Source organism: Pantherophis guttatus, chromosome 13, assembly GCF_059756535.1.
Source record: "Pantherophis guttatus breed Tessera chromosome 13, ASM5975653v1, whole genome shotgun sequence".
NCBI classification, from domain to species: domain Eukaryota; kingdom Metazoa; phylum Chordata; class Lepidosauria; order Squamata; family Colubridae; genus Pantherophis; species Pantherophis guttatus.
In genome coordinates this window covers 5,794,085-5,924,507 of record NC_142075.1, presented here as the reverse complement: position 1 = coordinate 5,924,507, position 130,423 = coordinate 5,794,085, and the positions used below count along the sequence as shown (strand labels likewise).

The window sequence follows — 130,423 nt, the reverse complement described above, 5'->3', positions numbered from 1 at the left end:
CCCCCCTCCGTGCATGTGTGCATGACCCCCCTGTGCTTTCCCCACTTTTGGCACGTGATGACACGGTGGGCCAGGTAGGCCCGTTTTTTGCCCTCCCCAGGCTCCAGAGGCTTTCTTGGAGCCTGGGGAGGGCAAAAACAGCCTTCCCCACCCACCCGGAGACTGGAAACGGCCCATTTCCCAACTTCCGGTGGGACCGGAAGGCCTGGAAATCAGCTGGCCGGCGCACGCATGCACGCTGGAACTGAGTTAGGGCAACACTCACGTGCCCACAGATATTGCTCCGTGTGCCACCTGTGGCATGCGTGCCATAGGTTCGCCATCACGGATATAGGATCTCCTGCTTGAGCAGGGGGCCGGACTAGAAGACCTCCAAGGTCCCTCCCAGCTCTATTCCTATTCCTGTTCTATTTCTATTTCTATTCTATTTCTATTCTTATTGCCCAAGGTCTGCTGTGGAACAAGAAAACATCCCAGAAATATTTTTCAAATCTTGCTTTCTTCTTAGCTTGGATCCACGGGAAGCAATTGAGTGGGTTTCCTCTGCAGTGATTGGATTCAGCTGCAAAACTCTACACAGGTAGTTCTCAACTTATAACCACAGTTGGTTCTGGAATTCCATTTTAGGTCATGGCAGCTGTAAGTTGAGTTGGACCTGATTTAACTACAATTTTTACAGCAGTTGTTAAGCAAATCACCCCTGTTAAAGGAATCCAATTTCCCCATGATGTTTTTTTTTTTGCTGGAAATTGCCCTTCCCCCACACACAAAAGGTACACCAATTAGAATGAATGAGCTGGAAGGGACCTTGGAGGTCTTCTAGTCCAGCCCCCTGCTCAAGCAGAAGAATTGATGCTATTTCAGAAATTTTTTGACTGTGAGGAAAAACTAATGGGACAGTTTGCCTCCCAGAGTTGTGGGTGCTCCGTTGCTGGAGATTTTCAGACTGGACAGCCATTTGATCGGGGTACCATAAGATCTTCTGCCTTGAGCAGGGGTTTGGCTAGAAGACCTCTAAGGTCCCTTCAAATCCCATGATTCTATGTTCTACGAAGTGCCAGCAGCTGCCTCCCGAAATATGGTTTCGCTTAAAATCTTGTCCAAGTTCTCTCAAGTTAGCTGTGGTTGCATGAATGCAGGAAAAGGTACTTTTGCAATCGGCAGACAAAATTTCAACTGAAAGCTGAAAGCCCCTGCGGAGAAAATGAGAAGGACGATGATGTATGTCCTACTATTGGCCAACGGATCTCAATGGAAGGAAATTGAACGGCGTGTTAAATGTGGTTGGCAGGCCTTTGGCAAGCTAAGCGTAATTTTCAAGAACAATCTCCCCCAATGCTTGAAAAGTTTTGTGTGCTACCTGCTCTAATATATGCTGGCAAAACACGGACACTAACCGCACAATTGATACAAGAGCTAGGAGTGGCACAAATAGCAATCACGTACAGCAGAATCTAGTTGTCATGTGCCCACATTGCGGCCACATGACCATGAGGTTGATGTGACAGTCTTTAAGTGTGAGTACAGGGCACAAGTCAAATTTTTCTGAGGCCACTGTAACTTTAAACTGCTGTTAAATGGACGGTTGTAATTCGAGGACTACCTAAAATCCAAACTGTTGAATTTTGCCCCATTTTGCAACTTTCCTTCCCACTTTTGTTAAGTGAATCACTGCCGTTGGTAAGTTAGTAACATGCTGTTAAGTGAATTGGGCTTCCTCATTGACTTCACTTGTCTGAAGGTCGCAAAAGGGGATCACATGACCCGGGACACGGCCACTGTCATAAATTTGAGTCAGTTGCCAAGTGTGTGAATTTTTATCACGTGACCACGAAGATGCAACACTATGAAAATTGGTTATATGTCACCTTTTTCAATGCCGTTGTAACTTCAAACGGCCTATCTGTATAATTCTGAATATTCTGATGTGTTTTTAGCAAATTGGACAGTTGGCTCATTTTGCCTATTATTATTTACATCTCAACTTTTGGTAAGAGTGATAACACTATCAAGTGTAAAGCTGCACAGGGACTCTTCAAATGTCACCAGGCCAGAATTAGAGGACCGGGGCCATGGTTAGAGAAAGGCAAAATTCAAAACTATCTATGACTGTACGAGCTGGTAATCTTGGACTGATTTCAGGATCATGACTCGTGTATTTCATACAGTGGTTTTGTGACATAAGTCGCCTGTCACTCTTGTTTGGGAACATGCATCTTAAATTGACAAGGACAACTGTAGAGATAGTTACGAGATCGCCTTCTGCCACCGATAGCCTCCCACCGGCCAACACGCTCCCACAGAGAGGGACTCCTCAGGGTGCCGTCGGTCAAACAATGTCGACTGGCGACCCCCAGGGGGAGAGCTTTCTCTGGGGGGGCACCCGCCCTCTGGAATGAACTGCCCCTGGAGATACGTATGATCCCTGGCCTACGCACCTTTAGCCGTGCCCTCAAGACATGATGGTTTCAACAAGCTGGGCTGGCTTACACATGAATTTTAATGGTTTGTTTTAGTTTTTAATAATATTGGGGCCAAATTATTTAATATGTTTTTAAATTATTTTTTTTTAATTTTATGGATATATGTGTTTTATTGTTGGCACCGCCCTGAGTCCCTCGGGAGAAGGGCGGTATAAAAATTTAATTAATTAATTAATTAAATAGTTGTCAAAAAACCTTCTTGGTCTGCGCTGCATTTATGCTTCCACAAACCACAAAATTAACATTAACAGAGTTGGAAGGGACCTTACAGGTCATCTCGTCCAGCGGTCACCAACTGGTGGTCCATGGATCATTGATGGTCTGCAGAAAAATTATTTGCATTTTTTATATTGCACTAAATCGGGGGTCCTCAAACTACGGCCCCTGGGATGGATACGTGCAATGAACGTTTGTGTTGCTGCAGAGAGTCTCCCCCTTTAGGGTCTTTTTGTGTGGGTCGGAGGGGGGCAGAAATTCTGACTTGGGGGTCTGCTTCAGCCTCCTGGTGCAGGGCTTTGGGCGAAGGCTGGAAGGAAGTGCCACTGGTGGCAAAGAGCCGGAGGACTTTGTTCCAGTGGGACTGCATCATAGCCTGGAACTGGCTGACCATCTCAGCCTGCTAAGACTCCAGGCGCCAGTACCTGGTCTTGCACTCCCACAGGTCTTCCCTCTGCTTGGAAAGCCTATGATCATAGTCCTCAGTGAGGTGTTTTTACTGAGCCTCCTTCTTGGTCAGATCCAATTTGAACTGAGCTGTTTTGCCAACTCTTTCTCCTGGTGGCTGCTTAGCTCCAGAAACTGCTTCCTGTTGGAGCCCTAAGGAGCCCGGGCGGGGAGGCGAGGAGTGGCACCATTTCTGACAGATGGCAGTCCAGTCTCTTCTTGAAAGTCTCCAGTGGTGAAGCTCCCACAACTTCCGAAGGCAACTTCTGTTCCACTGGTTGATGGTTCTCACTGTCAGAAAATTTCTCCTTATTTCTAGGTTGAATCTCTCCTTGTTCAGTTTCCATCCATTGTTCCTTGTCTGGCCTACAGGTGCCTTGAAAAACAGGTTGACCCCCTTCCTCTCAGTGGCAGCCCCTCAAACATTGGAAGACTGCTATCCTGTCTCCCCTGGTCCTTCTCTTCACTAGACTAGCCATGCCCAACTTCTGCAACCGTTCTTCCAATTATGACCTACACATTGCAATGTTAAAATAAGTTTCTTTTGTGGATTTGATCAATTATCTATGAGCAATATGATCCATACAGGCAGTCCTTGACTTACAACCATTTGTTTCATGACTGTTTGAAGTTACGACAGCAATGACTTATGACCGGTGTTCACATTTATGACCCTTGCAGCATCTCCCGTGGTCATGTGATCAAAATTTGAATGCTTGGCAACTGGCATGTACTTATGACGGTTGCACTGTCCCAAGATCACCCTTTGTAACCTTCCCAGCCGGCTTCCGACAAGCAAAGTCAATGGGGGAAGCCAGATTCGCTTAAGGACCAAATGACTCACTTAACGACTGCAGTGATTCATTAACCAGTGTGGCAAGACAGGTTGTACAATGAGGTAAAACTCACTGAACGAGCATCTTGCTTAGCAACAAATTTGGAGTTCAGTTGTGGTCATAAGTTGAGGACTATATGTATGTTGAGAAGGGATCTAATGTCCAAAGCAAATTCTATCAGAAAAGATTTATTTTCTTGACACTAAAGCCAGTTTCACAGCAATGAGGCTTACTAGAGCAGACCAGTTTTGGGTATGAATTGAGACCTTGAGTGATTAAAATTAGAACTAGGTGCTTCATTGTCATTGTACGTGTATACGCAGTATACCCATACAACGAAATTCACTTAACACTCAAAGACCAGATCCAACACACATAACAATCCCCAAACATACTCCTACCCACCACAATTCCTCACCCCTAAACCACCCAAACATCCACACAACAGACCAAGTAATGCTGTCCAACAGCTCCCTGATGGTGGCCCTTTAGTTCATGGTTGAGTGCCATTATAGCTCTGGGATAAAAACTATTCACAAGACGTGTGGTCCGAGTTTTCATTGTTCTGTATCTTCTGCCAGAAGGCCACAGTCCAAAAAGATGGTAAGCAGGATGGGAAGAGTCTCTGAGAATGTTATTCCCATTGAGAGCAATTTGGTATTATCGCATTTGGAAAAATTGCAGGGTGCAGTGATTAATCCTATCAAAACCTTTATTACACTGATGAACCAGTTTAAGGGGAATGGGATACAAAAATCAGTTTTAAAAAAGCTAAAAGGCATAAAAACGAAAGTCACACAAAATTGAAAAGCATAAAATGCATTATAAAAAGTTAAACACATACATATAAAGCAGAAGTCTTTAAAAAACCCCAATCTTTTCAAAAATTATTGTTTGTATCCCATTCCCCTTCAGCTGGTTTGGGATCATCATAAAATATTTTTTTTGATTGGAGTGTAACGGATGAGCCACATAATGAGATAAATCTCTTTGTGAGCACCGTGTTTCACCTGCAAGATGAGGGTAAATAAATAATGTTTTTTAAAAAGCTATTATCTCTATTGTTTTATTTTTAAAAAGCAGTGCCTGCAATAATGCAAAGGGCAGTGTGACACATGGTGCATCAGTGGGCCCTCGACCATTTTGGCACCAGAGATCAGTTTCGTGGAAGACAATTTTCCCATGGGTGGGTTGTGGGAGAGAAGATATGCACAACCTTGATCTCTCGCATGTGCGGTTTACGGATAGTCCTCAACTTAAAACGGTTCATTTAGTGTCCGTTCAAAGTTACACCACCACTGAAGAAGTGACATGACCTTTTTTCACACCATTTGTATGAAACCATGACCGTTGCAGCACCTCCGTGCTCAGTCACACGATCAAAATTCAGACGCTTGGCAACTGGTTCATACTTACGACCGTTGCAATGTCCCGGGGTCATGTGATCCCATTTTGCGACCTTCCGACAAGCAAAGTCAACGGGGAACCCAGGTTCACTTAACAACCGTGTTAACTAACTTAGAAAAACACAATGGTTCACTTAACAAATGTGGCAGGGAAAAGGCGTAAAATGGGGCAAACTCACTTCACAAATGTTTCACTTAGCAACATAGACTTTGGGCTCAATTGTGGCTGTAACTCGAGGACTTCCTGTACAGTACGGTTCACGCTCCTATATGAATCTAATGCCTGATGATCTGAGGTGGAGCTGAGGCGGTAATTTTAGTGCTGGGGAGCAGCTGCAAATGGAGATGACCCACCCACCGCTTGCCTCCAGCTGTGCGGCCCAGTTCCTAATAGGTCATGGACCAGTACTGGTCCATGTCCTGGGGGCCGGGGAGTGGGACCCCTGCTGTAAATGATTTTTTTAAAAGCCTGCCTTCAAAGCAGGGTGAAATGCTCCTGGTTCGGACTGGATCGCCCGATCCGGTAGCGATGGAGGCGGGTGGTTCGGAGAACTGGTAGCAAAAATCCCTGCCCCCCCCCGCATGCCCAGCTGAGCCGCGCGATCATCAGAGGCTTTTTCTTTTTTACTTTTAAAAGCATTTTTTCTACAGCCTCTTCAGCCGAAAAAATGCTTTTAAAAGTTTTTTTTAAAAAAGCCTCTGATGATCGCGCGGCTCAGCTGGGATCGTCAGAGGCTTCTAAAAGCATTTTTATCTGCAACCTCTTAAGATTGTAGAAAAAATGCTTTTAAAAGTAAAAAAAGAAAGTTGGCCACGCCCACCCAGTCACATTACCCCCCCCCAAGCCACACCCACAGAACCGGTAGTAACAAATTTTAGATTTCAAAGTACAGCTTACTTTGAATCATAGGGCTGGAAGGGATCTTGGAGGTCTTCTAGTCCAACCCCCAGCCAAGACAGGAGACTAAAATACCTTATACCACCAGACTCCAAATTTTGGGCTTAGACAACCTAGAACTACGCCGACTTTGGCCTGACCTAAGCATAGTACATAAAATTATCTGCCACAATGTCCTTCCTGTCAACGACTACTTCAGCTTCAACCACAACAATACACGAGCAAATAATAGATACAAACTCAAGATAAACCGATCCAAACTCGATTGCAGAAAATATGACTTCAGTAACAGAGTGATCAATGCCTGGAATGCACTACCTGTTCTGCCCCAGCTTCGGATTCCCAAGGATTGTGACACACACCAACGGTCCTTATCAAAGTTATAACGTACCAAAAATAAATAAAGTCCGGCAAAGGTTGGCAACCAGCCCAGAAGACAACATACGATAAGACACTCACTCTTCAAAAATGCTCTTTAATAATTACACGTTGTTTCCAGCAAGAAATTACTAACTGCGTGCGATTTAAATAGGCTAAGGGAGTGGCCAATTATCCTCAAACCTTACTCTCGAGGAGACTTCCTCCTCCTGAGTAGCCACTCCTGCCTTTTGGCAGCCCTGTGTGCTCGAGCATTGAGGAGATGCTCCTCCACTTCACTCTCTCCACTTGAAGGAGCCTCTGGAGGTTCTGAAGGCCCTGGCTGAATCTCTGCCTCGGCACCACATCCTCTTCAACCTCCTCACTGTCGGACGCGAGCCCTGGCTGCGCAGGCTACTGACGCGATCCCACACCAGCCTCCTCGTCGGGATCAGCCACGATCCATGCAGGCTGCTGGCAGGCGACAACACTACCTGACTCTGTAGTTTCTTCCCCAAACCCCCAAAACTTTAACCTTAGACTGTCTACTGTTGACCTCACCCCGTTCCTAAGAGGCCTGTAAGGGGCGTGCATAAGAGCACCAGTATGCCTACCGTCCCTGTCCTAATATTCCTTTTTACTTACTCTTTTCATGTATTCAAATTATGTTTATACTTTTTACCTGTAATCTTATATATGCTTGACAAATAAATAAACTTAAACTTAAACTTAAAGAATGGTTGCTGGAATTGAGTATGTCTAGTTTGATGAAAAGAAGGACTAGGGTAGACATGATGGCAGAGTTCCAATATCTCAGGGGCTGCCACAAAGAAGAGGGAGTCAAGCTATTCTCCAAAGCACCTGAAGGCAGGACAAGAAGCAACGGGTGGAAACTAACCAAGGAGAGAAGCAACCTAGAACTAAGGAGAAACTTCCTGACAGAACAATTAAGCAGTGGAACATTTTGCCTCCAGAAGTTGTGGGGACTCGATCACTGGAAGTTTTTAAGAAGAGATTGGGCAGCCATTTGTCTGAAATGATATAGGGTTTCCTGCCTAAGCAGGGGGTTGGACTAGAAGACCTCCAAAGTCCCTTCCAACTCTGTTATTCTATTCTATGTGTGGACTATTTAATTTTTTGCTGTCAACAATCACAAATTCTAACATCAACTTTGCAACCACAAGAGCTATCCTATGTGAAGCCACTCAGGGATGCTTTAACCAATCAATTATGGTAAAAAACCATGGTATAACTCTGTGATGGTGAACCTATGGCACGTATGCCACAGGTGGCAGGCAGCGCCCTCTCTGTGATTACACGAGCCATCGGCCCAGTTCAGCTCCGCCGCGCATGCGTACATACCTCCCGCCAGCCAGCTGGTCGTCAGGTCTCTGCCGTGTATGGGGGGGTCGTGGGCATGCACGCATTCGCAGGCATGTGGGGGTTGCTCACGCATGCATGGGGGCGTGGGGGGGCATGTGCATTTGCAGGGGCGCATGCACGGGAGCCTCGCACACATTGCATTTTGTTGCAGTTCGGGCACAGTTTGGACACTTGGTCCAGAAAAGGTTAGCCATCACTGGCATAACTGATATAAAGGAGGAACTAATGAGGTTCTTGTATAACCTGCTAGTCAAAAGTTTGCTTAGTCATAGTTTATTCAATTCGATTAAGTAAGTTTCCAAGACTCACCGCTAAGCTTTTAGATAAAATTACATTGGCTAATCTGTAAGTCTCTGGGTTGTATAAGCCTAGCCAGCAAAGTCAAAATGAAGATAAAGCTGTTCACTTCCTTTCAACTTCTATCTGCTTTTTAAAAAAACAACACAGCACATTATTATTAAAAAAAAGGACAACTTTAATATGCAATGCACTTTTAAAAAGCTTTTTAAAAAAAATCAATGCTTTTTTAAAAAAAACAAGTATATTATTATTATTATTATTATTATTATTATTATTATTATTATTATTTAATCTTTAGTGAGATTCACAGCGTTTGAGGCTGGTTAATAGCTCAGCAGCTTGAGTCCTAACCAAGGACCTGGGAACTGTTAAGATATCGTCGGAGGATGTAAACTGTTCCGAGTAAGGTTGTTGTTGTTGTTGTTGTTATTATTATTATTATTATTATTATTATTATTATTATTATTATTATTATTATTTTAAAAAAGGACAGTTCTAACATGCAATGCACTAAAGGAATTATGTCCCTTTTCCTATTGTGCCACCCAAAATTCTTACCCTTAAAAAGCAGAAATAGGCTTAACTTGTTTTGCAAAGTCTTTAGGATGGGAACCGAGGAGAAAAATATAAAAATAGGCACGCGGTTCCAGAAGAGTAAACTCTGACAAGGGAGCTTCACAGACAGCTTAATACTTTAAAAGGGCTTCCCAAGCAACCGAGTTTACTCTGCTTTAGGCAAACTGCCCTGCGAATTCCGCCCTCCGTTTTCTTATGAGAAGCAATGCGAGGCAGCATTTTTGAACTACTGGATAAGGGCAGGCTTCAAAAATACCACTGGAATGGTAGCTGTCTTGCACAAATTTAGCTTTGCAGCTGACTCCCAAGTACAAGGAGCTCTTGACTTAAGACTACAATTGAGCCCAAAATTTCTGTTCCTAAGCGAAATAATAGCCAAGTCAGCTTTGCCCCGTTTTATGACCTTTCTTGCCACAGTTGCTAAGTGAATCACTGCAGTTGTTAAGATCGTAACACGATTGTTAAGTGAATCTGGTTTCCCCATTGATTTTTGCTTGTCAGAAAGTTGCAAAAAGTGATCATGTGACCCTGGGACACAGCAAACGTCATAAATGTGAATCGGTTGCCAAGCATCTGAATCAGAGGTGGGTTTCAGCAGGTTCTGGAGAAGCGGTAGCAGACATTTTGAGTAGTTCGGAGAACTGGTAGTAAAAATTCTGACTGGCCCTAGCCCCATCTATTCTCTGCCTCCCAAGACCCAGCTGATCGGGAGGAAATGGGGATTTTGCAGTAATCTTCCCCTGGAGCAGGGTGGGAATGGAGACTTTACAGTATTCTTCCCCTGGAGTGGGGTGGGAATGGAGATTTTACAGTATCCTTCCCCTGCCATGCCCACCAAACCACGCCCACCAAGCCATGCCAAGCTTCACCCATAGAAGCGGTAGTAAAAAACTTTGAAACCCACCACTGATCTGAATATTGATCTCATGACCCCGAGGATGCTGCAATAAGTGTCATAAGTGTGAAAAATGGTCGTAAGTCACTTGTTTCAGTGCTGTTGTACAGTCACTAAATGAACTGTTGTACATCAAGGACTACCTGTATTGAATTTTCCTGGATCTTCTGGTTTTTTTAAAGCAGCCATACATATAATTGCTTTAAAAAAAAAGAATCTAACTTTCTCATGGGACTCGATGGATAATGAGAGATTTAACTGGTTTTTGGATGTGTTTTAAGAACAGCTGAAGCACTAAATGCTAAACACTTTTCTAACATTGGGAAGAGGTATTTTGAAGCGACGCAATTAAATGTTTCCAACCACATAACTTCTGGGAATTTGGGGTATTCCCTCACTTGCCTCAGTTTATAGAAGTGTTTTGCTCACTAAGCAACTCTCCCTGAAGGTAATTTATCTCCATAATGATGTTTTTCCCTCAGTTCAGCCAGGCATAGGTGGGAGGTTTAAGTACTTAAATATCTTGCATGCCAATATTTGCATCTCTAACAGCAATCTCTACTCTTCCCTTTTCTGCAGCCAATAAGTCTCTATACCAGGGGTGTCAAACTTGATTTCATTGAGGGCAGCATCAGTGGTGGGTTTCAAAATTTTTTACTACCGGTTCTGTGGGTGTGGCTTGGTGGGCGTGGCTTGGTGGGTGTGACAGGGGAAGGATACTGCAAAATCCCCATTCCCTCCCCACTCCTGGGGAAGGATATTGCAAAATCTCCATTCCCACCCTACTCTGGGGCCAGCCAGAGGTGGTATTTGCCGGTTCTCTGAACTACTCAAAATTTCCGCTACCGGTTCTCCAGAACTGGTCAGAACCTGCTGAAACCCACCACTGGGTCGCATCAGGGTTGTGTTTGACCTGCGGGGCGGCTGGGGGGGTCAGGGGAGGCGTAACCAGGGATGGGCATGGCCAGTTCGATGTCACTCATTGAGGCTCAGTTTTCGGACACGATGGCCTCCTGCAGCCCTCTGCCAGCAAAAATGGAGCTCGGGGAGGCCACGTGCAGCCCACCTGGGCTCAGTTTTTGGCTGCAACAGCCTCCTGCAGCCCTCTGCCAGTGAAAAAGGAGCGGCCCTCCCGAGCTCCATTTTTGCTGGCAGAGGCACCGCAGAGGCGGTTCTTGGTTGTTTCCCCGCGGGCTAGATCTAAGCATCCCCGTGTGCCTGATCCGGCCCGCGGGCCTTGAGCTCTATACTCTAAGATGGAAATCCTTAAACCCCAAAGCTTTTGTAGCCCATGACATTTTAGTTAGACCACCCCTAGAATATTGCATTCCATTTTGGTCACTGCAATATAAAAACGATGTTGAGACTCTAGAATTTAATTTTAATTTAATTTAATTAATTCAATTTATATGCCGCCCCTCTCCGAAGACTCAGGGCAGCTAGAAAGAGTGCAAAGAAGAGTAAGAAAGATGATTAGTGGGCTGGAGGCTAAAACATAAGAAAGGTAAGATTGCAGGAATTAGGCACGTCTAGTTCAATAAAAAGAAGGACTAGGGATGACATGATAGCAGACTTCCAGTATTTGAGGGACTGTCACAAAGCAGAGGGGGTCAACCTCTTCTCCAAAGCTCTGGAGAACAGGAGAAGAAGAAACGGATGGAAACTATTCAAAGAGGGATCCTTAGAACTAAGGAGAAATTTCTTGACAATGAGAACAATCAGTGGAATGACTTGCTTCTGGAAGTTGTGGTGCTGCATCACTGGGGATTTTTAAGAAGAGACTGAATAGCCGTTTGATGAAATTAGATACTGTAGATAGATGATAGATAGATAGATAGATACATACATACATACATACATACATAGATGATAGCTAGATGATAGCTAGATGATAGCTAGATGATAGATAGATATGTAGATGATAGCTAGATGATAGATAGATAGATGATAGATAGATATGTAGATGATAGCTAGATGATAGATAGATAGTTGATAGATAGATAGAGATGATATATAGATAGATATACATAGGTACATAGATGATAGATATAGATAGATATATAGATGATTAGATAGATAGATAGATAGATAGATAGATAGATAGATAGATAGATAGATACATACATACATACATACATACATAGATGATAGCTAGATGATAGCTAGATGATAGATAGATAGTTGATAGATAGATAGAGATGATATATAGATAGATATACATAGGTACATAGATGATAGATATAGATAGATATATAGATGATTAGATAGATAGATAGATAGATAGATAGATAGATAGATAGATAGATAGATAGATAGATAGATACATACATACATACATACATACATACATAGATGATAGCTAGATGATAGCTAGATGATAGCTAGATGATAGATAGATATGTAGATGATAGCTAGATGATAGATAGATAGATGATAGATAGATATGTAGATGATAGCTAGATGATAGATAGATAGTTGATAGATAGATAGAGATGATATATAGATAGATATACATAGGTACATAGATGATAGATATAGATAGATATATAGATGATTAGATAGATAGATAGATAGATAGATAGATAGATAGATAGATAGATACATACATACATACATACATACATACATAGATGATAGCTAGATGATAGCTAGATGATAGCTAGATGATAGATAGATATGTAGATGATAGCTAGATATGTAGATGATAGCTAGATGATAGATAGATAGATGATAGATAGATATGTAGATGATAGCTAGATGATAGATAGATAGTTGATAGATAGATAGAGATGATATATAGATAGATATACATAGGTACATAGATGATAGATATAGATAGATATATAGATGATTAGATAGATAGATAGATAGATAGATAGATAGATAGATAGATACATACATACATACATACATACATACATACATAGATAGATGATAGCTAGATGATAGATAGATGATAGATAGATATGTAGATGATAGCTAGATGATAGATAGATAGATGATAGATAGATATGTAGATGATAGCTAGATGATAGATAGATAGTTGATAGATAGATAGAGATGATATATAGATAGATATACATAGGTACATAGATGATAGATATAGATAGATATATAGATGATTAGATAGATAGATAGATAGATAGATAGATAGATAGATAGATAGATAGATACATACATACATACATACATACATACATAGATGATAGCTAGATGATAGCTAGATGATAGCTAGATGATAGATAGATATGTAGATGATAGCTAGATGATAGATAGCTAGATGATAGATAGATATGTAGATGATAGCTAGATGATAGCTAGATAGTTGATAGATAGATAGAGATGATATATAGATAGATATACATAGGTACATAGATGATAGATATAGATAGATATATAGATGATTAGATAGATAGATAGATAGATAGATAGATAGATAGATAGATACATACATACATACATACATACATACATACATACATACATACATAGATAGATGATAGCTAGATGATAGCTAGATGATAGATAGATGATAGATAGATATGTAGATGATAGCTAGATGATAGATAGATAGATGATAGATAGATATGTAGATGATAGCTAGATGATAGATAGATAGTTGATAGATAGATAGAGATGATATATAGATAGATATACATAGGTACATAGATGATAGATATAGATAGATATATAGATGATTAGATAGATAGATAGATAGATAGATAGATAGATAGATAGATACATACATACATACATACATACATACATAGATGATAGCTAGATGATAGCTAGATGATAGCTAGATGATAGATAGATATGTAGATGATAGCTAGATGATAGATAGCTAGATGATAGATAGATATGTAGATGATAGCTAGATGATAGCTAGATAGTTGATAGATAGATAGAGATGATATATAGATAGATATACATAGGTACATAGATGATAGATATAGATAGATATATAGATGATTAGATAGATAGATAGATAGATAGATAGATAGATAGATAGATAGATAGATAGATACATACATACATACATACATACATACATACATACATACATACATAGATGATAGCTAGATGATAGATAGATGATAGATAGATGATAGATAGATATGTAGATGATAGCTAGATGATAGATAGATAAATGATAGATAGATATGTAGATGATAGCTAGATGATAGCTAGATAGTTGATAGATAGATAGAGATGATATATAGATAGATATACATAGGTACATAGATGATAGATATAGATAGATATATAGATGATTAGATAGATAGATAGATAGATAGATAGATAGATAGATAGATAGATAGATAGATTGATAGATTGATTGATAGATGATAGATGATAGATAGAGATAGATAGATAGAGATGGATGATAGAGATAGATAGATAGATGATAGATAGATGATAGATGATAGACAGATAGATGATAGACAGATGGATGATAGATAGAGATAGATAGATAGATAGATAGATAGATGATAGATGATAGATGATAGATAGATGATAGACAGATAGATAATAGATAGAGATGATAGATAGAGATAGATAGAGATGGATGATAGATAGAGATAGATAAATAGATGATAGATAGATGATAGATAGAGATGATAGATAGATATAGATAGAGATGGATGATAGATATAGATAGATAGATAGATAGATAGATAGATAGATAGATAGATAGATAGATAGATAGATGAGAGATGGAGAGAAACAGAGACACAGACAGAGAGACAGACAGAGGTAGATGATAGTTTAGATAGATAACATTGTCTTCATCTAAGATAGATGATAAATTATTGATAGATGACAGATAAGTGATAAATAAATATTGTTATGATTGTTCACACAGTCAGCCAGATGTTTATATTGGATCTGTCGTTTTTATCCACTTATCGAGTCTTTCCCAAGGATTTGGGATAGGCAGATGTGGATGTTTGATTTGCCTGGAATAGTATAGGATCTCCTGCTTGAGCAAGGGGTTGGACTAGAAGGCCTCCAAGGTCCCTTCCAACTCTGTTATTATGTTATTTAATTTTATTTTATTCTCTTTGTGCAAAGCATAACTTGGTTGTCATCTTTAGCTTGTAAATCAGCACGAAATGAACATTTGTGTTGGACCCTGGTCTTTAGGACTGTTTCATTTAAGAGCTTCCATCTGTTGCTCCATATTTTCACTAAAAGGTCATGGGTTAATTTAGTAACTGAAAGATCCAAGCAAGGACAATTAGCACATTTCATTTAATACATCCAGAGTATCCCATTTAATAAGAAATTTCTAACGCTGCCCTCAAAATAGGACTGTAATGAAGCTGATACAGCAGCCTCATGTTTTACTGTTGGGGTCTCTGTACATCAAAGAGCCCACCTGCCATCTCAGCTAATATTACATTTCGTGCAAGTATAAACTTTTCGGTTGCAGAGTTTATGCTGTATCACAAGCTGACCTAACACAACTGTAGTGTTTGTCTCACTGTGCTATTTCCTTTGCAAGGACTTGGGGAAAATGTACATCACCTGTCTTGCAGAACAAAATTAATTGCTCATTATAAAATATTCTTTATGTGTTCTATGAGAGATAACATTCTTGGAACTTATTACCAGAAATGGAGGGTGGTTTGCAGGCATTTCTCGGATGAAATGTGTTGACCCTTGGGCCTGCAAATATGATCTCAACTAAGCTTAAATTTGTGCTTATTTTATTTGTGTACAAATAGAATTTCCATCTAATACACACCACTTAATAGTTAGGAATTCTGGGGTCCTCTTTTGCATCTGAATGTTGAGAGGAAAGAGTCAAAGTGAGCAGACAATCCTTTAGTGTGGATTTCATAGTTTTGGTTCAGTAGTTACAGTAAAGACCAGACTAGAAAACAAGAGACCATGAGTTCAAGTCCTGCCTTAACCATGAAAACCAGTTGGGTGACTTTGAGCCAATCAGCCGGAGTCGGTGAGTTCTAGTCCCGCCTTAGGCAGGGAAGTCAGCTGGGTGACTTTGGACCAGTCACATTGTCTCAGCCCAACCCACCTCACAGGGTTGTTGTTGTTGTGGGGAAAAGAGGAGGAAGTTGTGTTGAATATATTTGTTGCCTTGAGTTATTTATAAAAATAATAAAGGCAAGGAATAGATAAATAGATAGATAGATAGATAGATAGATAGATAGATAGATAGATAGATAGATAGATAGATAGATAGATAGACAGACAGACAGACAGACAGACAGACAGACAGATGAAGGAAAGAAGAAAGGAAGGAACGAACGAACGAAGGAAGAAAGAAAGAAAAAGAAAGAAAGAGAAAGAAAAAAAGAGAAAGAAAGAAAGAGAAAGGAAGGAAGGACAGAGAGAGAAAGAAAGGAAAGAAAGAAAGAAAGAGAAAGAAAGAAGGAAGGAAGAAGAGAGAGAGAAAGGAAAGAAAGAAAGAAAAAGAAAGAAAGAAGGAAGGAAGGAAGGGAAGAAGGAAGGAAGGAAGGAAATTGGTCTTACATCTGAACCAATCAAGAACTACTCTTTGGCAGTAGCAAAATGAGTCCTAGAAAATAAATATAAAGTATTTAGAAGAATAGTTTTATTGTCAGCTCCATTATTACTGCTGCAAAGGGTGATAAGAACACGTTGCTAGATAAAGATCCTTCCAGTTTTTACTGTGGAGTTCACAGGCAGATATTTTTTAATAGCATTCAGCTATGAAAAGACGTAGCCGTGGACTGCAGAGAGCAAAACAATTCCTAACAAGGCTGCCAATTTCCATTCCATTTTACATGCTGCCCTTTAAAGGTTTATACTGCTGCCGTTCAGAGAGATTCGGTCTGAATATAATTTATGCACCATCTGTAAACAAAACTGAAATGTCTGGCATGCTTCTTCTGTGCTGGGGTGAAATGTTAGCATAGAACTGAAAGTAACTGTTTTTGCAAGTTCACAGAGATTGAAAATTATTTTCATTTTGCAACCAGCAAGTTAACTGGGGGTTACTGGAGGGCCTCTGGAATGCATTCTTAATGCAAATATTTTTAGCAAATATATCCCACTGATAAGATTCATATATGTCGTTAAAACAAAATGTTGCTCATTGGCTCTCAATGTGATCTCTGAATCTAGCCAGCGCAGTTTGCAAATAACAGTTTGCGTTCCTTAGTGGAAATCAAATAAATTGTGGTTTATTATAACAAGAGGCAATAATAGATTGTGCAAAGTCGACCTTTTGTATCGTTTCACAGGCTGAAAGTAGGAAACAATCAATAAAAGAATGACTAAATCATATGGATAAGTTTTTAAAATTTAGAACATGAGAACCATTTCCTTTTAAAGACTCCATAATCCTCTGTGAGGTGGTGTCTGTGCAACTGAATGGAGCTAGCAGAGTGTTTTAATGGCCGGGTGCCCTTCCTGTCGCCAATGCGGAGTTTTGTTCAGCAGATACACTGTATATTCTCAGTGTGCCCAGAGAGAGAAATACCTGCCTCTACCTAGAATCAAACTCACAGCCTCCTGATTCTGAGGCGAGAGCTTCACCTCTAGGCCACACCACACCACTCCATTTAGAACATGAGAATGGTGCGAACAAAATATTTTTAGGAAGTTCGAATACGCAACCTGAGAAAAATGTCAACTGTGTCACATGGTAAACTACAGAAACATTAAGCATTTTTTCTTTAGAAAAAATTTCAGATTCACATTTGCAATGTGTGTTAATCCAGGAGCCTTCAAACGTGACAACTTTAAGATTTGTGGACTTCAACTCCCAGAATTCCCCAGCCAGCATCTTTTAATGTAATGTAAAGCATATAAAATGGAATGGAAATTGGCAGCCTTGCTAGGAATTGTTTTGCTCTCTGTGGTCCACGGCTACGTCTTTTCATAGCTGAATGCTATTAAAAAGAACTACCTATGAACTCCAGAGTAAAAACTGGAAGGATCTTTATCTAACAACACGTTCCTACCACCAGTAATAATGGAGCTGACAATAAACTATTCATCTAAATACTTTATATTTATTTTCTAGGATTCATTTTTTGCCACTGCCAAAGAGTAGTTCTTGATTGGTTCAGATGTAAGACCAACTTTAAGACTTGTTGAATCCACAAGTCTTAAAGTTACTCCATTTGGAGATTCCTGGGTTGATCCAAGAAGAAAGACAGGAAGAATATTAGAACAGAACAGAATAACAGAGTTGGAAGGGACCTGGGAGGTCTTCTAGTCCAACCCCCTGGTTAGGCAGGAAACCCTACACCACTTCAGAAAAATGGTTATCCAATCTTTTCTTAAAAACGTCCAGTGTTGGAGCATTCACAACTTCTGGAGGCAAGTTGTTCCACTGATTAATTATTCGAAGTGTCAGGAAATTTCTCCTTAGTTCTAGGTTGCTTCTCTCTTTGATTGGTTTCCATTCGTTGCTTCTTCCCTGCCTTCTGGTGCTTTGGAGAATAGGTGGACCTTCTCTTCTTTGTGGCAGCCCTTGAGATATTGGAAGACTGCTATCATGTCTCCCCTGGTCCTTCTTCTTCACTAGACTAGCCATACCCAGTTCCTGCAACCGTTCATCATATGTTTTAGCCTCCAGTCTCCTAATCATCTTGGTTGCTCTTCTCTGCACTCTTTCTAGAGTCTCAACATCTTTTTTACATCGTGGCAACCAAAACTGGATGCAGGATTCCAAGTGTGGCCATACCAAGGCATTATAAAGTGGTATTAACACTTCACGGGATATTGATGTCTTTGAATTTTTATATTGGGGAAGACTCCTGAGAAGGCTGGGGAAAGCCAAGAAAACAAACTAATGGATTATCAAACAATTCAGCTTACTCACTGGAACACAAATGATCTAACTCAAATTATCTAACTTTGGACATACTTTGCGAAGACCCAGAACTCTGGAAGAGGCTCTAAAGATGGGAAAGGTGGAAGGAAGAAGGAGAGAAGAGGATGACCGGGTGGGAGGACTCAATTGTAGTGGCTCCTGGCTCCCAGAATGCTGGCTAGGGAATTCTGGGACTGGAAGTCCACACATCTCCAAATTGATTGAGAAACAGTGATCTAGATTGTGAATCTTTAAGAAAGTGGCTATAAGGTGTTTTTGTTTTTTTTCCCTTCCATTCAATCGTGTCTGATTCTCAGAGACTGCCTGGACAAATCCTTACAGTTTACTAAGAACTATATAAGACCTTCCAATACTATTACTACAATAACTAGGACGATCATATTATAAAATAAGAGTTGGAAGGGACCTTGGAGGTCTTCTAGTTTAACCCCCTGGTCAAGCAGGAGATCCTATACCATTTCAGACAAGTGGCTGTCCAGTCTCTTCTTGAAAGCCTCCAGTGATGGAGCACCCACAACTTCTGGTGGCAAGCAGTTCCACTGGCTGATTGTTCTCACTGTTAGGAAGTTTCTCCTTAATTCCAGGTTGCTTCTCTCCTTGATTAGTTTCCATCCGTTGTTTCTTTTCTTGCCTTCTGGTGCTTTGAAAAATAGGTTGACCCTCTCATCTTTGTGATAACCCCTCAAATATTGGAGCGCTGCTATCATGTCTCCCATAACTCTTATATAGAATCCCTATCATTATATCTAATGGTTCTTCAAGGTTTCTTCTGGCTGTCAACCCTACAGTTCAAACCTGTGTTTCTCAATCTTGGCAGCTTTAAAGTTATTTGGACTTCAACTCCCAGGATTCCCCAGAGAGCACGCTATGGAATTCTGGGAGTTGAAGTCCACTCAGCTTAAAGTTGTGGAGACCAACAGCACTGCCAGTGAGCTCCAAATGCTGAATGCTGGCCATTAGATATACAAGGGCGCCCCCTGCTGGACAGTGTCAAGTATTTTTTGAAGAAAGACATGCAAGAATCAGTGAGAACTTCAGCCTTGATATTTTTGTGTGCATTTCAACCATCTTGTATTGGTTAACAAAATAATCTAGATGTGGCAAACATGTATGACGCTAGCAAGAGAAGAGAATCAGGAGTAATAGAAGCAGAAGCCCATCGAAATGGGCAGCAACAGATTGACCAACCCGTGTGATGAAATTCCCTTTTCAGCAATTTTAAATCTTTCCCTTCATTACCCACTATCCTGTCAGAGCTGAAGAAGCTTCTTGGATGAGAAGTGAAACATCTTCAAAGAAAAAGCAAGAAAGTCCAGTTGCCTCCTGAAAAAGTATCTTTGGGACAACCAGGACCTGGATGACTGAGAATCTCTACAAACTTCCCTCCTACAGTGTCTCTCCAACAAGAGCCAAAACATGCATTCTTATTCCAATGCTGTCTTCATCTTTCCTCTTCTGGGGAATCATATGGAATCCTTTTCCAATCTAGCTATAGCAGGGATCTGTAACCTTAAACACTCAAAGAGCCATTTGGACCCGTTTCCCACAGAAAAGAAAACACCGGGAGCCACAAAACCCTTCCCGTGCCTGACTATTTCTTGAGCAGCCACAAAACTAGCCTATGTAGTTGAATTAAACGTTCTGTTTTCTTCTGAAACTTTTCTTTTCTTGGATTTATCCATGGTTGGCCTACCAGGGGTTGAAAAGCTCAATAAATCGTGTGCTATCGCATGTCACACATTGGCGGTTGTGGCACATATTTTGAGTGACAGGGAGCCACAGCAGAGGGGTGAAAGAGCCACATGTGGCTCCAGAGCCACAGGTTGCTGACCCCTGAGCTATAGCTTCTAGATGACCGTACAGAGGTGGACTGCTACCGGTTTGCACTGGTTCTCCCGAATTGGATGTTAATTTTCTGAGCAGTTCAAAGAACCGGTTGTTGGAAGAAATCTTTTCCCACTTTACAGGGCTAATCCTGCAAGGGAGGCAGGAAGGAATCATTCTGGTATGCCTGTATTTAATTGCCCTGTTGCTTTAAGTGTTTTCAGAAATTGCCTCTGGGTTAAGCTTGTTACATTGTAAACCTTATGCCCAGACTTTCTGTCTGTAGACACTTCTTTATCTTTATCTTTATCTTTATCTTTATCTTTATCTTTATCTATTTTTATACCAACCTTCTCCCGAAGGACTCAGGGCGGTGTACAGACTGAGCTTCTCCAGAGTTCCATCTCCATCCCCCCACCCCGTTTTTTGTGATATTTTTATTCCTGGGGCTCGACTTTCTTAAAGATTATTAAAGGGCTGTTTTAAGCTTCCTGGAGTATACTTCCAACACGCCTGGAACAGCTATTTAAAGAAGGGTTGGCATAGCCATAGAACCACACCACTTACAACATAGGTTCCCGTTCCAATTATGGTCATATGTCAAGGACTGCCTTACATGTTAAGATCCAGAGCACCTCGTAAATCGTTCCAGACACTGAAGAGAAGTTGTGCCCAAAGCTATTTTGGAAGTAATTAGCCTTTTAAAACCAGATTCTACAACGGAATGGAACATTCCCGGAGCCTTTTAGTTACACTTCGTCTTAATGTGCTCGGTTAGGAAATACAATTAGGACTCTTCATAAAGTAACACCAGTTTCTTCTTTCATTTAAACTTCGGTTTAAATGAAATGTCCCCTTGCATTTTGTTAAGGTTGACGTATAATGTCTGAAAAGTAAAGAAAGCGTGGCAAATTTTTACTAATCAGAAGCATTAGAAAAGATGTTTCTGATTTCCTGGTTGGCTGTAGAGCATCTTTAAGAGTGTCATAATACAGATAGTCCTTATAACAGCTCATTTAGTGACCGTTCAGAGTTATAACGGCACTGAAAAATGTGACAATTTTTCACACTTCCGACCAATGGTGGGTTTCAAAATTTCTTACTACCGGTTCTGTGGGCGTGACTTGGTGGGCGTGGCAGAGGAAGGATACTGTAAACTCTCCACTTCTTCCCCACTCCAGGGGGAAGGATACTGCAAAATCTCCATTCCCACCCCACTCCAGAGGAAGGATACTGTAAAATCTCCATTTCCACCCCACTCCGGGGGAAGGATACTGTAAAATCTCCATTCCCACCCCACTCCGGGGGAAGGATACTGTAAAATCTCCATTTCCTCCCCACTCCGAGGGAAGGATACTGTAAAATCCCCATTCCCTCCCAGTCAGCTGGGACTTAGAAGGCAGAGAATAGATGGGGGCGGGTCAGAATTTTTACTAACGGTTCTCTGAACTACTCAAAATTTCTGCTACCGGTTCTCCAAAACTGGTCAGAACCTGCTGAAACCCACCTCTGCTTCTGACCGTTGCCACATCCCCCTGATCGTGTGATCAAAATTCGGATGCTTGGCAACTGATTCATATTTATGACGTTCGCAGTGTCCCGGGGTCACGCGATTCCCTTTTGCGACCTTCTGACACGCAAAGTCAATGGGGAAGCCAGATTCACTTAACAACCTGGTTACTGACTTAACAACTGCAGTGATTCACTTAACAACTATGGCAAGAAAGGCTGTAAAATGGAGCAAAATGTCGCCCTTTAGCAACATAAATTTTGGGTTCAGTTGTGGTCGTTAAGTCGAGGATTACCTGTACTTTTTCCATAATTTTTTGGAAAACTCCAGGATGTTGCTCTTTGCTGTAAATCAATGGCTCCATCACAATTTCAGCCAATCTGCTTCTGAATTACTGCGAGAAGTGACTTAACTGATACGAGAACTCCGATCGGATGTCTATGTTGACCTTGGCTTGATTTCAGTCACAGAGTAAGCATCAGTGTGTGTACTTAAGATTATCTCATTTTCGCTGTGTGTAAAAGCTCTTTGATAGGACTAATTGTAATACTAGCTGTACTGACGACGAGACAATAAAAGGAACAAGTACTGGGCATGTTTCTGTTGTTGTACAATCTCATTTGAAAGTGGCTTTAACAGATTTAACAGAGTTGGAAGGGACCTTGTAGGTCATCTAGTCCAACCCCCTTTCAATTAGGTTTCATGGAGCTTCATCACTGGAGGCTTTCAAGAAGAGACTGGACTGCCATTTGTCAGAAATGGTGTAGGGCAGTGATGGCTAATCTTTTTGCCATGGCGTGCCAAAAGTGGGGGGAGCCCGGGGGGGATCTTGCATGCGCGTGCCCATACCCATAATTCTATGCGCCCTGCCCCCGTGCATGCGCACACGACCCCTCCCACGCTTGCCCTGCTTTTGGCACGCGATGGCACAGGGGGGCGATAGGCCTGTTTTTTGCTAGAGAGGCTCTGGAGCCTGGGGAGGGCGAAAACAGCCTTCCCCACCTCCTCGGAGGCCCTCCAGGGGTCAGAAACAGCCCGTTTGCCAAGTTCCGGTGGGCCCAGAAAGCTCGAAAACCAGCTGGCTGGCGTGCATATGTGCGCTGGAGCTGAGCTCACATGCCCACCGATATGGCTCCGCGTGCCACCTGTGGCATGCGTGCCATAGGTTCGCCATCACGGGTGTAGGGTCTCCTGCTTGGGCAGGGGGTTGGACTAGATGACCTCCAAGGTCCCTTCCAACTCTGTTAATCTGATGCATCCAAAACTAATAATCAAAATGAAGTGAAGCAATCTAGCTGACATTTATTGATATAGTTTCACATCTACCACTTTCTTTTTCTTTTCTGTTTGTGTGCTTGTCCCTGAAAGTTGTAGGAAGATATAGAGCATCTGGCTAATTGTTGTTTATTGAATAAAAATTGGGAAAATTGAAGCTGGGTTTTTCCTTAGAAGAGGGCTAACAACAGAGAAAATACTTCCCCGCCCTATTAACCAATGTTTCTTTTGGTTTGCACCAATGTGTGTAGTTAATGGCAGTGACTCCAGTTGTGTCCGTGTATTTCAGGCAGGAATGAGCCAGTGGTGAAATTACATTTTTTTTACTACTGGTTCTGTGGGTGTGGCTTGGTGGGCATGGAGTGGTTTGGTGGACGTGGCTTAGTGGGCATTGCAGGGGAAGGATACTGCAAAATCCCCATTCCCACCCCATTCCAGGGGAAGGAGACTGCAAAATCCCCATTCCCTCCTCTCTTAGGGGAAGGATATTGCAAAATCTCCATTCTCACCCCACTCTGGGGCCAGCCAGAGGTGGTATTTGCCGGTTCTCCAAACTGCTCAAAATTTCCACTACCGGTTCTCCAGAACCAGTCAGAACCTGCTGGATTTCACCCCTGGTGTTTCTCCATCTAAGCAACTTTAAGGTGTGTGGGTTTCAAATTTTTTTACTACCGGTTGTGTGGGCGTGGCTTGGTGGGCATGGAGTAGTTTGGTGGGTGTGGCTTAGTGGGCATGGCAGGGGAAGGATACTGCAAAGTCCCCATTCCCACCCGACTCTGGGGCCAGCCAGAGGTGGTATTTGCCAGTTCTCTGAACTTCTCAAAATTTCCCCTACCGGTTCTGGAGAACCTGTCAGAACCTGCTGGATTTCACCCCTAGAATGAGCCCATTACGAGTCAATCAAACAGGATCTTCAGAATTGTGTTTCAGAAAACCAAAAATGCTAAGTGTGTTAAAAACCTTCCTCTTGCTAGATATACACCCACACTTTGGGAATGACATTCTGTGCTACTAGGCCCCAAGACAACGTGAAGAATGCAGAACATAGAATAACAGGGTTGGAAGAGACCAAATCTAGAAAACCCCAAGGTCCAAATCATTCTGAATAATTCGGAGAGCTTGCTTTTAACAGAGATATAGGAGCTGCTCCATTACAGGTTTTCTCGGGAGAACAGTGAAGAAAAATAAAACATTCCCAAGCAAACTGTTTTGACCTGATTGAGAGATAGAAAAATAGAATCATAGGGCTGGAAGGGATCTTGGAGGTCTTCTAGTCCATCCCTGCCCAATGTATACCATCCTGGGCAAATGGTTGCCCAATCTATTCTTGAAAACCGCCAGTGGTGGAGCACCCAAAGCTCTGAGAATTGAGCTATTCCATTGATGAAATTGGTTAAATGGGGACCCAGATTGTCGATGGCAAGAGGCTGACTCTGTAAACCACTTAGAGAGCTGTAAAAGCACTGTAAAGAGGTAAATAAGTCTAAGTGCTAGTGCTCTCTATGTCTATCTGTCTGTCTGTCTGTCTGTCTGTCTGTCTATCTATCTATCTATCTATCTATCTATCTATCTATCTATCTATCTATCTATCTATCTATCTATCTATCTATCTATCTATCAGAATGTAGTACTGAAGGCTGACTCTGCCCACTGCCAAGAGTCCAATCCTGACTGGGTCAAGGTTGACTCAACCTTCAATCATTCTGAAATCAGTTAAATGAAGACCCGGATTGTTGGGGGCCATAGGCTGAGTCTGTAAACAGCTTAGAGGGCTGTAAAAGTGGTATATAAGTCTAAGTGCTAGTGCTCTCTATGTCTTATCTGTCTCTCACTGTCTGTCTGTCTGTCTATCATCTATCTATCAATCATCTATCTATCTATCATCTATCTATCTATCAATCATCTATCTATCTATCTATCTATCTATCTATCTATCTATCTATCTATCTATCTATTATCTATCTATCCATCTATCATCTATCAATCATCTATCTATCTATCTATCTATCTATCTATCTATCTATCTATCTATCTATCTATCCATCTACCTATCATCTATCTATCTATCTATCTATCTATCTATCTATCTATCTATCATCTATCTATCCATCTATCATCTATCTATCTATCTATCTATCTATCTATCTATCTATCTATCTACCTATCTATCTATCATCTATCAGAATGTAGTACTGCAGGCTGACTCTGCCCACTGCCAGGAGTTCGATCCTGACTGGGTCCAAGGTTGACTCAACCTTCAATCATTCTGAAATCAGATAAACGAGGACCCAGATTGTTGGGGGCCATAAGCTGAGTCTGTAAACCGCTTAGAGAGGGCTGCAAAGCACTGTGAAGTGGTATATAAGTCTAAGAGCTATTGCTATTGTTCTGTAACCAACGTTACACTGGTTAGGGAAGAAGCCCAGAATCCAAGAGACTGTACAGCCATCCGTTTTATTATTTACATTTAAAATTACTCTTTTGCTGTACAATCATCTCCTGTATGGCACCGGGGGCGGAGGGGGGGAGGGGGAGGTGTTCCTGAAAAAGGAGGAGGATCATTCAATCAAGCCGGGTAGCGGGTAGATTTCTCTCTCGGTTAGAAGCAGGCACCAGAAAGGAAGGCACCATTCAAGCACTCATGTTTGGTTAAACAGCTGTGGACGCGTCATGCCGAGAAGTCCTGGGGTTCAGGGGTTCAGGGCATTGCCTTCAGCGCGGCCATGTGCGATCCCAGATTCTCCTGGAGGTAGTACAAGAGGTGAAGTTCATAGTGTTCTCCAGATTCGGGGACCCGGATACTGTGCCGCTCCTGTGGATAAATCTGGGGGAGGAAGAAAGCGAAAGAAATCCAGCTGTGACTGGGATGCAGAAGGCTGGGATCCAATCCTCAGGATTTCTGGGGAAGAGGGCGCCAGGTGTTCACCCACGTCCTAGCACCTCAAGAAAATTTAGACTGTTTCTTTCCGCCTAGACCTACGGAAAACTGAGCTGTTTGATGCCAACCTTTGAGAAGGGGGGAAACGATGTCTGCTTTCCCGCAAAACTGTCGTAAAATCTGGTCACGTGACCGAGGGACTCTGCAAATGGCAGTAAACATGGGTTGCCTAGCACCTGAAGTGTGGTCACATGACCCCCTGAGGGACATCAGAAGAGTGGTCACGTGACTCTGAGAAAGTAACCATCAGGGCTGGGTTGTAACTCCCTTGTACCAGGTACATCACAACGTCAAATGGTTACTAAGAAACAGTGGTAAGTCAAGGACCACCTGTACACCACCTTTATTCATCCTAAATTCCTTTTGTAATTTCCCAGTTCTACAAGATTCCGAGGGTCTGAAAGAGCTGCAGGCTATCGAAGCCAGGAGGAAAAGGGTTGACCTGGATTCATTTCATTGGAATAAAAGAACAACATCTCCCTTGAGAGTTAGCCAGGAGCTCTCCGTGGTCCTGATCCTGCCTCAGCCTTGCCCCCTCTGTGACATCCAGCCCAAACCAGACCCATTTTAACCTTTGCATTTTCGAGCTGCACAAGTTTCTCTGTTACCTGGAGGTCGTAGGGTTTCCCAGCCCTGACCAGGAAGCTCAGCAAAATACTAGTATGTGCAAAATGAACATTTTCATCCAGGAATCCATGCAGTAGCAATAATCGGTTGGGTCTGAAGAAAGCGACAAAAAAAAAAAAAACAGGAAAAATGTAATTAGAAGTACAATCCAGTGGCTTCACAGAAATTAACTATTATATTTCCTGCAGATTTTTTTCCCCCCACATGTGGGAATGTAGTATTTTATAAAATCACCTAATGACCAAAAAGAACAAATAAAAATCAGTCAAAGAGAGCAACTGGGATGAAAAGCAAAAAAGCTAAATCCAGCAACAATACTAGAACTGGTTTTCTTCCCAATAATTTTATTGCTCAGAGCACATATATTTGTGCCTCAGCTTCCAAGGCAGTGTTTCTTAACCTTGGTAGCTTGAAGATGGATGGACTTCAACTCCCAGAATCCCCCAGCCAGCACCGCTGGCTGGGGGATTCTGGGAGTTGAAGTCCACCCATCTTCAAGCTTCCAAGGTTGAGAAACACTGTTCTAAGGCATACTCAGTTTAAACATTTGTCAAAGCCATCACTGAAAAAAAAATCTTATTATAGGTAGTCCTCAATTTATGACCACAATTGTACCCAGAATTTATGTTGTTAAGTGAGAAATTTGTTAAGTGACTTTTGCCCAATTTTACGACTTTTCTTGCCACGTTTGTTCAGTGAATCACTGCAGTTGTTAAATTAGCAACACAGTTGTTAAGCGAATCCGGCTTCCCCATTGACTTTGCTTGTCAGACGGTCGCAAAAGGGGATCACAGGACCTCGGGACATCGCAACCGTCATAAATATGAGTCAGTTGCCAAGGGCCTGAATTTGGATCACGTGACCACAGGAATGTTGCAACGGTCGTCAGGGTTAAAAATGATCCTAAGTCATTTTTTTTTCAGTGCTGTTGTAACTTGGAACGGTCACTAACTGGATTGCTGTAAATTGAGGACTACCTGTATTAGAGAGATGCATGTTTTCTTTTTTCCTTTTTATAAAAAAAACATTTTTTATATTCTTTATTTAAGTATATAAGTATTTAAGAGCCTTGACAGTACAGTGGTTTAGTGCATCCTGTTATTAACACAGCTGCCTGCAATTTCTGCTGGTTCGAATCTCTCCAAGGCTCAAGGTTGACTCAGCCTTCCATCCTTTCTAAGGTAGGTGAAATGAGGACCCAGTTTGTGGGGGCAATAAGCTGACTTTGTATAAAATATACAAAAGTATGAAGGCTATTGCTTAACGCATTGTAAGCCACCCTGAGTCTCCGGAGAAGGGCGGCATATAAATCAAATTAAAAAAAAAAAAAAAAAGTATCACGTATACTTACTGTGAAGGGAATTTCTCTGCCTGCATAGCTACGGAGCCCAAACAATAACCCTGTTCGTTATTGTCCGGGTGTCCCATGTAACGCTCCGTGTAACCCGTGTCGTAGAAAAGCCACAACGTGACCGGAGCACCCGCAACTGCAACCTGCAACAAAGAAAAGTCAAGTTGGCTGTAAACATTTGGAAGAGCTGTCTCGAATAGATCCCAGCCTATCCATTCCTTCTTGTCTTGCCAGGGGTAAAATGCACTTACCTTCACTACCGGATCGGAATTGTGAGCGTGCGCCTCTTCTGTGCATGGGCAGAGGGTCAAAAACGGGACGTGATGACCAGTGGTGGGTTGCTACCGGTTCGTCCCAGTACGGATGACTCGGTAGCGGAGGCGGTGAGAGGCTCCGCCCACCCACCCAGACGTCATCAAAAACGCACCAGATAAGACAATGGATAGAGGAGATAACCGTGGTGAAATCTAAAATTTGTTACTAACGGTTCTGTGGGCGTGGCTTGGTGGTGGGGGTAATGTGACTGGGTGGGCGTGGCCTTTTTTTTTTTTTTTTTACTTTTAAAACCATTTTTTCTACAACCTCTTCAGGGAAGAGGTTGTAAAAAAATGCTTTCAAAAGGCTCTGACGATCCCAGCTAAATTGCCTGATCAGCAGAGGCTTTTTTTCTTTTAAATGCCTCTGACGATCCCAGCTAAGTTGCCTGATCAGCAGAGGCTTTTTTTTCTTTTAAATGCCTCTGATGATCCCAGCTGAGTTGCCTGATCAGCAGAGGCTTTTTTTCTTTTAAATGCCTCTGACGATCCCAGCTAAGTTGCCTGATCAGCAGAGGCTTTTTTTTCTTTTAAATGCCTCTGACGATCCCAGCTAAGTTGCCTGATCAGCAGAGGCTTTTTTTTCTTTTAAATGCCTCTGATGATCCCAGCTGAGTTGCCTGATCAGCAGAGGCTTTTTTTCTTTTAAATGCCTCTGACGATCCCAGCTAAGTTGCCTGATCAGCAGAGGCTTTTTTTTCTTTTAAATGCCTCTGACGATCCCAGCTGAGTTGCCTGATCAGCAGAGGCTTTTTTTCTTTTAAATGCCTCTGATGATCCAAGCTGAGTTGCCTGATCAGCAGAGGTTTTTTTTCTTTTAAATGCTTCTGCCGATCCAAGCTGAGTTGCCTGATCGTCAGAGGCATTTAAAAGAAGAGGTTGTAGAAAAAATGCTTTTAAAAGCCTTTGAGGATCCCAGCTGAGCCGCGCGATCATCAGAGGCTTTTTTTTTTAACCTTTAAAAGCAATTTTTTGGCCAAAGAATTGTAGAAAAAATGCTTTTAAAAGTTAAAAAAAGCCTCTGATGATTGTGCCATGGCTCAGCTGGGTATGGAGGGGGGGCAGGGATTTTTGCTACGGGTTCTCCGAACCACCCACCTCCATCGCTACCGGATCGGGCGATCCGGTCCGAACCGGGAGCATTTCACTCCTGGGAAATACTAATGCAAAATATAGAAGCAAAACCAGAATGCTTTTTGCTAATGTGAGGGTAAATACAACAAGAGCACAATTTACCTAACGTTACACATTCTAACAGCAGCAAGATTGGCTTTTGCACAAAAATGGAAAAAACAAAGAGACCCCCACAGAAGAAGAAGTGTTAGCTAAAATATTAATTTGCGTGGAAATGGACAGACTGACCTTGGAACTTAAAGATAAGAATGAATCAGAGTATTATGAAATCTGGAACAAATTTTATTATTGGTTGGAAAGGAGGAGAAATGGTGGGATATAGGACCACTGACGAGTAAAATGTTTGGAAGTTTTTATGCTAATTTGTTATGATAGATACGACTGAATTAGATATCGAAATAATTTATATGGATGAAGGAATATGCGTATTTGAAATGTGATCATTAGTGTAAATAAGTGTATTATTTATGTGACGAAATTTGATAAAAATGTTTCAACTGGAGATGTCACACTATGTCCATTGTTTTTAATTTGTATTATAAATAAAAAACTTTAAAAAACCAACAACGCTCTGCGCATGGACAGAACCTTCTGCGCATGTGCAGAAGCACTGTGCACCGCACGCACTCTCCCGGTAGCGCCGGGAATTGAAACCCACTACTGATGATGATGTCCTGGCAGATGGGCGGAGCCTCCCGTCACCGGCCCTACCGGCTTGTGCAAGCCGGATAGATCCGGCCGGATTTCACTGCTGTGTCTTGCTTTCTGGTGCTTTGGATAATAATTTGACCCCTTCTTCTTTGTGGCAGCCCCTCAAGTACTGGAATACCGCTATCATGTCACCCCTGGACCTTCTACACATCCACATCACACGTGCCCAGAGGAAGGAAATGGGCCGTGGCAGGGGAACCAACCTTGAAGATCTCTGGCCTCTGCAGCAAGGCCACCAGGGAAAGAAATCCACCGTACGACCAGCCATGAATGCCAACCCGGTCTAAATCGATGAACTCGTATCGGGAAGCCAAATACTGTAAGCCCTCCACTTGGTCAACGATTTCAATTTGTCCCTGTTGGAAGAGAAAAAAAAACAGGCATGGGGGAAAAATATCACCAAGTGTATAAATTAGAGAATAACAGAATTAGAAGGGACCTTGGAGCAGGGGTGAAATGCTCCCAGTTCAGACCGGATTGCCCGATCCGTTAGCGATGGAGGCGGGTGGTTTGGAGAACCGGTAGCAAAAATCCCTGCCCCCCCCATTGCCCAGCTGAGCCGCGCAATCATCAGAGGCTTTTTTTTTCTACAACCTCTTTGGCCGAAAATTGCTTTTAAAAGTAAAAAAAAAAAGCCTCTGATGATCATGCGGCTCAGCTGGGATCGTCAGAGACTTTTCAAAGCATTTTTTTCTGCAACCTCTTCAGTCAAAGAGGTTATAGAAAAAAATGTTTTTAAAAGGGAAAAAAGCCTCTGCCGATCAGGCAAGTCAGCTGGGATCATCAGAAGCTTTAAAAGCATTTTTTTACAAATTGTAGAAAAAATGGTTTTAAAAGTAAAAAAAAAAAAGTTGGTCACGCCCACTCAATCATATTAACCCCCCCCCCTCAAGCCATGCCCACAGAACCGATAGTAACAAATTTTACATTTCACCACTGCCTTGGAGGTTTTCTAGTCCAACCCCCTGCTCAAACAGGAGACTTTATACAATTCTGGACAAATAGCTGTCCTGTCTCTTCTTAAAAGCCTCCAGTGATGGAGCATCCACAACATTTAAATATAGAATAGATTAATAGAGTTGAAAGGAACCTTGTTAGGTCATCTAGTCCAACCCCCGGCCCAAGCAGGAGACCCTGCGTACACCATTTCTGACAGATGGCAGTCCAGTCTCTTCTTGAAAGCTTCCAGTGATGAAGCTCCCACAACATCCGAAGGCAACTTCTGTTCCACTAGTTGATTGTTCTCACTGTCAGAAAAATCTATCCTTGATCAGTTTCCATCCATTGTTTCTTGCCCAGTCTTGAGCTGCTTTGGAAAATAGGTTGACCCCTTTCTCTCTGGGACAGCCCCTCAAATATTGGAAGACTGCTACTTCTGAAGGCAAGCTGTTCCACTGTTTAATTGTTCCCACTGATAGGATATTTCTCCTTAGTTCTAGGTTGGATCTCTCCTTGATCAATTTCCATCCGTTGCTTCTTGTCCTGCTTTCAGGATGAGGTTGGTATTCTTACTCATGTATGGAAAGGATACTGAACTCAAGCTTCTCTCTTCACATTCCCAGCTAAAAAGAACTTCGCTCTGGCTTGTATGTTTATTCACTGTTAATGTTTACCGTCACTTTTGAGGGCTCTGCTCTTCCCCCAACTGAGAATGAGAACAGAGAAACAGAGAACAGGTAGGACTTCAACTCCCAGAATTCCTTAGTCAGCAGTCTGACTAAGTTTGGTTGTCAAAGTTCCAAGTAACACTGCCAACGAAAGAAAATTCCAAGGCTTGAAGTTCCTCAAAGTTCCATTTTATTAGAGATGTCATATTGGCACATCTGGGAAAACTCAAATCTGAAAGTTTCCAGGTTTTCCCCACCCAAAGAAAAGTTCAAGTCCCTGTCCCAGCACCAACATGCCCATCACATGGTCCAATCAAACATCGTCCCAACTGGAGATGTCTCCCAGTCACAGCCCTCCAGGTGCAGGGCAAGTTGTCCTTGACTCTCTGAGAAAGGAATGTTATTATGACTATATATACAATCCCCCTTCCCAGTTCCCCACAGTAGTAAACGTGGCAGGTCTGAAGCAGAGGTGGGTTTCAGCAGGTTCTGACCAGTTCTGCAGAACCGGTAGCGGAAATTTTGAGTAGTTCGGAAAACCGGTAGTAAAAATTCTGACTGGCCCTGCCCCCATCTATTCTCTGCCTTCCGAGTCCCAGCTGATTGGGGTGGGAATGGAGATTTTATAGTATCCTTCCCCTGCCACGCCCACCAAGCCACGGCCACCAAGCCATGCCACACCCACCAAGCCACACCCACAGAACCGGTAGTAAAAAATTTTGAAACCCATCACTGGTCTGAAGGCCTAACACCAAAGATGGCTTCCAGGCCTGACACTGGTCCAGAGGACACCCAAAATTACAAAATAATAATAATAAATAAATAAATAAATAAATAAATAACTTTATTGTCATTGTAGGTGTATACACAGTATACCCATACAATGAGATTCACTTAACACCCAAAGACCAGGTCCAACACACATAACAATCCCTAAACACACCCCCACCCACCACAATTCCCCACTCCTAAACCACCAAAACATCTACACAAAGAGACCAAATAATGCTGTCCAACAGCTCACTGATGGTGGCCCTTTAGTTCATGATTGAGTGCCATTATTTATTTATTTTATCAAATTTATATGCCGCCCTTCTCCCGTAGGACTCAGGGCGGCTCACAGAATAGAAACAACATAACAATAAAATAGTGCTAAAACAAGCCAATTTAAAATCCCCAGACAATTAAAACCTCGCGGCAGATCAGGGAATTTGCTGAAAAAGCCATGTCTTCAGGTCAGCGCGGAAAGTGCGGAGGTCGGGGGCCGTCCGGAGCCCGGTGGGTAACCCATTCCAGAGGGTCGGTGCGACCACAGAGAACGCCCTCATCCTGGGGGCCGCCAGCCGACATTGTCTGGCCGATGACACCCGGAGGAGGGCAGTCCTATGTGAGCACACTGGGCAGTGGGAGGCTGGTAGGAGGTGGTTTCAAGTACCTCGGCCCATGCCATGAAGGGCTTTATAGGTAAGTACCAGCACCTTGAAGCTGGTACTTCAAGGTGCTGGTAGCTCTGGGATAAAAACTATTCAGAGGACATGTGGTCCGAGTTTTCATTGCCCTGTATCTTCTGACAGAAGGCAACAGTCCAAAAAGATTGTAAGCAGGATGGGAAGAGTCTCTGAGAATGTTATGCTCAAAAACCCTATGAAAGGACCATTGGTCCCTTTCAACATTTGCTACCTCCATTCATGAGACAATTTACCATCTTATATTTGAAGGTGCCTTCAAAGGCCAGGCCCCGGTGGCAGGAACCTCGGTTGTCCAGCACCACGACCACGTACCCCAGGGAAGCCAGCGTGTTCAGTCGGAAATATTTGACCCCTTTAAAGGCGTTGTTTACAAGCTGCACCTGTAAGAAGGCATCGAAGCGTCATCATCCTTGTTAGTGATGTTGGTTTTTATTCATCAACGAACAATAAAAGACACAAATAATCACATCTTGGACTGGTGTATTTTGGAAATTCAGATTCCAGCCAAGAACCTAGGAAATATTCAAATATTCACGTAAATTATGACATGCTCAGTAAATCCACAGTTAATATCCAATCAGAATGTTTTTTTCTTCCTGAAATCAGTGAAGGGTTGCCCCCAGTTCGCACCGGTTCTATAGAACCGGTAGTAAAACCAGCAGGAGGTCCCGCCCACCGACCCTGATGTTACCAAAACGCTTCTGCGCATGCGCAGAAGAGTGTGCGTGCAGCCCCACTGCGAACCGGTAGTAAAGGTAAGTAGAACCCACCCCTGCCTGAAATGGATAGTATGCATTCATGGTGGTGAAAAATAAACCAAACACAGTTTCCCCCATCTCTATGTGCTCGACTTGACGTCAAGAATAGATTTTGTTCACCACATGTGGTGGACATGTCCCAAAGCCAGGGATTATTGGACAAAAATTAAAAAATGGTTGGAGGAAATTGTTTTAACAAAAAATTGATATGAAGCCAGAGTTATTCCTTTTGGGTATAATAAAAGGTAATATAAGCAAAGAAATTCAATATATCATGCTCCATATAATTACCACAGCCAGAATCACATTCGCCCAAAATTGGGAACAAGAAAACACTCCATCAAACACAATGAATATAAAAAAAGGTGCTAGAATACACAGAAATGGACACATTAACGATGGAATTAAGGGACAGAGAAAAAACGGTGTATTATGAGGTGCAGAGGTGGGTTTCAGCAGGTTCTGACCAGTTCTGGAGAACTGGTAGTGGAAATTTTGAGTAGTTCTGAGAACGGGTAGTAAAAATTCTGACCGGCCCCGCCCCCATCTATACTCTGCCTCCCAAGTCCCAGCTGATCGGGAGGGAATGGAGATTTTACAGTATCCTTCCCCTGCCACGCCCACCAAGCCACGCCCACCAAGCCATGTCACGCCCACCAAGCCACACCCATAAAACCGGTAGTAAAAATTTTTGAACCCTACCACTGAACAAGTGGTATAACTGGCTTGAAAAGAAGTCTAAAATTAATGTATAGTGAATGTACAGAAATAGATAATAAACGGATAAAACATATATTTTAGAGTGCAGCAGACATGTAAATATTGCATATAGTATAAAGATAAGTAACTATGAAATAAGAATGTACATGTATAAAACAATAGGCCTGTAGATCAGTTGAAATTAAAAAAAAATTTCAATAACGGAAAGCTGTAATAGTGTAATTGTGATTTTAAAAGTTAAAAATGTTGAATAAAAACTATTTTAAAAAAAAGGAATAGATTTTGTTATCTTTCATCTGGGTCCAAAGTGGCATCTGTAAATTCAGTTCCGGAGAACTTAAGTAAATGAGATGATGACCTCCATCATCTTATCATGATTATGATTTCTGTCACAGGTAGTCCTGTCAGAGGTACAACCTTTTGTTTTCAACTTACAGTGGCATTCAAAAATATGACCATTTTTCACACTTAACAACCGTTGCAGCATCTCCATAGTCACAGGATCAAAATTTGGAGGCTTGGCAACTGGCATGTACTTAAGACAGTTTCAGGGTCACGTGATCCACTTTTGGGGACCTTCTGACAACCAAAGTCAATAGGACAGCCAGGTTCACTTAGTAAGTGTTAAAAGAGCCGAGGTGGCGCAGTGGTTAGAGTGCAGTACTGCAGCTACTTCAGCTGACTGCTAGTTCAGCAGATCAGCGGATCAAATCTCACCGGCTCAAGGTTGACTCAGCCTTCCATCCTTCCGAGGTGGATAAAATGAGGACCCAGATTGTTGGGGGCAATATGCTATTTGGTATACTGTCTTTGGTGTAAGCCGCCCAGAGTCCTCGGAGAGTGGGCGGCATAGAAATATGAATAATAAAAATAAATAAAATAAAATAAACAACTGCAGCGGCTCACTTAACAACGGTGGCAAGGAAGGTCATAAAATGGAGCAAAACTCTGTGAACAACTGTCCTGCTTTGCAACGAAAATTTTGGGCTCAACTATGGTCGTAAATCAAGGACTGCCTGTGCTCTAGTGGTTTCCATTTGGCCTTTCAAGTACAGTTCTCAATTCTAAAATACCAAATCATTTATGGGAGAGAAACACTTCCTGTAAATACAGATTATTCCTGCAAGTCCCAAACTGAGCTCCTTCTGGGCACCAGCAATCAGATCTACTCAATACAGACTGATGTTTTTCCCCCCCCAAAAATGTGGCTGAAATACAAAAATGAAAGCTCACCTGTGGGCCCCCATAGATGAAAAGCACCGTGGGGTATTTCTTCCCAGGTTGTAAATCATGGGGCTTGTACATCATCCCATAAAGCACAAACCCCGAGGAGCTCTCAAAAGAGAAGATCTCCGGTGGGACGTAATCTGGGAGAGATCCTGGAGCAAGCAGAGAAAGGCATGGTCAAGGAGGGAAACAGGAGAGAGAGAGAGGGAGGGAGGGAGGGGAGGGCTGATGTTGGATTTTGAGTAGCTTTCTTGTTGGTGTAATATCCCAAACCTATCTGCAAGAAGTCAGATTTAAATTGGGAACAAACTGGCTTCAAAAGGCTGAAATATGTCGCATGGGACAAATGAGGCACCTGAATTAGGTCTCAATGCCCATTTCTGCAGTTTCAGGAGATCCGGAAATGTTTTCCACTAAAAAATAAATTCCTTCTTTCCTTTTCTTCCTTCCTTCCTTCTTTGCTTCCTCCCTTTCCTTCCCATGCTCCCTTCTTTCCTTTCCTTTCCTTTCCTTTCCTTTCCTTCCCTTCCCTTCCCTTCCCTTCCATTCCATTCCCGTTCCATTCCCTTTTTTTCAAGTGCCCAATTTCCTACAATAGAAGCCAGAAGTTTATGTCTTTGGCAGAAAATAATTTTCCTTCCTTCCTTCCTTCCTTCCTTCCTTCCTTCCTTCCTTCCTTCCTTCCTTCCTTCCTTCCTTCCTTCCTTTCTCCCTCCCTCCCTCCCTCCCTCCCTCCCTCATAAAACCAGATTGCCCCTGAACATTGCAAGCTCCACAGCACCTTGAGCATTCCTCCTAGTTCAGAAACATGCCTGGCCTCCAAGAGAAAGTCGCCTACCTGAAGAATGCAAAATGGTAGCCCAGAATTCCTTGCCCCTTTGAGCAATCCCCTCTTCCAGTCCAGTCAGCTTGTAGAGGGAGACTTGGTGGGGGCATTTCTGGTTACTGAATTTACATATAATCATGTCGCAGTCCTGCAAAAAGAAAGAGAAATCATACCAGACCCCTAAACCAATGTTGGCTTGCATTCCAGTTCCTTCTTCGCTTTTCCTCAAGGACAAGGTCAACTCTACTATACAGCTGGACCTCCGTTTCTTCACAATAGAGCAATTCTCCAACCAAGTGTTGGAGATTTGTTCTATCATGAAGGACAGTGTTTCTCAACCATGGCAACTTGAAGATGTGTTGACTTCAGCTCCCAGAATTCCCCAGCCAGCATGGACATGTGTGAAGACCCAGCTCTCTGGAAAAGGCTCTAAAAAGCTGGGAAAGATGGAAGGGAAGAGAAGAAGAGAATGTCCAACAGCAAGGTGGAGGGTCTCAGATGTAGTGGTTTCTGACTCCCAGAAAGCTGGCTAGAGAATTCTGGAAGTTGAAGTCCACACATTTTCAAGTTGCCAAGACTAAGAAACACGGACTTAGAAATCCCGCCACCGGCTTCAAATGAAGGGAATTCCAGTCCCCAACGCAAATGGAGATGCTGGCAAATTGAAGAAGGTTGTTAAAGGTCAAATCTAACTTCCTGCAAAGCTATCGTGCAAACCAGCGTCTGCATTTCCTGCGTTGGATGTAGAGAGCACATCTTTCTCCTTCTGGCCTGGCCACTTTTTACAGAGGCACGATTGAGAGCGTTTTAACAAACTGCATCACTGTTTGGTTTGGTGGCAGCAGAACTTGAGATAGAAAGTCCATACAGAGAGTGGTGAGGACAGCAGAGAAGATTATAGGAAGCTCGCTTCCTTTTATTCAGGATGCTGCTTATAAGCGCTATGTGCTTAGAGCTCAAAGCATTGTTAGGGACCCCACATATTCACAGTCTTTTCTATTGCTCCCCTCTGGGAGAAGGTTTTGAAATATTTCTACCAGGATTACCTGATTCTGTAACCGCTTTGTTCCCTGTGCCATCCGTCTGGTAAACTCGCAAGATTTGTTTTTCTCACCATGTTACATGTATACATCCAAAATAGACTGTGTTGTTTCTCTGTGTCGTATAATATATGTGGGTATATGCATAATTTTGTATTCATTCATTTATTTAGTCATGTTTGAGCCAAAAAATTGAGGCCTTTGAACTCTGGTGCTGGAGAAGACTCCTGCGAGTCCCTTGGACTGCAAGGCGATCCAACCGGTCAGTCCTAGAGGAGATCAACCCTGACTGCTCTTCAGAAGGCCAGATCCTGAAGATGAAACTCAAATGCTTTGGCCACCTAATGAGAAAGGAGGACTCCCTGGAGAAGAGCCGAATGCTGGGAACGATGGAGGGCAAAAGAAGAAGGGGACGGCAGAGAACGAGGTGGCTGGATGGAGTCACTGAAGCAGTCGGCGTGAGCTTAAATGGACTCCAGAGGATGGTAGAGGACAGGAAGACTTGGAGGAATGTTGTTCAGGGGGTCGCGATGGGTTGGACACGACTTCGCAACTAACAACAACAAATGTACTATATATTGGAGGTGGTGACCCTTTGACAGTTGCATGCAATGAAGTTTCATTTTAATGTATGTCATTAGTCTACATTCAAAGTGACAATAAAGTCGACATTAAGCTCTATCAATTTTCTTACTTTTGACTTTGTGGGTTGTAGACCCTAGCTACTATGGTGTATAAACAATGCATTATAACTGGGATCTCCACATGGATGTTGATCTTGCTTACTTCCACAAATATCAACCCAACTCCAGACTGAATCTGAACATCATGCTCCGATAACTGACTTGGTACACACCAAACACCGTAGAACTTGGGGGACAAACTCACAACAGCTAAGTTCACACATCTGGCTAAACTAAAAGAATATTGCTGCTTGGTGCAATGTTTCTTCTATGGGTAGTCCTTGACTTATGGCCACAACTGAGTCCAACTTTTGTGTTGCTAAGCAAGACTGTTGTTAAGTGAATTTTGACCCATTTTATGACCCTTATTGCCACCGTTGTTCAACGAATCACTGCCGTTGTTAAGTTAGTAACATGGTTGTTAAGTGAACTTGGCTTCCCCACTGACTTTGGTCATTAGAAGGTCACAAAAGGGGATCACAGATGCCAAGCATCTGAATTTTGATCATAGGTCGTAAGGTCATAGGTCATAAGGTCATAGGTCATAAGGTCATAGGTGCTACAATGGTCGTAAGTGTGAAAGATGGCCATAAATTACTTTTTTCAATGCTGTTGTAACTTCAAATAGTCACTAAACGAGTCAAGAACTACCTGTACCAAATTTATGGTCAGGACAGGACCTTCTCAAGAAGATAACTGGCTTCCCTTGTAGACCGGCCCTTTTCATGATGGTTAGATGGTAGGTTAGATTAGTGTACCTGACTAACATAGCAGGCATGTGAGAAACCGTTTTCGGTCAGCCGCTGAATTTCTCCGGGGTTCTCGTAGCTAACGACGTATAAGTGGTGTTCCAAGGGAGAATCTCTTGTACCTTCAAAATATACCAGTTGGTTAACTTCATCTACCCGGATCTGATTCAAAAACAGAAGCAAAAAACAGAATTGACTCACATTTCTACCCAAGCAGCCATGCCAGTTTTAGCTTTACTGTCTGACAAGGAAGTTAATGCAGAATTACCTATTGCAGGGGGGTCTCCAACCCTCACAACTTTAAGCCTGGCAGATTTCAACTCTGGGAGTTGAAGTCCTCCAGGCTTAAAGTTGCCAAGTAGATAAAGTATTTAAAAGTCATATACTTAGAGACTCTTTGATGAGAGTTTGGAAGAAGCACCGACTCAAATGGGATTATAAAATACCGCTATGGCTGGATCTTGGTCATACTTTGTGGAATACAAATATAATGTCACTCGGGGGGTTTTTATATAAAGAGGTTCTTTTCACAGATGCGGGCAGATGGCAGCTGAAGACATTACAGACACTGTTGGATGAAGGGTTTAATTTAACTTGATTACAATATAATCAATTACAACTGAGATGGAAAGAGGACCAAAAAACTGGTATTATGTTGCATGAGGAAGAATTGGTTAGACATATAAGAGAGAAAGGTCCAATGCATATTAAAAGGCTTTATAATGTTTTGTTAGAAAGAGATTCAGAAACGGAATTAGTTAAAGATTGTATGATTAAGTGGGCACAGAATTTTGAAGAACCAGTGATGCTGGAAACTTGGGAAAAAATTTGGGTTCAGAATGTTAAATTTACACAGTCGCAAAACCTGAGAGAAAATTTTTATAAAATGTTTTATAGATGGCATTTAGATCCTAAAAAGTTGTCATGTATGTACCCTAATGTTCAGCCAAAATGTTGGAGATGTGAATGTTTAGATGCTACGTATTATCATGTTTGGTGGACCTGCAGGAAAGTTAAGGCTTTTTGGATAAAAATTTGGTGGGTCATGCAGAATGTTTTGAGGGAAAAAAATTCAATTTTCTCCACAGTTGTTTTTATTGGGTATAGTTAAGGGTTTTACATGGGGTGAAATAAAACTGATATTGTATATGATAACAGCAGCAAGATTGTTGATAGGTAAATATTGGAAGAATGAAGCTTTGCCCACTATCGAGGAATGGACTTTGAAGATGGCTAGTTTTGCAGAGATGGCGAAGATTTCAGCATATTTAAAAGACTGTTCACAAGAGACTTATGAATGGGAATGGAAAAGGTGGATAGAATATGTTCAGAACAAATACCAAACTAGAAAGTATCAAATAGCTTTTATTTGAAAATAATGTATTAGAAATATTTTAATGTAAAGAGACAAAGAGGAAAAATTATACAGGGGGAGGGATGGGTTCAAGCTTATATATCAGTGTCATTAGTTATGAGTACATAATAGGGAAGTCTGGGGGGGGGAGGGTTAGGGAGGGTTAGGGAGGATGGGAAGTTTGGGGAGGGGGGGGTGAAAAAAGGGGTGAAAATGTAATTGTAAAACTTTTGCAATTAAAAAAAAAAAAAAAAGTTGCCAAGATTGGAAACCCCTGACCTAGTGCTACAAAATCCTCCATGTGACTCTCCGAAGCCATTTTTGTCTGAAATGGTATAGGGCAGGGGGTGGGTTCTACTTATCTTTGCTACCAGTTTGCAATGGGACCGCGCGCATGCGCAGAAGCTTCCTGATGACATCTGGGTTGGTGGGCGGAGCCTCCTGCCGGTTTTACTACCGGTTCGTGTGAACCGGTCTAAACCGGGGGCAACCCATCACTGGAATAGGGTCTCCTGCTTGAGCAGGGGGTTGGACTGGATGACCTATTAAAATGTTGTTTGGAAATGAGCATCCTAGAGTTCAGCTGTAGGGTGATAGGAAGGGAGGGAGGGAGGGAGGGAGGGAGGGAAGGAAGGAAGGAAGGAAGGAAGGAAGGAAGGAAGGAAGGAAGGAAGGAAGGAAGGAAGGAAGGAAGGAAGGAAGGAAGGAAGGTGTTGTGGCTCCGTTGCCTGAGCCTGGGCTATCGACAGATGCAGGCTCTGAGAGTGAGGGAGAGGAGTTGGCAAGGCCTCCCTCTCCAGGACCCTCTTCTCTGGCAATGCCTCCGGAGGACACCGAAGGCCAAAAGATAGGCTCAGAGCCAAGCACATCCCTGCATCCACATGTGGACAGCGATGAAGAAGATAAGTGCTGGCTGGACCCTCGGCAGAGGCGCAGGGAGAAGCGTGCACAGCAGAAGGGAAGGTGTGCCAGAGATTAGCTGAGTCACTGGACCACACCCCACAGGGTATAAATGTGGGTGTGGTGGCTGGTTCAGTTTGTGACGAGCAAAAACTAGAAATAATCCATGATCTCTGCGTTACTGGACTTCTGCCTGCCTTGTCGGACTGCATTTGGACTAATCCTTGTATTGTTGAAACTCTGCCTAATCTTTGTTTTGTGTGAGTAAAGTCTGAATTGGCAGCTAGCCACTGGGTTGCTGCCAGCTTTATCTTCAAAGAGTTTTGTCGTGTGGCTTATTAACTCCGGGCCGTCTGTGGGGGTGCGTGTGTGGGACGGGGACAGAACAGAAGGAAGGAAGGAAGGAAGGAAGGAAGGAAGGAAGGAAGGAAGGAAGGAAGGAAGGAAGGAAGGAAGGAAGGAAGGAAGGAAGGAAGGAAGGAAGGAATAATGAGTCGGAAGGGATCTTGAAGGTCTTCTAGTCTAACCCCCTGCTCAAACAGGAGATCCTATACCACTCCAGACAAGTGATTGTCCAGTCTCTTCTTAAAAGCCCCCAGTGATGGAGCACCCACAAATTTCTGAAGGCAAGCGGTTCTACTGGTTAATTGTTCTGTCAGGAAATAAATTTCTCCTTAGTTGCTTCCCTCCTTGATTAGTTTCTATCCATCGCTTCTTGTCTTGCCTTCTGGTGCTTTGGGGGGAAAAAAAAGACCTCCAGGGAGATTAGGTGGCTCAGTGGCTAAGACACTGAGCTTGTCGATCAGAAAGGTCGGCAGTTCGGTGGTTCAAATCCCTAGTACAGGTCTCCTGCGTGAATAGGGGGTTGGATTAGATGACCTCCAAAGTCCCTTCCAACTCTGTTACTGCTACTGTCTCTTCCAACTCTGTTATTCTGTTAAGACGGAGCCACTACAACATATTTAACAAACGAAATTGAAAACCAAAACCCAGCATTGAAACTGAGTTTAGCTCCTTGTACAAAGGAGGCTACTATGAGGTTTGTGAGTGAGCTGGTGGGGCACATGGGTGAACACAGCTAGGGTGAGAGAATGGACTGGACTGTCTAAATTCATGAGGGCTGGTTGGTGATCCATATGGTCCCATCTTTATTTCAAAAAACCTGTAGAAGGACTGACAGAGCCAGGGAGAGAGGTAAAAAGAGGGATCAGCCTAGAATCATTAAAAAGGTAAAGGTTCCCCTCGCACAAATGTGCTAGTCATTCCTGACTCTAGGGGGCGGTGCTCATCTCCGTTTCAAAGCCGAAGAGCCAGCGCTGTCCGAAGACGTCTCCGTGGTCATGTGGCTGGCATGACTCAACGCCAGAGGCGCACGGAATGCTGTTCCCTTCCCACCAAAGGTGGTCCCTATTTTTCTACTTGCATTTTTTACGTGCTTTCGAACTGCTAGGTTGGCAGAAGCTGGGACAAGTCACGGGAGCTGCTCACCCCATTACACGGCACTAGGGATTCGAACTGCTGAACTGACGACCTTTTGATCGACAAACTCAGCGTCTTAGCCACTGAGCCACCACATCCCTATCTAGAATCATTACGTATCCATAAACAAATTAAGTCCAGCCCTCCCGGGATCACCACTGAACCTTACCTAGCTCTAACCGAATGCTGCCTGTTCCTTTGCAAAAAGTTTAGCAATAAATCAGTTAAATTGCTCCAAAAGAGACAGGCCTTCACACAGGAAACCAAGAAGGGTATAGCTGCTATTCAGGAAGTCCTCACTAAATGACCACTATTGAGCCTGGAATTTGGGTTTTGCGCCTGGCAAAAAACCAGATATATCTAACAGCCATTTGGCTATGGGACACGTAAGATACCACAATAATCTCATGCAAACGATGAATGGTTTAAAAGTCCAGTTGAACGTTATGAATTGAAGAAAAGGGAGACCAAACAGCTTACGTTTGAGCTGTGTCGGCCAAGCACTTCCCATTCTCCACTTTGTAAAATACTATTGATTAAATTTGAAAACAAGAGAAGGAAAAGATCTATTCCATGAGGATTAACTCAAGGGAGAGATTTGCATTTTCTCCCTTTAGGCATTTTTTTTAAAAAAATGAAATAATATAGAGGTTTCTCTTAATATGAATTACAATAAAAATTAATGAGTTAACAGAAGCATATATTATTCCCCACAACAAAAAGAAGCAGAGATGATTAAATTGATTCTTTTATTCAAAGAAGAGAAGAGATCTAACCTTATTTCTATTTTGAAATGGCTTCCGGATTTTTTTTTATTATTATTTGATTTATATGCCGCCCTTCTCCGGAGACTCAGGGCGGCTTACAGTGCGTTAAGCAATAGCCTTCATACTTTCGTATATTTATACAAAGTCAGCTTATTGCCCCCACAAATTGGGTCCTCATTTTACCTACCTTAGAAAGGATGGAAGGCTGAGTCAACCTTGAGCCTGGTGAGATTTGAACTTGCAGTAATTGCAGGCAGCTGATGTTAATAACAGTGCTTTAGTCTGCTGCACCACCAGGCTCTTGCAATGAAAAATAAATGAAACTTTGATTTTGTTTTTGCCAATGAGACAGATTTGTTGTTAAAGAAATGGCTTGTACATACTGTTGTGTAAAAGTAAAAAGTTGCGGTTGTAATGTTATCTTCTACTATGCTAAAGAGAGTCGGAAGTTAGTGCCTTTCTCTTTACACCATTTCTTTTTCTCTACCTCCCCTCCCTAGTTTTCCTTTACTTTTTTGAATTTCTCTTTGTATTTTATATTTTGATAAACCACTAAAAAGTTTCAAAAATTCATCAACTGAAGAAAAGGGAGATCAAGCAGCTTACGTTTGAGCCGTGCCGGCCAAGCACTTCCCATTCTCCACTGGTGAGGGGCAGCTCTTCTTTGACAAGACATAAGAAGTCACCTACAAGGAGATCAAAGTTACGGGAGTCCATCGGTGCTCTTCCCCAGCTCAACTAAGCAACATCATTTCTGAATGTAGAAGAAATTGGAAGACCATGCAAACGTCTATGGAGATTCTCAGTCATCCAAGGTCCTGGTTGTGCCAAAGGTGCTTTTTCAAGAGGCACCTGGACTTCCTGGTTTTTCTTTGAAGACGATTCACTTCTCATCCAAGAAGCTTCTTCAGTCTGACTTGGATGGTGGGGAATGGAAGGATTTATGCTCCTTGCGTTCATCTGGTTGTTAGCACTCTTTCAAAAGTTTGAAAGAAGAGTCAAGGAGGCCATCTATGTTAAGACTGAACAGCCCTCTCTCAACAGAGGGATACGACATCATCTATCTCCAATCTACAACACAGTCCTTTTAATAGTTCCAAGAAGTCTCCACACCAGGGGTGGGTTCTAAATTTTTTTACTACCGGTTCTGTGGGTGTGGCTTATTTTGTGGGCATGGCTTGTTGGTCATGTGACAATTCTTTAGGATTTAGCAGAGGTACTGCTCTACCAGGCTTTTAACTGCTTGCAGAGCTGTACCAGTCTACCCATTTCTTTTTTGCAGGCACTGATCGACTCATGTATTTTTGCAGGCACTGGTCTACTCATTTGTTTTCTTTTAACACTGATCAGCTGTAGGGCGGCCCTTTGAAGCCCCGCGGCAAGAGTTTAAACAGTTTTTTTTCCCTCTAGCCATCAGCTGGGATTCAGAAGGCAGCAATAGATTGGGGGTGGGGCCAAATAAAAGGTAAGAATAACGTGGGGGGGCGCGGGGGGTAGGGGGGCACGGGAGGGCGGGGGGCAAAACCAGTTCGGTGACATCATATCGTCACCGCTACCAGCTCGAGAGAACCGGGCCGAACCGGGAGGAACCCACCACTGCTCCACACCCATTTGCACCACTCAGGTGACCCTGAGGACACAGATAAACCTCCAAGTGCTTCAACGACCCTCTGAAACAGAGGCCCTCAATCTTGGCAGCTTTAAGACTTGTGGACTTCAACTCCCAGAATTCTCCAGCCAGCTATGCTGGCTGGAGAATTCTGGGAGTTGAAGTCCACAAGTCTTAAAGCTGCCAAGTTTGAGGACCTCTGCTCTAAAAGGATGCAAATGACCAGCAGTCTGCAAGGAGGGTCAATCCTTCCATTCCCCACCATCCAAACAGAGCTGAAGAAGCTTCTTGGATGAGAAGCGAAACATCTTCCAAGAAAAACCAGAAAGTCCAGTTGTTTCTTGAAAACAAGCATCTTTAGAAACACCATGCAAGTTACTTCTTATGCCGATAAAACATTTGGCAGTTAGCCAGACAGGGCATCGAAGGAAATTGCTCTATCTTCAGAAAAGAGACAGGCCTCCACTTCACACCTATATAGTCTTGCTGCCTTACAGGTAGTCCTCCATTAACAACCACTATCGAGCCCAGAATTTTGGGTGTAAGTTATTGCAGCCATTAAGCGGGTCACCATGTGACATGACTCACTTTTTTCAGTGCCACTGTAACTTCGAACGGTCAGTAAACAAAGGGGTTGTAAGTTGAGGACTACCTGTACTGAATTTGAGACCTTCTGCAGGCACACCTAACTTCTTCCATTTATTAAGACACAGAAGCAAAACGGGTTACTTGGAGATGGAAGTCCCCCTGAAGATCGTCTGTATTCGCTCTCTTTCAAAATGGTGGAGATTTTGTACAGATGTCGGAACCCCGTTTTGCACTCGGAGGCGAAGATAAATTCTATCACATCCTCGTGAGTTTGGGGGAAAACATGGAAGATATCATGGATCTGCGGAAATAAGGAAGAGCTGCAAGTCAAAATAAAGACTAGGAAAATTAGGACGATTAGTTCAAACTGGTAAAGAAAATCTCCTTTATAGAATAGAATAGACTTCTTTATTGGCCAGGTGTGATTGGACACACAAGGAATTTGTCTTTGGTGCATAAGCTCTCAGTGTACATAAAAAAGAAATACATTCATCAAGAATCATAAGATACAACACTTGATAGTCATAGGATACTAAATAAGCAATCAAATCATACTAGGAAACGAAATAAAACAATATAAATTGTAAAGATACAAGCAACAATACCCTGTTGCTTGTATCTTTACGATTTATATTGTTTTATTTCGTTTCCTGGTATGATTTGATTGGTCAACTGGTAAAGGAAATCTCATTTACTTATAACTGTCTACTTAATGATTATTCAAACTTATGACAGACCTCCCCAAGGCCATTTATGACCTGAGTTTGAAGTTCTGATGACCTGTAGCCGCCAAATGTTTTCAAGGGATCCCATTTTAGGTGCTAGGCAATCCGCCTACATTTGCGACCATTTCCAAAGTGATATGACCACAATTTATTATGCTTCTTGAAGGAAAGCAGTTTTTACTTCCAGTTTCTGGCAAAAAACACTCAGGGTGGACAATGTATTCACTTAATGACTTTGACATTGACTTTATGACACCCCCTCCTGCAAAAAGTTATACAGTTGAGTCTTATCATGTGTGGACCTGCTTAATAATTAGCAGAATTTGCAACCATAATTCCAGGGTGGTAAATCGAGGATTATCTATATTTGTTCAACAGCTAACTACATATAAAACAAAGTGTATATCCAAACAACATTCGACCCAATTGGCTTTCATGCCCAAGGCAGTACTAGAATTCACAGTCTCCTGATGATTGGCCCAAAGTCACCCAGCTGGCTTTCATCCTTAAAGTGGGACTAGAACTCACAATCTCCCAGTTTTTAGCCAGGTGTTTTCACCACTAAACCAAAGTAGCTCTCTCTACTTGACTAACAATGTAGACTTTACAAAGTCCTGTTCTGACCCAGCTCACCAAACACAACAAACCCTCTGTAATTGATCAATGATTCCTTTATAAGGAGCGCCAGCAGCCCTGGCAAAAAGTCTCTCTCTCACAGCTGGCTAACAAGTCTGTCCGGCAGGGAGATGAATAGTTGTCTACCACACCTATTCATCTCCACCCTGCTGCCTTTTATCCCCAGAGCTAGGGTGGGATTTTGCTAGCAGCAATGGCTCTTCTGTCCCAAGGACAGGCCCATAGATTTCCACTGCTCTCCTCTCCTCTGCCTTCTGCATATCAGGCACAGGATCCAGCTGTTCCTCCTTTTCCTCATCAGCCACCTCCAGACCTGGGGGCTGTTGACTCTCCATCTGAGGGCTGATGGACAGCCCAGGCTCTGCCCCTGTCTCTCTCTCTGACAGCAGTCAAAGTAACAAGCAAGGAAAAAGCCATAAATCAATCATCGTCCTGCTACCAGGTGTCAGGGTGCTAATTAATCCCATTCTGTTTTTGGGTAATCGCACCTTGATTTAGAGACGTGGATCGAGACTTTTCCCTTGAAGCATACTTTTGCAAGAAAATAAACCCCGAAGATATATTTTTCTAAGAAAAAACTCATTTATTAGTTATAAAGAAAATAAAACATCTCACTATCTAAATAATTACATTTTGGCAACGTTCCTGCCGGCCACCTCTCTGCAGCCGGACCTCTTGGCAGGAGAACAAAGAAAAGTAGAAAGGAAGACGTGAAGGAATACGGACATGTGTAGTTAGCTTACTGATAAGAAACTTGGCAAGCTACGGAAAATCTGAATGTCCAAAAATATGAGCTCATCTGGTAAATACAAAAACGCAGTGACACATTTCCTCTTCCCCCACGGAGCTCTCAGATTGCCTTGATGCTGATCCTGACTCTCATGCCTCCTCATCTGATTCAGCTGTTGGAGAGGCCAGCGGCCAACAGGCCACAAGAAGTCCCTTCTATTTCTGTCAATTCAGCTCCTGGGCTCTGCCTAATCTAACCAATTCTGCCTGTTTATTGAAAACGTTTTCTTGTCAAACTTCATTAGCTGATTGTTTTTCCCCTCTATCTCTCTGGACCCGTGACATCCCAACAATTCCATCCAAAGCTAGAAAACTTCAGCAGGCCTACCCTGAAGGAATACATCCTTACGTTTATCCAGATGTCTGTTGTTTCTTCGTAAACAATCAAGGGGGTAACAGACTCAGGCACGACATCGATTAATTTCTGTCTCTCCATGGCATCGTCTTCCACAGGGATAAATAAGGCCGAGGGAAGCAAAGCAATCTGCAGCCGGGTTTGAGAACGATCAAGCAGGATGGCCCAAGCACTAAGCAGAAAGGAGGGCAAATCAGAAAATGGTGCTTAGATGGTGCTACCACCATTACAATATTATTGATTGATTGATTGATTGATAGATTGGATTTATATGCCGCCCTTCTCCCGAAGGACTCAGGGCGGCTCACAACAATAAAAAACAGAGAATACAAAAGTTAAAAGATACTTGACGTATTACTTGACGTTTTATCTCCTGGAGCTGAACTGATGGATAAGGAAAATCCTGAAGTAGGAATTAGAATAGAATAGAATAACAGAGTTGGAAGGGACCTTGGAGGTCTTCTAGTCCAACCCCCTGCCCAGGCAGGAAACCCTACACTACTTCAGACAAATGGTTATCCAACATCTTCTTAAAAATTTCCAGTGTTGGTGTATTCACAACTTCTGCAGGCAAGTTGTTCTACTTATTAATTGTTCTAACTGTCAGGAAATTTCTCCTTAGTTCTAAGTTGCTTCTCTCCTTGATTAGTTTCTACCCATTGCTTCTTGTCCTGCCCTCAGGTGCTTTAGAGAATAGTTTGACTCCTTCTTCTTTGTGGCAACCCCTGAGATATTGGAAGACTGCTATCATGCCTCCCCTAGTCCTTCTTTTCATCAAACTAGACATACCCAGTTCCCGCAATCGTTCTTTATATGTTTCAGCCTCCAGTCCCCTCATCATCTTGGTTGCTCTTCTCTGCACTCTTTCTAGAGTCTAAGTTAAGAGGCTTCAATAACTGGAGGTATTCAAGAAAAGACTGGACAGCCAGGGCTGGGCTGAGGATTCTCGCACTGGGTTTAAGGGTGGACTAGAAGTTCTCTAGGCTCTTTTACAACCCGAGGTTGCTATGAACCACCAGGGCTCAGAACAGCCCAGTCCAAAGCTGAGCAAATATAAGGAAATATAAAATACGTACTATTTTCCCTCTCGTGTCCATCCTGCTCTGGCGATATATTCTACTCCATCGAATAAGATTTCAAAGGGTTGGACCAGTTCTTTGTCAACAGCACCCACAATCTTCAGGGAAGATGGGAAAAACACCAGTTAGAAAAACTACTAATACCTTTCTCCAAAATATATTAAGAGGCATGGATGAAAAACGAATGAAAAATAAATTCTGGATAAATAATAGAACTTGGTCATAATCTCTTTCCAGGAACCTTCACAGGTTTCCTAGTTTGTAAACTCTTAACTTTCTCCCTTTATGTTATTTTGAATCTTTTGGGCAGGAATGGTCTATAACAAAGCCCATAATCTTTTCTTTTTTTTTTTGAATATACTTTATTGATTTTAATTTTTTTTAAAAAAACATCAGATCTTTGTTGACATCTGAGGTGTCGTGTAATTACATATTTACACTATATACATTATATACATATCAAATACATTCGAATCTACCATTACTGAAAATAGACGTAACCTTACAATCTCATTCTATTATTCCACCATTTGTACCACCTTTCCCATACTGCATTGAATTTTGAGTTCACATCATTATTAAGATCACTTGTTAATTTTGCCATTTCTACACATTCTAAAATTTTGTTTATTATTGTTACCTCTGGAGGGGTTAGTTTGTCCTTCCAGTATTTTGCAAAAATTAGCCTGGCCGCTGTTATAACATGTATTATAAGATGTATCTTATCTTTAGAAAATCCATCTCCAATCATTCCTAATAAAAAGATTTCAGGGGATAATTCTAGCGACACAATCTGCTATTTTCAAACAGGAAACATAGAAAACCTTGAGTGTTTTAACCCTAAATTTGGTATAATGTTAAGAACCACTTAGAAGGGAGGAAGAAAGAGAAGAAGAGAAGAAAGGAGAAAGAAGGGAAGGGAAGGAGAAAGAAGGGAAGGAAAAAGGAAGGAAGGAAGGGAAGGAAAAAGAAGGGAAGGAAAAAGGAAGGAAAAAGAAAGGAAGGAAGGAAGGGAAGCAGAAAGAAGGCAAGGAAAAAGGGAAGAGAAGGAAAAAGAAGGGAAGGAAAAAAAAAGGGAAGGAAGGAAAAAGAAGGGAAGGAAAAAGAAAGAAGGGAAGGGAAGGGAAAAGAAAGGAGGGAAGGGAAGGGAAGTTCTTGTCTTATCTGCAGATGCAATGACCTTCTATAACACACATGTTTCAAATTTGGCAACTTGAGGATCTTTGGACTTCAACTCCCAGAATTCCCCAGCCAGCATATATGGAATGGCTAGGGAATTCTGGGAGCTGAAGTCCACATATCTTCAAATTGCCAAGTTTGAAAAACACTTTTATAACAGTTCGACACGAGTGCCTCACCCACTCTAACCAATTTTTAATCTCCAAACGGTTCCTGATCTTGTCTTGTAACAAACCTCTTCCTTCTCATCCATTACCCGACCAAGTGGCTGGGCATGTTTTTCAAAGTGACCCATAACTCGGCTTGTCCCATAACATCACCACAAACTACCCCATAAACCAGAGTGGCTTGTTCATGTTAAGTCATCAGCCCCAACTCTTTGGACTTGTGTGATGTGCGGAGGCCAAATCAACCACGTTGTGGCTTTGTGCAATGTGGAACCAAACTATGGTTTACAGCGAGGTGCTTTGTGGCTCAGGACACTACAGTTGATTCAATGCACCACAATTCAAACAATACAAACCATCATATTTTAGACATTTATTTGAGACATTAAAAAAACGGAGCAGGCTTACTGTGCCATCAGATGCAATGGTTATTTCAGATAACTTGAAAGTGACTTTGGGATTTGCAGTGCCTAGAAGAGAAAAATAAAATAAAATTAAGAGTTACAGAGGAATTAAAGGCTCCTGATTGTTCTCCAAGGTCAGTTGGTATCCAGATCCTGATGCTTAGGGTTGTGTTTCTCTACCTCAAGCCACTTCAAGATGTGTGGACTTCAACTCCCAGAATTCTCCAGGCAGCTATGCTGGCATAGAATTCTGGGAGTTGAAGCCACATATCTTGAAGTGGCTGAGAAACACTGTTTTATGGCATCACTGGGCCCTTTCTGGAATATCCCACCAGGTTCTCTCACCTGTCTTGGGATACCGAAAAGAATCCGTCCTCCGGGTTTCCAACATGGGGGATGTGACATGAATAACTTCCACCTCCGACTCGTCGTTTTCTTCATACAGAATTCTAAGGATTTTTCCTCCGCCAAGAGCTACCAAGACAGAAACCAGAGAAAGGCCAATGTAATAATGTAATAATAATAATAATAACAGTAACAGAGTTGGAAGGGACCTTGGAGATTATCTAGTCCAACCCCTTGCTCACGCAGGAAACCTATACTAGGGATTTGAACCGCCGAACTTTCTGATCGACAAGTTCAGACTCTTAGCCACTGAGCCACCGAGCCACTGTATAGACTTCTCCCCAACAGCTGCCTGACCTCAGATTCAACTTAGCTTTAGTAAAATGTAGTTTTGCTAATTATGAGTTCGAGAGCCTTTCTCTTCTAATAGGCCAACGTGACACCAGGGAAGTTAAGTAAACTTCTCGAGCTGCCCACCGTGATTACTTACTTGGCTCAGCTAGCGGGCACCACCAATAGCCCGTGTATCTGTCAAACTCCTCCTGTAGCACAAAGGTAGCGACACCAGCTGACTTGGGATCCTCTTCAACGTTGGCAAGTTCTGTGCAGGCAACATACGAGACAAAAGGAAGAAGATAAACAACGGTTGCAATCTGCAAAATGTCCATTATGAGTCGTGGTGGCGCAGTGGTTAGAGTGCAGTACTGCAGGCTACTTCTGCTGACCGCCAGCTGACTGCAATTTGGCAGTTCAAATTTCACCAGGCTCAAGGTTGATTCAGCCTTCCCTCCTTCCGAGGTGGGTAAAAGGAGGACCCAGATTGTTGATGGCAAGAGGCTGACTATGTAAACCACTTAGAGAGAGCTGTAAAGCACTGTAAAGCAGTATATACCGTGTTTCCCCGAAAATAAGACCCTGTCTTATATTTTTTGAACCCTGAAATAAGCGCTTGGCCTTATTGCCATGCGCTCAAAAGCCCGATTGGGCTTATTATCAGTGGAGGTCTTATTTTGGGGGAAACAGGGTAGATGATAGATAGATGGATGGATGGATGGATGGATAGATAGATAGATAGATAGATAGATAGATAGATAGATAGATAGATAGATAGATAGATACCATGTTACCCTGAAAATAAGACTCTGTCTTATATTTTTTTTGAATCCTGAAATAAGTGCTTGGCCTTATTGCCATGCACTCAAAAGCCCAATTGGGCTTATTATCAGGGGATGTCTTATTTTGGGGAAAACAGGGTAGATGATAGATAGATAGATGATAGATAGATAGATAGATAGATAGATAGATAGATAGATAGATAATAGATAGATAGACGGATGGATAGATAGATAGATAGATAGATAGACAGATAGATGATAGGTAGGTAGGTAGGTAGGTAGGTAGGTAGGTAGGTAGGTAGGTAGATAGATAGATAGATAGATAGATAGATAGATAGATAGATAGATAGATAGATAGATAGATATGGATGGATGGATAGATATAGTGGATAGATACTGTAGATAGATAGATGAGAGAGAGAGAGAGATGAACAGATGGATAGATAGATAGATGATAGATGGATGGATGGATGGATGGATGGATGGATAGATAGATAGATAGATAGATAGATAGATAGATAGATAGATAGATAGATACCGTGTTTCCCTGAAAATAAGACCCTGTCTTATATTTTTCTGAACCCTAAAATAAGCGCTTGGCCTTATTGCCATGTGCTCAAAAGCCCGATTGGGTTTATTATCAGGGGATGTCTTATTTTGGGGAAAACAGGGTAAGTCTAAGCGCTATTGCTCTCTATGTCTTATCTTTCTGTCTCTCACTGTGTCTGTCTGTCTGTCTGTCTGTCTGTCTGTCTGTCTGTCTGTCTACCTATCATCTATCTATCCTTCACTTCGAAAGGTGAGACATGCCCAATTCTCTCAATCGTTCATCTTTCGGTTTAGCCTCCAGTTAATCTTTGTTGCTGTGGTGGTGCAGTGGTGAGAATGCAGTATTGTAGGTTAATTCTGCTGACTGCCTGTCGCCAGCAGTTCGGCAGTTCGATCCTGACTGGCTGAAGGTTGACTCAGCCTTCCATCCTTCCGAGGTCGGTAAAATGAGGATCCAGATTGTTGGGGGCAAATATGCTGACTCTGTAAATCGCTTAGAGAGGGCTGTAAAAGCACTGTGAAGCAGTATATAAGTCTAAGTGCTCTTGAGAAAGGAGGGAGGGAGGGAGGGAGGGAGGGAGGGAGGGAGGGAGGGAGGGAGGAAGGAAGGAAGGAAGGAAGGGGCTGTGATGGCTCAGTGGTTAGAATGCAGTATTGCAGGCTAATTCTGCTAACTGCGAGGAGTTTGACCCTGACTAGCTCAAGGTTGACTCAGCTTTCCCTCTTTCCGAGTTTGTAAAATGAAGACCCAGGTTGTTGGGGGCAAGAAGTGTGACTCTGTAAACCGCTTAGAGAGGGCTGTAAAGCAGTGTGGAGTGGTATATAAGTCTAAATGCTACTGCTATTATGCTGCCCAGAATTGCTAAGACTCCCTAGGAAAGGAATGCATTTATTCTCTGCATCCTGAAGTTTTGTAACATGGAACTAGGAGGCTCAAGCATTTCCTTTTTTTATGGACCCAACGTCAAGTAGTCCTCGAATTACGACTAAAATTGGGACCACTGCTTTTCCACTGCTAAGCAAGGTGACTGTTAAGTGACGGATCGGGCGATCCGATAGCGATTGTGGCAGGTGGTTCGGAGAACTGGTAACGATGGCGGCACGAGGCTCCGCCCACCAAGGTTGCTTCCTGCTTTTAAAAGGTAAAAAAAAAAAGGCTGACGATCGCGCGCCACAGCTGTGATTGTCAGAGCCTTTTTTTTACCTTTTAAAAGCATTTTTTTACAACCTATTTGCCCGAATAGGTTGTAAAAAAATGCTTTAAAAAAGTAAAAGTAAAAAGTAAAAAAGTAAAAAAAAAAAGTTGGCCACGCCCACCCAGTCACATTACCCCACATTACACCAAACCACGTTACAAATTTGTAGTAACAAATTTTACATTTCACCACTGCTCTACACACACTCACATACACGATCACGCAATCACATATTAGCAACTGGATGGTATTTACGATTGTGGACATGCAACTGTGTTTTACAAGCATTTTGCTGAAAACCAGCATTTACGACCGCTGGAAAAAAAAAGGCCGTAAAATCAGATCGGTCATCTGGGTGACCAATTTATGACTACCATGACTTAAGACGATGATTTGCAGGCTCTATTACGGTTGTAAGCCAAGGACAACCTGTAACTGAGTTTAAATTTTAATTAATATACAACACACTGGTAGTTCAAAGGTACCACATTGAAGAGCTCAGGCTGGGAACTCCCAAAAACACATTTCAGAGAAGGAAAGCCCAATCCTGATTCAAAATCAGAATGAAACTAATCAGGGACAAGAAAATAAATCATGGTTTGGTCTAATCGGTTCCCGTTAATAATTCTGCAGATATCTGGCTTTTTGGGGGGGAAGAGTTTGGTTCAGCGGTGAAATCCGGCTGGATTTATCCAGCTCGCGCAAACCGGTAGCACCGACGGTGGGAGGCTCCGCCCACCTGCCGGAACATCATTACGTTCCGTTTTTGATCCTCTGAGCATGCGCAGAAGAGACGTGCGTCCTCACACTCCCGAACCGGTAGCAAAGGTAAGTGCATTTCACCACTGGTTTGGTTTATCCACTATGCTAATCCAAAATATCATTCATTTCTGCACATCCAGTCAACTCTACTTTATTCAATAAACTATCATTCAACAAACCATGGGTCAGCCAGCATCACCTTTATGTACAAAGGTTAACCTCTGCTCTTCTTTGGTTGCCAGATTGGAGATCCAGATGTCGTTGCTGTGAATAAAGGCAATCCAGTTGGGGTCTGCGGGGCAGATCTTCGGATCCATCCGAATATTTGGGCAAGTGGTCTCAACCAGATTGGGCTGCAAAGGTTGTTGCTGTAATGGTAAAAGAATATGGAAAGGACTCTTTTGAAGCACGTACTTGCCTCCCCAGGACTACTGAGTGAAATTGTTGTGGAAATAGGGAATTAAAGAAACATCCCTTTTAGGGCAGACAGAGTCAGTTTACTTATTTATTGCAATAAAGGATCAAACCTTGATATCGCTACCGAAGAGGAGGTTTGACCGAAGTATGATTTTCAGCTCAGAGCATTTATACAGTTTCAAACAAAGGATTCTGTGAAGTCAGCAATTCATATGGTCATATACATTTGTCATTTTTAATTGACATTTCCTAATTACTGAGTTTGCAAAACAGTTATAATAATTCTTCTAAAAAGTTACTGAAGCATAATTTCAAATTATCTCTTGTTGAAACAACAATATGGACATCTCTGTTACTCTGACCTTCAAAGTGTAAATCACCTAGACTGTCCTTATCTGTGACAACTGAGAGGCCTTGAAGTAGAAGTCCTACTTGAAAGGAATGTGCCTGCCTACATGCTGGATATAATTGCAAGCATTTTCTCTTTTACAATATTAAGAACAAAGAGGGCCCTTCAGTGATCATCTAGTTGGACCCGCTTTTACTTTATTTATTACTTTATTTGTTACATTCCCACCTTACTCCCACATTAAAATAAGAGCAGCCCAGAATGGACGTTGAACAGGATGGGCCAACATCTTGACACCTTTAGAAGACTGGAGAACATAAACCTATCTGTCAACACAAAGCCCCTTCATGTAGACTTCAAGACAACTTGTGAAAACGTTTGGTTAAAACAGATAGAAACAAGAACAAAATAAAAACATTTCATTGTTGTCAGAGTTTGCAACAGCAATCAAATCCAGAAAGCACATCACAGGTAACTGATTCAGCAGGATTCAGTAACTTCTCTTTATATCCGTAATAACCCATGAAATAAATATACAATACCAAAAGCAGATTTTTTCAACGGGGTAGTAGTTACAGGCAAAACACAGGCAGAAGAGAGAACAGTTTCAGTTTCGATTCAGCAGACTAGTTTCAGCTTTGTTCCTTTTGCACAGACTCAGAGTTACAGAGCTAAACCACGCCCAGGCTCCAAACTGTTTCAGTTTCCAAACAGCCCTCATTGGCTGACTTAGTTGCTATGCCTATTCATTGGCTGATCTTCTTACCATGTCTTCCCAGTCATGAACTCTCATACACACTGACAATTGTCCATTTTGATCTACCCAGAATCGTTTTTGAAAAGGCATATATCAATGCTCACAACAACTAAAGACTTGGGTCCTCTGATAACAACAGGTCTGGAGTAGGTTCAACCAACAACTGGAGGGAAGGAATTCAGATATTCTAGCCAGTTGGGTCTAATGGTGAAGGCACCAGGTTAGAAACTGGGAGACCCTGAGTTCTAATTTTGCCTGGGCATAAAAGCTCGGTAGGTGACTATGGTCCAATCACTAGGAGACAGTGAATTCTAGTTCCACCTTAGGCATGAAAGCTGGCTGGGTGACTTTGGGCCAGTCACTCATTTTCAGTCCAACCCACTTCACAAGGGGGAGGGGGGTTTGTTGTGGGAAAACAGGAGGAGGAAGTAGTATTAACTATGTCCGCTGCCTTGAGTTATTTATGAAAAATAGTAAAGGTGTATACAGTAAATAAATAACAGGTCCTTGAGAAGGACTTGATAGATGGATAAAAATGCAAAATCCACTGTAATCATTTGGCTGGCTGTGTGAATAATGAAGATGATGAGGAGAATGATGATGAGGAGGAGGAGGAGGAGAAGGAGAAGGAGAAGGAGAAGGAGAAGAAGTAGTAGTAGTAGTAGTGGTGGTGGTGGTGGTGGTGCCTGGAGACAGCAGAGTAGAAGAGAAAGAACTGGAGAAAATAACAAAATACAAAGACCTACAAATATAAATAGAACGACTATGGCAAAGGCGAGCAAGGGTAGTATCAATAGTAATTGGTGCCTTGGGTGCAGTCCCAAAACAACTGGAGCACCACTTGAGTGCCATCATTGACATTGACAAATTTGCCATCAATCAATTGCAGAAGGCAGCTTTACTTGGAACTGCTTCCATCCTGCGATGATATCTGTAACACCATCAAACATCCAGATTTGCCTCTCCCAGGTCCTTGGTAAGGACTCGATAGGTAGACAAAAATGCCAAACCCAGTCTGAACATCTGGCTGACTGTGCGATTAATAATAATAACAACAATGATGATGATTATAATGGGGTTCAGCAACCAACAAGATTGCTCCAAAGCTCCAGCAGGGTGTTCTGTCCCCGTACCACGCACACACCCAACCAGCCAGCCGAGGGTTAAATAAACTCTTCAAACACTCAACATCAGTGATAAGGAACTTGGCAGCAACTCCATGGCTGCCTGCCAAAAACTTTTACTCCGATAACACAGACAAAAATACACACAGTTTGAATAGTCCAGTTTGTAATTAAATCCACAGCAAATAGGTGTTGTGTCCGAAGGTGCAAAGTGCCTCGCCAGAGATTAGCTTTGTCCATCACAGAGTCCGAATAGCCACCACACTCCCTTTTATACTGTGGGGTGTGGTCCAGTGACTCAGCTAATCTCTGGCACGCCTTCCCCTCTGCTGCGCACGCTTCTCCCTGCGCCTCTGGCGAGGGTCCAGCCAGCACTTATTTTCCTCGTCGCTGTCCACCTGTGGCTGTGGGGATGTGCTTGGCTCTGAGCCTATCGTTTGGCCTTTGGTGTCCTCCGGAGGCATTGCCAGAGAGGAGGGTCCTGGAGAGGGAGGCCTTGCCAACTCCTCCCCCTCACTCTCAGAGTCTGCATCTGTCGATAGCCCAGGCTCAGGCAACGGAGCCACAACACTGGGAATGATGGTTGGAAGCTAGGAGAAGGAGAACCACCTAGGCCTCCTCCAACATTTATGGTAGACTTCCATCCAGAAGCAAAACCTCTCATCCTCTTCCCCATCCATCCAGCAGGACCAATTTTCTCCTTCCTGCCTCTCCAGAAAGTAAATTATATTGTTCAGTGCTAACTGGTACACAACAACAAACCGCCACAACCTCTCACCGTAAACCCATTTGGGCCGCCATCTTTGACATGGTAGATCCCGCTGCCGGCTTGGAATAAAAAGGTGCCACTTTCCTGGTGATAATCGTAGGAGGAGATTCCAATGGTGCCAATACGTTTCCTTTCCCGCAGCAGCTCCTCCTCTCGTGAGTACATCCCATAATCCAGGCTGGCCTGATGAGAGAGGAGAGGGACAGAAGGAACATGCGGGAAAACTAAAATTGTTTACTACAGATAGTCCTTGACTTATAATCATCCGTTTAGTGACCTTTTGAAATTACAACGGCACTGAAAAAAATGACTTATGACCGTTTTTCACACATATGACCGTTTCAGTATCCCTGTGGTCACATGATCAAAATTCAGACGCTTGGCGACTGACTCGTATTTGTGACGGTTGCGGTGTCCTGGGGTCACGTGATCCTCTTTTACGGCCTTCTGACAAGCCAAGTCAACGGAGAAGCCAGATTCACTTAAGAACCGTGTTTCTAACTTAACAACTGCAGTCATTCGCTTAACAGCCGTGGCAAAAAAGGTAGCAAAAAGTGGCAAAACTCACTTAACGAATGTCTCACTTAACAAGATAAATTTTGGGCTCAATTGTGATCATAGGTCAAGGACTACCTGTACTTAACTTCATTTGAATTACTTCAAAACAACAACAACACTGCTCTTATTTAAGCAATTAAAAATTAAGGGGTTGGACTAGAAGACCTCCAAGGTCCCTTCCAATTCGGTTATTCTTTTAAGCTTCTCCCTGATATCAAAGCTGGTGATCCAAAGCAAACCCTTCAAACAACTCAGACAAAAGGCTATTGATTAAAATTAAACACAGCCAATGAGAAAGTGCTTTGCATGTTTAATAAGTGAAGAAAGTAGCCGGCAAGAACAACTGTTAGCACTATCAAGATATGGGTCTATGACAAATCACCATGCCCAACTCACCATGACTAAGTCGCCACAGCCAAGTTGCTGCAGAACAACTCACCACAGCTATTTCGGTGCAGGACAACTCGCCGCAGGACAAGAGTTACACTAATATCAAAGAATTGGTGAAATAGAATCATTAAAGGAAGGATGCAAAAGGAGGAACAGAATAAAATGTGAATGGCAAAAATTAAAATATTTTTTATTTATTTTAAATAATTAAATAGAATTGCTATATTGTCCCAAGGCGAGTTGGCCATGAGTTGTCTGCGATGAGTTGGCCATGGCAAGTTGGCCATGATCAGCTGGCTGCAATGAATTGGCCATGGTGAGTTAGCCATGGTGAGTTGGCCATGATGAGTTGGCCATGATGAGTTGGCCATGGTGAGTTGGCCATGGTGAGTTGGCCATGATGAGTTGGCCATGGTGAGTTGGCTATGGTGAGTTGGCCATGATGAGTTGGCCATGGTGAGTTGGCCATGATGAGTTGGCCATGGTGAGTTGGCTATGGTGAGTTGGCCATGATGAGTTGGCCATGGTGAGTTGGCCATGATGAGTTGGCCATGGTGAGTTGGCTATCGTGAGTTGGCCATGATGAGTTGGCCATGATGAGTTGGCCATGGTGAGTTGGCTATGGTGAGTTGGCCATGATGAGTTGGCCATGGTGAGTTGGCCATGATGAGTTGGCCATGGTGAGTTGGCCATGGTGAGTTGGCCATGGTGAGTTGGCTGCAGCAAGTTGGCTGTGGCAAGTTGTCCCATTCCCCAAGATATCTAGCAAAAGTTTTAGACAATGCTTTCAACTGATTGGTGCAGCTTCAGAGGAGAGGTCGAAAAAATCAAGACTTTGGCTGAAGCCCTGTGACTGAAGCCCTGGGATCCATCTTGACTTTTGTGACCCCTCACCTCTGTACCAGGGATTCAGATAGGAATTGTAGCACACCTTTAGGATGGGGGGAAAAATGAGGGATGAAAGAGGGAAGAAATAACCAAACGACATACCTGAAAGAGGTCTATAAGAGGCTTCCAAGACAGCATAAGAATGGCAGCTTTGTTTACCGTTTTGGGGATTTCGGAATAAAAAAGAGTGTTTTCCCTGTTTTCACCCGACATGGCTAATTAATAAAAAGAAAGAAAGAAAGAAAGAAAGAAAGAAAGAAAGAAAGAAAGAAAGAAAGAAAGAAAGAAAGAAAGAAAAAACTACTGAATTTTTCTTCTTACTACCAGAGTCCCAAGCCGAAATTGTCATATGGACTTAAAAACCAGCAAATGCCTTAACCAGTTGATTTATAAATGCATTTATTTGCTAGCGGTTACATCCCATGCAGACCCAGGGACCTATCCAGAACAGCCAAATAAGAATTCCTCATATCACAAGAGCCATCATAAGAAAAACAAGAACAACTCTTTAAGATAAAAAAAGAGGAACCGAATCAGATGGCCCTCAGCATGGTGGATCTACATTTCCAAGCATCTTTGGAAAGACCCAGCAAAAGGTGGATATGAGGAGCGTAGAGTTGCCTTTGCAACTGCCTAAAGATGCCTTTGGAGAACTGGACAGCATACAAGTTTGGTAACTAACTATCGGTAAATACATTTGTGGGGGAACACCCAATGGTTATCTACAGGACCACCTGCTACCACCAATAGCCTCTCACCAGCCAGTACGCTCCCATAGAGAGGGACTCCTCCGGGTGCCATCGGCCAAACAATGTCGACTGGCGGCCCCTAGGGGGAGAGCCTTCTCTGTGGGGGCACCTACGATCTGGAATGAGCTCCCCCCGGAGATACGGAGGATCCCGGATCTGCGCACCTTCCGTCGCGCGCTTAAGACTTTCCTATTCCATCAAGGTGGCCTGGCCTAAATCTTCTCCCCTTTTTAAATGTAAATTTTTTAAATGTAAATTTTAATTTGTTTTAAATTATGGGGTATTTTAAATTCAGCCAAATTATTTAATTCGTTTTTAATTCATTTTAAATTTTTTGTATTTATGTGTTTTATCTCGTGGCTGTTCACCACCCTGAGTCCTTCTGGAGAAGGGTGGTATAGAAATTTAATAAAATAAAATAAAAATAAATAAAATAAAATTCCACAAAATGGGCAGGGACTGAAAAGACCCCTTTTTGCAGCCTTCATACATGAAACCTCTCTTTAGTCTAGATTCTGTTCTGACTTTCTTTTCAATTATTATTTAAATGTATTATCTTTAAAAAGAAAACAATTGTGGGTGATACAAAGCAACAAAATAATGATTAAAATCATAAGGATGAGATTATCTAGGAACCTGCTCCACCCACCTGCTCCAGTTCACTTTAATTAAACCATGTTTCCTGGTGGAATCCAGGATCTTCTTTCTCATATCACCAGCCCACTGGGAGACTCAACCCATACAAGATTTAGGTGGCTCTCTTAAACCAAACCTTTAACATCTGGCTCATCCCCCCCCAAGCCAGAATGGTGACTATTTCAAAAGAATGGTACCTGGACAGACATTTGTCCAGAATGATATAGGGTTTCCTGCTTGAGCAGGGGTTGGACTAGAAGACCTCTAAGGTCCCTTCCAAACCAATTATTATTCTATGTTCTGTGGTTGAGCAACAATCACTTTTTTCAAATGGATGTTACTGTCTTTCTTTCCAGATGTTCTGGTCGACCATGTCATTTTTTTTTTTGTTTTCAATGTCAGCATTCTGATGCTGCCATAAAAAGGAGGAGACGAGGCTTGACTTTTCACCTACTTATTTTCTCTGTAGATAATATCCCCTAGGAGATGGGATGGGAGGGGAAACATTCCTGTGGGGTGAAGTCAGAAGCTGACTTGGAAGATGGCCAATGAAAAGATGAGAATTGGGGAACGGAAAGGGAAGGGTTTGGGGGTCAGAGGGTTAGTATCGGCTATGACGAAGTCGGGGCCAGATCTGTCGTACTCAATAAATGGAATATTTTAGCAAAGATTAATTGTTTGGGAGTGCAATTTATTTGAGATGACATCGAAACCTGACATTCAACTTGTTTACTGTTGTCTTCTGTAGGCCTTGTTTATTGTGCTACAGCAGACTGGGCTGGCTTATCCATGGCAAATGAGTGCATAAATAAATAATAGGAGGCAATCATTCGGCTTTTACTGCACGTAAATAGCGTTTTAACGAATGTTATTTCCTACTTTCAGGTTCTCTTTATCACCGTTCGGTTTGCGGCTCATACAGTAGAACATAGGGTTGGAAGCAGGGGTGAAATGCTCCCGGTTCAGACCGGATCACCCGATCCGGTAGCGATGGAGGTGGGTGGTTCGGAGAACTGGTAGCAAAAATCCCTGCCCCTCCCCAATGCCCAGCTGAGCCATACAATCATCAGAGGCTTTTTTTTTTTTACTTTTAAAAGCATTTTTTCTACAATTTGTTCGGCCAAAAAATGCTTTTAAAAGTAAAAAAAAAAAGCCTCTGATGATCGCGCGGCTCAACTGGGATCGTCAAAAGCTTTTAAAAGAACCCCCCCCTTTTTTTTAAATGCCTCTGACGATCCCAGCTGAGTTGCCTGATCGGCAGAGGCTTTTTTAAAAAGCCTCTGCCGATCAGGCAACTCAGCTGGGATCATCAGAGGCTTTTGAAAGCATTTTTTAACAACCTCTTCGCCGAAGAGGTTGTAGAAAAAATGGTTTTAAAAGTAAAAAAAAAAAATTGGCCACGCCCACCCAGTCACATTACCCCCACCACCATCAAGCCACGTCCACAGAACCGGTAGTAACAAATTTTAGATTTCACCACTGGTTGGAAGGGACTCTGGAGGTCTTCTAGTCCAACCACTTGTCGCGGCAGGAGACCTTATACCCGTGATGGCGAACCTATGGCACGCATGCCACAGGTGGCACGCGGAGCCATATTAGTGGGCACGCCAGCTCAGCTCTGGGGCGCATGCACGCGCTGGCCAGCTGATTTTCGGGCCTTCTGGGCCCACCAGAAGTAGGGAAACAGGCTGTTTCCTGCCTCTGGAGAGCCGGGGGGACTCCTAGAGAGGCTCCTAGAGAGGCTCCTAGAGAGTCCTGGAGAGGCTCCTAGAGAGTCCTGGAGAGGCTCCTAGAGACTCCTAGAGAGGTTCTGGAGGCTGGGGACAGCAAAAAATGTCACTTCCTGTCCCACCGAGAGTTGGGAAATGGGCCCTTTCAGCCTCCGTAGGGCCTCCAAAGGAGTGGGAAAGGCTGTTTTCGCCTTTCCCAGATGCATAGAGAGGATCTGGAACCAGGTAAGAAAGAAAAACAGGCCTACCAGGCCATCATGCGCCAGGAGCGGGGGTGGGTGGGGTTGCGTGCGCATGCGCGTGGGCACGTGCGCGCGCAACCCTCCCCCACCCCCCCTCTCCTGGCATGCGATGGCAAAAAGGTTAGCCATCACCATTCCAGACAAATGGTTATCCAATCTTTTCTTGAAAATCTCCAGTGATGGAGCATCCACGACTTCTGGAAGCTTAATTGTCAGGAAATTTCTCCTTATTTCTAAGTTGGAGCTCTCTTTGGTGAGTTTCCATTTGTTATTTCTTATCCTGCCCTCAGATGCTTTGGAGAAAAGGCTGAGCCCCTCTTCTCTCTGACAGCCGTCAAGTACCGGAAGACTCTAGTTGTGTGATGGTGAACCTATGGCACGTGTGCCAGCGGTGGCATATAGAGCCCTCTCTGTGGGCATGCGCACCGTTGCCAGCTGCTCTTCTGGTTTCCAGGGCACATGTGGTCTTTGTGGGCACCGGAGCACTGGAAAACAGCCTGAAAATGCCCCCCAAAACAGCCCAAAACCCGGCCATTTTTTGGGCTGTTATCAGGGTGTTTTTTGGCTGTTTTCAGCCATTTTTCGGGCCAACAACGGCCCAAAAATGGCCCAAATAACAGCCTGAAAACAGCCCGGAAAACAACCCGGAAAACAGTCCGGAAAACGGCCTGAAAAAAGCCCAAATAACGATCTGCAAATGGCCAAAAAAGGCCCCAAAACAGGCATGTGTGTGCTGGCCAGTTGGTCTTCGGGTTTCCAGTGCTAAGGCCACACGTGCATGCACACATATTCTGGTTTGGCCACTGTGCTGAAAAGGTTCGCCAACACTGCTGTAGTCCTTCTCTCTGTTAGAGTAGACACCATGCCAAGCCAAAATGGCCATGAAAGAGGTCAGTGCAGGGTTGAAATCCAGCAGGTTCTGACAGGTTCTGGAGAACTAGTAGCGGAAATTTTGAGTAGTTCATAGAACCGGCAAGTGCCACCTCTGGCTGACCACAGGAGTGGGGAAGGAATGGAGATTTTGCAGTATCCTTCCCCCTGGAGTGGGGTGGGAATGGGGATTTTGCAGTATCCTTCCCCTACCACACTCACCAAGCCACACCATGCCCACCAAGCCACGCCCACAGAACCGGTAGTAAAAAAAATTGAATTCCACCCCTGGGTCAGTGCCTAATATCCTGTCCCTTTGGACAGAGTCAACTCACCCAGGTAGTACACCCGGTCTGAATGAGGACATTCCGGGTCATTCCTCTTCACAAACGTGAAGTCGTGGGGTGCCTTGGCCATCAGGCAGCTGTGACATTTCCTGGTATCTGCCAGGAGCTTCTTCAGGTGACTCCATGAATATCTCTCCACATAATATGGCTCCAGCTTGGCCGTCTCCTCGACGGCCGCCACATTTTCCTTGCGCTCGGCCGTCTCAAAGATTTCCAGGCTGGGTTGCTCAGTCTTCACGGCTGATGCCATCACACATCTTGGACTCTGGGGAAGAAATACATCAAAACTCTCCTCTACTAAACTGCCTAGCTACTCGACCCTGTGTCTTCCTTCAAGAGCTTTCAACCACCTCCTTCCATTCTGACTCAGGTTGAGGAAACCTGGAGCGTCGCTCAAAAACCTGGAGAACATCTTCAGATGATTGGAAAGCTGTTTTATGGCAGGTGAGATCTACCAGCATCGACGGTTTCTTTGGGATGTTCCAGAAAGAATGTTCAGTGGTAGACAAGGGATCTTCTGGGAACTCCGAAGACCACTGAACATTCCTTCTCTCATTTCTGAATTGTGTACATGCTCCAGGCTAACCCTCTGGGATATTAAGTCCACTTTGTATTATTATTATCATCTTCTTTTAAAGACTCTGTAATCCCTTGTGGGGTGGACTCTGGGCAACTGAATGGAGCTGAGTATTTATTGGCCGGATGCCCTTCCTGTCACCAATGCAGAGTTATATTCAGCAGATATATTCCCATTGTGCCCAGAGAGAGAAATAGCTGCCTCTACCTAGGATTGAACTCACAGCCTCCTGATTGTGAGGCGAGAGTTCCACCACTGGGCTACTGCACCACTCAATTTTGTATTATTATTTTGGTTAGTCAGAATCCGCCAGATGTTAGACTGGATTTGGTATTTTTGTCCACCTATCGAGTCCTTCCCAAGTACGTGGGGTAGGCAGATGTTGTTTAATGACATTAAAGGTATCATCACATAATTAACTGTTCACAACAATGTAAATTATAGCTATCAATTCTTTAGCTGGTTGTTATTATGTTTTGTCACACAATCAGCCAGATTTGGGATTTTTATCCACCTATCATTATTACTATTACAGATAGTGCTTAACTTACGACCACAATTGAGCCCAAAATTTCTGTTGTTAAGTGAGACATTTGCTAAGTGAGTTTTGTCCCATTTTGCCACGGTTCTTAAGTGAATCACTGCAGCTGATTAAGTTAATAACATGGTCGTTAATCCATTGACTTTGTCAGGTCGTAAAAAGGGATCACAAGACCTTGGGACACAGCAACGGTCATAAATATGAGCCAGTTGCCAAGCATCTGAATTTTGATCACATGATCATGGGGATGGCTCAAAGGTCGTAACTGTGAAAAACGGTCGTAAGTCACTTTTTTTCAGTGCCGTTTAACTTTGAAAGGTCACTAAATGAACTGTTGTAAGTCGAGGACTACGTGTATTATTATTATTATTATTCCACTTGTATGTCACTGTTCTCATAAATTCTGGGGAGCTGACACTCATTGAAGAAATTACAACTAAGGAAAAATGAAAAGATTGGCTGTAAGGGGTCTCATTTTTCCTTGTGACAGGCCTGGTTGAAAAGCAAGGTCTAAATAAATTGCTATTTATGTCTATTTATCTATTTATGGCAAACCTGTCAGTATGCTGCCTATGCGAAAGTCTTGGGGCAGATTGCAAGACATAAAAAGTCAAAACATCAATTCCATGTTTTAGGCCTTTTGTTTTTTCTCGGATCCTGTTAACATGTTTTAGTGTGTTACTGTACTCAGTTTTTGCATTGTATATTTTATCTCCAGAGTTAGTAAGGATTGTGGTTAAGAAATAAATCATGGGAAATTTAAAAATACGTGAATGTTTTTTTAAAAAAATGTGTAAAAAGAGAAAAAGCAATGAAAATTATCCAGTATTGTTTTGCTTAAAATGAAAAAAAAAATGTTTGGAAGATGCTCCGAGGGGCTTGAAAAAGGCCTAATAATTGATAGCCTTTGCTTCTCCGTCTTGTTTTAAGTTTCAGGAGATGTCCAATTCTGTCGACTATGTCTGGATTGGCATAACACAACCAACCAAGTGGAGAAGCTGATTTTTCAAACATCCTCTGTTCTGCTGGTGTTCATTGGATAGGTCACTCTGGTTGTCTGAATGCAGCCTGCTGGGTTTGTTGAGTGTCCCATAGATTGTGCAAGCAACCCCAGAAAATGGCTTAGCTTAGGCTGGTAAAGGTAAAGGTTCCCCTGGCACATATGTGCTAGTCATTCCCGACTCTAGGGGGCGGTGCTCATCTCCGTTTCAAAGCCAAAGAGCCAGCGCTGTCCGAAGACGTCTCCGTGGTCATGTGGCCGGCATGACTCAATGCCAAAGGCGCACGGAATGCTGTTCCCTTCCCACCAAAGATGGTCCCTATTTTTCTACTTGCATTTTTTACGTGCTTTCGAACCTGCTAGGCTGGCAGAAGCTGGAGCAAGTAACGGGAGCTCACCCCATTACGTGGCAGTAGGGATTTGAACCACTGAACTGCCGAACTTTCAATTGACAAGCTCAATTGAAAGCCACCGCGTCCCTGTTAGGTTGGTAGCCTTGTGTAAACACAGGCCTGAAAGACATGAATAATAGAGTTGGAAGGGACCTCGGAGGTCTTCTAGTCCACCCCCCTGCTAGAGCAGGAAACACTTTTTTTTTTTTTTTAAATTGATTTATATGCCGCCCTTCTCCGGAGACTCAGGGCGGCTTACAGTGTGTTAAGCAATAGCCTTCATACTTTTGTATATTTATACAAGTCAGCTTATTGCCCCCACAAACTGGGTCCTCAATTTACCTACCTTATTTATTTATTTATTATTTATTTATTAATCAAATTTCTATACCATCCTACTCCCGAAGGACTCAGGGCGGTGAACAGCCAAGATAAAATACAGATAATACAAATATTAAAAATCCCTTAAAATTATTAAATATTTTGGCCAAAACACAGATTAAAACACCCAATTTATAAAATCACGAATTAAAAATTTAAAAGAGGAGAGTTAGGCCAGGCCAGCCTTCCATCCTTAGAGCCTGGCGAGATTTGATCTTACTTTAATTGCAGACAGCTGGTGTTAAATTACAGTACTTCTGTCTGTTGAGCTAAACCAGGCTCCTGGTTTATAACACTATACCATTTTAGACAGATGGCTGTCCGGTCTCTTCTTAAAAGCCTTAAGAGCACTCACAACTTCTGAAGGCTAGCTGTTCCATTGGACAGCTAGGAAATTTCTCCTTAGTATTTAGGAGAAATTTCCTAACGGTGCAAACAATGAAGTAATTATTACTTAATGAGGATAATGACTTACGGCTTTGTCGAATTACAGTTTAATGCTTTGTTATAATTGAATGAGTGTTGACCAAACCAACATGCCTTAAACTATAAGCACAGACAAAGTTTTCATAAAGTGGTTTGTTTGGTTATTCTTTTAATAGGGCCTGGGGGTAAATTACCCCATCCAAAGGCAAAATAGATTTTCTATGTTCAAATCGATGGCTGCATTGTAATTAATATAGGTAGTCCTTGATTTACAACCATTTGCTTAGTGCCCGTTTGAAGCTACGATGGGACTGAAAAAAAGTGACTTATGACCAAATCTTGCACTTATGACCGTGTCAACATCCCCATAGTCCAGGGGTGGGCAAATGTGGCCCTTAGACAACCTGTGGACTTCAACTCCCAGAATTCCTGAGACAGCTGTCTCAGGAATTCTGGGAGTTGAAGTCCACAGGTTGTCAAAGGGCCACATTTGCCCACCCCTGCCATAGTCACATGATCAGAATTTGGGCACTTGGGAATTGGCACGTATTTATGACGGATGCAGTGTCCCAAGGTCACGTAGATCACAAGCAAAGTCAATGGGAGTATCCAGATTCACTTAATGACATTTCACTTAACGACGTGATTCGCTTAACAACCTTGGCAATAAAGGTTGCGACATCGGGCGCAGCTCACTTAACTACAGACTAAATTCTGGTCCCGATTGTGGATGTAAGTGAACTATATACTACCTGTAGTTCGGAAAATATGGGGAGGGGTGGAGTAAAATGAGACCACTGGGTTGTGACTTTTCATGCTGACCCAAATGGAAATGCCAGATCTCTCGGAACACCTGGGTTTCCTGCCTAAGCAGAGGGTTGGACTAGAAGACCTCCAAGGTCCCTTCCAACTCGGTTATTCTATTCTATCCCGCAAGAGCCCTTTAGTGGTGGGTGGGGGGTGGTGGGGAGCAGGAAACTGGCGGGAGGGGGGGGGGCTATGATATACCCTATGCCTCCCATCCCATGGATCAGTTATAGGGTTAGGATAGGCTCCCATGTGGGTAGGGAATTTTAGGGATCCTGGAGGGAGCCCCCTTCATGCTGGGGGACAGGTGACTTGCACGGGTGGGAGGTGGGGGGCTACGATGACATGCCTGGACTGGCAGCTTGTCCAGCCCCTGGCATGGCCGGAGGCGTCGGTGCAGGCACCTACCGACGGGGGCAGCTAGGGGACCCTCCCATAAATTCCTGAGCGGGGAGTGGGGGGCTTGCAAAGTCGGTGCGCGGTTGCAGAAATGGTGGTGGAAGAGTCCAATCGTCCCCACCCAGCCTGGCACGCGCCCACCCCCCTACGGAGCAGAGGAGCCGCCTGCCCGGCTGCTGCGGAGGGCACTACCTTGCCTGGCCTCGCCCGCCGTTGCTGCTGCTGCTGCTCCGGCTTCCTCCCGACCCTGCCCGGGGCTGCTGCTTCTTCCGCTCCCCAGCCCCGGAGCCGCCTCCCCACCCCTCTACCCCGGTGCCCTCCTGCCCACACCGCCCCCGCCGGGCACGGAGGAAGCCCAGGCTGGGAGCCGCGCCCGCAGCTGCAGGGAAAACCCCTGCCTGGGCAGCCCGAGGGGGTCCCCGCCTGGAGCTCTTGGAGGGATGAGTGGGGTGCAATCCACCCCGGGGGTCTCCCTCGGATCCCCTCCGTCTTGCTGGGGCACCCGCGAGCCTGGCAGAGCTCCCGTGGCTTGCCACTTTCCAGCGGGGCTGCCCAGAAGGACCCCCGCCCCAGAAGCCCCCGCCCTGCCTTCCCTCTTGCCAGAGTGCCCGAGCCTGGTATTGCTTTCCAGGTGGGGGCTATCTGGGCTCGGCCAGTGCCCCTCATTGCCCCCCCCCCCGGGAGCCCCTCGCCCTGCCTTCCCTCTTGCTGGGGCGCCCGAGCCTGGCATCACCTGGCATCACCCCCCCCCATTGCTTGCCAGTCCCAGCGGGGCTGCCCAGAAGGACCCCCGCCCGGGGTCGGCCAGCGCTCCCCCCGCGCCGTCCCTCACCCTGCCCATCCTCCTGCCCAGGGGTTGCCCTACCCGGACTCGGTCAGCGCCCCCACTGGTCCCCAGGAGCCCTTCGCCCTGCCCTTCCTCCTGCCCGGTGCCCAAGTCTGGCATGGCTGCTCGGAGGGAGCCCCACTCGGGCTTAGTCAGTGCCCTCCGACAGCCCCCCCGCCTCGCCTTCGGATGCCCAAACCTGGCATCACCCCCCCCCCATTGCTTGCAGTCCCAGCGGGGCTGCTCAGAAAGACCCCCGCCCGGGCTTGATCAGCGCCCCCGGACTGCCCTTCCTCCTGCCGGCTGCCCAAGGCTGGCATCGCTGCCCAGGGGGTCTCCCACCAGGGCTTAGTCAGTGCCCCCCGGCGCCCCTCACCCTGCCTTCGGGAGCCCAAGCCTGGCAGCGCCCCCGTGGCTTGCCAGTCCCCAGCAGGGCTGCCCAGAAGACCCCCGGCCGGGCTCGGCCAGTGCGCCCCCCCGTTGCCCCCCAGAAGCCCCTCGCCCTGCCCTTCCTCCTGCCCGGTGCCCAAGCCTGGCATGGCTGCTCGGAGGGAGCCCCACTCGGGCTTAGTCAGTGCCCTCCGACAGCCCCCCCGCCTCGCCTTCGGATGCCCAAACCTGGCATCACCCCCCCCCCCATTGCTTGCAGTCCCAGCGGGGCTGCTCAGAAAGACCCCCGCCCGGGCTTGATCAGCGCCCCCGGAAGCCCCCCGTCCTGCCCCTCCTCCTGCCGGCTGCCCAAGGCTGGCATCGCTGCCCAGGGGGTGCATAGTCAGTGCCCCTCGGCGCCCCTCACCCTGCCTCACTCGGCCAGTGCGCCCCCCCGCTGCCCCCCAGAAGCCCCTCGCCCTGCCCTTCCTCCTGCCGGCTGCCCAAGGCTGGCTGGCATCGCTGCCACACCGGGGCATAGTCAGTGCCCCCCGGGAGCCCCCCGCCTTGCCTTCGGGAGCCCAAGCCTGGCAGCGCCCCCGTGTCTTGCCAGTCCCCAGCGGGGCTGCCCAGAAGACCCCCGCCCGGGCTCTGCCAGCGTCCTCCGGCGCCCCTCGCCCTGCCCTTCCTCCTGCCCGGTGCCCAAGCCTGGCATCGCTGCCCAGGGGCTGCCCCACCGGGGCTGAGTCAGTGCCCCCCGGCGCCCCTCGCCCTGCCCTGCCCCGGCCCGGCGCCTCCCGGCTGCAGCGGCACTTACTGGGCGAGAAGCGCGGCCGCCGCGGCAGGAGAGGCGCTCTCGGCGGGGCTGCTGCGGCCGCCGGGCGGGGATTTGCCCGGCCTCCCTTCTTCTTCCCTTCCTCCGCCTCCTCCGGCGCGCAGCAGCGCAGCCTCCCCGCCTTTGGCGCCGCCTCCCCCGGCTGCTTCCTCCCGGCCGGCGCGATGGCGAGCCTGACCCCGCAGGTGCACTGGGCGCAGCGGCATCCCGAGCTCTACCTGCGCGTGGAGCTCAGCGACGTGCAGGTAAGCCGGGGGAGGGGAGGAAGGGGAGGGGGGGCTGCCCCTCGGGTGGGAGAGTGGGAGGGGGGGCTTGCCTGGTGGTGCCCACGCTCCGAGCCCCCCTGCCCTGCCCTGCCCTTCCACGCCTCGCCCCCTGCGTGGGAAGCAAGCACGCGTGGGGAGGGGGTGGCAGGCTGGGGGCTGCGCTGGCATCGGGGCCGTTCGTGGCTGGGTGTGTGTGGGGAGGGGGCACCCCGTGCCTGCCTGGCCTGGCTTAGGTGAATGCACGGGATCCAAGGGAGGGGGACCCACATTTGGTACCCTGCACACATAAGCTCCCCCCTCCCAATTTCCCATGCATGCCAAGTCCTGGTGCTGCCCTGCGACTTCCTTGGTGGGAGGGGGTTCCGTGGGCAAGCACCTTTCCATGGATGGCATCCCCCCACCAGGCAAGTGGGCATCGATGACGCCCTGGGCACCCTGGACCAGGCTAGGCTTCCTTGGGGGGGGGGGGTTGGGGGGGGTGAAAGAGAAGGGGAGGGCATGGAGTGGGGGGATGGAGGAGGAGGTGCCTTCTGCCTCCAGGGTCTTGCTGGGGGGGTTGAGCGGGAAGGCTCCTAGGCTTCGGTGGGGGTCTGCTTGGGTTTGGCTAGAAAGGGGGGGGGAAGAGAAATGGCAAAAAAGAGGAAGGGGAAAATGTGGGGGGAACCACATGCATGCAGGATAGTTAGTGAGGACCCCCCCCCCGTCCTCTTTGGAATCCCCACGCATTCACAAGAGCCTTGCCAAATGCTGGCAAGAGGGATCTGGGAGGGTTCAAAGCTACCCCTAACCTTGATTTATTTTTATTTTTTTTAATTTGATTTATATGCCGCCCTTCTCCGGAGACTCAGGGCGGCTTACAATGCGTTAAGCAATAGCCTTCATACTTTTGTATATTTTATACAAAGTCAGCTTATTGCCCCCACAATCCGGGTCCTCATTTTACCTACCTTTGAAAGGATGGAAGGCTGAGTCAACCTTGAGGCTGGTGAGATTCGAACTTGCAGTAATTGCAGACAGCTGGTGTTAATCACAATGCTATCAGTCTGCTGAGCCACCAGGCTCTGGTGGATTTAAAAGCAGAGGGTCCATTCACACGTTTTGCAAAGGAGGGTGAGCCTCAGAGGGAAGTAGCAAGGCTGAAAAGCATTCCTTGCAACAACAACCCCCCCACCACCACTACTTTTTTAAAAAAGTACATGGGAATCTGAAATGCTTAGAAAATTGCTCCGACCTGGCCTTGGGAAAGGATTTGTTGCTTTCTTGTTCCAAAGAGCCTCAAAGAGGTTGCAGAGGAAAATGCCAGCCGGAGAAGAATAAAATTATTAGGGCTCCTTGGTGCTCTCTGAGCTTGCTTGCTTTGTTGCAGGCGTTTCATTACCCTAAGTAGGTAACATCCTCAGTGCAAGTAAGGAGGGTGGTTTGTGGTCCGTTTATCTTCTGGTGGCACCAAGGACCCCGTTCTTCTTCTTCTTCTTCTTCTTCTTCTTCTTCTTCTTCTTCTTCTTCTTCTTCTTCTTCTTCTTCTTCTTCTTCTTCTTCTTCTTCTTCTTCTTCTTCTTCTTCTTCTTCTTCTTCTTCTTCTTCTTCTTCTTCTTCTTCTTCTTCTTCTTCCTCTTCCTCTTCCTCTTCCTCTTCCTCTTCTTCCTCTTCTTCTTCTTCCTCCTCCTCCTCCTCTTCTTCTTCTTCTTCTTCTTCTTCCTCCTCTTCTTCTTCTTCCTCTTCCTCTTCTTCTCCTTCTCCTTCTCTTTCTCCTTCTTCTTCTCTCCCCTCTCCCCTCCTCCTCCTCCTCCCTACTCACAAACCCCACTCTCTACTAGCACTGATGATGTTACCTAGTTTGAGTAATGAAACCTCTGCAAGAAAACCACCAAGCTCAGAGAGCACCAAGGGCCCCTCATGTCAACCCTGAGCTACAAATATTCTCCTTTATTAATAAAATTATTTGTGTCGTTATTAGTTTTGTGCAGAGTGGCACCCTTGGCAGATTTCTGCCTTCTGAAAACTCCGAGCCAAAAAGTGAAAGGCCCTGCTTAAGAAATTCGCTTTGAAGGTTGCTACTTTGCAAAACAATTGGGGCACGGCCAGTCCTTTCCGTTTTATGGCTGCCCCCCAGGGTGTCGGCAAGAAGTGACTTGAAACAGTTAAGATGGCAGCTACCGACACTCAACGGAAACCCACTCTTCCTTTTTCCTGGGTGACCGGTGTTAAAAGGAGGATGGGACGTTGATCATGAGGTTGTGGCTGCCATCTTGACTTTTTGGACCCTGAGTGGACCTACCTGGAAGGCAGGGTGTCTTCCCTTTTACATTTGTCATTACAGGTAGTTGTTGACTTACAACAATTCACTTAAATGACCGTTCGAAGTTACAACAGCACTGGAAAAAGTGACTTAAGACCATTTTTCACACTTACGACCGTTGCAGGGTCCCCCAAGGTCACGTGATCAAAATTCAGATGCTTGGCAACTAATTCATCTTTATGACGGTTGCAGTGTCAGGAGGTCAAGTGATAACCCTTTGCAACTTTCTGACGAGCAAAATCAACAGGGAAGCCAGATTCACTTAACAAACGTGTTACTAACTTAACAACTAACTTAACAACTAACTTAACAACTACAGGGATTCACTTAACACTGGTGACAAGAAAGGTCGTAAAACGGGGCAAAACTCACTTAGCAAATGTTTCACTTAACAATAGAAATGTTGGGCTTAATTGTGGTCGTAAGTCGAGGACTACCTGTATTCCACCCAGAACGGTGCAGTATGCACAAATCTCTGTTGATTGAAAAAATGAGAAGGAGAAGGTAGTCTTTAACTTACAACGGTAATGGAGCCGGCCCATTACAGTTGGAAGTTGTCGTAAAATGGGTCACCCACAGAGAGGTCTGTCATAACTTTGGTCGTAAGTCGAGGACTACCTGTAATTGAAACACAAGTAACCATCTTTCTATTTTTACCCCCCCAGGATCCTGATATTACCATTACGGATAATGTGCTCCATTTTAAAGGTAAACCGGTTTTCACTGTTTCATCATAAAAAATATCTTTCGATTTATAAAGTGACTATTATAAAGGCATTATAAATTATAATTGTAAATGATAAAGAAACAATAATAATTTCCAGGGAGTTTTTCACCCTACAAGCCAGATCCTTTCAAGATTAAATCAGTCTTTGCAAATCCACTCGAAGTTTCATTTTGCTTATTTAAGATTCCTGGGATTTTGAAATAGCATTTATACTGAGAGAGAACCAAACCACCTAACAATATAGAATAGAATAGAATAACAGAGTTGGAAGAGGCTTTTGAGGTCTTCTAGTCCAGTGATCACCAACCAGTCGTCTGGGGACCACTGGTGGTCCGCGAGAAAATTTTGGTGGTCCGCAGAAAAATTATTTGCATTTTTTATATTGCACTAAATACTATTTATCTTTTTAAAAAATTCATATTAGTGGTCCGTGGGATTTAAAATTATGAATTTAGTGGTCCCTGAGGTCCGAAAGGTCAACAAGATGACCCCTGTTCTAATCCAACCCCCTGCTTAGGCAGGAAACCCTACATCACTTCAGACAAATGGTTACCCAACCTCTTCTTAAAAACTTCCAGTGTTGGAGCATTCACAACTTCTGGAGGCAAGTTGTTCCACTGATTAATTGCTCTCACTGTCAGGAAAGTTCTCCTTAGTTCTAAGTTGCTTCTCTCCTTGATTAGTTCCCACTAATATATCGATCCCGATTTAATTCTTGCACTTCCCTCAAAGATTATCTCGTTCTGGGTTGGGCAACCCCACTGAATTCTGATGTGTAAAATAGGTCTCCTGATGTGTGTACGATCATTTATAAAACGTAACGGATGTGTTCCCAAAATAAACTTAGGTAGTCATCGACTTACAACCTCAGTTGAGCCCAACGTTTCTGTTGCAAGGCGAGACAGTTGTTAAGTGAATTTAGCCTCATTTTACGACCTTCCTTGTCGCCGTTTGTTCAGGGAATGGCTGCAATTGTTAAGTGAGTAAAATGGTTGTTAAGTGAATCTGGCTTTCCCGTTGACTTTTTCGTGTCGAAAGTTCTCAAAAAGTGATGACATGTTCCGGCAACACTGCAGCCGTCATAAATACATGCCAGTTTCCAAGCAGCTGAATTTTGATGATGTGACCATAGGATGCCGCATAAAAATCGGTCATAAGTCCCTTTTTTTTTTCAGTGCCATCGTAACTTCGAAAGGTCACTAAATGAATTGTCGTAAATTGAGGAATACCGTGTGATTGGAATCATAGAACAAACAATTTTTTATTCCCACCAGCCCTAGGTCTGGTGTTTTTCAAACAGATGCCTTCTACAGTAGAACCTCATTTAAATAAGACCATAAAATTTTCATACCTGCCCTGTTTTTGCTCAGTGTTAAGATAACCGTAACTCCTTTTGACGTTGGATTTTAGGACAGGAGCTCACATTCCTCTAGGACAGAGGTCTTCAAACATAACTATGCTGGCTGGAGAATTCTGGGAGTTGAAGTCCACAAGTCTTAAAGCTGCCAAGTTTGAAGACCTCTGCTCTAGGACAATTATGTAAATGTTTATTTGCTATGGAAAAAAGTGCCTTTGCATTCTTTTGCAAAACCTGCTCTCCCGCATTTCGCAAAGCCTCGCGTGCTGTCGGATGAAGGCTTTTGAAGTATTGGGGGAAAAAAAAAAAAAAACCGTTTGACTTTCTGAATTTGAAATCTGAAATGGTATGGGGGTCTCCTGCTTGAGATGAGAGGGTTGGACTAGAAGACCTCCAAGGTCCCTTCCAGCTCTATTTTGATGGAATGATTCCCTCTTTCTCTCTCTGTCTTGTGTCTATATCCGTGCAAGGGCTCAAGCCAGGGGTGAAATGCTCCCGGTTTGGACCGGATCACCCGATCCGGTAGCAAGGGAGGCGGGTGGTTCGGAGAACCGGTAGCAAAAATCCCTGCCCCCCCCGCCCGTGCCCAGCTGAGCCGCACAATCATCAGAGGCTTTTTTTTTTACTTTTAAAAGCATTTTTTCTACAATCTCTTCGACCGAAAAAATGCTTTTAAAAGTAAAAAAAAAAAAAAGCCTCTGATGATCATGAGGCTCAGCTGGGATCGTCAAAGGCTTTTAAAAGAAAAAAACCCTTTTTTTCTTTTAAATGCCTCTGACGATCCAAGCTGAGTTGCCTAATCGGCAGAGGCTTTTTAAAAAACTCAGCTGGCATCGTCAGAGGCATTTAAAAGAAAAAAAAATTTTTTTCTTTTAAATGTCTCTGACGATCCCAGCTGAGTTACCTGATCGTCAGAGGCATTTAAAAGAAAAAAAGTCTCTGCCGAACAGGCAACTCAGCTGGGATCGTCAGAGCCTTTTGAAAGCATTTTTTTACAACCTCTTCGCCCGAGAGGTGGTAGAAAAAATGGTTTTAAAAGTTAAAAAATAATAATAATTGGCCACGCCCACCCAGTTACATTACCTCCCCCCCACCAAGCCACGTCCACAGAACTGGTAGTAACAAATTTTAGATTTCACCACTGGCTCAAGCCTGAATGTTTAATAATTATTTCCCTAAACGATCTCAAAATTATGCTTCTTTCTCCGAGCTTCTCCTTCTCTCCGTGCTGCTGTTCCGCCACCCCCTTTTCAAGAGAAACGTGACATTTTGACATTTAATTTGGAAAGTCTCCTTAGAAACTGCTAGTGTCTAATTAGAGAAGGATCCGATTTGCTATAATTCAAAGATCGTTTTTTGCAGAATTTTAAAAATAGGATGCATATTTTTGGTTTTCTAGCTCATGGCCATGGAGCTAAAGGGGATAATATTTACACATTCCAGATTGAGTTCTTGAATCCAGTAAACCCTCAGGTAAGAGTTAATTACTTGCTGTCTAATAATATATATATATATATATATATCAATGTGTTAAAAGATGCCCAACATTTTATTTTGGGACTGTTAAGAGCACAGTTCAATAAATTCAATCACTTTTCCACTATACAGGTAGTCCTCATCTTATGACCACAATTGAGCCCAAAATTTCTGTTGCTAAGTGAGACATGTGTTAAGTGAATTTTGCCCCATTTTACGAGCTTTCTTGCCACATTTGATAAGGGAATCACTGCATTTGTTAAGTGGATCACACAGCTGTTAAGTGAATCCGGCTTCCCCATTGACTTTGCTCGTCAAAAGGTCGCAAAAAAGGGGATCACCGTCACATGACCCTGGGACTCTGCAACTGTCATAAATATGAGTCAGCTGCCAAGCATCTGAATGTAAATCACGTGACCATGGGGATGCTACAATGGTCTTAAGTCTGAAAAATGGCCATAAGTCACTTTTTTCAGTGCCGTTGTAACTTCCAGTGGTCACTAATTGAATTGTTGTAAATCAAGGACTACCTGTATGCCACTTGATTTCTATGGACCTATAAATGCATCTATGCAGGCCAAGTTTACACCTTAAGAGTGGTTTCTTGGAGATCCCCAAAAGCATCAAAGCAGAAAACGCTAAGCCAGCCTTTTGCCCCCTGACCTACACAAATACACTGTCAACTCGCAAAGCATCCCTGGCCTGTTCTTGAGTTGCCATAGGCAAGGGGCATGAGAAACCGACAAAACAGCACGGCAGCCAAAGACAAGAGCACATTCCAGACGTATTTTTCTCAAGGCTGTCTCCCAGGGTTACCCACAGCGGCGGGAGGAGAGTGATCTCTACAACCCGCGAAATTGCTCCATTGGTGACTGTGATTGATGACACACCCTGGGGGGAGTGGGGAAACAGGGTCCTGATTAGGGCCGTAAATTATGTGGGGTCAGAGTTGGCTGCATCTGGGAAGACATGGAGCTCCTAATAAATAACTGGATTTCTTTTTGAAGCTTGGCTCGAGGCTCATTGGAACCTTGACAGCAAGCCAACTCTGACCCCATGTAATTTACCTGACGTACACCTCGTGTTAATCCTAAACAGGCTTGGCCTGTTGAGTGAATGAAGTCAGTTGGTTTTTAACTCACCCAGTTAAGCATTAGCAGGACAACAATTACATATTAGTACAGAGTGAACCCAGAATGAATTTTGACCTCCTTGATCTGATACGGCATGCAAGATATCAGCCAGGTCACTGTTTGTCAACCTCGGCAACATTAAGATGTGTGGACTTCAACTCCCAGAATGCCTTAGCCAGCGTGCATTCTGGGACTTGAAGTCCACCCAACTTAAACGTTGCCGAGGTTAAGAAACACAGAGTTAAGTTATTTAATACAAGCAAATCATTTAAAGAGTAGCAACAATTAAATTCAGTCATTCATAGCACCGTTCCTGATGGGCTTGTAGGAAGGTCACATTTTGCATGTGACTTTTTTGGGGGGAAAATGTATTTCTGTGTATTTGGGGGTTCCAGAAAGAACTTGTGTCTTCTGAAATGGCAGGGATGTCCAACCTTGGCCACTTTAAGACTTGTGGATTTCCAACTCTCAGAATTCTTCAGCCAGCATGACTGGCTGAGGAATTCTGGGAGTTGAAGTCCACACATCTTAAACTTGAAAAGGTTGGATGGCTGAGGAATTCTTGGAATTGAAGTCCACGCATCTTAACAGTGGCCAAGGTTGGATGGTTGAGGAATTCTGTGAATTGAAGTCCACACATCTTAACAGTGGCCAAGGTTGGATGGTTGAGGAATTCTGGGAGTTGAAGTCCATATATCTTAACAGTGGCCAAGGATGGTTGAGGAATTCTGGGAGTTGAAGTCCACACATCTTAACAGTGGCCAAGGTTGGCTGGTTGAGGAATTCTGTGAATTGAAGTCCACACATCTTAACAGTGGCCAAGGTTGGCTGGTTGAGGAATTCTGTGAATTGAAGTCCACACATCTTAACAGTGGCCAAGGTTGGCTGGTTGAGGAATTCTGTGAATTGAAGTCCACACATCTTAACAGTGGCCAAGGTTGGCTGGTTGAGGAATTCTGTGAGTTGAAGTCCACACATCTTAACAGTGGCCAAGGTTGGCTGGTTGAGGAATTCTGTGAGTTGAAGTCCACACATCTTAACAGTGGCCAAGGTTGGCTGGTTGAGGAATTCTGTGAGTTGAAGTCCACACATCTTAACAGTGGCCAAGGTTGGCTGGTTGAGGAATTCTGTGAATTGAAGTCCACACATCTTAACAGTGGCCAAGGTTGGCTGGTTGAGGAATTCTGTGAATTGAAGTCCACACATCTTAACAGTGGCCAAGGTTGGCTGGTTGAGGAATTCTGTGAATTGAAGTCCACACATCTTAACAGTGGCCAAGATTGGCTGGTTGAGGAATTCTGTGAGTTGAAGTCCACACATCTTAACAGTGGCCAAGGTTGGCTGGTTGAGGAATTCTGTGAGTTGAAGTCCACACATCTTAACAGTGGCCAAGGTTGGCTGGTTGAGGAATTCTGTGAATTGAAGTCCACACATCTTAACAGTGGCCAAGATTGGCTGGTTGAGGAATTCTGTGAGTTGAAGTCCACACATCTTAACAGTGGCCAAGGTTGGCTGGTTGAGGAATTCTGTGAGTTGAAGTCCACACATCTTAACAGTGGCCAAGGTTGGATGGTTGAGGAATTCTGGGAGTTGAAGTCCACACATCTTAACAGTGGCCAAGGTTGGATGGTTGAGGAATTCTGTGAATTGAAGTCCACACATCTTAACAGTGGCCAAGGTTGGCTGGTTGAGGAATTCTGGGAGTTGAAGTCCACACATCTTAACAGTGGCCAAGGTTGGATGGTTGAGGAATTCTGTGAATTGAAGTCCACACATCTTAACAGTGGCCAAGGTTGGATGGTTGAGGAATTCTGGGAGTTGAAGTCCATACATCTTAACAGTGACCAAGGTTGGACACCTCTGTGTAATAGAACATTGCAGCAAGAATCCTTATCAAACATCAGATTTCTGAAAAAGCCCAGCTGGTATTTCCAGGGATCTTGTGCCCACAGAACTGGATCTAGGTTTTATTGCAGAAGCTTTGGCTCTTTGGATACAAGCATGATGGACACATAGCAACCACAATTGCATTGGAAGGTGTGATGAAATGATCCAACCGCCCTCCAGATAGAATGGGCTCCCCTGAATTGCTCGATCATATTTGCACCCAGACTAGAAATTCTGGTCTTTCCAGCCTCTCCTGAATGTGGCTCATGAAGTTTGCCCGCCGTGTAGATCTCAGGCCCTGCAAGTTGTAGGCAAGTTTGTGCGGTCAGCAATAAGGGCAGGAGGCCCATAGCGTACGTGGCGAGATTACTATGTGTACAGAGGTGGAAAGATTTGACACCACCCACTACGCAGGGCGAAGTTGGCAGGTTTTGCTGCAATGAATAAATTGATTTTTTTTATTAGAAAAAAGACTGTATCTGCATTTATTGGTGACTGGAAACCTCTTTAAGGACCTTTTGCATGAAAATGTCAAAAAAAATAAATAAATGTGTGATTTATGGTTTGATGATCAGATAGGGTACAGAAAGAAGAGTAAATTGAGAGAGAGAGAGAGAAATTAAAATATATTTGTACTTATTATGGCTGTGAAGAATATCGGAAGCCACTTCTCTCTATCTTTTTTCTTTCCTGTTTTTCTTCAACTTTTTTTTTCTTGCATTTCTTCCTTTTTCTGTGATTTCTTTTTCTTTTTTCTTTCTTCATATTACTTTGTACAGGTGGTCCTCAACTTATGACACCAATTAAGCCCAAAATTTCTGTTGTTAAGTGAGATATTCTATTCTATTCTATTCTATTCTACTCTACTCTACTCTACTCTACATTTCTATTTCTATTTCTATTTCTATTTCTATTTCTATTTCTATTTATTTCTATTTTCTATTTTCTATTTTCTATTCTAACTGCCTGGAGTGAAATTTAAGCATCCTGGCAAATACAGGCCAATGATTGGCTCAATTAGAAATGACCATATGGCAAACTCAATTGTAATAAATAAAATGTACAAAATCCAGGGGAACATTAGGAAAAAGCCTGATCTTGTACACTTTTGGTAATTGCACCATCTTTAAATTCAACTGTCCAGTCACCAAACAGCTGGTTGTTGCTCTTTCTCTCTCCCTCCCTCTCTTTCTGTCTTTCTGTCTGTCTGTCTGTCTGTCTGTCTCTCTCTCTCTCTCTCTCTCTCTTTCTCTCTCTCTCTCTCTTTCTCTCTCTCTCTGTCTCCCTCCCTCCCTCCCTCCCTCCCTTTCTTTCTGTCTCTCTTTCTCTCTCTTTCTCTCTCTTTCTCTCCCTCTCTCTGTCTCCTTGTCTCTCTCTCCCTCTCTCTGTCTCCCTATCTCTCTCTGTCTCTCTCTGTCTCCCTCCCTCCCTCTCTTTCTGTCTCTCTGTCTCTGTCTCTGTCTCTGTCTCTCTCTCTCCCTCTCTCTGTCTCCTTGTCTCTCTCTCCCTCTCTCTCTGTCTCCCTATCTCTCTCTGTCTCTCACTGTCTCCCTCCCTCCCTCTCTTTCTGTCTCTCTGTCTCTGTCTCTGTCTCTGTCTCTGTCTCTCTCTCTCTCTCTCTCTCTCTGTGTGTGTGTGTGTGTGTGTGTGTATACAACCCATCTGACCCAGAATAACCTGGTTTCTGGAGAAGCTGTTTGTTTTCCTGACCTCAGTCTTATGAGGAACTAGTTTGTTCCTGGGTAAAACCAGAAAGCTTTATATATCTTGATTTGAAAGTTATTTCTGGACCCTCCAGCAGCCTTCCTCAGCTCGTGTCTTCCCAGGGCCCATGTTCCCCATCTAAAGTGACTATGGTAAACTGACAATAGTGTCTCAGGCATGGGTAGCTAAGGATGGTTGTTTCTAGAACAGGGGTATCCAACCTTGGCAACTTTAAGACCTGTGGACCTCAATTCCCAGAATTCCTCAGCCAGCCTGGTTAAGTCCACAGGTCTTACAATGGCCAAGGTTGGACACCTTGTTCTAGAGAGTTCCTCGCAGTCAATAATATATCAGTTTCATGTTGGAGGCTAAAACATACGATGAACGGTTGGAGGAACTGGGCATGGCTAGTCTAGTGAAGAGAAGGACCAGGGGAGACAGGGATAGCATCTTCCAATATTTGAGGGGCTGCCCCAGAGAGGAGGAAGGGGGTCAAGCTGTTTTCCAAAGCACCTGAAGGCCAGACAAGGAATAATGGATGGAAACTGACCAAGGAGAGATTCAACCTAGAAATAAGGAGAAATTTCCTGACAGTGAGAACAATCAACCCATGGAACAGAAGTTGCCTTCAGAGGTTGTGGGAGCTCCATCACTGGAGGCTTTCAAGAAGAGACTGGACAGTCATCTGTCAGAAATGGTGTAGGGTCTCCTGTTTGGGTGGGGGGTTGGACTAGATGACCTACAAGGTCCCTTCCAACTCTGTTAATCTGATAATTCCCTACAACAGATTTGGATTGATTTTAATGGTCTTCTGTAGCAATTTACTGCTTGCTTTAGTTCTGAAGTAATTCCAATTTTGGCGCTAAAAGTTTTGTTGTCACTGTAGACACTAAAACCTTTCCAAGGAGAAGCCATGCACTCATTCCAGAAAGCAAATTGCGACTCATACCTTAATTCAAAATAGGCGGAATCTCACCCAAATGCCAAATCTAGTATCAGTTAAGTGATCACCTGATCCAGGGAGATTTCAACCATTGCTCAAAGTCTCATAACTTTCGTCAGACATGCTCCCAAACCTAAAAAGTGTGATAATCTTCAGAGAGTTCCAATGCATTTAATTATTTTTGCATAATTTTATATTTAATTGTACAGTCACACGATGGTCAGATTGTCTCTGCGTAGTGCCTTTTCTGGCCAGATAGGTTGAAATGGATCAACAGCCAGGAAAAAAATAAAGAAGCTAAGTTGTTTTGAATCACTGAAGGACGCCACAGTCTTCCCCCAAATAATTGGAAATTATACAGATGGTCCTCCAATTCCGACCACAATTAAGTGCCAAAGTTCCATTTCCAAGCAAAACAGTTAATGCGGTTTTGCCTCATTTTACGACCTTTCTTACCACAGTTGTTAAGTTAGTCACCCAGTTGTTAAGTGAATCCAGCTTCCCCATTGACTTCGCTTGTCAGAAGGCCGCAAATGACACCCGGGACATTGGGACCATCATAAATATGAACCAAGTTGTCAAGCAATCCAAACGTAAATCACATGACCATGGGGGATGCTGAAAAATGATCCTAAGCAGGGATGCTATTCAGCAGGTTCTGACAGGTTCTGGAGAATCGGTAGCAGAAATTTTGAGTAGTTCGGAGAACTGGCAAATACCGTCATTGGCTGGTCCCAGAGTGGAGTGGGAATGGAGATTTTGCAGTATCCTTCCCCTGGTGTAGGGTGGGAATGGGGATTTTGCAGTATCCTTCCCCTGGAGTAGGGTGGGAATGGGGATTTTGCAATATCCTTCCCCTGGTGTAGGGTGGGAATGGGGATTTTGCAGTATCCTTCCCCTGGAGTGGGGAGGGAATGGAGATTTTGCAGTATCCTTCCCCTGGAGTGGGGAGGGAATGGGGATTTTGCAGTATCCTTCCCCTGGAGTAGGGTGGGAATGGGGATTTTGCAGTATCCTTCTCCTGGAGTAGGGTGGGAATGGAGATTTTGTAGTATCCTTCCCCTGGAGTAGGGTGGGAATGGGGATTTTGCAGTATCCTTCCCCTGGAGTAGGGTGGGAATGGAGATTTTGCAGTATCCTTCCCCTGGAGTAGGGTGGGAATGGGGATTTTGCAGTATCCTTCCCCTGGAGTGGGGAGGGAATGGGGATTTTGCAGTATCCTTCCCCTGGAGTAGGGTGGGAATGGGGATTTTGCAGTATCCTTCCCCTGGTGTAGGGTGGGAATGGGGATTTTGCAGTATCCTTCCCCTGGAGTGGGGAGGGAATGGGGATTTTGCAGTATCCTTCCCCTGGAGTGGGGAGGGAATGGGGATTTTGCAGTATCCTTCCCCTGGAGTAGGGTGGGAATGGAGATTTTGTAGTATCCTTCCCCTGAAGTAGGGTGGGAATGGGGATTTTGCAGTATCCTTCCCCTGGAGTAGGGTGGGAATGGAGATTTTGTAGTATCCTTCCCCTGGAGTGGGAAGGGAATGGGGATTTTGCAGTATCCTTTCCGTGGAGTGGGGAGGGAATGGGGATTTTGCAGTATCCTTCCCCTGGAGTGGGGAGGGAATGGGGATTTTGCAGTATCCTTTCCCTGGAGTGGGGAGGGAATGGGGATTTTGCAATATCCTTCCCCTGGTGTAGGATGGGAATGGGGATTTTGCAGTATGCTCAGAAGGTCACAAAAGAGGATCTTGGGACCTTGGGACACTGTAACTGTCACAAATATGAGTTGCCAGGTGTCTGAATTCTGATCACGTGACCCTGGGGATTCTACAACAGTCGTAAGTGTGAAAACTGGTCATAAGTCACAGTTTTTCAGTACCATTTTAACTTCGGTCACTTCTTATTTCTTATGAACAGTTTTGTCTTTCTTGGCCCCATAATAAGGGTTCAGTTTGAAGGCCACATCCACAGGAAAATGTTGCATGTTGGAAAACACATACAGGTAGTAGGGTTTCCTGTTAAGCAGGGGGTTGGACTAGAAGACCTCCAAGGTCCCTTCCAACTCTGTTATTCTATTCTAGTCCTCAACTTACAATAGTTCATTGAGTGACAGTTCAAATTTACAACAGCACTGAAAAAAGTGACTTATGACCATTATTCACAGTTACGACCTTTGTAGTATCCCAAGGTCATGTGATCAAAATCCAGACGCTTGGCCACTGATTCATATTTATGACGGTCGCAGTGTCCCGAGGTTATGTGATCCCCTTTTGCGACCTTCTGACAAGCAAAGTCAATGGGGGAAGCCAGATTTACTTAACAACCGGGTTACTAACTTATCCACTGAAGTGTTTCACTTAACAACTGTGGCAAGAAAGGACGTAAAATGAGGCAAAACTCACTGAACAAGTTTCTCACTTAGCAACATAAATTTTGGGGTCAATTTTGGTCGAAAGTTGAGGACTACGTGTATTTATTGGGAAGGTTAGTGCTGTGTGGTCAAAAAAGTCAAAATGGCAGCTGCAATGGTGCACTTTCTGGTTTGTATTTGCAACGTCCCATCAGGCATACCATGTTCAAGCATAGCCTGCTATTTTTTTTTAAAGGTGCATTTTCACCGAAGCCCCTTTTCCCAAGGGTGGGATTCAGCCAGTTCGGACCAGTTTGGGAGAACTGGATCTTAATTTTAATCTGGTTCCCCGAACCGGTAGCTGCAAGGACTGGCTGACCCTCCCCCCCCTCCCCTCCCCTCCCAGGAGTCTCCACGCGGCCCATTTTGGATGCCTGGTAAGTGCAGCGCCTGCGCAGAGGCTCTGGGAGGGCGAAAAACGGACCTCTGGAGCAGGGGTGGGTTCTAAATTTTTTTACTACCGGTTTTGTGGGCGTGGCTTATTTTGTGGGTGTGGCTTGGAGATCATGTGACTAGGTAGGCATGGCTAGCTGGTCAGAGTCATTTCTGGAAGGTCCTTGCACTTACGACTGGTCCTCGCACTTACGACCCGACTCATTTGTTTACTTTTAACACTGATCAGCTGTAGGACGGTCCTTTGAAGCCCCGCGGCAAGAGTTTAAACAGTTTTTTTCCCTCTAGTCATCAGCTGGGACTCAGGAGGCAGCAATAGATTGGGGGTGGGGCCAAATAAAAGGTAAGAATAACGTGGGGGGGGTGGGAGGGCGGGAGGGGGAGAACCGATTCAGTGACGTCATATCGTCACCGCTACCGGCTCGGCCAAACCGGACCGAACCGGGAGGAACCCACCACTGCTCCGGAGCCTGGGGGGAGGCTGTTTTCACCCTCCCAGAGGCTTGAGAAAAGCCTCCGAAGCCTGGGGAGGGTGAAAAACGGGCCTACCGGAAGTCCAGAAACGGGCTCGTTTCCAGCCTCCGGAGGATCTCTGGAGCCCGGGGGAGACCGTTTTCACCCTCCCGGAGGCTCGAGAAAAGCCTCTAGATCCTGGGGAGAGCGAAAACGCCTTCCCCCACCATGGTTCAGGGGGCCGAGTAGGCGCCCCCCCCGACAACTGGGCAGAGAACCGGTTGCTAAAATTTTTGAATCCCACCCCTGCCTTTTCCTTAAACGGGTGTCTGCTTTCTCGCCCCTCCTGCTCTTTCAGCCGGTGTGTAAAGTGACCCAAAGGCAGCTGAACATCACGGTGAAGAAGAAGGAGAGCCACTGGTGGGAGAGGCTGACCAAGCAGGAGAAGCGTCCGCTGTTTCTCGCTCCGGATTTTGACCGATGGCTGGACGAATCGGATGCCGAGTTGGAACTGAAGGCCAAGGTGAGGGCAGGTGGCTGACACTGCACGTCGGGAAGAGAGGACTTCTCCAGTGGACATTAAGGAAAGAATTTTTCAGCCCAGAGCCCACCTGTCAGATCTGCCCAAACCTTCCCGTCAAGAGCCTGGATAGCTCAGCAGACTAATGCATTGTAATTTAACTCCAGCTGTCTGCAATTAGTAAGTTCGAATCTTGCCAGGCTCAAGGTTGACTCAGCCTTTCATCCTTTCTAAGGTAGGTAAATTGAGGACCCAGTTTGTGGGGGCAATAAGCTGACTTTGTAAAAAATATACAAAAGTATGAAGGCTATTGCTTAACGCATTGTAAGCCGCCCTGAGTCTCCGGAGAAGGGCGGCATATAAATCAAATTAAAAAAAAAAAAAAAGGCTGTAATTCATGTGCTGTACTCAGCATTCTGCAGGTAGTCCTTGACTTATGACCTTAATGGAGCCTGTCCGTTACAGTCATAAGTCATGACGCTAATAAATGGAGAGCTCTGGGAATTGAAGTCCACGGGTCTTAAAAGTTGCCAAGGTTGGGAAACCCGTCCTTATAAGTGTGGTATTTTCCCAGGTCTAAAAAAAATGCTTTGGATGATGTCTCTTAAATCTTGCAGTTGAAAACCGGTGCAACTGTCATATATAACATTATGAATTTGCCCCAGGTAACTCTTAGCTGGCATCCGCAGAACCCCAGCATTAAATTAAAAAGTAGAATGAAAAACAAAGAAACACGACTCTTTCCAAATTAACCGATCTTGTGCAATACCTGTGTTCTTGTGTAAGCGCTGGTAAACTTTCACAATTCTGATATTTCTTGACGTGTTAGTGCTCAGTTGAGATCAGGCCAGATCACCAAAATCTTGCAAGATCGTGTCTTCCTTTTATTTATTTTTTTAAGTATTTTTTTTTGGCCAACATCCAGGAGAGCTCGGGGCTTGAAAAAAAATTGCCAAATCTTGTTATCACTTTGTACTTTAATCCTTGGCATTTGGAGGAGAAAACGGGCCTCTCAGCAGCCCTGGGCCATTTGCCAGCTTTCCATTTAAGTTGAGCAAAAGTGTTTTTTTTTTTTTCTGTCTCAGAGGTACAGAAATACAGATAGTCCTCGACCTATGACCACAATTGAGCCCCAGATTTCTGTTGCTAAGTGAAACATTTAACTGAATTTTGCCTCATTTTATGGCCTTTCTTGCCACAGTTGTTAACACTCTTGCAGCCTGTCGCTAAACAAAAATAGGTGATCTATGCGGATTTGAGTTGTTAAGGCATGAAGGACTTCTGTTGCTTAAATACGGCTTTAAAGTTGGGGAGATGGCTCTAGGTTTTTCTTTCCAGTTTGTGAAAGCATCTCAGAATAACAGAGTACAGATATTCTGAATCCTCGACATACGACCACAATTGAGCCCAACATTTATGTGGCTAAGTGAAACACTTAACTGAGTTTTGCCTCATTTTATGACTTTTCTTGCCACACTTGTTATGGGAATCACTGCAGTTCTTAAAGTAGTAACCCGGTTGTTAAGTGAATCTGGCTTTCCCAGAAGGTCACAAAAGCATGACCGCAGGACACGGTCATAAATAGGTGTCCAAATGTTGATCACATGACCATGGAGAGGCTACAACGGCCATAAGTGTGAAAATTTATTTATTTATTTATTGGTTCGATTTATATTTATTTATTATTTATTTATTATATTTCTATACTGCCTTTCTCCCGTAGGACTCAAGGCGGTGTACAGTCAAGAAAAATATAGATACACAAACATCATAAAATTGCTAATTAAAATTATTATTATAACATAGTTTGGCCCAATTAAATAGAACCTAAAATTAGATAACATTTAAAAAACATGTTCATATGTTTAGCCCCGCCTGTTGGAACATCAGGGTCTTGAGGGCACGGCGGAAAGCACGGAGATCAGGGATATTTCGTATCTCCAGGGGCAGTTCATTCCAAAGGGTTGGAGCCCTCATAGAGAAGGCCCTCCCCCTGGGAGTCGCCAGTCGGCATAATTTGACTGACGGTACCCGGAGTAGTCCCTCCCTGTGAGAACAAACTTCTCCGGAGACTCAGGGCGGCTTACAATGCATTAAGCAATAGCCTTCATACTTTTTGTATATACCTTCTTAGTAGGGCTTTCGCCCCCCCCCCCCCCCAAGCGGTGTTCTTAGGAGTTGAAGTCCACAAGTCTTAAAGTTGCCAAGGTTGAAGACCCCTGACCTAAAGGATGGATCATGCCCTCTGCTGGATTTGGTAAGGCAGGCAAATGAAATCATGCGTTACGTTGCATTTTTCCTGCCATAAGGCTTTCTGAGTTGTTTGTGTGCCAATCCATTTGGCATACCAAAGAGCAGCCGGTTATTTACAAATAATGTATCAACCACAAGACTGGATCCCTTCTGGATTCCCATTCCATGTACCAGTTTTCATGCTCTCTCTCTCTCTCTCTCTCTCTCTCTCTCTCTCTCTCTCTCTCCCTCTCTCTCCCTCTCTCTCCCTCTCTCTCTCTCTCTCTCTCTCTCTCCCTCTCTCTCCCTCTCTCTCTCTCTCTCTCCCTCTCTCTCCCTCTCTCTCTCTCTCTCTCTCTCTCTCTCTCTCTCTCTCTCTCTCTTTCTCTCTCTCACATCTAGGAAGAAGAACGGATAAACAAAATCAGTATCAAGAACAGAACCCCCAAAGATCGTAAGTGGCTCCACTTTGGCAGTTGACCATTCAAAGACGTCTGCCCTTCACCCTTTGCTAACTAGGTTCTGTAACCCCTTGCAGCTTTCCGACACTTGAAGAGAGGCTATTTGTTCATGTACAACCTTGTGCAGTTCCTGGGCTTTTCCTGGATTTTTGTGAACATGACTGTCCGGCTATTCATCCTGGGGAAAGGCAAGTGGCGCAGTTTATGCTTCTTATCCTCCTTGTCTACCTGCCCAAGAAACTAGAGTGGGTTTAAGGGAGAGGTGCCTTGCGAGGCCGGTGGTTTGATCTGCGCCAGGCCCCATATTCCAACTTCTGTAGTTGGTCCTTCTGGGAAAATTGTAACTCGTTGGAAGAAGGTTTATTTATTTATTTTATTATTTATTAATCACATTCCTAAGCCGCCCACTCCCCAAGGACTCTGGGGGGTTTATAACAATCGACAGTATACTAAACAGCACATTGCCCCCAACAATCTGGGTCCTCATTTTACCCACCTCAGAAGGATGGAAGGCTGAGTCAACCTTGAGCCGGTGAAATTTGATCCACTGATCTGCTGAACTAGCAGTCAGCTGAAGTAGCTGCAGTACTGCACTCTAAGCACTGCACCACCTCGGCTCTGTGATTGTGTTGTTGTTGTTGTTTTAGTATTTTTATTTTTATTTTTTAAGGCAAACAAACATTTAATACATCAATCCTCCCTTTCCTGTGACATCTTGGTGTTATCTTCTAGGCTTCTTCTCCATCTTCCATAAGTTTCTTTTATCTTCATCTTCATCCAAACCATTCTAACATTTTTTATTTTTTTTTGCTTTAATTTATATGCCGCCCTTCTCCGGAGACTCAGGACGGCTTATAATGCGTTAAGCAATAGCCTTCATACTTTTGTATATTTATACAAAGTCAGCTTATTGCCCCCACAATCTGGGTCCTTCATTTCATTGCTAAATCAATGTTGTAATCATCATTTATACATAATTATGGTATCAGTCATTTATATCTCTTTTCCAACCAACTATAAAAATAATTCCATGTTTTAAAATATTCTGATTCTTCCTTATCTTTAATCATCAGAGTTAATCTATTCATTTCTGCACAATCTAAAAAATTTTTTTATTACTTCTTCCAAAGGTATTTTCTCTGACTTCCAATTTTGAGCATACACAATTCTTGCAGCTGTTATTACATGTATGATCAAATATACATTTTCCTTACTAATTTTTTCTGGAAAGATACCCAGTAGGAACAACTCTGGTTTAAATTCAATACGTTGCTGTATCATTGGAAGAAGATTGTGTTTTAAGCAAAGAACTCTAGGGCTATTTTTCCGGAGGCAACTGGACTTTCTTGTTTTTTCTTTTGAAGACATTTCACTTCTCATCCAAGAAACTTTTTCAGCTCTGACAGGAGACTGGGGAATGGTCTGGATACATCACATGCTGGCCACGCCCACCCCCGGTTTAGCAAAGGGAAAAAAGTTGTGATACATCATGTGACAACAACATGACGACGTGAGTTTGACACCCTGTTTTAGAGGGTCCTTGAAGCACTTGGAGGCTTATCTGTCTCCTCAGGATCGCCTGAGACTTGTTCCTGGTTTCTGTAGCCTGCAGTTTTTCCCCTCTGGAAATCCATTCCTACTCCTACACCATTCCAAGGGAGTTCATCCCAAATTGTATAGCTAAAAGTCTGTAGAGATTCTCAGTCATCCAGGTCATGGTTGTCCCAAAGGTGCTTTTTCAGGAGGCAACTGGACTTTCTGGTTTTTCTTTGAAGATGTTTCACTTCTCATCCAAGAAGCTTCTTCAGCTGTGATGGGAGGGTGGGGAATGGAAGGATTTATACTCCTTGCAGACAGCTGGTCATTTGCATCCTTTTAGAGGGTCATTGAAGCACTTGGAGGTTTATCTGTGTCCTCAGGGTCACCTGAGTAGTGCAAATGGTTCCTCTGGTATGCAATTTTTTCCTCTGGAAATCCATTTCTACTCCCACATTATTCAAAGGTTGTTCATCCCAAATTGCATAGCTAAAAATCTGTAGAGATTCCCAGTTGTGATCTGGATGACTGAGAATCTCTACAGACTTTTAACTCTAGGGCTAATTGCTAGCACTTCCACTTATTAATAATACTTTGGGTGGTGGGTCTGTGAGAAGATATGGGAGAGGGATCTAGAGGCCCTCGTAGATCACTACTTAGGTATGAGCCAGCAGTGTGCTGCAGCTTCCAAAAAGGCCAGTGCAGTTCTGGGCTGCATCAAACAAAGAATAGCATCAAGATCCCAAAAAATGATAGGATTGCTTTGCTTTATGCTGCATTCGTGGAATACTGCATTCAATTCTGGTCACCATGACACAAAGAGATGCTGAGACCCTGGAAAGAATGCAGAGAAGAGCAACAAAGATATTTAGGGATCTGAAGGCTAAAACATACAAGGAACAGTTGCTGGAATTGAGTATGTCTAGTTTGATGAAAAGAAGGACCAGGGGAGACATGATAGCAGTCTTCCAATATCTCAGAGGTTGCCACAAAGAAGAGGGAGTCAAGCTATTCTTCAAAGCACCTGTGGGTAGAACAAGAAGCAATGGGTGGAAACTAATCAAGGAGAGAAGCAACCTAGAACTAAGGAGAAATTTCCTGACAGTTGGAACAATTAATCAGTGGAACGATTTGCCTCCAGAAGTTGTGAATGCTCCAACACTGGAAGTTTTTAAGAAGAGACTGGTTAAACATTTGTCTGAAGTGGTTTAGGGCTTCCTGCCTGGGCAGGGGGTTGGACTAGAAGACCTGCAAGGTCCCTTCCAACTCAGTTATTCCTTCCTTCCTTCCTTCCTTCCTTCCTTCCTTCCTCTCTCCCTCCCTTAAAAGAAGGTTTTTAAGAAGAGACCGGACAGCCATTTGTCTGAAATGGAATAAGGTTTCCTGCCTAAGCAGGGGGTTGGACTAGAAGACCTCTAAGGTCCCTTCCAACTCAGTTATCCTATCCTATCCTATCCTATCCTATCCTATCCTATCCTATCCTATCCTATCCTATCCTATCCTATCCTATACTATACTATACTATACTATACTATACTATACTATACTATACTATACTATACTATCCACAGTTGAGGGAGCTAGGTGTGACTAGCCCAGGGGTGTCCAAACTCACATCGTCACGGCAACATTACATGACATATCAGGACTTCCCCACCCCCTTCGTCAAACCCGTCGTGGGCGTGGCCAGCACATGACACATCTGGCCTGCAGGCCGGGAGTTTGACAACTGTGGTCTAGCCTATCGAAGAGAAGGATTAGAAAAGTCATGATAACTTCCTTCCAATACCTGAGGAGCTGTGACAGAGAAGAGAGGACTGACTTATTCTCCAAAGCACCTGAAGGCAGAACAAGAAGTGATGGGCAGAAGATCATTCAAGAGCGATCCAATCTAGAACTAAGGAGAAATTTTCTAACAGCACAAAGAATCAGTGGAACAGCTTGCCTCCTGGAGTTGTGGGTGCTCCATTACTGGAAATGTTCAAAAATAGACTGGGCAAGCAGTCTATTTCTCACCAGGATGGTGTAAATCTCCTGCCTTGAGTAGCAGGTTAGACTAGAAGAACTCCAAGATCTCTTCCAGCCCTATGATACTATCTTCTATGTAATGTAGGCCATGTTAGCTGGATAGGGTTGGACAAAACATTTGAAACAGGTGCTTCACAGTCCATGGAAATTGTGGCAGCAGTTTTATCTTTTGCAAGATGCCTAAAATCACTCTGAAATGTATTCCTGGTTCGCTTTGCATTTAGTAGATCTCCTTCCTTCACAGTCCAATTACAGGTAATTATCTTATGTTCTTGCAGACTCTTTCTCAGATACTTTCCACATGAGTGGGGACATGATGTACTTCTGCCAGATGTTTGCCTTGATGGAGATTGTCAATGCCTTGATAGGCCTCGTCAAAGCTCCTTTAGCTCCTGTTTGTATCCAGGTAATCCCTTTGCAAACCACTTTGGAAAGCATTAAAAACTCATTTTTATGGGGCTGGCTGAAGGTTTGTTTTGTCAGTGCAAGAGATCAATGAAAGATATCTCTTTAATACTTTCTGTCTTAGAGTAGAAATGACAAAGGATTGTATACTACATCATTCTGCTGGCTAGTAATTCTCTTGAGTGAGTCTTGGGCATCTAATGATGTGCAAAGTTTTGATATATAGGCTGAGAGCTCTCCAAAAGCTTCCTGCCTTTGATGCTTCATTAGAGGAAATTAGAGTTTAAAATATCAGACTGGAAACCTTAAAGCTGTGAGTTCTAGTCTTCCCTTAGGCAGGAAAGCTGTTGGATGACTTTGGGCCAGGGCCGGATTTTCCTATAGGCTAACTAGGCTTCAGCCTAGGGCCTCAAGATCAAGAGGGGCCTACATTCAAATTGTTAGCAAAATTAAAATTACACTTTCACTATAGGTGAAAGGGCCTCATAAGTGGAATAGCCTAGGGCCTCTTTTCATCTAAATCCGGCCCTGCTTTGGGCCAATCTCCAGGAGGTGGTGAATTCTAGTTCTACCTTAAGGTGGGTGGGTGGACTTCCAGAATTCCTGTCAAACATGGGAAAATTAGGAAGCCCAGGCAGTTCAAATGAAAGGTTTATTGCAAACTTGTGCTCTCTACAAGAATCTGAACCAGGAGTGAAATGCTACCGGTTCGGACCAGATTACCCGATCCAGTAGCGATGGTGGCGGGTGGTTTGGAGAACTGGTAGCAAAAATCCCTGCCCCCCCCATCCCAGCTGAGCCACACGATCATCAGAGGCTGTTTTTTCTTTTTTACTTTTAAAAGCATTTTTTCCGGGCGGGGGTGAGGAAAGCCATTTTCACCCTCCCCAGGCTCCTAGAAAGCCTCTGGAGCCTGGGGAGAGCGAAAAACGGGCCTTCCTCACCCCCCCACCCCGCCCGGAGACCCTCCAGAGGCCAGAAACAACGTGTTTCCTGACTTCTGGTGGGCCCAGAAGGCCTGAAAATCAGCTGGCCGGCGCACGCATGTGTACCGGAGCTCAGCTCGCGTGCCTAGTTTTCTGGGACAGAAGCTGAATGAGTTAGCAACGCAGGTCTTCTTCCCCATCATTCCCACAACAGCTCTTCTGCATGGTGGGAAAAGGAACATACCTGCTTCCCCAATCCCTAAAATAGGTGGGAATTCTAAGACATTGGAATTCTAACTTCTGAAGACAGCAGCTTGCGAAAAGCTTGGCTGAATCTCACTGGGATTTGTTCCTTGTTCGCAGTGTATATTTGAAGCATCTGATCTCGGAAGGGCTAAGCCTTCCTCCCATTACTGACCTCTCTGCATCTCTCTTTTGGCCCCTTTCCAGATCTTTGGGAGGAATTTTATATTGTTTGTAGTTCTTGGAAGCGTGGAAGAAATGCAGAGCAAAGCAGTCGTCTTCTTCATCTTCTACATCTGGAGCACGGTTGAGATCATCAGGTATTTATTTATTTATTTATTTATTTATTTTATTAAATTTCTATACCGCCCTTCTCCCGAAGGACTCAGGGCGGTGAACAGCCAGAAGATAAAACACAGGAAATACAAAATCTAAAATAAATTAAAACAAATTAAATAATTTAGGCTGAATTTTAAAATACCCCATAATTAAACAGATTAAAAATTTACATTTAAAATTTAAATTTAAAAGAGGAGATGATTTAGGCCAGGCCAGCTTGATGAAATAATTGGGGTGGAAAGGAAGGGGGCCGTTGTACCTGAAATCCTTTGCAAGATTCTTGCCTGTTGCCGTCTCTCCATTATCATCTTGGGGTCCCTCCACCCCCAGTCCACAACTTTTCTGTGAAACTTTAGCTTAACCATTGTATTTTCATTTGCACCTCTCACTTGCAATTGCTTCACCTCTTACTGGTTGCAAACAGAGGTGGGTAGCATGGAGTCCTTGGTGCCCGGTTTTCTTGCAGATGTTTCATTACCCAACTAGGTACCATCATCAGCTGAGAGGGAAGGAGGGAGGAAAGGAGGAGGAAGAGGACTGTGTTGTCCTTGGTGCTCTCTGAGTTTGGTTGTTTTCTTGAAGGCATTTCACTACCAAACTAGGTAACATCATCAGTGCTAGAAGGAGGTGGCATTTGCTAGCTAGTTGGGTAATGAAAATAAGAAAACAAACCAGCTCAGAAAGCACCAAGGCTCCTCCAACCCTGAGCTACAAATTATACCTTCTAGAGGTCGGTAGTTTAATCCCCAACGTCTCTAAGAAAACCTCTGCTTTTAAACCTCTGTGATCAGGAGAATAAAACTCTATATTTTTAGAATATTGCCCTTTTTCTGTTGAACAGGTAGCATTGCTTCTACTTATCTCCCCCCCCCCTTTTTATTAATTTATAATAAAAAATGCAAAAGAAAATAGTAGGAAAATAGGGGAAGAAGAGAGGAAGAGTATAAAAGAAAAAGAAGGTGATGATATCTGTCTCCCTTTGATGTAGTAAAATAAGATAATAACATCACTGGTATAGGTTCTCCTGCTTGGGTGGGGGGTTGGTCTAGATGACCTACAAGGTCCCTTCCATTCTTCTGTAACTTCTGTAATCAGTAAAGCCCAAAATCAAAACTTTCATTTTTTTCCACCTCAAATACAAAGTCCAGAAGCAGTTTCCAAGTAGAAACAAAAGTACCGTATTTTTCAGAGTATAAGACGCACCTTAGTTTTTGGAAAGGAAAATAAGAAAATAGCTGATTGGCAGGTGGATCAGCCTCCCGGAATACCCCCAATCAGCTGTTCCCAGAGGTGAATTTTAGCAACAGGTTGTGAGCTCTGTGCCTTGCTCTTTTTTTTGCTTTTTTTTTTCTGCCTCTGAAACTTCTGAAACTCTGTTTCAGAAAAAACTTTTTTTTCTGCCTCTGAAAGCCTCCGAAACAGAGCTTCAGAAAAAAAGGCTTTTTTTTTTCTGAAGCTCTGTTTCGGAGGCTATTTTTCTGAAGCTTCCTTTCACAGACTTTTTTTCTGAAACTCTGTTTAGAGGCTTTTTTCCTGAAGCTTCTTTCAGAGGCTTTTTTCAGCCTCTGAAATGTTTGAGAGGCTGGGCGGGGCTACATTCAGAGTATAAAACGCACCCAGATTTTCACCCTCTTTTTTGGGGGGAAAATATACTCTGAAAAATACAGTAATTGTGATTTTTTTTTCTTCAATTTAGAGAAGTCAATTTAGCTATCTCTGGCTTGTCTTATCTTGATTTGGTCAGGTGAACTTTTTAATCTTGATTTTTAAGGCCTCTATAAAATACACATGAGGTTTACTAAGGAACATCTAACACTTTCAGTGTGCTGAGCAATGAGATGTAGGGTGTGGTTGTTGCTAATCCATTCCCATTTCCTTCTACTGCAGCCTTGCACCAACCAGGTGAGCGATAAGAGATGACTTGATGTTGGTTTGTTTCCTTCTAGGTATCCCTTCTATTTGCTTTCCAGCATTGATGTAGAATGGAAAATTCTTACTTGGCTTCGATACACCATATGGATGCCTCTCTATCCACTGGGAATGTTGGCAGAAGGTACGTGGGAAAAATATGAGTGGATAACAAGGGTGGGGCTGCTGGGGGTTCGCAGGGATTCGGGAGAACCTCTAGCTAAGATTCTGTGCAGTTCGGAGAGCCCCCAAATCCCACTCCTGGCCCCGCCCCTCCCAGGAATCCTCACGCGGCCCGTTTCGGATGCAGGTAAGTGTAGGGTGCGCATTGAGGCTCAGGGAGGACGAAAAACCTCCGGAGTTTGGGAAGGCCGTTTTCGCCCTCCCGGAGGCTCGAGAAAAGCCTCTGGAGCCTGGGGAGGGCAAAAATGCCACCCACCCACCCCCAACCTAGTGCAGGAGGCCAATTAGGCCACGCCCACCATGGCCACACCCACCCAGCAGCCGGGCAGAGAACCCCTTGCTAAAATTTTTGAAGCCTACCCCTGGTGGATATACTGCCGTGGTGAGACCACACTTGGAATACAGGTAGTCCTTGACTTACAACGGCTCATTGAGTGACCGTTCGAAGTTGCAACGGCCCTTGATAACTGTCACAGTCAGAGATTTTGTATTTACCTCAGACTAACATTAAAAAATATTTCGATGAATTCAGGGTGGTCCTTGCTTCTATGGTCTTGCCCATTGACTGGGGTTTGGCATAGGCTGGGGAAAGTTGCATAGGTAGTCCTTGACTTACAACAATTCATTTAGTGACCGTTCGAAGTTACAACAGCACCGAAAAAAAGTGACTTAGGACCATTTTTCACAGTTACGACCTTTGCAGCACCCCCATGATCACGTGATCAAAATTCAGCCAAGCTTGGCAACTGCCTCATATTTACGACGGTCGCAGTGTCCTGGGGTCACTTGATCCCCTTTTGCGACCTTCTGATGAGCAAAGTCAATGAGGAAACCAGATTCAATTAACGACTGGGTTACTAACTTATCAACCGCAGTAATTCACTTAATGACTGTGGCAAGAAAGGTCGTAAAATGGGGCGAAACTCACTTAAACGTTTCGCTTAGCAACAGAAATGTTGGGCTCAATTGTGGTCATAAGTCGAGGACTACCTGTATTGTTCCTCTTTCTCTCCCGAAATACAAGCACAGATAGTCCTTGACTTGCAACCATTTGTTAAGCAGCTGCTCAAAGTTATAACAGCACTGGAAAAAGGGACTTGCAACTGTTCCTCGCACTTACGACCATTGCAACATCCCCAAGGTCTCATGATGAGAATTCTGGCACCTGGTATCTCGCGTGTATTTAGGATGGTTTGTGCATCCCGGGCAGAGGTGGGTTTCAGCAGGTTCTGACCAGATCTGGAGAACCGGTAGAGGAAATTTTGAGTAGTTCGGAGAACCGGTAAATACCACCTCTGACTGGCCCTGCTCCCATCTATTCTCTGCCTCCCAAGTCCCAACTGATCGGGAAGAAATGGGGCTTTTGCAGTAACCTTCCCCTGGAGTGGGGAGGAAATGGGGCTTTTGCAGTAACCTTCCCGTGGAGTGGGGAGGAAATGGGGATTTTGCAGTATCCTTCCCCTAGAGTGGGGAGGGAATGGAGATTCTACAGTATCCTTCCCCTGGAGTGGGGAGGAAATGGGGATTTTACAGTATCCTTCCCCTGGAGTGGGGAGGAAATGGGGATTTTGCAGTATCCTTCCCCTGGAGTGGGAAGGAAATGGGGATTTTGCAGTATCCTTCCCCTGGAGTGGGGAGGGAATGGGGCTTTTGCAGTAACCTTCCCGTGGAGTGGGGAGGAAATGGGGATTTTGCAGTATCCTTCCCCTAGAGTGGGGAGGGAATGGAGATTTTACAGTATCCTTCCCCTGGAGTGGGGAGGAAATGGGGATTTTGCAGTATCCTTCCCCTGGAGTGGGGAGGGAATGGAGATTTTACAGTATCCTTCCCCCGGAGTGGGGAGGAAATGGGGATTTTGCAGTATCCTTCCCCTGGAGTGGGGAGGAAATGGGGATTTTGCAGTATCCTTCCCCTGGAGTGGGGAGGGAATGGAGATTTTACAGTATCCTTCCCCTGGAGTGGGAAGGAAATGGGGATTTTGCAGTATCCTTCCCCTGGAGTGGGAAGGAAATGGGGATTTTGCAGTATCCTTCCCCTGGAGTGGGGAAGAAATGGGGATTTTGCAGTAACCTTCCCCTGGAGTGCAGAGGGAATGGAGATTTTACAGTGTCCTTCCCCTGCCCCCACATCAAGCTATGCCACACCCACCAAGCCACACCCACAGAACTGGTAGTAAAAAAATTTGAAACCCACCACTGATCCCGGGTGTTAGTTGATCACTGTTTGTGACCTTCCCAACTGGCTTCCAAGTCAAAGGGGGAAATCAGATTTGCTGTGATTCACTTAACAACAATGATTCATTTAGCCTTGGCAAGGGAGGTTGTAAAATCAGCCATGGTTCACTTAACAGCCAACTTGATTAGCAGTGGAAACTCTAATCCCAATTGTGGTCAAAAGTTAAGGACGAACTGTAGCTTGTGGGGAGGTTGGCTTGGCAGCCCCTGCCCTGCCTTGCCCAACCTCCGAAGCTCAAAACGGCTGGGCTGATGAATGGGAGACCACTCAGAAATCCCACAATCTTGAGGATGTGTTGGCTTGACAGCAACTGGTCTGCCTTGTCTGGGCTCTGATGTTGGAGAAGGCTGGGATGCTGGAACCTCAGAGGGGAGACCACTCAAAAATCCCAGGGTGGACAGTTAGCCAAAACTGGAAGGTTGCATTTCAGTTGATCTTGTCTTAGGCAGCTTTCTCTTGAGGTCATGTTGCCTGGAAAGCATCTACTCCACCTTGTCTTTCCAAGGCACCTGAAGGCCAGACAAGGAAGAATGGATGGAAAGTGATCAAGGAGAGAGTCAACCTAGAAATAAGAAATTTTATGACAGTGAGAACAATCAACCAGAGGAACAGAAGTTGCCTTCAGAAGTTGTGGGAGCTTCATCACTGGAGGCTTTCAAGAAGAGACTGGACTGCCATCTGTCCGGAATGGTGTAGGGTCTCCTGGTCGGGTGGGGGGGTTGGACTAGATGACCTCCAAGGCAGTGGTGGGTTTCAAAATTTTTTACTTCTGGTTCTTTGGGCGTGGCTTGGTGGGCGTGGCAGGAAAGGATACTGTAAAATCTCCATTCCCACCCCACTCCAGGGAAAGGTTACTGCAAAATCCCCATTTCCTCCCGATCAGCTGAGACTCGGGAGGCAGAGACTAGATGGGGGTGGGGCCAGTCAGCATTTTTACTACCGGTTCTCCGAACTACTCAAAATTTCTGCTACCGGTTCTCCAGAACTGGTCAGAACCTGCTGAAACCCACCTCTGCTCCAAGGTCCCTTACAACTCTGTTAATCTAATTTAATTTTGTCCAGCCTCCGAAGTTTAGCTCAGTTTCTATCATTCCCCAAAAGGCCTTTTAACCTTTCCTTTCTGCTTTTAGCTGTAGCCGTGATCCAGGCCATTCCTATCTTCAACAGCACTGGAAAATTCAGCTTCACCATCAATTATCCACTGACCATCACCGTCCCGTTTTCTGTCTTTCTGCAGCTCCATCTCATCTTCTTGTTCTTAGGTGAGTTTTCAATTGGCAGGGATATCATCTATTCCAGGGGTGTCAAACTCAAGGCCCGTGGGCCAGATCCGGTGCTTAAATCTGGCCCGTGGGGCCAGCCTGGAAATATCAAAGGACCGGTCCGTAGTGCCTCTGCCGGTCAAAATGGGCTGCGGGTGGGCTCGGTCTCCTCGTCCTCCCTATTTTTGGCTGGCAGAGTGCTGCAGGTGTCAGGGTTCCGACAGATGCCCTAATTAAATCATGAGCCTCGAGCCAAGCTTCAAAAGAAATCCAGTTATTTATTAGGAGCTTAATGTCGGCAGTTCCCAAGTGAAGCCAGCTCTGACCCTACATAATTTACGCCCCAATTATGTTCCTGTTTTCCCCCCTCCCCCCAGGGTGTGTCATCAAACACATTCGCCAAGGGAGCAATTTTGCGGGTTGTAGAAATCACTCCCCTCTGGCTGCTGTAGGTAACCCTGGGATACAGCCTTGAGAGAGCGTTTCTCCGGTTTCCCATCCCCCCCCCCGGCCTATGGCAATTTGAGAGCAGGCCAGGGATGCTTTACGAGTTGACAGCAGGAGGCCATGGAGGCCGAAAACTGGCCATGCGGGGGCCTCATAAGGCCTCCGCGTGCCCTGTTTTGACCGGCAGGGTATTGCAGTAGGCGTCTGTCCTGTTTCCCCCCGATCCCCCGCTTCCCCATCCCCCCCAGAAAAAGCTTATATACCACACACACAAGGTATATCGGTAGTATATCTTGAACTTAGAACATTAATTCTGGGAGTTGAAGACCACAAGCAAAGCTGGCTGAGGAATTCTGGGAGTTGAAGTCCACAAGTCTTCAAGTTGCCAAAGTTGGAGACCCCTGGTCTAACCAACAAAGATCTGAAGATCTTTGATAAGGATCATCTGCATCATAAAATCTTTAGATGCAAATCTTAAACTCCACCTTATTGCCGTTGCCTTGACATCTGGTGGGTTCACATGAGAGGAGTCCTTGGACAGATGTTCTGGCCACTGTTGCCCCTCTTATGTGCTGGGGCAGAAGCCAGGCTGGTCGGGGGGGGGGTCTCGTATCCAGAGTTTTCCTTGTTTGTTTTGTTTTGCTGGTGAGATCTACACAATTCCCACCCTCCTTTACCTGACTTCTGTTGGCCAGGAAGACAACCAAGATGCCGAGCAACCACCGGCCATGCGAGGAGCTCATAAAAGTTTGGGAGATAGCAAATCAGTTGACAGGCCATGATGCAGCATGGAAGGAGATTAGTTGTTAAAGATGTGACCAAGATGAATTTCTCTTCTGTAGCAAGCTTTAGCTACATGGCTAGCCATGCTGGCCACATGACCATGGGATCGTCATCAGACAGCACTGGCTCTTCGGCTTTGAAGTGGAGATGAGCACCGCCCCCTAGAGTCGGGAACGGTTATTAGCACATATGTGCGAGGGGAACCTTTACCTTTTAGCAAGCTTTAGGAAAGTCTATTATCCTCATAGACTTCCCCACTATTTCTCAACCTTGGGGACTTTAAGATGAGTGGACTTCAACTCCCAGAATTCTCCAGTCAGCCATGCTGGCTGCAGAATTCTGGGAGTTGAAGTTCACCCATCTTAAAGTCCCAAAAGTTGAGAAGCCCTGCCTGGATGGCTCCTTGATTTCTGTTAGGGTTTCTGATCTCAAGAACGAAAACTCATCCTTCCTCCATATTTTTTCTTTCAGCACCGTTTATCCTTTTCCGTCACCTCTACAAGCAACGGCAGCGGCGCCTTGGACCCAAAAAGAGGAAAATGCACTAATTGGAGTCTCTTTTTTTTTCCTAATCTTCCTCAAAAATGGGTGCAGGGGGTGGGTGGGCTTCCAAACCCTTTTCCTTGCCCCATTAACCCGAAAACTGATTTTGTAGTCGTGATGACACACGTCTTCCTTGCCTGAGACCAGAAAGTAGAGCCGTCCAGCTAACATTTTCCTTTGCACCTCACTCCCTTCTCAGGGAAGCTAAACAGGGGATCCATGCTAAAAACCTCTTTCCTATGAAATAGATCTGGAGCCTTGAGTGAAAAGGGGGAAAAAAGCATAAAAACTCTGCTGCCCGAGAGATGCAGAAAAGGGTTTCCCAAACACCAACCTGACAAGGATCTAAACAACCTAGAAACATAGTTAAGACTGAGCCGTGAGTAACTTTCCTGTGGCTTTAAAGGAGCGAGTGGTTTGTTAGGATCAATTTTACTTTTTTCCTCACCCCGACAGTAAAAATGACTAAATCTGGAGAGGGCAAATTCATTGCCTACTTCTTCCTAGTGGCGTTCTTGTATTGGATTCTTTATCGTCTGTAAACTTCCTGACCTACAAGTAATAAAAACTCAAATCAGATTTAAAATAAGAGCAGGCCTCTGCAGGAAAACCCCAGGGAGCAGAAGCTTCCTGGTAGTAAAGAACAGAGCTGGTTCAAATCCTCGTAGGCTTGAAAATGCTGGTTTCTGGTTAAAGACTACTGACTCTGTCAACTTTCCAACAAGCTGAATCTACAGTGCTAGATTCGAGGAAAGGTGCCATTCGGACATTAAGGGAAGGAAAGATGGAGAAACTGCATCTGTTTGGGTGTGAGTCACTCACGGCAATCGGAAGGCAAGCTTTGCATTCTCGAGGCTGTGTGGAGTTTTTTTTTTGGTTTCTCCAATTGGGCAAATGGGTTTTGGACCAAGGCTGCTGTCTTGATGCTAATTTTCCTTCTGAGCAGCGAGAGCATTTGGTGGTGGCATTTAACATTTTTCACCCCTCTTAAATTTTCAGCAGGGTTCCCCCCTCCCCGGTGGTATCCCGCAAAGAGGGCTATTAACGTATTCAGAGGTGGGGAGTTAGTTTAACAGTTTACAGTGCAGGCACTTTGTTATGGACAAGGCAAATCAAAGGCATATTTCTAATAATAAATCCTTCTAAAAACATCCGTCTTGTTTGTACATCTCTGGCTTTGCAGTAGGTAGCAGTACAGATCGATACTCAATTATTATATTGCCCATGCGGGAAAGATTTCATTCCTTCGCCTGGCTACAGATGTGCTTAAACATCTGTGCAATTGCTGCATTTGGAGACGTGGCGAATCTTTTTAAGACCAAAGAGCCATTCCAGGCTGGTGGAGGCAGTCATCCAGCAGCTTTTCAGGTTAGTTTAACCAGCAAACCCCAGGACAGCTGCCCGGTCTATTAAACCAGGATTCTTGACTTGGATAACCATCTCGGCTGTGTGCACCAAAAGCCATGGAGAGAGAGGACAATAAGGCTGTTGAGATGGTGTGTCCAGCCCAGTAATTATTACAGGAGGAAATACCGTGTTTCTCTGAAAATACGACCTACCTCGAAATGAAGTCGTAGCTTGATTTTTACACGTGCGCCCAATATAAGTCCTATCCCCAAAATAAGCCCTAATTAAGACCCCACCCACTTCAGGCTGCACAGGTAAAAATTAAGCTAAGGTGGGGATGGGGGTGGAGTGGAGCTGCCTTGCTACTTGCCTTCGGACAGTTACAGCCAGACTTCGCACACCCCGACACCTGCCTCACTGGCCTATTTCTTCTGCAGCCGGCAAGGCTTTCCTGAAGGCCTCTGCAGCCTTCATCGATCTGGAGCTCTGTTATCGGCTGCAGAGGCCTCCAGAAAAACCTTGCCGGCCACAGAGAAAGAAGTTCCTGAAGGCCTCTGATAGCGAAAAGGAGGCTGGGGGCGATGCACACAAGTGAAGTCTCAATGGATGACATCCCCCCAAAATAAGACCTGATGCCTTTTTTGGTGGCAAAAAATATATATAAGACAGGGTCTTATTTTTGGGAAAACACAGTAGTTCCACTCAACTTACTACTGTTCATTTAGTGACTGTTCAAACTTAATGACATTAAGAAAAGGCATCTTGCAACCGGTCCGTATGACCATCGCAACATTCCATGGCCACTTGATGAAAACTTGGCAGTTTGGTAACAGGCATGTATTTATCACAGATGCAGCATCACACGGCTCATAGGATTGCCATGTGTGACCTTCCTGGCCTGCTTCTGACATGTAAAGTCAATGCCGGAAGCTGGATTCGCTTAACAACCTCACAATTCACTTAACAACTGCAACAATTTGCTTAGCAGCCATGGCAAAAAGACCATAAAATTGGAAGGGACTCCCTTAACCGCCTTGCTTAGTAACAGAAATCCTGGTCCCAATTGGGCTTGTAAGTCAAGAATTACCCATATATGGACCATCCAAAGAGATAGCATGACCAGATTCCTCCTTACTGGGAGTTTTCAATTGTAGGGTAGCCAGGTGTGACTCTATGGGTCTCAAACCTTCTATCATGACAGAAAGGAACGAATTTGAGCTTTCTGTTTTTTAGATGGCTGCAGCTTGTGCATTAGCTTTAAGTCACTGGTTGTCCAGATAACTTAAAAGGATTCACACAGGTATAGGGTCAAAGCAGGATATATGCAGTGTAAAAATAATCTTACACTCTACCTCAAATGTAACAGTTGAACTAAAAGGCAGTAGAAATAACTTTGAACAGGAGGAAGCGAGGCAATGTCAGATAAATGAAATTGGAGTCTGGGTACCCTAAAAGGTGCTTTTTCCAAAAGGCAGCTGGACTTCCTTCATTTTTTTTCTTTGAAAACATTTCATTTTTCCCCTAAGAAGCTTCTTCGGTTCTAGTGGAACTGGATAAACTCCCAAGTAACCTCAACTCATCTCAGAAAGCTAAAACAACCAGATGACTGCAGGAAAAAAAAAAGGAATCCTTCCATTCTGCATCAATTAGCTTTTCTCAAAGAAAAAAAAAAACCAAAGTCCTTTTGTTGCCTTTTGGAAAAAGCCCCTTTGGGATAATTTGAGAAAGTGTCTCAGACATAACCCCCTCCTCAGTTCTCACAAAGATAAACGGGCGGACGACGGACACACACACACAGCAGTGACACTTCCAAGATTTTGTTACCAAAACCAAATAAAGATAGCATTAGCAGTCACGACTTCAGTTTCCTAGTCTGATCTACCTCAAAGGGCTGAAATAAACTAGGTGAGCTAATGCTCTGGTTTGTTCAAAAACCCATCAACCAGGACCCTGATACTCAGTAGAAGTATATATATTTTAAAAGCCAGATATGGCTTCAGTTTCCTCCAATTTGATTCCATTCTAGGCATCCTTCAATGCTCCAAAAAAAAAAAAAAAAAGTTTTGAGAAGGACATCATGTTTTTAATCTGTCGTGGGCTGGTTGTGTAGAGATGGGAAAAAACCTCCTGGGGTTTTTATGATGGAAGGAAAAGCGAAATACAAATGGAGTAGGTTTAATAAACATCCAATCTGGGTGAGGAAAGCAGTCTCGATATTTTATAGAACAGGGGTATCAAACAAGGCGATGTGGTCGGATCTGGCCCACGGGGCCGGCCTGGAAAATGTAAGGGGCCAGCCCGCGTTGCTTCGGTCTGGTCTACCCAATACAAAGAGGAAACATGGCAGCAGTTTGGGGAGTGGCGTCGAGCTGGCCACACCCACCCAGTTGGCCACACCCATCCAGTCGGCTACACACCCCAACATCTCCCCACCCCCGAGGTCAACCACAGCCCTGATGCAGCCCTCAATGAAACTGAGTTTGACACCCCTGGTATAGGGCGTGGAATCTCCACAGAGTCTCTGCCCAGGAGTGGATCACATCCGCTCCGTCCCACTGCCAGAGAAGTCCGTTTGCAACGGTGTGATGTTGTGGTCGTAAGTAGCATACTCGGAAGATCCGGTGCTCGCCATTTTGAGTTGCTGGGCTGCGTGGGTGAGCTGGAAGGCCGCGTCGGGGTGCGCCGTGTCAGGCAGGAGGGTGCATTCTCTCTCCAGGATATCCGCCACCCCTTTCAGCAGGTCCAAAAACCCAAAGGCTAAGGCAGCCTTTCGCAACCGGTTTAGTTCCTGGAAAAGCCAAAAAGGGCAGGAAAATCAGCCATCGCCTCTCCGGCATTATCGCTCTGGCTCAAAAGGAATCCATCCCCTCACACCCTCCCATAAATGATTAGACTCTGGAAAAAAGAAGGTGGGAAATCTGAATAAAACAGATTTTATTCTGTTTGGATTGTGGTTTTATTGGGTATGTGTCAGACTTCGATGCTATCTCAAAATAAATGAATTTCCAAACTGCCAATCTTTAAGGAAATCTTTTCTTTAATTGAGCACAGCCACCGGATCATGACTCGATGCGGACAAGACTGACCTTTTGCCCCCCAATCCCTCCCTTTCCGATCCCCCAATCTCTGCTTCTCATTGGCTATCTTCCAAGTCATTCTTCAGGCTTCTTGTCTCATCATTTCCCAGGAATGTCCCCCCTCCTCATTTCCACGACAACCCGACTTCAAAGGGATTTAGCAGGCAAAAGTTCAGAGCTTATCTCTCTCCTCTCTATGCCAGCGTTGAAGCGCTGACAGTATGCTTGTATCTGATTTTTAATGTAAGCCGCCCGGAGTCGCTTCGAAACGAGATGGGTGGCAAGTAAATTTCATAATAAATAAATAAAATAAATTTAAAAATTGCTCTGACCTCAAGCAACTAATTACTGGCTAGGTTGCAGAGAGAGAAGCGTCAGAGAGGAAGATATCTGGACGCAGCCACTTTTGATAGGGGAAACTGAAATATTACAAGCTGCGTGACAGTCTGGGGTACCCTGGACACGCAGAGTTAAATGGTATGTGGGGATCATCCTGGGAGACGGGAGGAAAAGCTGCAGTTTAGACAACCTTCAGACCAGGGGTGAAATGCTCCCGGTTTGGACCGGATCGCCCAATCCAGTAGCGATGGTGGTGGGTGGTTTGGAGAACCGGTAGCAAAAATCCCTGCGCCCCTCCCCCCCATGCCCAGCTAAGCCGCATGATCTCAGAAGCTTTTTTTTTTACTTTTAAAAGCATTTTTTCTACAACCTCTTAAGGTTGTAGAAAAAATGCTTCTAAAAATGAATTTAAAAAAAGGTTGGCCACGCCCACCCAGTCACATTACCCACCACCACCACTAAGCCACACCCACGGAACCGGTAGTAACAAATTTTACATTTCACCCCTGCTTCAGACAAAAGATATCTCAACCTCCAGAAGGAAAAAGGGGTGGGGGAAGCATCTCAGAAGGGGCTCTCTCTAGTTTTCTAGACACCAAAAGGAACAAGAGGAGACGGGTCTAGGACTGTGATGGTGAACCTATGCCACGCGTGCCAGAAGTGGCACACAGCACCCTCTCTGATGGCATGCGAGCCACCGCCCCAGTTCAGCTCTGCTGCGCGTGCGCCTCCCACTGGCCAGCTGGTCTTTGGCTCTGCACAGGGGGCACGGCACATGCGCAGGGGCCGTGCACGCATTGCATTTTTGTGGTTTGGGCACATGCGTGCACATTCATGTTCACACATGCGTGCCTTGGGCACTCGGTCCGGAAAAGGTTAGCCATCACTAGTCTAGCAACTCACCGCAGCTAATTCACCATGACCAACTCACCTTGGGGCAAGAGTTACACTAATATCAAGAAATGATGGAATAGAATCATTAAACACGCAAATTCGTGAAGCGTTCCATATTTTTACAAAAGGGCCTGGTGGCTCAGCAGACTAAAAGCATTGTGATTAACATCAGCTGTCTGCAATTAAAGTAAGTTGGAATCCCACCAGCCTCAAGGTTGACTCAGCCTTCCATCCTTTCTAAGGTAGGTGAAATGAGGACCCAGATTGTGGGGGCAATAAGCTGACTTTGTATAAATATACAAAAGTATGAAGGCTATTGCTTAACGCATTGTAAGCTGCCCTGAGTCTCTGGAGAAGGGCGGCATATAAATCAAATTAAAGAAAAAAAAAGAATGCTTGCAAAATGGAGAAACAAAATGAAACGTGAATGACAAAACAAAAATTAAAGTATTTTAAAAATTATTTTAAATCATTCTTCGTCTTCTGCCTAGCATATTCCCACAGGTGCAGCGTCTGCTTAAAATTGTTTTAAATAAGTGAATTCTTAAAATGGTCCCCGGGTGAGTTGGCCGCGTCCCATTCTGAGGGGCTTTCAGTCTTTCCAGATCCTGTTACTGTAACCATACAATGAAGGTGGGGGGAGAGCCTTCTCTGTGGGGGCACCTACTATCTGGAACAAGCTCCCCCCGGAGGTACGGAGGATCCTGGATCTGCGCACCTTCTGCCGTGCTCTTAAGACCTTTTTATTCCACCAGGTGGGCCTGGCCTAATCTTTTCCCTCTTTTTAATTATGCAAATTTTAATCGGTTTTTAAATGATTGGGGTGTTTTAATCTGTCTGGGCCAAATTGTTTAATTCGATTTTACTTTGTTTTTAAATTTTGTATTTTTACTGTTTGGCTGTTCACCGCCCTGAGTCCTTCGGGAGTAGGGCAGTATATAAATCAAATAAAGTAAGTAAGTAAGTAAGTAAGTAAGTAAGGTCAGTCTGTGCTTCTTGTCTGGACTACCCTAAAGGGCTGGGTGAAATCCTTTGGCCACCTAAGGAGAAGGAAGGACTCCCTGGAGAAGAGCCTAATGCTGGAAAAGATTGAGAGCAAAAGAAGAACAGGACAGCAGAGAACGAGGTGGCTGGATGGAGTCACTGAAGCAGTCGGCGTGAGTTTAAATGGACTCCAGAGGATGGTAGAGGACAGGAAGGCCTGGAGGAACGTGGTCCATGGGGTCGCGATGGGTCGGACATGACTTTGCAACTAACAACAACAACAAAGGGCTGGCCCAGAGTCCATGCTGGACACTGCCTAAGGCTATTGTGCTTCATCATGGTCTCTTTCAAAGCCAGCCCAGCATTTCACCCTGTGATTTCCAGTTTCCATGCACCCTATTTGAAAATATGAGCCTGTTGAATAATAGCTGAACATTGATTGGTCTTCTGTTTCCAATGCTCACCTTATAGAAGGTCAGTGTTTTCTCGGGCAGTTTTCTTGCATTCCTGAGTATCTTCTGTACGTCAGTCTGTGGGAAAGTGGAGAAGACACAAAAGTAATATTCGGCCTACTCCTGGCCAAAGCAGAGCTACCAATGGGAAGCTGAAGAGATCATTCTCCCTTGCTTTGTTCCGTTGGAAAAGCAAGAGATGAATTCTGGTTTAATGGCCTCTGCTTTCAACATCTAAGCACCGCTGTTCAGAAGCACCAACCAGGACCTGCCTTTGTCCAAAGCTCCATCCTGCACGCCCATGGCAAGCAAACAGACCGATGATCTTGGACAAATGGGAATAAAAACCCTCCAAGCAACATGCGGTAACTTTGTTGCTGGTATCCTTAAGATTTATATTGACTGTTTCCCTATGACTATCATTGAGTGTTGTACCTTATGATTCTTGATGAATGTATGTACTTTTCTTTTATGTACACTGAGAGTCTATGCACCAAGACAAATTCTTTGTGTGTCCAATCGCACTTGGCCAATAAAAAATTCTATTCTATTCTATTCTATTCTATTCTATTCTATTCTATTCTATTCTATTCTATTCCATTCGATATTTTCTATTCTATTCCATTCCATTCCATTCCATTCCATTCCATATTCCTATTCTACTCTACTCTACTCCACTCCATTCCAATTCCTATTCTATTCTATTCCATTCCATATTTTCTATTCTATTCTATTCCATTCCATTCCATTCCATTCCATTCCATTCCATTCCATATTCCTATTCTACTCTACTCTACTCCACTCCATTCCAATTCCTATTCTATTCTATTCCATTCCATATTTTCTATTCTATTCCATTCCATTCCATTCCATTCCATTCCATTCCATTCCATATTCCTATTCTACTCTACTCTACTCCACTCCATTCCAATTCCTATTCTATTCTATTCTATTCTATTCTATTCCATTCCATTCCATTCCACTCCACTCCACTCTCCATTCCAATTCCAATTCCAATTCCAATTCCAATTCCAATTCCTATTCCATTCTGGATTATCATCACCTGCAAGTGAAAGTGAGTTATTTGGACATTTGTGGAGGATGAATTTGTGCAACGGAGGACTAAAGACGAAGCACACGCATATACCAAATGTGTTTTACTTTTAATAAAAGGCACGTTATTCGAAGCAAGCTACAGGCAGTCCTGAACTTACGAACACAATGGACCCCACGCGGGTGCAGCTCCATTTGTGCAAGCGACAGGCACAAACGCCCAGCCCCTCATCCAGACGGCGTGAGCATGCATGCGCTTGGCTGTTGCTTGCACAAGGGGGGGATTCACACACAAACACATACTCATCAGCCACTTCGGGCGGTCCAGTTTTGAATAGCTCACGGCCCGGTGGTGGGGACCCCTGTTGTAGACCGCTGAATAGGCTGATCCTGCTGGGTGCCCACAGGAAGAGAGTTGTTCTGACCCAGCTCCCCAAACACGAAAAACCCTCTGAAGTGAACTCAAAGATTCCTTTAATTAGGCAGCCCAGCAAAAAAGTTTCTCTCTCACTGCAGGCTAACAAATTTGTCTGGCAGGGAGATGAATACCTGTCTGCCACATCTATTCATCTCTGCCCCCTGCCTTTTATCCCCAGAGTTAGGGTGGGGCTTCGCTAGCAATGGTGGCTCTTCCTTCCCCAGGACCGGCCCATAGATTTCCATTGCTCTCCTTTCCTCTTGCCTTCTATGCATCCGTGCATCAGGCACTGGACCCAGCTGTTCTTCCTCTTCCTCATCAGCCACCTCCAGACCTGGGGGCTGTTGACTCTCCATCTGAGGGCTGACGGACAGCCCAGGCTCCGCCTCTTTCTCCCTCTCTCTCTCTCTAACAACTCCATTCCCGCTTCCCCTCAGAGCTCTCAGGTTGCCCTGATGCTGATCCTGACTCCCACGCCTCCTCCTCCTCTGATTCGGCTGTTGGAGGGGCCAGCGGCCAACAGGCCACCACAGTGCCCTTAAATTGCGTAATGATTTTCGTACACTAAAGGGAAGGGAAAGTGAGCCCATCTGTCGGGAAAGGTTGCCGTTCTGATTAGTCTTTTTTAGTAAAGGAGCTTTCTCTGCCCGCAGGGAGCAAAGTTGGATCCTGCCGGCTTTACCTGCAGGCCGTTCGGTTTAATCCACACTGTGACGTTCTGAGCATAGCTTCGCTTGTTCTTGGGCTGCAAAGGGAAGGGGCTCTTGTTGTCATCGTCCCCGTACGGGTTCTCCTTCGCATCTGGGGAAAAAAATAATAATGTGTACAGATAGTCCTCGTTTAGGGACCACAATTGGGACTGGCAATTTGGTTGTTAAGCAAAGCAGTTGTGAAGTGGACATCGCGATTATGCTAACGATGACAACTACAGCTTTCCTTTGCTTTACAGACTTTTGAAGGCTGGGGAATTCTGGGAGTTGAAGTCCACAAGTCTTACAAGTTACCAAGTTTGGAGACCCCTGGGTTAGACGAAAGGCTAGCATGAGGTTTTGCTCTTACTTATCACAGGAATTCTGAAACCTTTCAGCATTGAGCTGTGGTGGCACAGTGGTTGGAATGCAGTACTGCAGGCTACATCTGCTGACTGCCAGATGCCAGCAGTTCGATCCTTAACGGCTGAAGTTTGGCTCACCTTGCATCCTTCCGAGGTGGGTAAAATGAGGACCCAGATTGTTGGGGCAGCAATATGCTGACTCTGTAAACCACTTAGAGAGGGCTGTAAAAGCACTGTGAAGCGGTATATAAGTCTAAGTACTACTGCTAATGCCCTTCCTTCCTTCCTTCCTTCCTTCCTTCCTTCCTTCCTTCCTTCCTTCCTTCCTTCCTTCCTTCCTTCCTTCCTTCCTTCCCTCCCTCCCAGTGGTTAGAATGCAGTATTGCAGGCTAACTCTGCCCACTGCCACAGTTTGATCCTGACCAGCTCAAGGTTGACTCAGCCTTCCATCCTTCCCAGGTTGGTAAAATGAGGACCCAGATTGTTGAGGGGCCATAGGCTGACCCTGTGAACTGCTTAGAGAGGGCTGTAAAGCGATATATAAGTCTAAGTGATATTGCTATTCCAAAGCACAGCAACAATTCCTGAGAAGGGGACCCTGAAATGGATTCAGAAGGATGGGTGACACCAACACAAATCAGAGACCCTACGAGAGGCATTTCACTGCTCACACAACAGACAATCATGTCTTCCAGAGAATAAAGCACACCTAACAGCAGAACTGCCATCTTCTAAGGCAGAGGTCTCCAACCTTGGCAACTTTAAGACTTGTGGACTTCAACTCCCAGAATTCCTCAGCCAGCAAAGCTTTGCTGGCTGAGGAATTCTGGGAGTTGAAGTCCACAAGTCTTAAAGTTGCCAAGGTTGGAGGCCCCTGTTCTAAGGCACATCAAGAGATCTGTATCAGAATGAAAGTTACAAACAGGGAGGGAACGAGCGGCACCGTTTCAACCTGCATGGCCAGTACCTGAGATGGGACCAAGTTGGGCCATCTTGCCCAGCCAAGGAAGTGGCTCTGGTCCTGGCTCAAATAGAGACATCATTAAGTTGGATTTCTTCTTGCTGTCGGCTTGTGAATACAGCATTCCATACCATTCGGGTCTGAAAGGAAGAACCAGAGATTTACCATGAAAATAGCTGTTGTCGCCTAGAGAAACAAAACAAAACATGTACATACAGATAATCTTTGACATATGACCACAACCGAGTCCAAAACGTTTTGCCGCTAAGTTCTTAAGGGAGCTTTGCCCCATTTTACAACCTTTCTTGTCACCGTTAAGTGAATTGCTGCCGTTGTCAAGTTAGTAACCCGGTCGTTAAGCGAATCTGGCTTCCCCGTTGACTTTGCTGGTCAGGTGGTTGCAAAAGGCGATCGCATGAACTGGGGGGGGGGCACTGCAACCGTCATAAATATGGGTCAGTTGCCAAGCATCCAAATTTTGATTGTGTGATTGTGTGTGTGTGTGTGCTGCAACGGTTTACAAGTGTGAAAAACGATCATAAGTCACATTTTTTTCAGTGCCACTGTAACTCCAAACAATCATGAAACGAGGCGTTTGTTAGACCTGGAAGCCATCTTTTACAGTTGGGCCTTCAGGCCTGCCACGTTTTCTACTGTGGGAAATTGGGAGGGGGGATTGTATAGAGTATGGGTGATATGTAGTCAAAATAACATTCTTTTCTCAGAGAATCAAGACCAAGGTGCCCTGCAGCTGCCATGAGGGGACTGGGAGGCATCTTCAGTTTTGGATGGTGCCTGATTGGACCATGTGATGGACATGTGGGTGCAGGGGGAAGGGACTTGAACTTTCTTTTGGGTGGGGACAACCTGGAAGCTTTCAGATTTGGGTTTTCCCAGATGTGCCAATATGACATCTTCAATAAAATGGAACTCTGAGGAAATTCAAGCCTCGGAGTCTTCTTTCGTTGGAGGTGTGTTACTTGGAACCCTGACAGTGTTCTCTTTCAACTAAGAAGAGTTCCCTTTGTGAGCAGGAAGAAAATCCGAGAACGGCCTGTTGCAGTTTTTCTCAACCTTGTCAGGTTTTAGAGGGGTGGACTTCAACTCCCAGAATTCCCCAGCCATGCTGCCATGCTGGCTGGGGAATTCTGGGAGTTGAAGTCCACCCTTCTTAAACCTTGACAAGGTTGAGAGACGTTGGCCTGATGCTCTTCTCACCTCTCAAAACTTCCTAAAATGTTCAATTCCAGGGTACAAGTATTTGCCTAAATCAAATTTGCACCTCCAGCCATGCACACTGGGGGAACACAGGACATACACACATATCTGTTTTCTTCTGAGCAACAACATCTACCGTTACTTTTCGGAGTATAACACGCACTTTTTCTCCCTCTAAAAGTGGGTGGAAATGTCTGTGCGTCTTATACACCGAATGCTGCCGAAGCCCCGCCCACCCGCTGGGCCCTACCCTTCGGCCATTTTTGGCTTCCGTGTGTTGCATTTTTGGCCTTCGCACGCTCCATTTTATACTCGTTGCAGGCTGCAGGGATCACCACAGCACATCACCACCGATTGACATTTTTGGCCTCCATGCATCGAGTTTTCGGCCAATTCCAGGCAGTGGAGATCGGCTGAATCAAGCTGTGATAACGTGCTGAAGCTAACCAGGCTATTTGCTGCAAGGATGCTAGCCAGATGAATATTGATGCATGGTGGAAGGCAGAGGCAGAATTTTTTTCCCCTTGTTTTCCTCCCCAAAAACTAATCTGCACCTTATACTCCAGAGCGCCTTATACTCCGAAAAATACGGTATTTTCCTGGTGGCTACATCCATGTTGTCACCACCCACCCGCAGGCCAACCTGCGTACCCCAACTGAACAACAGCCACCATTCCTTCCACTTTCAGACTCCCGTGAAGGAGCACGCAGAAGTTGGGGATCTTTCCTGCAATCTGATTGGCTGAATTCTCATCTTCAACATCCTCAGCGATCCCTGGACCCATCTCGTCTCCTTCTGGGCAGGAAGAGAACAGAAAGCCATCAGAATCTATCCCGTCCTGCGGGGCCTTGCCAACTGGGGAATTGCCAGCATGGGGGAAGGTGGGATCGCTCACCTTTGTTAAGTGCGATAGGCAACACCAGGTGTCTGGACAGGACGGGCGGGCTGGCGATATCTGCTATGTCAATAAAGCCAACGATTTCCAGATCTACAAAAGAAAAGGTGCTTTCAGGTATGAGAACTGGGCAGGGCTAGTCTAGTGAAGAGAAGGACCAGGGGAGACATGAGAGCAGTGCCATTTGTCAGAAATGATGTAGGGTCTCCTTCCTGGGCAGGAAGTTGGACTAGATAACCTACAAGGTCCCTTCCAACTCTGTTATTGTGTTGAGACTTTGGAAAGAGTACAAAGAAGAGCACAAAGAGCTAAAACATATGAAGAACGGTTGCAGGAACTGGGCCTGGCTAGTCTAGTGAAGAGAAGGACCAGGAGAGACATGAGAGCAGTGCTCCAATATTTGAGGGGCTGCCACAGAGAGGAGGGGGTCAAGCTATTTTCCTGAAGGCCAGACAAGGAATAATGGATGGAAACTGATCAAGGAGAGATTCAACCTAGAAATAAGGAGGAATTTTCTGACAGTGAGAGCAATTAACCCATGGAACAGAAGTTGCCTTCGGAAGTTGTGGGAGCTTCATCACTGGAGGCTTTCAAGAAGAGATTGGACTGCCATCTGTCAGAAATAGAATAGGGTCTCCTGTTTGGGCTAGATGACCTTACAAGGTCCTTTCCAACTCTTGTTATTCTGTTAAGACTTTGTTTTCATTTCACACAGGTAAAATGTCTACCGAGGTTCTCAATCATCCAGGTCATGATTGCCTCAAGGGCGCTTTTCCAAAAGGCAATTGAACTGCAGGTGCTCCTTGACGTATGACCACAACGGAGCCCAAAATTTCTGTTGTTCAATGAGATATTTGTTAAGTGAATTTTGCCCCCTTTTACGACCTTTCTTGGCTCAGTTGTTAAGTGAATCACTGCAGTTGTTAAACTAGTAACACGGTTGTTAAGTGAATCTGGTTTCCCCATTGACCGAAACGTTGGATGAAAGACCATCCTTTTGGATCTTCAGGGCTGCCACACTTAGTGCTGTGAGAAAGTGGGAGGGGGGGTTGTATGGAGTTGGTAGAGTTATTTAGCCATAACAACATTCTTTTCCCTGAGAGTCAAGGACGTTCAGCCTCCAACTGGAGTGGCGTGACTGGGAAGCATCTCCAGTTAGGACAGTGGATTGATTGGGCCACGTGATAGACATGTGGGTGCAGGGGAAGGGGTTCAGACTTTCTTTTGGGTGGGGAAAACTTGGAAGCTTTCAGGTTCGGGTTTTCCCAGATGTGCCAATACAACCTCTCTAATAAAATGGATCTTTGAGGAATTGCTTGCCTCCGAGTCTTACTTCGTTGGGGGTGTTACCTGGAGCCCTGACGTACCAACTGGTTCTGAGGTAACACTGGGGAATCCAATGAACATCCTGAGAGAAAGCAAGATCCAAGCCTTTGGTATTTGGTCAAGAAAACAGCAGAGATATATCTCTGAGTCCTGGGCCGTAGAATTAGCTCAACTCAAGGAAGCTTCTACTTTCTTCTATGATTGGAGGCACCAGCTCTCTCAGGATGCCACTTTTTAGGGGTCAACAACAGAGAACAGCATCCTGGACGCCTCTAACTGGCCAGCATCAGAAACATGAATTTAATGGATTTTGTCTTTGATGTAACAGGTCCCATTTTACACACTTTTTTTATTGGGCGTGATGGTTAGATGTTCCGGACTTTTAAGGCACAGGAATAAAGGTAGACCAGAAGAGAGCCTTACCTGTGTTAATTGTTTTAGGGATTGGGTCGATTTCTTCGTCTATAACAAATGGCTCCGGCCTGGGAAAAGCTTGCACATCTGAAGACAAGTGGCCACATTTCAACACAGCATGGAAGGGTGTGTACGCCACATCTATGAGCTTTCTAGGGCAAAAGACGGTTATCAGTAAAAATCCACAGACACAAATCACTACGTTTGGAGCTTGTTCAAGTTATCTTTCAGGGGGCAAATGCAGATCAGTGATCGAGTCGTTTCTACAGAGTCTTTCTCTGCTAGGGCTCAAGCCACGCTGAACAAGCTCTACGATTTCCACATCATTTCCCCAGTGCACCTCTACAACTGTCTGGTTTGGTTCTGCAACCCAACAAGACAGACACAGACTTCAGAAGATAATTAGAACTGCAGAAAAAACCATGGCTACCAACCTGCCTTCCATTGAGGACCTGTATGCTGCACGAGTCAAAAAGAGGGCTGTGAAAATATCTACAGACCCCTCGCATCCTGGACATAAACTGTTTCAACTCCTACCCTCAAAACGATGCTATAGAGCACTGCACACTGGAACAACTGGACATAAGGACAGCTTTTCCCCGAACGCCAGCACTCTGCTAAACAAATAATTCCCTCAACACTTGTCAAACTATTCACTAAGTCTGCATTACTATTACTATTAATCTTCTCATCCATCTCCTCCCACTTATGACTGTATGACTGCAACCTTCTTGCTGGTATCCTTAAGATTTATATTGACTGTTTCCCTATGACTATCATTAAGTGTTGTACCTTATGATTCTTGACGAATGTATCTTTTCTTTTATCTACACTGGGATTGTATGCACCAAGACAAAATCCTTGTGTGTCCAATCACACTTGGCCAATAAAGAATTCTATTCTATTCTATTCTATTCTATTCTATTCTATTCTATTCTATTCTATTCTATTCTATTCTATTCTATTCTATTCTATTCTATTCTATTCTATTCTCATGCATTAAAACAAACAGTTATGTTTAGGGTTCAAGAAGTTGAAGCTGCATGCACCTAGAACTATATTTCTCAATTTTGGCAACTTTTAAGATGTGTGGACTTCAACTCCCAGAATTCCCCAGCCAGCTATGCTGGAATTCTGGGAGTTGAAATCCACACGTCTTAAAGTTGTCAAGGTTGAGAAACCCAGATATCTAAAGGGCACCAGATTGAGGGAACGTGACGAAACCCAGACTATAATTGAAGACAGTTTCACCCCATGATTCTTAACCAAGATTGCTTACCCAAACATTGACTGTACATTTTTCAAGCAAAGGGGCCCATCGATGGTAAAAATCTGCCCCTCTCCGTTATTTAAGTCAATGAGTCGTTCAAGGCAGTCTAGAGAATCAGAGCTTTGGAGCTTCAAATGGAAAGGAAACAGAGTTTTACACACAATGGAAAAAGCATATCAAAACACTACTTATTTTTTTATAATTTCAGGAGGGAACTTCCAATAATCAACAACAAAAACATAGCTATTTATTTGTCCGTTCTGCTTTGTATGTATCTAAGTGTCATTACATGTAGAGGCTGCATTAGCCTCTGATGATTTCAGTGGCACAACAAACAGGCCAAACTTTGCTCAAAATAATCAATGGACACAGGTTTGAGGAGAGAACAAGGGCAAAATAATAGCAGAGAAATAACTTTTCAGTCTCCTGGGACATGACAGAGCATAAAATAGCCATTTTGAAAAAAGAAACTTAAAATAGTATTAAATTTGTGTTTTAAAAAGTGTTAAAATTGAGCAAGAGATTGCTGAAGTCATATCAAATTCAAACTTATTACAATTCTTAATTGATAAATTGCTTGTGTAGAAAGTTAGCACCTACCCGTCTCCTAGAAGAATGAAATATTTTAGGAAACATTGAAAAGACAGAATATTATATTTCCCTAAAGGGATAAAAATGTGCTCTTGGAGACAGAAAGCAGCCCCCACCTTCCTGAATAGCCCTCAGCAGCACTTAAGAGACAAAGAGATAGATAGCTCTATTCATAAACAAATACCCCCACCCAAGATCCAACAAAGGTAGGATTAGCCCTCAGCCACAATAGGAATTGCCTAACGCCCCTTCATTGCATCACCCTCAGAAACTTCAACCAAACCTGGGAGCTCAGACAACCTACAGAGCCAGATATAACCCCTACGTGGCCCCATGGGAGTCTCACAACAGCCAATAGAATATATGTTCTTGCACAGGAACAGGAAGCTCAAGTGCAAAGCCCAAGGGAAGGTACAAATACCCCTCACTCTCAGCTCCATGTGGTCAGCTTCACCACAACTACAAGCATGTGCTTCTGTTCATCAATAAATGGACCCTCTTTCCAATCAATCTCCAGCTTCCATTTTGTCTCCAGTGCCTTTCTCCCGGCTTGGAACTGAACCTGATGGATATTTCTTCCAACACTTGTAACATATCTCCCATGTTACCTGCATGTGCATAGCCCACCAGCTTTTTCCCTCCCTTCCCCTGCCTCACCCCAACTTAAATTCTCTATCGGTCTCATCACTCCATGTGTCTGATAAGAGTGAGGTGCAATTTACAAAAACCTCTGCCATTCAATAAGATTGGTTCCCCTCCAAATCACCATTAAGGCCAATGCAAATCTGGGACTGTTCTAATTTTATCCCCGCCTGGCCTTCAAAAGGGATGCGGTGGCTCAGTGGCTAAGACACTGAGCTGGCCGATCAGAAGGTCGGCAGTTCAGCGGTTCGAATCCCTAGTGCCGCATAACGGGGTGAGCTCCCGTGACTTGTCCCAGCTTCTGCCAACCTAGCAGTTCGAAAGCAAGTAGAAAAATGCAAGTAAAAAAAATGCAAGTAGAGAAATAGGGACCACCTTTGGTGAGAAGGGAACAGCGTTCTGTGCGCCTTTGGCGTTTAGTCATGCTGGCCACATGACCACGGAGACGTCTTCGGACTGGCTCTTTGGCTTTGAAACGGAGATGAGCACCGCCCCCTAGAGGTGGGAACGACTAGCACATATGTGCAAGGGGAATCTTTACCTTTACTGGCCCTTCAAAGGGGACTCACCTCTTCAAGGTTAGCCATGCACATGACGTAAAGCTTGGATGGAAACGGAAAAGGCAGCGGGAACCGGTTGCTTTCACTCCGCTGGCTGAGCGTGGACAGAGAGTGGCGCAGGGAGCCCCTCCCAATGCCCAAGCTGCCATCGGTGACCAGGACAACCTGACAAGGAATGGCAGCGCCCCACTCCTGTTGCACGATGCTGCACACTCCCAGCAAGGCTGACTCCAAGCACGTTTTGTCGTAATCATCTATATTACTCAAGGCTTCCTGGGAAATAAAGCAAAAACTTATTTGGCTGGACTAAAACAAAGCTCATCTTCCAAACTTACATGGTTAATTTAGGCTGATTTTTTTTTTAAAGAAAAACACTTATCAGGTTTAGGTCAGAACACACGACAATATTTATTTATCTATCATGTTTACAGGTAGCCTTCAACTTACGACCCCCAGTGACTGTTGCTGAGTGAAACAGTGGTTATGCAAGTTTTGCCTGATTTTACAGCCCTTCTGGCCACCGTTGTTAAGTGAATCACTGACAGTTGTAAGCAACATGGGCGTTGAGTGAATCTGCCTTCCCCGCTGACTTTCTTGTCAGGTCGCAAAAGGTGATCATCACATGGTCACAGATTGTAAGTCACTTTTCATAATAATATGAATAAGCCATTTCTATAAAGATCTGTCAGTCTAATTCAGTGTTTCTCAATCTTGGAAGCTTGAAGATGGGTGGACTTCAACTCCCAGAATCTCCCAGCCAGCAGTGCTGGGTTAAAAAATACTGGTCTAATCGGTAAAAACCAAAGTCAGAGACCTTTATAGAAATGGCTTGTTCATATTATTATGAAAAAGCAAAAAGGTGTGATTTGATATTAATGCCTTATTTTACAGTAACAGAGAGAGTCGGAAGTCAAATGTTTCTTTTTCTTATCTTTCCTCATTTTTCTTTCCCCTTCCCCTGCCCCACTTTTCTATTTACTTTGTATTTTATAATACTTTATAACTCAGTAAAAATGTTAACAGAGGAACAGATTGTAATTCACTTTTTAAAGTGCTATTGTAGCTTTGAACGCAGTGGTGGGCTGCAACCGGTTTTGCCTGCAACATACCTCCCCTGCCTGACCAGGTGGGATGGGCTGATGTAACGTGATGAAGGCAGTTCCTATACTTTATTATTTACACAGCAAATTTACATAGCTACCCATCGACCAGAGCAGCAGAGAAAGACAAAAACCTCGTCTAAATTTACAACCTATGAATACGCAGCGTGTGACCATCGAATACAAGCTCGGATGGCTGCTTTTATACTGCACCTGGAGGGTGTTGTAGTCTCTTGTGAAGGGGACCATCAGCTCCCAGAGAGATGAAAACACAATCAAGGCGGTAAACTCCAATTTGTAGTTGGTAGCCATGTGCTCAAAAAGCATTGTCAGACCATGGGCCGCTAAATGCTTCCGCTGATATTCTTCAGAGCCTTCGATCGAGACCGGCCGGGTCATGGAGAGGGACACATCCATGACCACAACAGTTGGCATGGTGGCCCTTTCTTTGTGTTGTCAAACGCGGAAAGGAAAAAAAATCTCTGCAGAGGAAATAAAATAAGGTTTTCAGCATTCTCTCCCTTTCAAATTACATGAGTGTGTTCACTGACACTGGTAAAAACAAGTTGAGTCAATCTTAAGAAAGCTGCTGTGACCTTGTTTGATATTGTTAGAATCCCCGCAGAGGTTTCCCCGAAAGGTTGAATTTCCCGGGTGAGAAATCGTCCCAGGCACGATGAATCAATTGATGAGAGAAGCGAGCTGCGTGAAAACAGGATTCTCTTTATTATGTTTCAGGAAGACGGATCCGGCAAGCGCACGAACCAGCGTTCCTGGGTGAGCTGACATCGTTACAAGATAAGCATGCATTCTTATACTTTTTGATACAAAGGAAATTCTTTGTTTCTTTTGTTACTTTTGTGGGTCTTCCCTTTGTGTGTGTGTTCTTGGATTGCCCTGTTTTCTTATTCTAGTTTTTCCCTACTTGAAACTGGGTGGTGTCTGGGCTATCTGGTCTCATGTTCTTTTGTTTCCTTCTGTTCTTATTATTTGCTCCTCGCCTTAAGCTGATCACGTTGTTATCAAGTAAGCCCTTCCCCCCCCCCCCCGGGGGCTTGACTCTTATCAGATTGCTTGGGCTATTGATTAAATCTTTTCCTTTTGCTAATCCTCTGCCATTCCTTTTGTTTTGCTCTCCTAGTTTCTGCTGTCTTGATAGTTCCTTTTCTGGCATGTCCTGAGTCTTTTGTGTGTGTCATTTCCCTGGGTCCTCTTTTGTTCCTAAATGGCCCTGATGTTCATGTGTTCTATTTTGGGAAGGTCATTTCCCTATGCCTGTGGCCTTTTGCCTTTCTAAGTTTGTTTGTACCTTACTGATCCTGGCACTGCCTTGGTGGTGTTCCCTTCCTACAATATGTACAAGCTGGGTTTATCTCCAGAGTGGTGGTGGGACACATCCCTTTTGCAGGATGTATTTAAGCAAATATTGGATAGGCATCTCCTCGGATGCTGTAATTTGGATTCTACTTCTGAGGGGGAGGCAGACACCAATCCTATGAACCTTTGCAAAACTACAAGTGCATCAGAGAAGAGCAACTAAGATGATCAAAGGCCTGGAGACTAAAACACATGAAGAACGGCTGCAGGATTTGGGTTTGGCTAATCTAGAGAAAAGAAGAATTAGGAGTGACATGATAGCAGTATTCCAAAATTTGAGGGGCTGCCACCAAGAAGAGGGGGTCAAATTATTCTCCAAAGCAACTTCCTTTCTCCCTTTCTTTCATTCTTTCTTCCTTCTTTTGTTGGTTTCCTCCCATTCTTCCTTCCCGCCCTCTTTCCTCCTCTCTTCCTTCTTTCTCTCCTTCCTTTCCTCCCTTTCATTCATTCTTTTTTCTTCCTCCCATCCTTCCTCCCATTCATTTTTTCCTCCTTTTCTTTTTCCTTTCCTCCTTTTCCTTTCATTCCTTTTCTTCTTTTATCGCCTCTTTTTCTTCCCTACCACTTTCTTTTCTTATGCTCCCTCCTTTCTCCCTTTCCTTTCATTCTTTCTTCCCTCCTTTGTCTGTTTCTTTCCTTTCATTCATTCTTTTTTCTTCCTCCCATCCTCCCATCCTCTTTTATTTTTTCCTCCTTTTCTTTTTCCTTTCCTCCCTTTTCCTTTCATTCCTTTTCTTCTTTTATCGCCTCTTTCTTCCCTTCTACTTTCTTTTCCTACGCTCCTTCCTTTCTCCCTTTCTTTCATTCTTCCTTCCCTCCTTTGTCGGTTTCCTTCCTTCCTTCCTCTTTCCCCTTCCTTCCCTCCCTCTTTCCTCTTCTCTCCTTCCTTCCTTCTCTTCCTCTCCTCCCTTTCATTCATTCTTTTTTCTTCCTCCCATCTTTCCTCCCTTTCATTTGTTCCTGCTTTTCTTTTTCCTTTCCTCCCTTTTCCTTTCATTCATTTTCTTCTTTTATCACCTCTTTTTCTTCCCTTCCACTTTCCTTTCTTATGCTCCTTCCTTTCTCCCTTTCCTTTCATTCTTTCTTCCCTCCTTTGTCTGTTTCCTTCCTTTCATTCATTCTTTTTTCTTCCTCCCATCTTTCCTTCCTTTCATTTGTTCCTGCTTTTCTTTTTCCTTTCCTCCCTTTTCCTTTCATTCCTTTTTTTATCACCTCTTTTTCTTCCCTTCCACTTTCTTTACTTATGCTCCTTCCTTTCTCTTTCCTTTCCTTCTTTCTTCCCTCCTTTGTGTTTCCTTCCTTTCATTCATTTTTTTCTTCCTTCCCTCCCTCTTTCCTCTTCTCTCCTTCCTTTCCTCCCTTTCATTCATTCTTTTTTCTTCCTCCCACCTTTCCTCCCTTTCATTTGTTCCTGCTTTTCTTTTTCCTTTCCTCCCTTTTCCTTTCATTCGTTTTCTTCTTTTATCACCTCTTTTTCTTCCCTTCCACTTTCTTTTCTTACGCTCCTTCCTTTCTCCCTTTCCTTTCATTCTTCCTTCCCTCCTTCCTTCCTTTCACCCCACTCCCACCCCCGGCTCCCCTTTTTTCGGATTCTGGGGCACAACTTTCCTACCCAGGATGAGGCCCCGCCTCCCCACCTCTCTTCCCCCCCAGGGCTTTCCTGGTGGTCTCCCATCCCCGTTCCCATTATTCTGCTCACCTCCGCTGTTTCGGACCCTGTTTCGGATCCTCCGTCAAACCGGCCGGCTCGTTTCCGGCGGGGTCTGCGGCAGGAAGTACCCAGCCCCCCCCCTCCAGGTGCGCCGCGTCAGTCTTCCCCACGGTCGGGGATCCTCTGCCTCCTCCTCCTCCTCCCTCCCCCCCGCCCGGGTGAAATTCAAAACATTCCCCGCCGCCACCACGGCTGCGAAATTTTGGTTCCGGGATCGCTAGGGGCCGCCTCTTCCGAGCATGCGCGATCCGCGTGCGCAAACTCAGTAGGAACCTGCTTCAGAAGTTGCCTATTCGGGGCGGCGCGATAGGCGCAGCGCGGCCACTAGATGGCAGCCACGAGGACTTCGCAGCTAGTGAATTTAGCTGTTTGCAGGATAATGATGATTGATGATGCTCATTACATTTTTTTTACCCCAGCTTGGGTCATGCTATGGAAAGACAACTGTTTTTCCATTAGGCAGTGAATAAACATGGTTCGAAAGCTGTTAAATCTAAGCTGGCTGGGGCAGGAATTGTTCATCTTTTAAAATTTCAATTTACCGCTGAACTTTTTTAGCCCATTGAGTTGGGTTTATTTTATAAAATAAAATGGAAATTTTTTTAAAAAAATGGATGGGTTCATTCAGCTGGCTGATCTCCTGCCCAAAACCCAGAGGGTAATTAATGCAGGGTTCGAATCTCGCCAAGGCTCAAGGTTGACTCAGCCTTCCATCCTTTCTAAGGTAGGTGAAATGAGGACCCAGTTTGTGGGGGCAATAAGCTGACTTTGTATAAATATACAAAAGGATGAAGGCTATTGCTTAACGCATTGTAAGCCGCCCTGAGTCTTCGGAGAAGGGCGGCATATAAATCAAATTAAAAAAAAAAAATTGTTCCAGTTCCTAAACAGGATAAAAACAAAATAGCAAAGGCTTAGCCATCTGTCAAAAATGGTGTTGGTCCTGCTAGGCGGGGGGTTGGACTAGATGACCTACAAGGTCCCTTCCAACTCTGTTAATCTGTTAATCCAGTCCAGAAGGACAGACGGCAGAGTTTGCCTAACTCAGGTTGGGATGAGAAGCTAAACCGGATCAGGTCTGTCTGATTGACTCTGTAAACTGCTTAGAGAGGGCTGTATTGCTCTTAGAGCTGGGTTGGATGGGAGACCTCCAGGACAGGGGTTTCCAACCTTGGCAACTTTAAACATGGAGGACTTCAACTCCCAGAATTCCCCAACCAGCTTTGCTGGGAATTCTGGGAGTTGAAGTCCTCCAGGCTTAAATTTGCCAAGGTTGGAGACCCCTGCTCCAGGAGATACCCAAACAAACCACATCAGCAGCAATTTGCAGATGATACAACAGTGGTGGCACTCATCTCTGAGGGGGTGGGATGAGTCTGCCTATTGTGATGAGGTGGACTGGTCGCTTTTGTGGTGTGGAGACAATAACTTGGTCCTTAACACCAATAAGACCAAGGATCTTATAGTGGACTACAGAAGGAATAGATCAGACATCCAGCCCTTGCTCATCAATGGAGACTGAGTGGAGCTAATGTAGATAATGCAGGTTCAGCTAGATGATCACTGAAGGACCCTCTTTATTCATAGCATTGTAAGAAAGAAAATGTGCTTGTTTGAGAGAAGCAAATGTATCCAGTAGAAATAGTACAAAGGCAGACAAATTCCTTTGAAGTAGAAACATTCTATAAGAGGGGCCCCTCAGTTGTCAGAGATAGAGACATTTGGTGATATACAGTTTGAAGGTTAAAGAGACCAAGGATGACCACATGAAATATCAACAAGAGATCATTTGAATCTATGCTTCCGTGATTTACAAGAAGAATTATGACTGTTTGGCAAAGATAATGTAACAAACTTAGTAATTAGAAAAATGTCATTTGATGTAACGAATGTCTGCAATAATAAAACTGCTGAGTTAACAGAATCCTTTGTTTGAAAATGTATAAAACTGTGGTCTCATAATTATAAGTTGTTCAACGCTTCATGTACAAAACTGGCTCTGAACCTATTGCGCAATACACTGTCTCTGACTAACCTAGAAATGTTGCGTTGGTCTCATCATTCCACAACAGAGCAAGTAGCCAGTTTTAAGTTTTTGGGTGTTATCATAAAAAGAAGACCTAACTTGGTGTGCTCACATTGCAGCCCTGGTCAAAATGGCAGAGATTATACTACCTGAGACTTCTCAGGAAACAACTGAATGAAAAACTACTGGTGACCTTCTATCGCTGCACCATAGGGAGTATTTGAACTTACTGCACCTGAGTATGGTTTGCCAACTACACAGTGGCAGATAGGACAGAGCTCCAGAGGGTCAACATCATTGGTCATTGGTTGCCCTCTCCCCTCTTTGGAAGAGCTTGATAGCGCCCACTGCCTTAAGAAAGTTCAAAACATTCTTAAAGATCCATCTCATCCTGAGCACCCTTTTTTTTTGAACTATTACCATCTGGCAGACGGTACAGGATAATAAAAACAAGGACAAATAGGCTGAAAAACAGCTTCTATCCCAGAGCAGTAACTATATTGAATTCCACTGTATAGTGCAATATTAATGCAATATCAGAGGTTTTCAATTCAATTGTATAGAATGCAAAGGATGTGTGTTTGTGTTTTATTTTTAATAGTTATAATGTACACATGTGTTGGTTATTACCTTTAGAGCCCTACATGGCTCAGGGCCAGGTTATCTTCGAGACCGCCTTCTACCGCATAACTCCCAACGACCGGTAAGATCCCACAGAGTTGGTCTCCTCCGGGTCCCGTCAGCTAAACAATGCCGACTGGTGGATCTGCGGGGGAGGGCCTTCTCTGTGGCTGCCCCAGCTCTCTGGAACCAGTTACCTCCTGAGGTCCGGACCATCCCCACCCTATTGGCCTTCCGAAAAGCGGTGAAGACCTGGCTTTTCCGGCAGGCCTGGGGCCGTTGATCTCGCTCTTGCGATCCGGTGAGATCCGGCCATGAATGGTGTGAATGAGTTTTAATGTTTTTAATTTTTAAATGTTTTTTATAATGATTTTAAATGCATTGTGAGCCGCCCTGAGTCTTCAGAGAGGGGCAGATACAAATTGAATAAATAAATAAATAAATAAATAAATAAATAAATAAATAAATAAATAAACAAACAAACAAACAAACAAACAAACAAACAAACTGAAGATGGCATTTAATTTCGTTGAACTACTGTATAAGCCTCAAGTGCAAGGACTGGTTTCAAACCACTTTTCTCATCACTGTCATAACTTGAATGACGCGTAGTGGTTAAGGGCCTTGGTAGTACAGTGGTCTAAAGCACCCTGTTATTAAGACCAGCTGCCTGCAATTACTGCAGGTTCGAATCTCGCCAGGGTCAAGGTTGACTCAGCCTTCCATCCTTTCTAAGGTAGGTAAATTGAGGACCCAGATTATGGGGGCAATAAGCTGACTTGGTATAAATATACAAAAGAATGAAGGCTATTGCTGAGCACATTGTAAGCCGCCCTGAGTCTCCAGAGAAGGACGGCATATAAATCAAATTTAAAAAAGGGGGGGGGCGTTATGGCTCAGCGGTTAAAAATGCTGAGCTTGTCACCTGGAAAACTGACAGCTCAGGTTCAAGACCTGAGCGCGATGTGACGGGGTGAGCTCCCGTTACTCACCTCAGCTCCTGCCCACCTAGCAGTTTGAAAGCATGTAAATGTGAGTAGATAAATAGGTACCACTTTGGTGGGAAGGTAACAATGTTCCGTACACCTCAGTGTATAGTGATGCTGGCTACACAACCACAGAAAAATCTTCTGACAACGCTGGCTTCCTCAGCTAGGAAATGGAGAGGAGCACCAACCCCTACAGTCGGACACGACTGGACAAGTACTAAACAAATGGTTGTAAGTTGAGAACTGCCTGTCTTCAGGTGTTACAACATGGTGTTGTGGTCGGCCAGCAGCCCGCAGAGCTAGCAGCGGAGTTGAACAGTGAGGAGGCTGGGGAGGACCATGGGCCAGTCCTGGAGTCTGGGGACGGCCCGGACGAGGGCTCTGCGTCGGAGGCAGGGCCATCTGGGAGTGATGCACGGACTCTGGAGCCTCCAGAGTTGGACAGCAGAGAGGCAGAGGATCAGGAGCCTGTTCCTAGTGCACGCATGTGCAGAGCTGCCAGAAGGCAAGAGCAGCTAAAGCAAAAAGGACGACTCGAGAGTAAGGCCAGATGATTGCTCCCTCCCATAAGGCTTAAAAGAGCAGCAAAGGCTCTTGGGCTCTTTGTAGGAAAGCAACGTTGCTAAATCTGTTTCCAGTCGGCATCTCTTGTTTCTGAACTTCGTGGGGCTTTGCCAAGAAAGGCCTTTGGCAGGGTGCCAAAGAAGATAAAGGTTTGTGATAAGCTGAAGGACTTTTTCTGAAGGACTTGTTTTGGAATTAACTTGGACTAAGCTGGGAATGAAGTAATTCCCAGCTGTTATAATAAAATAGGTTTGTTTAAGACTAAATTGTGTCTTGTAATGACTAAGTGAGCCTAGATCACAACACATGGGCAGAAACGTAAGCCCTGGGAAGGGGCATAGTTGGCCCTTGAGATATTATGGGATGGAGAGGGAGGGGTGAGAAGACACAAGATGTTACTATATAGTGTAATTAGTTTGTTAATAAATGAAGTCAGCCTTGGTCTATCTTGCAGGGCTGACATCATTGTGCTAGAGATATAAAGCAGAAAATAGAAAAAAAATAAGAATTGCAGCCTTCAGGTCGTTTCTGTTACAATCCACTCTCAATACTGAAGGTTTATGACGCCTGAAAATAAGTGTAAATAAATTACAGGTATTCCTGCTTGATAACAAAAAATACCGACAAGCATCTTTTTTAAACTTTTCTTTATTGAGTCCTTGTAAAACTTTAAATAGTCTTTTTTTTTTTTCTATGACATTTCAGGAAAAAAAATATGTTTTCCCATTGTGAAGATTGAAATATACACCTCAAAATTGACCTACAAATTGAAACCAAAAATAAACACTTGAAGTGATGTCCTTTTTTTTGGTAAACAAAATGTAAACAGTTCGTATGTACAAATCTACAACCATTCCTTTGTGAAAGTGCTCTTTTGCAAATTAATAAAATGTCTGTTTTGAAATTCCAGTGAGATCATATTTTTGAGAGATAAAACTACTTTCTGGAAACCCACCAATTTTATTTCTTTTTTCTTTTTATGTTTTATATACACATTTACATGTAATAAGTCTCCATTTCTGTCTTTGGGAGTAAAATATTTCCTACTGAAATGCTAAGTTACTAAGATAAAACACTTTATCCGATTCTTGATAAAGCCCTATTTGTACATTACAGAGTTTTACAAACATTTTGTTCCATCCGATAACCCTGAAGCAAACAGAGGGGAGATGGTTTCATGACGAGGGGAATGTACAAAACTGTTCCAAAATATTAGGATAAAACAGGATGCTCAGAGAAGTGAATGCCACATTTCATTTTCATTCAGTTTTTAAAAATAATAATAATAATAATAAAAAGTCTCAGGTTGCTTTTTAAGGGAATATAAAATGAGGCAGAATTTCATGTTTTGGCCAGCAGAGGCCCCAGAATTCTCTTTGTTCTCCAAAATGAGCAGAAACTGAATTAGGTACTGAGCAAGATAAATTTTGGACTCAATTGTGGTTGTAAGCCTAGGACAGTGATGGCTAACCTTTTTGACATCGCGTGCCAGGAAGGGGGGGGGCGGGCGGGGGAGGTTCACAAGCATGCACGTGCCCACACCCATAATTCTATACGCCCCACCCTGCGCATGCATGCATGAACCCCCCCTCCCCGCCCTCCACTCCCCTCCGTTCCTGGCACACAATGGTCCGGTAGGCCTGTTTTTCTTTCTCACCTGGCTCAAGATCCTCTCTATG

At 44.3% G+C, this 130,423-nt stretch overlaps 3 protein-coding genes across 7 annotated transcripts; 1 reads left to right on the top strand and 2 right to left on the bottom strand.

Annotated features, from left to right (window-relative positions):
* Nucleotides 1-25,677: 25,677 nt before the first annotated feature.
* DPP8 (dipeptidyl peptidase 8) lies at nucleotides 25,678-71,854 on the bottom strand. Of its 3 annotated transcripts, none has more exons than XM_087877781.1 (20): nucleotides 71,756-71,854; nucleotides 65,209-65,485; nucleotides 60,749-60,861; nucleotides 58,820-58,993; nucleotides 55,594-55,762; nucleotides 52,263-52,373; nucleotides 51,773-51,901; nucleotides 51,432-51,493; nucleotides 49,675-49,775; nucleotides 48,593-48,770; nucleotides 46,235-46,394; nucleotides 44,503-44,582; nucleotides 39,406-39,558; nucleotides 36,937-37,072; nucleotides 36,105-36,250; nucleotides 33,627-33,773; nucleotides 30,521-30,673; nucleotides 28,159-28,301; nucleotides 26,789-26,900; nucleotides 25,678-26,066 (listed from the first exon to the last, which is right to left on the bottom strand). In XM_087877781.1, exons 2-20 carry the CDS (start codon nucleotides 65,468-65,470, stop codon nucleotides 25,941-25,943), a joined length of 2,655 nt encoding a protein of 884 aa, XP_087733907.1. In that variant the 5' UTR covers nucleotides 65,471-65,485; nucleotides 71,756-71,854; the 3' UTR covers nucleotides 25,678-25,940. The 3 variants fall into 3 exon arrangements, with proteins under 3 accessions (XP_087733907.1, XP_087733906.1, XP_087733908.1); XM_087877780.1 differs by lacking the exon at nucleotides 71,756-71,854 and adding an exon at nucleotides 69,936-70,610; XM_087877782.1 differs by lacking the exon at nucleotides 71,756-71,854 and adding an exon at nucleotides 65,571-65,764 and having other exon boundaries at nucleotides 25,685-26,066.
* Nucleotides 71,855-71,864: 10 nt separating this feature from the next.
* HACD3 (3-hydroxyacyl-CoA dehydratase 3) lies at nucleotides 71,865-104,011 on the top strand. The gene is made up of 11 exons (XM_087877783.1): nucleotides 71,865-72,018; nucleotides 75,004-75,046; nucleotides 77,822-77,895; nucleotides 87,168-87,332; nucleotides 89,964-90,015; nucleotides 90,100-90,210; nucleotides 93,865-93,992; nucleotides 95,368-95,480; nucleotides 97,446-97,552; nucleotides 100,956-101,087; nucleotides 102,789-104,011. The coding sequence occupies exons 1-11, from the start codon at nucleotides 71,938-71,940 to the stop codon at nucleotides 102,863-102,865; spliced, it is 1,083 nt and encodes a 360-aa protein (XP_087733909.1). The 5' UTR covers nucleotides 71,865-71,937; the 3' UTR covers nucleotides 102,866-104,011.
* Nucleotides 104,012-106,268: 2,257 nt separating this feature from the next.
* INTS14 (integrator complex subunit 14) lies at nucleotides 106,269-124,811 on the bottom strand. Of its 3 annotated transcripts, XM_060694761.2 has the most exons (12): nucleotides 124,533-124,577; nucleotides 122,053-122,158; nucleotides 121,670-121,938; nucleotides 120,366-120,629; nucleotides 118,573-118,691; nucleotides 117,303-117,445; nucleotides 115,554-115,646; nucleotides 115,309-115,453; nucleotides 113,446-113,579; nucleotides 112,107-112,225; nucleotides 109,966-110,031; nucleotides 106,269-106,995 (listed from the first exon to the last, which is right to left on the bottom strand). In XM_060694761.2, exons 3-12 carry the CDS (start codon nucleotides 121,889-121,891, stop codon nucleotides 106,744-106,746), a joined length of 1,557 nt encoding a protein of 518 aa, XP_060550744.1. In that variant the 5' UTR covers nucleotides 121,892-121,938; nucleotides 122,053-122,158; nucleotides 124,533-124,577; the 3' UTR covers nucleotides 106,269-106,743. The 3 variants fall into 3 exon arrangements, with proteins under 3 accessions (XP_060550744.1, XP_060550743.1, XP_060550745.1); XM_060694760.2 differs by lacking the exon at nucleotides 122,053-122,158 and having other exon boundaries at nucleotides 124,533-124,811; XM_060694762.2 differs by lacking the exon at nucleotides 122,053-122,158 and having other exon boundaries at nucleotides 115,309-115,450; nucleotides 124,533-124,809.
* Nucleotides 124,812-130,423: the final 5,612 nt, after the last annotated feature.

Coding starts and splice junctions, on each gene's coding strand:
- HACD3 (XM_087877783.1), top strand. CDS start 71,938: ATGGCGAGCCTGACCCCGCAGGTGCACTGGGCGCAGCGGCATCCCGAG. Junction 77,896..87,167: donor TGAATCCAGTAAACCCTCAG/GTAAGAGTTAAT, acceptor CTGCTCTTTCAG/CCGGTGTGTAAAGTGACCCA. Junction 95,481..97,445: donor AGCACGGTTGAGATCATCAG/GTATTTATTTAT, acceptor GTTTCCTTCTAG/GTATCCCTTCTATTTGCTTT.
- INTS14 (XM_060694760.2), bottom strand. CDS start 121,891: ATGCCAACTGTTGTGGTCATGGATGTGTCCCTCTCCATGACCCGGCCG. Junction 113,580..115,308: donor GTGGCTGTTGTTCAGTTGGG/GTACGCAGGTTG, acceptor TCTTCCTTTCAG/ACCCGAATGGTATGGAATGC. Junction 110,032..112,106: donor TTAAACCGAACGGCCTGCAG/GTAAAGCCGGCA, acceptor ACTTTCCCACAG/ACTGACGTACAGAAGATACT.
- DPP8 (XM_087877780.1), bottom strand. CDS start 70,409: ATGAGGGGCACTGGCCGAGCCCAGATAGCCCCCACCTGGAAAGCAATA. Junction 46,395..48,592: donor CAACAGACATCTGGATAAAC/GTAAGGATGTAT, acceptor TTATTTCCGCAG/ATCCATGATATCTTCCATGT. Junction 26,067..26,788: donor GGAAACCCTACGACCTCCAG/GTAACAGAGAAA, acceptor TTCCTCCCCCAG/ATTTATCCACAGGAGCGGCA.